Below are 112,306 nucleotides of genomic sequence, written 5' to 3' on the forward strand. Positions count from 1 at the left end.
CAGTAGTTGTGGATCCTGGGTTCTAGAGCACAGGCTCAGTCGTGAAGGCACGTGAGCTTAGCTGCTCCTGACGTGTGGCATCTTCCTGGATCAGGAATGGAACCCCTGTCTCTTGCATTGGCAGGTGGATTCTTTTCTGCTGAGCCAAGGAAGCTGGGTCCACATAGTGTTGTCGTTCTCCTTGCTTCATCTTCATTTCCCTTTATACTGTACATACGACTAACTATATTTTCTTTGGCTTTCTCTTCACAAGACAGAGCTTTTGGTTGTTGCCAACTTCCCAATTCGGAGAACAACGTGTGGTACTAAGAGGTTTCCAATAAAACTTTAAATAAAAAAATGTACATGGTATTGGGTAGTATTGTGTGCCCGTGTTAGAATGAATAGTCATTCTGTACATGTTCTACTTTTTAAAATGTAACGTCTTCAATGAAAAAAAAAATCAGTATATAGAACTAGCTCATTCTTTTTAACAGATGGATATCCTGTACTGTGGAGATAGCACCCTTTATTTGAACAGTTTCCTTTTAATTAAGTCACTTTTTTTTTTCCAGTGTCATCTCTAATGCAAACATCATGGCAATGAACATTTTAGCGAGTGCCTTTCTGTGCTTACGTGTACCTATTCCTCTAGAATTAGTGTCCAGAAGTGGATTGCTGGCGCGATGGGTATATGCATTAAAATATCCATTTGTTGTTGTTTAGTAGCTACATTGTGTCTCTTTTGCAACCCTATGGACTGTAGCCGCCAGGCTCCACTGTCCATGGGATTTCCCAAGCAAGAATACTGGAGTGGGTAGTCATTCCCTTCTTCAGCCGTCTTTCGGACCCAGGGATCCAACCTGGGTCTCCTGCACTGCAGGCAGATTCTTTACCGTCTTTCCCGTCTGAGCCACCAAGGGACTGAGACTCAAAAGTTTACGGACTTTCCCACATGATGGGTAAACGACAGAGTCGCGATGCGACTGATGCGTCGGACTCCAGGGAGGACACGCCAAAGCTGTTCTCTACACTGTTCTCTACATTGAGTCCTCGGGCTCATTTGGTTATCTCTGAGCCTTGAGATATCACCAGGCTGGTCTTCTTCTCCCTTTTAAGTCTCAGACCACTTCGGGGCAGCGAAACTCCGACTCTCTTCGACTGCCACTCCCTTGGCCAGTCAGCACCCTCCCTGGAGCCTTCACGGCTCCGAAATGGCGACCAGCGCGATCTCCAGGCCACGCCCACTAGGAGGCGTGGCCAGAGTTCAGGCCAGAGCGATGGATGCCCGAGCCAAGTTTGAAGTCGGCTCCTAGGCGGGCTCGCGCAGAAGCAGAGAGCTGGTGGCGGCGCAGGTCGGGAGGAGGAGCACCGAGTGCAGGGCTCGCCTCCCGGGGCCGCCCGAGTCTCTCAAGTGCGGGCGCTGGGGCCGCCATCTTAGATGGCGGGATTAAGACGGGAACGAGAGTGAGACGGGAAGGCTTTCCTGCCGCTCTTGAGCCCCGGAGAGGGCTAGGTGGCCGGGCTTTGGGGTGTGTGCCCTGAGGCCGCGGAGCGCGAGTGGGACAATGCGAGAGCTGCCCGGGGCCCCGTCCCCTGGGCTGGGGACGCGCCGAATGTGATCGCCTCCCGCTCCCTCACCCGCCGCGGGGAGGAGGAGCGGACCAGACGCCGCCGCCGGACGACTGGACGCGGAGGCGGCCGGGCTCCCTCAGGTAGGCTGCAGGGCCGGGCCCTGGCAGCGGGGCGGCGGGGCTGAGTGGGCCGGGTTCCCGGGCGGCCCGGCTAGGGCGTCGCTGACGGGGCGGCCCCGCGGCGGTCGGGCGGAGGGCCGGGCCAGGCCGCTGTCACCCCGGGTGGCGCTGGGCGGGCGGGGGCCCCGGGGCCCGGTGTCATGGCTGGCGAGCCGAGTCCTCACATTCCCCACTTAAGATTTCCTTGTGTTTTCGGGAAAACGTGCGGGCGCCACCCTAGTTCCCGGTGCAGAGCAGTTGTATTTCGGCCACGGGAAAATCCGCCCAGAGACGCCTTGAATCCGTGTTGTCACTGAGGTGGACCACCGTCGTTTCTTTCTGGCCGCGGAGTGGGGGACCCGGGCTTGCATCTTCTCTCAAGTGACACCCTTTTCGGGAAGGTGAGAGCAGTCGGGGACAAGAGGAGGAAATAGGTCGGTGTCCCACCACAAAGGAAGGCATCGGGGCCTCCCCTTGGGGCTCAGGACTCTGCGGGTTACTGATGATACGATTGGGATGCTTACACTGACGGTCGGCCCCAGGATGCTTGGGAATAAAGATCCAGGGCTCCTTTGTGTGAAGTGAGAGCCGCCTGGACGCTTCAGCTCTGCAGCTGCAGAGGCTCTGCAGAGCTAGTCGATGCCCCGAGAGAGGCGTTTGGACATGAGGAGAGGCGAGGCGGCTGTGTTCATTCATTGTTCTCTTTCAGGGGCCCAGGGTGTGCCCCTTTCTCTGGTGGGAGGAAGGTTGGGGTCTGCTGTGCCTCCTCTAGGTGTGACGGGGTTCTGAAAAGTCTTAAGGAGGGAAAGGATTCAGCCCACGTTCATTATTTCTGCCTGCTTCGTCCTCTCGGGTCTGAGTGGAGGTAGGCTGCCCCTCCGTTCGCTCCCAAGTGTGAAAACAATACGCTGTGATTTGGATGGGTTTACCCAGGGTCTTGGTAGTTTGGAACAGCTCGTTTTGCCTGGGGGAGTTGAGGGAGCTCGTAGACTGGAGGGGACTTTCGTGCTGAGCAAATGCTCTTCAGGTGGGGAGGGCGGAGCAGGCTAAGTTGAGGAAACAGCTGGTACGGAAGCCCCCGAGATGTGCAGGAGTTGGGATGAATTTGGGGAGCAGCAAGCCGTCTGGGGTGCAGGAAGAAAGTGGTGAGAGATGAGGGTCTGAAACAAAGGTTGCCTAGCTTGCGAAGGATCTTTCTTTGTTGAAGATAGTGAGCTAGTTTAATTGGAGTTATTTTAGACGAGTGTTGCTAATTTTCTTGCTGATAATCGATTTCCCCCCTTCTCTTGATGATTTTAAAGCTGTTAGTAGTTGCACAGATTTACTTTGTTAAGCTCCGTCAAGAACATTTTGATAAATGCTTTATGTCAAATATTTTGCTCTTGCACTGTGGTGAATGAACATAATTCATATTTCTCGGGATTCTTGCAAAAGGTTCTTCTGAAGTTGTGCTTGCTCACGAAAATGTTGTCTTTATAAATGTAAGACAGTCTACTAATACCGCATTTTAAATGGTTGTTGACAACATAAATTGTGCTCCCCAGTTGCTTAGAAATTGGCAGATTATATGAAACATCTGAAAAATTGTAGAATGCAACTGAGTATTTTTAGTTTAGTAAATGTTTTATATAGTAAACTGTTTGGATTGATTCTGTGGATTCCAATTCTGTTTTAAAGTCTTTAGCTCTATGAACATAATTCTCCCCAAAGAGCTGTATTGTTGTGGTTAATGTTTGTGCTAAAGTGACTATTATGATATTAACAGACTTCATCTAGAAGTTCCTGAATCTTTCTTGGGTTGTGATGATTATATACCATTCAAGAACATTAAGATTAAAATTCTTTTGGCTTGTTTTCACCCTTATCACTTTAAGGGCTGTGTTGTTTAAAATGCAACAGAAACATTGAACCCAGTTGAACACAGGATACTTGGAAAAATTAACCTATTACTCTTTCTGTGTAAAAGCTTATTATCTTTTAGGTATGCAGTGTTTGTGATTATAAGTTGTAGTGAAATTGCTTAGTTTTCTAAAACTGTTATTTAACAAGAATTAAAAGATGTGTATGCCTTCAAAGGAGAAGGCTTGAGTGAAATACAGGAGAACATATTTTATAGGTTTTGGTTTTGCAGGAGAAAACAGTGAGAAGCAGATTAAGCTGGTCACTTATGATGAAAAGTATCTAAAAGATGAAATGGAGAATGGTTAAGCATTAAGTATTATATTAAAACTGCTCTGAGACTGGTTGCTTTTAGTTTAAAACTTGCCATTTGTGAAATCCAAAGTAGAAGTTTGCTCTGAGGATTAAACAACAACTTCTTGGAAGTTAAATTTGACTTCTCCAGAAGCACTAGGTTACTTATTAAATGGAAAATGTAATTAATAACTTCAAATTACTATTTCAAGTAATCTGTTAGTAGTAGGTGCATGATTCTATCACATTTTAATTCCAGATAAAGCTTTGTTAATAACCTGTTGCCTAAAAATAGAAAAATGTTACATGGGGAGTGGTTTTGTTTGCATGTTAACATAATAGCCCATACATAATAATCCTGGTCTTGGGAGGAGCTTGTTAGATGAACAGCATGCCTTAATGTTGACTTGCAGAAGAGAATTTTAACTATTGCCTTTGAAAGGCAGTGGACTATGTGACAGTGGGGGGTTCATGAAACCATAAAGTCAAGCTTTGACTTAAAAAGATCTTTTGTTTTTGAAATCATATGTGTTGTCAAAGTCAGTTCTCCGAAAGAAATGACTGTAGTTGGAAAATTGTTCACCTTGACTAAAATAATTGGGAAATCAAGGAACACTTGGGTTCATTTAGGATGAGGTTGTTTAGGGTTTTCGTTGCTGTGTTTATCTTTGTGTATGGATGTCTAAGAATTCTTATTTGCTAAACTGCCCAGGTTGCAAATGTGATACTAATTATTTTTGTGTTATAATTCAGTTAGTATTTTTGGTATAGGGCTTAACTACCTTGCCTGTAATCCTTGGGATAGTAATAGCTGGTTTTTTTTTTTTTTCCCCTTGCCTTAAAAGTTGTAAATAAAAATTCCTTAATTACATATCATAGTTTTCATCTTTAATTTTATAGTGGTTGAGTCATTCTGTTCCTCCTTTTCTCCCAGGATACTTGTGAAGCTCACAGTGATTTTAGTAGTTAACTTCAGATCTGTTAGCTTTTCTTCTAAAATTAATCCTAGAATGTCAGTTTAACCAAGGAAAATGTCAAGTGGGTGGTGTTCCTTTGTTACTGGTTTTGGCCCAGGCTATCTCAAGTCTCTCTGGCAACTCACTCAAGAAGTGTGTTAATTGCTTCACATTCCAGTCAGTGTAGATAGTTTTTCTTGAGGAACACTTGACACATAGTTTTATTTTTAGATCAGATTCTAAGGGATTTTACTGGGTGGGGATTAACAATCCTAAAACTGATTTGGAATGAAAACCTTTGTGATTTAGAAATTGTTTACATTTTTGGTTAATGAATGGGAAGTCACAGGCAGTGAAATGCTTTAGGGGAACCAGACATGTCTAATTGCTTCTGAGGATCCTGGTGGACCCTATGGGTGACATCTTCTTTCTGCCTGTTGGGTTTTATGTACTGTCATCCAGTAGCAAGAGTAAATAATACATCTTTACTGTGTTAGTCAAGACTTATCTCCTGTTTATTTTCTTCCAACCTGCTGGGGAAGGGAAAAGTGGTCTGATTTCTTTGAAGCCACTTAATACTAGGCATCACATTTGGACAGAGTATTTACTTTCTTCATCCGTAAATGTTTCTGGGGGAAGTCTGGCTAGTAATGGTTACCCATGTTACTGTATCTTTAAAATTATGAGTTTTCATTCTTAATCTGGGTTCTATGGAAACATACTTCTTTCTTCTTTTCAAAAATTAAAAAAAAAAATGATAGTGTAATTCCTTTACGATGTTGTGTTACTTTCTGCTGTACAGCAGTGGGAGTCAGCTATATGTGTACCTGTATCCCCTCCTCCTCAAGCCTCTCCCAGCCCCTGTCCTGCCTCTGGGTCATCACAGAGCGCCCAGCTGAGCTCCCTGTCTTACACAGCAGCTTCCCTACAGCTGTCTGTTCCACGCATGGTAATGTGTATATGTCAGTGCTTGCACTCGGAATTCACCCCATCCCATGCTTTTCCATGTTAGATAGCTTTTAACATCTGTCCTTTACCTAGGTTTGGGGTAGATGAAATCCTGAGTTTGCCTTAGAAGAACATGGCTTTTGTTCTCTGTGGCAAATCTCATTAGGAAGCTCAGTTTCTGGGAGAGGCATTTCCCTGGATCCAGATAGATTATTTTGAAAGGAGTTCCCATTTGCATTTTAAAAAGTTTGCTTATAGTAGAAAAAACTGGAAAAACTTCACGATAAGTCAACTGTGGTACAGCCACTTATGGGGCATGATGCATTTCTTGAACTATGGCATATATGAAGCATTTATGACACAAGAAATGCTATATCTGAATGATTGTAGTTCTGTTAAAAAACACCACATTGAATACAATGGAATACTATTCAGTAGTGAAAAGGAATTTATCTGTGCAAAGTCCAGGAGATGGTGAAGAGCAGGGAAGCCTGGCATGCTACAGTCTGTGGGGGTCTCAGAGCTGGACATGACTTAGGGACAGAACAACAACAAAACTGGTACATTCTCCAGTATGTAGAAACCTTGCAAACATCATATGAAATAAAAGAAGTCAGTCAGAAAACCCCACATATTCTGTGATTCTTTTTGCGTGAAGTGCCCAGAACGGGCAAATCTGCAGAGACAGAAAGTAGATTTGTGGTTGCCAGTGGCTGGAGGGAGAGGGGAATGGCAGTGAACAGTGATGGGGGTTTCTTTTTGAAGTATTGAAAATGTTCTGAAATTTATTGTGGAGGTAAATGTACCACTCTGTGAGTCTCATAAAAGCCATTGAGTTGTATACTTTAAATGGGTGGCTTGTAAGTTATGGGTGGGATATAAGTTGTATCTCAAGCTTTTTAGAGTCAAAAACTCAAAACCTACACATAGGAAGAAAGCACATGTAGATGTTACCAGTAGTTGTTAAACAGAAATTATTACTTTATATTACTTTTCATTGTCCCCGAATATATTGTTTTATAATAGAAAAATAGATATAGATAAATATATAAAGATAAGTTCTATTCATGTTGTGGGCCCTTATGTCCCTCCAGACATTCAGTCACTCTCAGTTGTCATTGACGGCTACATTTTTGGGCTTCTTTCAACTGTTTTCTACTTCCCTCAGGTTACTTCAGGCTTTTAGTACTGAATTTGCCTTAACTATCGTTAGAACCTCTAAACTGAACTCCCTTTTCTTGTTTCTTCCCATTGCATTTTTCACATTACTGCCAGATTCCCTTTTTAAATGTATATTGTTCAGTCGTGAAGTCGAGTCCGACTCTTTGTGACCCCATAGACTGCAGCACGCCAGGCCTCCCTGTCCCTCACCAGAATCTTAAATATTAGGTTTTATTAATCTTTTGTATAGATTATACAGTCACATGCTCCAGAATTGAAAGGATACAGAAAGTTACGCTGTTTAGAGGAACTCTGCTTTCTCCTTTGTTTCCCGTACCAGCTTTCTCTTGTGGAGGGAGGTGTATTACGAGGTTCTCGGGTATCTGCCTGCTCTGTGATGATACAGGAATATTCACGTGTCTCTGTGCTGCCCTTCCTTCCTGTGGCAGATCGTCCAGGAGTCTCCTTTGCTTTTCAGGCTCAGCATACAGTTCTTGCTTTTATATCTTGGTAGTGTGGATTTCTCTTACTATCTTCAGTGGAATTCAGAAGCCATTTATTATTATTTTCTTAAGCACCTAAGTAAGTGCAGCAGGCTAGTGTGGTAGAGGGTGAATTAGGCAAGTTCCTGCCTCAGTGACCTTATCTACTGAGGAGAGATTCACACGATTTCCTCACTTTTATCTGTTCCTCTTTTAAGAGCCATTTTGAACACCATCTTCTAAATACCATTTCCTGACATTTTTCTCATCGTGTTTTCTTCCTTGAACCCTACCTTAAAACCCGTGCATTTATTTTTCTTACGGCCTTTATCATATGGTCATTTGTGAGTTTATCATCCCATTAGATTATAAACTCAAGTTATTGCTTTCTACTCAGTGTGCAAGTCCTTTGTTGACATTTGTGAAAAAATTTCAGAAATTGAGGGACCAGGTCTGTGCACTTTGGTGAAACTGTTAAATCTAAATCACTTCATTTAATGCTAGATTTTATAATAAGACCTTTTACTTAAACTTCCATGGTTTGTGTCTGTACTTTTTTGGTACAGCAGCACACTGTGGCCTTGATATGTACTTACTGTGACATGTGTTTTATTAAAGTCCTTGTCCACCTCTCATCTTTTCTCAGGATTGGATCTTAATCGCCTTTGAATACCCGGAGTTTTTAGCACAATGTTTGGTGCCCCTGATTTCAGTTCAATTTGTTGAGTATAAGGTGCTAAATGATGCTTATTGAACTGAATTTTTTATATAGATGTCTTACATCTCTGGCTAGATTTAAGCTCCTTAGAGCTGAGGCATGTCTAATTTATAAAGCTCTAGTTCTTAAAACTTTGTTTTGATTATATAGTAAACATTATTTGCATAAGTAGAGATTCACAGGTTAATCGCCTGTGGATTTAGTTCCTTCCTTCTGCCCATCACACATTAATGCTTACAATTAAAATGGTATACTACTTACTAAACTCATACTCAGAACTTTGTAGCTTAGGATTTCTGTGGAAGGAATTAAGCTTGCTTAGCTTCCCCTTCTATTTTGCATTATCAGTAGAGTGCTCTGGGTTCTCAGTGCCAGCTCCCTGAGGACGTTTGCCTGCTTTAGCAGCTCGCTGACTTATTGGTTCAAGCTGCTCTTGCCACACTGGCTGTTTTCTTCTGCATTCATAGGCTTTCTACATGGAGGGTATAAATGATACTCTTCTACCTTCCTTGGTCTTAGTCTGGACTGGAGTTAGAGAAATGTGAATGTGAGAATAACCATCATAAATACTCTATGCCTGGTATTTATCTAGCTGTCTGACAATTCAAAATGGGCCCCTTAGGCTTTTTTGGGGGGAGTGGTGGTGGTAAACTATACATAATATAAAATTTACTATTTTAACCACATTTGAGTGTATTATTCAGTGGCATTAAGTGCATTCAAGTGTTGTGCAAACATGACCGCTAATTTGTTTCTAGAAATTTTTCATCATACCAGATAGAACCCTGTAACAATTATATTCATACAATAACTCCCAGTTCCTCTCTACCTCCAGCCCCTGGTGAACTCTACTTTCTCTCTGTGAGTTTGCTAGTCCAAGTATCTCATATAAAGGGAATCATTGTTGCTCAGTTGTGTCCCACTCTTTGCAGCCCCATGGACTGCAGCGCGCCAGGCTTCCCTGTCCTTCACCATCTCCCAGAGCTTGCTCAAACTCATTTCCATTGAGTCGGTGATGCCGTCCAACCCTCTAATCCTCTGTCATCCGCTTTTCCTCCTGCCTTCAGTCTTTCCCAGCATCAAGGTCTTTTTCAGTGAGTCAGCTCTTTGCATCAGGTGGCCAGAATATTGGAGCTTCAGCTTCAGCATCATTCCTTCCAATGAATTTTCAGGGTTGATCTCCTTTAGAATTGATTGGTTTGATCTCCTTGCAGTCCAAAGGACTCTCAAGAGTCTTCTCCAACACCACAGTTCAGAAGCATCAATTCTTCTGTGCTCAGCCTTCTTTATGGTCCGACTCTCACATCCATATGTGACAACTGGAAAAACCATAGCTTTGACTTTTGGACCTTTGGGGAATCATACAATGTTTATAATTTTGTATCTGGCTTATTTCACTTACTGTGTTTTCAGGATTCATCCATATTATACTGTGTGTCAGAATTTTATTATTTTTCATGGTTGAATAATATTCCTCTCTCTCTGTGTGTGTGTGCGCATGCATGTGCTAATTAGAGCAACTGAGCAAACCAGAAGTTTAGGAAGTTGGCTGTATTTGCATCTATGGACTTTTCCTCCTTTATAAATGTATTTGTATATAATGTTCTTCAAAGAGATAAATTAATTACACAATTAATGACTGCTTTTTTGAAAAAAAGTTTTTTATTAAGTTGATACATGTAGTTGTTGCTGTTACCTTCCTTAATACCCTTCATCCCCTTTTAATCTAAAATATACTCAGTTAACTTGTAAATAATTATTTCAGTTAATCTTGAGTGGTAAGATACACTAAGTGAAAAAAGTAGGATACTAAAATATGTACATTAAAGTTCCATTTTTTATAAAGAAAAACATTTACATGTACCTATTAAAATGCTTTCCCTTCAATTTCAAATACAGTGAAATCATCCTTCATTGTCTACCTCTTCCTCTGCTCAGGCTAGAAGTGACCATTCCATACTCCATATTCTTTTTTTTTTAATTCTTTTTTATTTATTTGGCTGCACCAGGTCTTTGTTGTGGCATGTGGGATCTAGTACCCTGACCAGGGATTGAACCCGGGCCCCCTGCATTGGAAGCGTGAGTCTTAGCCACTGGACCACCAGGGAAGTCCTATACTCCATATTCTTACTGCTTTCTTAAGAAGTTACTCCTTCTTCCTCCATCCCCCCCCCCCGCCCCCCCCACACGCAAAGCTGTCAGTTCTTGTTGTTGTAGGCCTCTTTGTCATCCTGAAAGCTCTTAGTACACAGTCAGTCTTTGGTAAGTCATGATTTTTTGTTTTTTCTTCTTTAAAAAGGCAAGGACTATTTTTCTGAACTTTATATTCTTCAAAGCCACTGGCAGTTGAAATAGATGATTAGAAATTGTCAAATGATGTGCTCCTTACACTTTTCCACTCAGTTCTGTGCCAAGTTGCAGTATATAGAGAGGCATTCTGGTTTTTTGGATTCTATATATCCGTACTTTCATGTGGTAGGTAGTGATTCAATATCCATGAGAAAGGTTTAGGATAAGTAGTGTAATTACATCATTTCTCCATTAATATTTTATTCAGATATTTAAACATTAATTTTGTGCAAGGTACTGTACTGGCGTGTGTGCTAAGTCACTTCAGTCATGTCTGGCTATTTACAACCCTATGGACTGTAGCCCACCAGGCTCCTCTATCCATGGGGATTCTCCAGGAAAGAATACTGGAGTGGGTTGCCATGCCCTCCTCCAGGGGGTCTTTCCAGCCCAGGGATTGAACTTGCGTCTCCTTTGACTCCTGCATTGCAGGTGGATTCTTTACCACTGAGCCACCAGGGAAGCCCTACTGTACTGGATGATGGCGTATATAACAAGATGTAGGAAATACATACAGTTCTTTTCCTTAAGGCATTCAGACTTTGATGTGTAATTACATAGGTTACATTTTCATATTTCGTTTTTTTTTACTCCTGTGGCAAAGTAGCTGGGTATAACTTAGAGTTTTAATGAATTAATGGTCCAATTTACAGAGGAAACCTTTGAACATGGCCTTGGTTTAAGGAAAATATTCTTGAAAAGTTGATTTAAAGTATTTTCTGGGAAACAAATGGTGCTCAGTTTTGCAGGTATACCTTATTGTAATTCTTACAAGTTCTCAAAACAAGCAAGATGCTTACCTTTGGTGGTTAGCATTGAAGACCAGGGAATTTTTCTCTGTGAAAGCCATCGACTCCACAAGGAATCATTGGAGAAATGACTGAATCAGATGGTTACTTCTTGAAATAGCTTTGGCAAGGTTGTAAACCTGGAGGACTACTTATCTTGAGGATAGATCTAAATGTCTGCCCAAGTGAGAGCTGCCAGTGTGCAGAATAGTGGATTCACTTATATTTCATGTCTTTATTTTATTAAATTTTTTTCATGTCTTTATTTTTGAAGAAAGCTCATGCTATTTTTTAAATCACTTGTTGATTATGCAGGACTTGCCACTAAAATTTGTGCCTTTTATGTGGAACAGAAATTATTGGTATGGTTAAGTCAGTGTTTCCAGGCATTAGCTTAGCAGGATGAGATGTCTGGGTGGTTTTTATTTCCTCTCCTTCCCCTTCCACTGTGTAGCTGTTTTTTACTTCATTATTACCCGACCATCAGAATGATCATACTTAAACCATATTTTATTTGTGAGTTGCATATTTTTCTACTTGTGTTTAAGGATATACTTTGTGAATAGCTCCATTCATTAAAAAATGAACAGTTGCTGCTTAAATGAAGAAGCAATGACTGATTTGGAGATGAAAAGTAAAACGAGTTAAAGAGTTTAGACAAAGTGACTTAAAATGAACAAAATGAAAAACTTCAGAGTTAAAATTAAATGGGCTCCATATGTCTTTCACTGTGGAACTGATGTTTTAATGTAATTGTTTGAACTAGCTGATGAACTTTTTAAAAATTAATTATCCTTTAAAAAAGTGAGGTTCTTTTCTAAACTTGGGCAGCCCGGCTTGCTAACTATTAGAAGGGTAGAGTATCACATTTCTTCATGTGCGTTTATGCTGGCCAGTCATCTGATGAAGTTACCAGTTTGTGGTCAGAAATTGAGAAAGAGGGATGAGGAAACTCCAAATATTGACACACACACTACCTTGCAGTGCCTCTGAGTTGCCCTTTTGGACTGGTTGGGAAACTGTAGCTGAGCCATTTCCAAACCAGACTTATTATTGTTTCCTAGCTTGGATGAGATGACATTTTATTTTTAAGTGTTTGAGTGTGTCTGTTTCAGCAGAAACTTTTTATGTGTGAGGGTGGGTTTTTTCCAGTGTTGTGTGACCAATTGAATGAAAAAAAAGGGAAAAAAAGAAAATAGAAAAACACTTACTCCTTAAAGAAAGCTTGGAGTAATCTTGAAAAATTGATCACCCAGTCCCTCAGATGTAACAGGGCTAGACTGAGCAAAGAAATGAGCTTAAAGGAGAAATGAGTGAAACTGCAATGTAAGTATGTTAAAATGAGTAGGGAATTCCCTGACAGTCCAGTGGTTAGTGTTCTGCGCTCTCACTGCAGGGAACCTGGGTTCAAGCCCTGTGGTGTGGCCAAAAAAAAAAAAACCCCAAAAAAACAAAAGCAAATAAGAAATGAGTATTAAACTATGTTTTTGTCCTGCCAAAAAAGTATTTTAATAGTGCAGGCAGTTTCAGCCATCACTCACTCCTCATGGTACTGAGCATATGTTCTTGGGAGATCTTGATTGCAGTTGAAGAAAGTGAATCTATTCTTTGTCATTCTCAATTCTCCCAAGCCTTATAATTTGACCATCTCATAATTGAGTGTGATTTTTTTTGTCTGAAGATACAGTTTTTAAAAAGACATCCTAAAGATAACAGCTTACCTTTAACTACTGCATACCAGATTATTTTAAGAGTTTACCTTAATTCATTTAATCTTCCCATAATCCTGATGATGAAGGTACATTGTGATCCTTACTTTAAAGAGGAAGAAGCACGGAGAAAGATGGCGTAAATGCCCTAAATATAGGCCATCGACTTAAGGAGAGATTAAAGGGGTTTTCTAGGTTAGTTCTTGACTGTATCTTACACCCTCTTTGCACCTCAGAATGTAGCCTGAAGATGTGATGCAAACTTAAGGTTTTTGTTAGGTTTCTGGGAATGCTGTTTTATAATTTTCTTTATGACTTAAAGTAGATCCCTTTCCTTCTCACAGGCCTTGTATGATTAACCCCACCTTGTCCTTGTGTTACTTCTTCATCTAAATTATAAGTTTATTGAGGGCCGGGATCAAGGCTACTCTAATTTGCCTCTCCGGGTACTTATTTTTCATAGGGCCCTCAGAGATATCCCTCCCCCGCCCCTTTTTTTTTTCTGTACCATGCAGGATCTTAGTTCCACACCAGGGATCAAACCCCCATCCTCTGCAGTGGAAGCGAGGAGTCTTAACCACTGGACCACCAGGGGAACCCGAGATACCCCTGTTGAAGAGTTGTCTTTTCTAAACCCTTTTGACTTGAGTAGAAATAATTAGCTCCATTACCTTTTTTCTATAAGATGATAATCGTTGTGCTGTGACTTTGTATGTGAATTCTTCTAATATTACGTATTTAATTTAGGGAATTAGCTTAAAATAGCACTTTAAGAAGTATTCTTTCCAAAATGTATTTCTCTTCACCACTAATCAATATTTCATAAACTTCTAGAAACAGTCACTTGCATACGTTTAAAGCGATTGTGGGCTGACCCTGAAGCTTTTAAAGTTTAGAGTGGTTGGGGTTACCCACCTAATTTTGCCAGTTCTTCTGAGAATATTTAAGCTGCTTAGACTTTTATGTACTCTGAAAAGTGAGTTTAGTGCAGAGATTTCTAAAATGATGTATTGGTTTTTGTAATTTTAAAAGTTCAGTATACAATTAAGTAATGAAAACTGAGTTGACACAAGGCTTTGGAGTAGTGTTAGTGTTGTGATCAGAATGGCTGTTGGCGTTAACTAAAAGTTAATGGACTCAGTTTATTTCATTGCTGCCATTTCCCCTACTTTGTGCTCTCAACATATTTTCTAATTTTCTGATTTACCAGGAGGATATGGAGTTAGAATATTTTAATTAGTTACCTGGTTAAAATTGACATATACTTCACATATACCCTCTCTAGTTAATAGAGCTACTTTTAACTGTATTTTACTTTTTAGAACAGTGAAATAGGATATTTTACATTTCTTCTAAGGCTTGTTGTAAGTTGTACATAGCATTAGGTTCACTTCTCTTTGATGGTAAATCTTGTCTAATTTCTCCTATCATGGAGAAATATAAAAATAAGAAGCTTCTTGAGGAAATGATAAATCTAAGCAGAGAAGGAGGTATTTTCCAGAAAGTTATCTTGGTTGTTAATTGCAGGTAATTTAGGCATGTGTTGATGTGTAGATAATTTAGGAATGTGTTTACAGGTTCCAGGATACAGACTGATGGTAAAGCATCTGGAATTATTACTCCATGCGGGCTCTGCAGAAGATTTCTGGGAACATAGAGACCATTTGCAGAGATCAAATGAACAAGATAACATATTAGCTGTGTTATTCCCCCAACTGGGCTTCCCAGGTGGCTCAGTGATAAAGAATCTGCCTGCCAGTGCAGGAGACATAAGAGATGCGGGTTTGATCCCTGGGTCGGGAAGATTCCCTGGAGGAGGAAATGTCAACCTGCTCCAGTATTCTTGCCTAGAAAATTCCATGGGCAGAGGAGCCTGGTGGGCTACAGTCCAAAATGGGGTCAGAAAGAGTCAGACACAACTGAGCGACTGAGCTCACAGCACACATTAACCCGAGTAACGTGAGAGCTAAACAGTTGATCTGTATTTTGAAAGCTAGGACTTAATTTTGGAACACAGTAACCGTAGTAGTGAAGAGTGTTAGGCTTTGAACTCAGAAAAACCCAGGCTGGAGGTTTATGGCTGTCTAGAAGAATTCCTGACTGTTTCATCATGATAATAGGGAACATTTACTGTGTCAGGCCAACATTCTGTGCTTCACATACATTGTTTAATTTTCACATTTTGTAGAACATGCCGAGTAGAGGGGAGTCTAGATGTCGCGAGTAAGAGGCTGTTTAAAGCTGTGGGTGTCTTAGTGTATTCAGGTAATTTATTCCAGCAGTAGTCTTTTCAAGCCCTTGCTACCCATTTCTCCTCATTTCTTTCCTTTTGAACCAAGTAGAAACTCACAGCAGCTACAAAATATTACAACAGAATCTTAACTCTAGGGCAGTGCCCAGGTTATTTTGATGTATAGGAGTTCTTTTGTATTGACTAATATTCAGAATTAGTGAGTCATGGTTTATAGTTTAGCAGTCTTCTAATTACATGGAGATTTTATCTAACTTCTGTTTGTTACCAACTCTGGGGAGAAAAATTTTGGAGTGAAGATAAAAAAAAGAATGACTTCAAAACAGTTTATGAGACCAGTGCTCTAATCCCTGAGCTACAGAGCCATTAAACACAATTTAGACTTCATTATGTTTGTGTTCAATCGTTATTCATTTGCTGCAGATTACGAGAGTTAGCTTTCTAAATAAAAGATTATACATATGTATTTTGAAATACTTATTTGGCCCTGCCAGGTCTTAGTTGAGGCAGGCAGGTCTTTAGTTGTGGCGTTCGAACCCTTAGTTGTGGCATGTGAGCTCTAGTTCCCCGACCAGGAATTGAATCCAGGCCTCCCTGAATTGGGAGTGGGGGGTATTAGCCTCTGGACCACCCACGAAGTCCCAGGGTTATATTTGTGATACTCTTCTATCCTGTATTATTTAATGGATAAGAAGAAAGAAAGGCTATGTGAAAAAAACGTTGGGAAAACAACTGCTCTAAGATAATGAATTTGAACTAAACCATTGTTTAGAAAGGAAGTAAAAATCTCTTAAATATGAAGGAAATTTAAATTGCTTATGTTATATAAAACAAATATTTTCCTTTTTTCCATATACTGCATTACCTATAAACAGTATTTATTTCAAAGTAGTAATAGTACCATTGTTAAACAGCTATTTTTGTTTCTTAATGTGTTAAAATAGACCTGTAATTTAGAGTCTGAGAGCCTGAATTTTTTGTTTTGCTTCCCTTATTGTCACTAAACCTTTTGAACTTCATGTTTTCTTTGTCTACAGAAGAACTGGGAATAATACCTGGTTTTACCCTGTTTAATTTTAATAGCACTGTGAGATAGTGGAGAGGAATAAACTGTAATGTAAAATCTTAAGTTCTCTTGATTGAAGTAAACTTTCTGCAATCAATCTCAACCACAGAATGCACTGCTGCATTCTTAGAAACTTGATATTAGGTAGCTTAAGAATGTCTTTAAAATCTAGCTTAACACCAAAGTGCTGGTTGCCTTAGGTATTTGGGCTCCACCACTTTCATATTTTTAAGTGAAATAAAAGAGTAGTATTTGAATAAAAGCTCAAAAGTGAGGTTTTAAGACAGATTTTGTATACTGATTCGCTGAGGCAGTTTTGAAGGAAAATGCTGTCCCTCTGTGTCTGTGAGGTAGTTACGTGTGTGTGTTTCCCTAGTCGGGAAGCAATAGTGGCATTTATCTGGCTGCTTGGCTTGGCTGAGGTCGGGTGAGGGGGAGACAGTCAGCCTTAACCCCCAAGTTGGCGCAGCTGCTCCTTGGCTCTGTTAGGCTGAAGTCTTAGGACATTTTGGTTCTTGTACACTGAACTCCTGAGGTTTCCTGGACTAATCAGGCTTGTTACAATTTGTTTTACTTACCATGGTCCAAAGGTGTCTAACCCTGCAGGAGAGTAACTACAAGACAATCAATGAGGAATGTTTGAGTGAGTGCTCTGCTGAGGTCTGTATCTCCAGATGTCGGTAGGATAGTGTTTCCAGTCAAACATTTATCTGTCAGATTAGGCCCTGAGTTAGGTGATGGACCTTAAACATAGGACTCAAATCACTGAAAAGTGTACACTGCGTACTGGCGGTTACGTTTGCACAGTCTTACTCTTCTCACATGACGTGGCCTGGGGCTGTTTGTTAGTGTTTGTATGTGTGCTGCTCCCTAATAATCTTGCACCTGAAACAGATGCTTTCTGAACACTTTTTTTAATAGCACATAGTAAACTAAAAAACAAAAAAAAAAGACTGTCCCAGAGTAATTAATTTATTACTCTTTTATTAATCTGGTGCTATTTATTCAGTTTTAGAAATGCCTCTGAATGAAGCAGTTCTTTGAAGTTATTGCTAGAGCTGAGCCACAGGCTGAGAAGCCTGAAATGAATGTATGGAGTTTAAAATGCCTGTATCACAACCTGTATATTCTGGATTCTGAGTTTCAGAATAAAGTAGCCCAGTGTCCTTTGTAATATCACTTCTCAACGGCTTGTTAGGAATTGACTAGGAATTAACTTGATTTCTCTAAAATATTTTAAGCAAGTCAGCTTTCACAGACACAGTATGGCCCCTTGAATTTCCTACCCTTTTACTTTGTTTGCATATCCAAGTGTTCCTACACAAGTGGTTTGTGTAGTTTGGGGCGTGAGGATTGTGGGAAGAGTGCTCAAAACTCTACAGACTGTGGAAAAACAGCCTGCAGAGTTCTGTAAAGCCTTTTGCCTTAGCCGAGAGAACGTTTGTGACTTCTCTGCTAATGCCTGGGAGTTGAGTGGTAGGTACGGTGCTCTTATGGGCCATTTGATTTGTTGCCTGAGGACAGAAGTGCAGTATTATGGTGAGGATTTGTACCTTGCTTTACCAGTGTTTAGACTTAGATATTTCGTGAAAGTATACGATGAAAATCACTGGCACCCTGCTTCTGTTCCTTTTCTTCAGTTTTCTGCTGGACTGTCCTGGTGCATGTTGTTCATGGAAACTCCCGGGAATGGGTTCTTGATTGTAAAAAAAAAAAAAAGAATTTGCTATAAAAGTTGAGTTCTAAAAAAAAGAGTTGAGCTTTTCTTAACATTCCTATATTTGAATTATTTTAAAGAGTTTGAGAAATTTATCATTTTAATCATCTAATGTAGCTGTGGCCTGTAAAACATGCTGACATACAGCAGTTCCTTGTTTTTATTCACTGAGATACTGGTTTCATCATTCTCTAAAGTGGAGACTTATTTTTAGAGGTTACAACATACGGTATTAGGCCCATAGCAAATATAGAGAAGGTGATGACTAGTAACTGATGCTAGAATCATTTGCAAACCTGTTGTGAAAATGTATCAGTTTTCTCAGATTTTAGCTTTTGTATGTTCTGAAATTGCTGAAAACTGTAAGAAAACTTTGATTTTTCTCTTTAACTGTCCTGATTAGTTTCATGGTTCACAACTTATGTATATGAAGAATATTTTAGATTAACATCCAAAAATTTAAACAGGAACTGCCATTTTTTGGTTATGCTTAAGAAATCATTCTTGTTTTGGGACATGTACCCCAAATGTTTGTTAATTATTGTATTTCTGTTAGGCTGAACTACCCCTCCTGCTGTCTGATATCCTACTCTTTCTACTCATTCTTTTTGCATTCTGCATGATTTTAGGCATGTTTAAAAACACATTTCTACATTTCTTTAGTAGGGACACTGTGGCTTAAAACCACTTTTTATTTTCAGCAGTGTATATTTAGGACAAATGGATGTGTGTGTAGGTGGAACATGTTTACAGTTTAGTGTGACAGAGCAGGTGAACAAGAATGGTGCTTGGTTTTATTTTTAAAATAAAACAACTGTGAAGAAAAATGCCAAACAACACTAGTAAATCAAACTTTGGAAACAGCTCAAGCGTGGTAGAATTCCGTAGCGGCTTCTCCTGGCTGTCACCAGCTGGCTTTGTCCGTTGGGCATCTGTCTGATAGAGCTGTTAGAGTGATGAGCTGACTGCCAGCCAGTGATTATACTGTGCTGATCCTCCAGGTGCAGAATTCCACAATTGTCAGTGTTCTAGTTCTGGAGTGTAGCCCCTCAGCATCACGTGGTTCAGAAATGACTGGACTGGTGATTTCTAGTAGAACTCAGCACCCACTGGACCTAGATGCCAGCCTTTATTATTCATTCAGGAAATGTCTTAATGGCCAGTTGTATGCTAGACACTGTGAAAGGTGATAGGGTTTTTAGGGTAAACTGAACGTAGCTTCTTGGAACATACTATCTAGGGTAGACAATCACTGGGCAGGCAGATATCTAATATAATTTCAAAGTATTATAAAAATGGAATAAAGGATGGTGAAAACAACAGTAAAGCTCAGTAAAGAGAGAAAAATGTTAGAGACAGTATACACTAAAACAGGATGGTCAGGGAGGTAGGTCCCCTTTGAGGAGTGACATTTGAGTGGAAACATGATTGACAAGCTAGCAACAAGAAGGTCAGTATGACAGAAATGAGTGAACTAAAAGAGAGGATAGGAGATAAGGTGTAGAATAGAGATAGAGGCCAGGTCATCATGTAAGGCCTTGTAGGTCATAGTTTTAAGGAATTTGGGTTTTATTTTGAGTGTAAGAGGGAACCATTCACACTCAAGAGAAGGACTTTAGCAGAGCAATCATGTGACCAGATTTGTCTGTGTGACACGGTGACAGATCTAGGTAGAGAACAGATTCACAGGGTTTGCGAGTGGACATAGTGACACCTGCTGTAATCTAGGCAAGACATGATGGTGCCTTAGGTTGGGATGGTTGGGTTGGGCTAGAGTGGTGGAGTTTAGAGGGTCTGACAGTAGGTGTTGGATGATTAAATGTGGTGGGTGAGGAAAATACTAAAGGAATCAAGGATCGTATCTAGTTTACTCTGTTGTGTGGATAAGCAGTATTATTACCAATAATATAATACAGCTATTGTGTAGTAATAGCTATTTTGGATTAAGTGCCCACAGTGTACCAGACAGTGAATTTTGCATTCTTTATAGTTTTTCATTTACTTCTCATAACCACTCCACCTCTTAAAATATATTCTTATTTTACAGATGAGGAAATTAAGGTGTAGATGTTTTTTGCCCAGGTCCACACAGCCAAGAAGGTTATTCATGAGCAAGTCTCTGACTTCAAAGTGCAAGCTCAGTTTATTTGGTCATTCAGCAAGTACTCTTCTAGGAATTAGGTTGTCAGAGCTCAGTCTTTATTTTCATAGAGTTTAATAATTTGGGTGTTAAAATTTTTACCATAAGAGTCTGTATAGTTGTGTGGACCAAGTGTGTAGGAGGACCTTGCTTAGCTGAATGTTGGATTTTTGGTACTCTTAATCTTCTGGAATGTAGGTTTGACCTTGCAAATAAGCCTATACTGAAGCCTTTTTATTACTCAGTGGGTTAGGCCTTCTCTGGGCTTCCCTGGTGGCTCAGATGGTGAAGAATCTGCCTGCAATGCAGGAGACCCAGGTTCAGTCCCTTGGGGTGGAAAGATCCCTGGAGAAGGGAATGGCTACCCACTCCAACATTCTTGCCTGGAGAATTCCATGGACAGAGGAGCCTGGTGAGCTACAGTTCATGGGGTCACAGAGAGTCAGACACAACTGAGTGACTTTCCCTCTCTAGCCTAGTAGACTACGTTCTTTCTTTTCCTGTTCTCCTTAATATACAGGCTTGATTCTCTTTCTCAAATCAGGTTGTCAAGAGCAAATGCTGAGGAGTAGGGAAGTCAGCAGAAGTAAATACTGTCAAGTCAGAAGTGGTTCTGGCAGCCAGAGTGCAGGGGGCATCTGAGAAGTAGAGAGGAGACACAGGACTGTTGTCTGTTGCGTTGATTGTCGTTGTTGTTTTGAAGCTTTTCCATCAAACTGCCACTAATATTAGATTGAATGCCTACCCTTTAAACCTGAAAGTTTTTTGAAGTCACATTTTAAATATTTGGTTTTTGACTTTTACTTCATAATAGATATGTTATAAAAATATTTAAAACTGTGTGTGTGTTAGTCGCTCAGTCATGTCCAGCTCTTTGCCACCCCATGAACTGTAGCTTGCTAGGCTCCTCTGTCCATGGAATTCTCCAGGCAAGAAATGATGGAGTGGGTAGCCGTACCCTTCTCCAGGGGATATTCCCAACCCAGGGATCGAACCCTGATCTCCCACATGGCAGGCAGATTTTTTAATGTCTGAACCACCAGGGAAGCCCATATTTAAAACTGTGATTACCTTATTAACCTCCCCAACTCAAATCTGAGTAAAATTATTGTTTTTGGAAAATCTGCTGTATTTACATTCTATAGATAACCAGAGGTTACTCATTACAGTAACTTATAAATCATTAAGAGAAGGTTGCCATATAGTCTGTTTGGAAAGCTAGAGAAGGATATTCTATATCAGAAAATTGTAGTATTTGTTAGATTTTCATGGCAATAGAATCATTACAAGGTGTTAGAGCTAGAAGGGTCAGTATAGGTCATCTCTTCCAGCTCCTTTTTTTTTTTTTTTTTGGTAGAAGAGGCAGGTAACTTGAGGTTATGTGGATTAAATTAAATAGCATTTGAATACCTACATGCTTAGGACCTAGCTCGTAATAGATGCTTAAAAGATGCTGGTTTCTTTCTTTCTTTTTTTAATCTGTCAAGTCTGTTCCTTTTATATTTTTTCATATTTCACTTTCTGGAAATTTCATTTTCCTGGTCCTATTGATAGATGTGTTCCACAGAAGCGATTGAACAAGAAAACATGTGGTATTTTGTCCCCTGCCTGCTCAAGGATCTTCCTCTAAGATTTGCTGAAGAACAGAGCGACGTGGGCTTAAGAAGACCCATGTCGCTTGCCTGATTTGTCATGGGTGTGTGTGTTTACAAATAGTGACAATATTTGAGAAGAAGTTAAAGATGTAACCTGAGTTTTGATTCTACATTTAAGAGTATGCACAGTAGGTCAGTTTAAGGATGTATCTCTAAGCTCCTTCCTTTAACAAACCCTTGATCTTGGTGATTGTCACCTGAAAACTGGTGAAGTGGACACCTGTTGTTTGTTTCTGTTACCCCCTTTCATTGTAACTGTACCCATATTTTTCTCTGAGGAACTGTCAGCCCTTATTCCCTATTATGTAGCCATTCAGTTTTAATGAGACTGATCTCATCTTTAACTCTAGTGGAGAGCCTGATTTGCTTCAGTCAGTTTGTGAAGGCCAACCATTTGGACGTAATGATTTGTTCACAGTGACTCACTGGAGGCCAGTGAAATGTGAACTCATGTGTGGAGCTCTTTACTCTGAAGAGCTTCCCTGGGAAATGCTGTTTACCCGAAGGCATTACCAGAAAGTTCCAAAAAGCAGAACTTGAATTTGTTCCCTTGTCAAGGCAACTATATACATATCATTTACATTGCATTAGGTGTTGTAGGTAGTCTTGTTGTTGTTCAGTTGCTTGTAAGTAATCTAGAGATGATTTAAAGTTTGGAAGGATGTGTGTAGTTTTTATGCAAATATTACACCATTTAATATAAGGTACTTGAGTGTCCTTGGACTTTGTTATCTGCAGGGGATCCTGGAACAAATCCCTTGCAGACACCTGAGGGCAACTGTACCACATTTTATTTATTCATTCATCACTGGATGGGTATTTGTGCTGTTTCTACCTTTTGGCTGTTAGGCATAATGTTCCTGTGAACTTTCTGATGTCCTAAGGTTCTGATGGACTTCCCAAGTGACTGAGTGGTAAAGAATCCTCCTGCCAAGCAGGAGACTTGGGTTTGATCTCTGGGTTGGGAGGATACCCTGGAGTAGGAAATGGCAACCCACTCCAGTGTTTTTGCCTGGAGAATCCCATGGAAAGAGGAGCCTGGCGGGCTACAACTCACAGGGTCGCAGAGAGTCATACATAACTGAGTGACTTCATAACAGCAGCAACATCAAAGGTTCTAATAACCTGCAAATCTGCCCTGAAGTCCTGTAGCTTCAATCTGCGGTAGATAGAGAAGCCTGATGATTTTTGTTGCTCCGAGTGGAGTGGACTTTTGGAAGGTAAAAGAATAGATTATTAGTTTTAGTTTGGAAATATTGCAAGTAACCAGAATGTTTTATTTTTATGGCCACATGGTTTTTGGAATCCTAGTTCCTTGACCAGGGATTGAAAGTAGTGAAAGTATGAAGTCCTAACCACTGGACCACCAGGGAATTCCTGGAGGACTTTTTCTTTTTTTCAATTGGTTTGGCCCAAAAGTTCATTTGGGTTTTCCTGTAACATATTATGGAAAAACCCCAGTGAACTTTTTGGCCACCCCAATTTTGTGACATTTGGGGTTCACAGGGGTTCTGAGACTCCCAAGTTAGAGGTAGGTCTGATTTAGTCCTTTGCACCTGATTTTTAAGGTGAAGCCACGAGGTCCAGGGAGGTGCATGGGCTTTCCCAGAGCCTCCAGATTTACTATCAGTGACTATAATGGTGTTTTGATGTGCCTATCTTTAAAAAAAAATGGTAGGTTTAGACAACTATAAACATTCTTTGTAAAAGAATTTATTGTGGTAAAATATAACAAATTTACCACCATGTACCATATACATAATATAAATTTCTGCACAGTTCAGTGGCATTAAGTACCTTTATATTATGTTGCAACCATCACCACCATCCATCTCCAGAACTTTTCCATCATCTCATGTTGGAACTCTGTACCGTTAACCTCCCCGCCTTGACTCCCCACTCCTGTCCCTGCGAACTACAATCCTACTTTCTTTTTGAATTTGATTACTCTGGGTATGCCATATAAGTGTAATCATACAATATTTGTTCCTTTATGACTGGCTTAGTTCACTTAGCATAATGTCCTCAAGGTTCATCCATGCTGTAGCATGTATCAAAATCCTCTTGCTTTTTAGGACCGAATGATACCTCCTTGCATGTGTATAGCATATTTTGTTATCATTTCACTGGTCAGTGGACACTTGGCTTGTGTCCACCTTTTGGCTATTGGGAGTAAACTGTGAACATGGGTGTGCAAATATTTTGAGTTCCTGCTTTCAATTCTGTTGGGTCTGTATCCAGATGTGGACTTGCTGGATCGTATAGTAACTCTTACTTTTTGAGGAAGTACCATACTGTTTTCTGTAGAGGCCATATGCCATTTTACATCTCCCACCAGCAGTGCACAAGAGTTTCACTTTCTCTGTATCCTTGCCAGCACTTCCCTCCCTCCCTTTCTTTTTCCCTTTTTCTTTCTCGCTTTTTGATAATAGTCATGTAAAGTGCTGTCCTATTATGTTTTTGATTTTTCGTTTCCTTAAAGGTTAGTAATGTTGCACCTTTTCATGTTCTTGATTGTTTCTGTATCTTTTTTGGAAAAATGTCTATGCAGATTTTTGGCACGTCTTGAAATTGGGTTGTCTTTTTACTATTGAATTCTGAGAATTCTTCAGCCTGTATTCTATAGAATATTTATATTCTAGATGCAAATCCCTTATAGGATACATGATTTGCAGATTTACCCCCCTTTTTTCAATTAATTAATTTATTTTTTAATTGAAGGTTAAATGCTTTACAGAATTGCGTTGGTTTCTGCCAGACTTAGGTTATCTTTTTATTTTCTTGATTGTGTTCTTTGAAGCAAGAAGTTTTTAATTTTGATAAAGTCCCAATTTATCTGTTTTTCTTTTGTTGCTTGTGTCTTTAGTGTTCTATCTTAAAAACCACTGCCAAATTCAAGGTCATCCAGATTTACTCTTTTGTTTTCTTTTAAGTGTTTTACAGTTTTAGCTCTTACATTATTCAGGTCTTCACCCATTGGTTTAATTTTTACGTAATTCTCTGAAGTAGGGGTCCAGCTCCATTCTTTTGCATGTGGATACCTGAATTGTTTGGTGCCCTTCTTAGTTCTGCTCTGTTGCTCTATATGACTATTCTTATACCAGTACCACATTGACTGCTGTAGCTTTGGGCAGTAAGTTTTGAAATTGGTAAGTATGATTCCTCAAACTTTGTTCTTTTTCAAGATTATTTTGACTGTTCTGGGTCCCTTGAATTTTCATATGCATTTTAGAGTCAGCTTGGCAATATCTACTAAGAAGCTGGCAAAGAAGCCTGTTCTGTTAGAGATTGTGTTGAATCTGTAGGTCAATTTGCAGAATATTGTTCTCTTAATAGCAAACTTGCTTTGACTGCTTTGAACATACATGGACCAACATTCTTATAACTCTGTTTCTGTGTTCTTAGTTCAAAGGATCATTCTTTATAGTCTCTGAGTTTCAAATTAAGTTCCACTTGATTGTACCATTCAGTAGTAGTGGGGCCTCAAGGGGCGGGGTCATGAGTGGAAACAGATAAACATCGCTGCTTGGGGCTTATTCCTGTGGCTGAAGGAAGGAAGTTCTCAAAAGAGGAATGTGGGATTGGGAGACAACAGTGTTGTTTGCCACGCTTTTCATTGATGGAGGCAGTGTGTGTAGGCCAGGTTGGAAAGGCTGTGGAACACTTGGAAAGTTTAGAAGTCCTGAGGTACATCCATGGTTTTGAGGCAGGAGGAAGAACAGAAGCCAGCAAAGCAGGTGGAGGAGATAGAAGAAACCCCTGCAAGTGCAGAATAATGAGTCTCTTAGGAGGAAGAGCGGAGAAGGCAATGGCAACCCACTCCAGTGCTCTTGCCTGGAAAATCCCATGGGCAGAGGAGCCTGGTGGGCTGCAATCCATGGGGTCGAAGAGTCGGACACGACTGAGCGACTTCACTTTCACTTTTCACTTTCATGCATTGGAGAAGGAAATGGCAGCCCACTCCAGTGTTCTTACCTGGAGAATCCCAGGGACGGGGGAGCCTGGTGGGCTGCCATCTAAGGGGTTGCACAGAGTTGGACACAACTGAAGCGACTTAGCAGCAGCAGGAGGAAGAGAGGATTGTTAGGCTGAGAAACCCTCTAGATTTGATTACTAGGATTTTATTGATCAGACTTGCTTAAAAGCCTGACAGATAAGTAATGGCAGAGTACAGGGTCATTTAAAGAGTGTATTGCCTCTGCTAGACTAGTGTTTCACCAGTTTCAGTCATTGAAGTGCTATCTTCCTGACTTTTACCAGAACAGAGACCTGCCTATAGTAGTGCTTATTTAATATATTTTCTTAAAATAGCTCACTTGTTTTTTTTTTTTTTTTTGGCGGTGCCCTGAGGCTTGTGGACTCTTAAGTTCCCCGACCAGGGATTGAACTTGTGCCTCCTGTGGAGTCCTAACCACTGGACTGACCGCCCAGGTATTCCTGGAACTTTCACTTTAAAAATAGTAAAGTAGCTTGAGGCTGTAGAGTTATAGAGATAAGAGCTGGGTGCTAGCATCACCTGAAATTGCAGAAGCGAAGCATCAAGGATGGATGATGGTTAATTACTCTCTTGCGTTCAGTTCTTTTGCACAAAAATGGAGGGAACTATGTTATGTGCACTTTGAAAATACACAGTCAAAATGAATCCAAAAGAAGATGCCAGAATAGGGATCCTTATTAGTACTGTATAGTACTGTATTCCTTTGCTGCTATCTTAATATAATAAAAACAACAGAATTAATTTTTAGTTAGAGTTTATTAGTGGCTTTTTTAAAAAATGGAGATTAAGAAGTGTTAAAGAGGCATCATAATCTTTATCACAATCTTTGATTGATTCAGTGTTATTTTGTGTCATGTCCACAAATCCTCTAAAATCGTCTTTGTAAACCATGAATAATGTATGGCCCATGCTTTGGGAAACCCTGTACTGCTAGACCGACTGTTCTGTTCATGTTGATCAACCACCCAGAATATCTCAAGGTGCAGCCCAGCTCTCACTAGCTCCTGTATAAGGAAGAGTATACTGAAAGGGCATAGGATTATGCCGTACATTGTACTGATGTTTTCTTAGGTCAGTCTCCCAAGGCAGTAGAAAGAAAAGCAAAGATAAACCAAACTTGCAAGCTTTTGTACGGCAAAGAGAGAAGAAAAAGTCACTCAGTTGTGTCCAGCTCTTTGTGACCCCATGGACTGTACAGTCCATGGAATTCTCCAGCCCAGAATACTGGAGTGGGTAGCCTTTCCCTGCTCCAGGGGATCTTCCCAACCCAGGGATCGCACCCACGTCCTCCTGCATTGCATGTAGACTCTTTATCAGCTGAGCCACAGGAGAAGTCCTTTGTACAGCAAAGAAAACCACAAATAAAATGAAAATACAACCTACAGAATGAGAGGAAGTATTTGCAAATGATGAGACCAACAAGGGCTTAATTTCCAAACTGTACAAACATCTCATACAACTCAAGAATAAAAAACAACCCAATCAAAAAATGGGCATAAGAAACCTAAATAGACAGTTCTCCAAAGAAGACAGACAGATGGCATTCAGGTACATGAAAAGATGCTCAACATCGCTAATTTTTAGAAAAAGGCAAATCAGGACTACAATAAAATATCACTCCCCATCAGTCAGAAGGCTCATCATTAAAAAGTCTCCAAGTAACAAATGTTGGAGAAGGGTATGGAGAAAAGGGAACCTGCCTACAATGTTTGTGGGAATGTGAGTTGATGCAGCCAAAACAGTATGGAGGTTCCTCAAAAAACTAAAAATAGAATTGCCATGTGGCCCAGCAGTACTTCCCAGGTGGCTCAGTGGGTAAAGTGATCTGCCAGCTATTCAGGGGAAGATACTGGTTCAATCCCTGGGTGGGGAAGACCCCCTGGAGGAGGGCATGGCAACCCTGTCCAGTGTTCTTGCCTGCAGAATCCCATTCCAGAGGAGCCTGGCTACCTCCAGTCCATGGTGTTACAAAGGCTCAGGCATGACTGAAGTGAATGCACGCATGCATGCGCATGGCCCAAGCAGTCTCACTCCTGGGCAGATACATGCACCCCCTTTTTCATAGCAGCACTATTCCCAAAAGCCAAGACATGGAAACAGCCTAAATGTCCATTGACAGATGAGTGGATAATGAAGATGTTCACGCAGACGCACACTCACACTGGAATACTATGCAGCAGTAAGAAAGAATAATGCCGTTTGCAGCAACATGGATGGTGTTAGATATTATCATACTAAGTGAAGTAAGTCAGAAAAAGACTACTACTGTATGATGTCACCTATATGTGGAATCTAAAATATGGCACACATGAACTTATCTACAAAACAGAAACAGACTCACAGACATAGAGAACAGACCTGTGGTTGCCCAGTGGGGAGGGGGTTGGGGGAGGGATGGAGTGGAGGTTTGGGCTTAGCAGATGCTAACCGATTATATATAGAATGGGTAAACAAGGTCCTATTGCATAGCGTAGGGAACTATAGTATCTTGTGATAAACTGTAATGGAAATGAATATAAAAAGGAATATATGTGTGTATAACTGAATCACTTTCTTGTACAGCAGAAATTAACTCAACATTGTAAATCAGCTATAGTTCAGTTAAGAAAATGGAGAGTATAGGATCATGGAAAACTAAAAATGTGGGCTGTTTGCGTCCATCTCTTCTCTCCCTACATTTCCTCCCTTACCTCTTTCTCCCTCCTCTCTCTCTACCCTGTCTCTGAAGCAAAGAAAAGGCTAACGTGCGGGTGAGTGTTGTTGGTGGCAGTACAGGGTGCAGTTCAAAGTTCAAGGTCACACAGTTATGGCTGCTTGTCCCTGATGCACAGGTGTGATTCAGAGGTTTCCCTCCACTGGCCTGAGGATTTTGTTTTGCTTCTTTCTTGTGTTAGATGCCCTTTTCCCTATATCTCATCTCATCTCTTGGTTTATTCTTAATCATGTAACAAATCCCTTGAGACATGGATCGTGAAGGGTAAAAGATTTTTAGTAATAAATGCCAGAAAATACCTCTTTTCTACAATAGTTTTGGTGATTATTCTAAATTGGAAGTAATTTCCCTTTAGAATTTAGAAGTCTTTCCTTCATTATTTTTCTATCTTCCAGTGTTGATAAGTTTGAAGCCATTCCAATTCCTGATCCCTTGTATTTTTTTTCCTTTAGAAGTTTGTGGAATTTTCTGTTATCCCATTACTGTAAAATTTAATGTAATGAGCACTTGATGGGCTCTGTTCTGATGATTTCAGTTAATCTGATAGCTCAAGTCATGCAGGGGTGTATGTGTTTCCTATTGTGTTTTGGTCTTTATCATCCATGTTAAAGTGTCTGGTAATCTTTGGCAGTCTTATTTCTAAAAGGATTGAATTAAATAGCTGATTGGAATCTTTGAATGCTTGGGTTAGGCTTGTTGTCTTTGAGCTTCATTGTAAGGTAGGGGAGCTAATGTTGGGGTTTTTTTTTTTGAGCCTGGTTCCCCAGCTGTGGAAGAAGCTCCTTGCTCTCTGCTTTTAGGCATTCAGTTAGCATGGTTTTCAGAATAGCACCCATGCTGTCGACTGTACCTGAAACCTCCCTGTGTAGAGACCCTCTGTTTTACTTTTTCCAGGAATAAAGACCTGAGCCACCTTATTAGAAGAGCTTAAGAGACCTCTTTGGGAATTAGGCTGTTGAGTGCTCCTTTTCTTCCATGGAGTATAAAAAACACAAAATAATCGTACTCAATACCCAGCCTGCTGATGGAAAGCTGACCTAATGTGAAATTCTTAAGAAAGTTACACCCATTGGTGTTGCCTTTATCAGTCTGTATCTTTAACCTCTCTAAACTTTCAGAAGTCTTTGTCACTTCTAAGAAAATGAAATAGCACAACCCTCCCTTTCCGGGTTAAACCTACCCTAACCCCCTACCTCCCTGCTGCCCCCCCCCCCCCACCGCCACCTCCCCCCACCCCACACCCTGCGGTAAAAAAGATCAGAGAAAATAGCCACCAGTTGCTTCAGAAAATAAGCTTATCTTAAAGACAAAAATTCGTCCCAGACCAATTTTAAAATACTAAAATTGTGACAGTAGCAGCATTCATCCATAATTCTTACCTTTTGACCTAGTATCTCATACCTAGGTTATCAAGCAAAATACATACATACCTGATGGTATTCTTTTCAGGCTCTCTGTTGGGACAAGTAAGGCACAGCATTGTTTTTAGCATATGTTCTGGTTTCAGAGACTTTTAGCGCTGAAAAAAATATGTGACTTAAGAATAGGTTAAGGATGAATTACATGCAACACAGTGGGGTATGATTAGACAAACGACTATCAAATACTTGAAGTTGGAAGGAGAAGAATGTAACAGTGTTTGGATTGAGACTGCAGTTATGCGTAGGTACATGTATGGATAAGGATTGAGGCCACAGTTAGCCCCAGAGAGAGCATTGCTAAGTAGTGACAGTCTGTAGCTCAGCTCCCAGGACTGCCCACTTCCTGGGATTTAGGAGAACGCCTTCCTTCAGCCTGCTCTGTCTGTGTTCACGGCACACTGAGGCACAGGCTCATTTTCTGCCACTCTCCGTGCTGAGTGGCCTTGGTAAGGCAGAAACCACAGCAATATCAGCGTCAGGCACAGCCATTGAACCATTTTCATGGTTAATCCTTCAGCACAGACATCTTCTGAACTTCATAGTTGGATGTCTACTGCACATGTAGTTTATTTACAGTGTAGCAACTGGACTAGTCCTTTTAAGACTAGGTCGTGAGTCTTCTCTGCTCAAAACCTTTCAGTGGCTTCCCATTTCCCTTAGTAAGAGGCAGGGTCCTTCCAGTGGTGACCCAGGTTGACCGCATCGCCCTTCCCCCAGCTGTACTCCCACTTCACTGAGCTCATGATCTTTGCTGTTCCTTGGGCACGGGACACTCCTCCTTGAGGGTTTTCACTAGCTGCTCCTTCTGCCTTGACTGTCCCCCTAGCTGCTTGCAAGTCAAACTCCTGACTTCCGCACTCAGCTCTTCACCTCCTCAGTGAGACCGACTCTGACCTCATTATATACATTGCAACTTGTCTCCCTTCCCCCAGCACTTATCACCTGCTATCATGTTATATAACTTACTTTGTTTTGTGTGTGTCCTCTAGGAGATCCGCTTCTCTGGAGATCAAGGTTCTTTGTCTCTAATTTCACTGAGTTAACTCAGGCATCTAGAGTAAAACAGTGTCAGGTACATAATAGTTGCTCCGTAATATGACTGAGTGAAAAAATTGGTATGGGGGAAATTAAGTAATTTGGCAAAAGGCCACACAGCTAATAAAAGGTGGAAGTAGTTCTGAACAGATATCCATGTATCATGCTGCTAATATTAGGAGATGGTATCCAAAAATGTTTTGTTAGGATGAATAAGGTTATGGGTAACTTTCCTTTTTTATGCCCCTCCCCAAATTTAATTATATCATATTTTAAATAAAAATGTAATAAAAACAAATGATCAGAGGAGAAGGAAGGAGCCAGTAGCAGGAAGCTAGAGCAGGCAGCCACAGTGTTGAAATCGGGCACTTCATCTGAGCAACAGCCTGCCACACAAATGCATTGATCTTATCTGCCTGAAGAATAAAGAGTGATGGTGTGATAAAGCTCTGGCAGAACTTGTGAGGGCTTTTGACCTTAGATATTCTGTCAGTAATCTTGGCTCTCTATCTTACTGTGTAAACCTTGGACAGTTTTATTTAACTTTCTTGGTCTTACAATTTCCTTATATCCAAAATCAGGATAATAGTATCTGTCATAGAGTTCTTGGGAGGCTTAAATGAGAGATTGTATTTAAAGAACTGATACTTACATAATGAAATGTGAAAAATTCAATATTACTCTGCATGTTGTAGTCTGTACTCAGTAGTATTGTACATACTGAAGTGTCAAGAACTCAGTAGCAGTTAGCTAATGTTTTCATTCTTGCTGTATAGTTGGTACAGAATTTTAAGAAATTCATTTTTGGTGAATATATCTTGTTTCCTAGTCAGTTTCGGCCGGTGTCAAAATAGAGAACAAACCAATATTGTTACTGTTCAGATAACTAGTCTTTGTTAAGTATTTGAATTTTTCATGGATGCTTGCTTGTGGTTATAATTTTATATTACATACTAAAAATAGCCCTTTCCCTTAATAATTTACATAACTCTAAATGTTTACTATGTTGTGGATTCTGCAACAGCCATCACATTGATTTGAAGTCTTGGTTGAATAACTCCTTTGAGTCACGTGTTGTGCTAGTAGTAAGTTCTGGGGAAAAGAAAACAAAGAAGCATGTGTGTACTCTGTCCTCAAGGAGCTTATAGTCAAATAGGGATGCAGACATGGAAATAATTAGGGAAGGGCTATTAATAGCATACATGTGAATAATATCAATATAAAAAAACAGGAGAGAGTGGTAAATTCTTCATGAATAGGAAGCAAAGAAAGGGGGTTTTTATGGGAAGAGTTTTACCTGAAGGACATCACAAGGAACCCAAAGCTCAGTAGAGGCATGTAGAATTTTTCTACATAGGGGCTGCCTTCAAAGACTTCGGGAAGCCTACTTTGTATGTTTTGAGGTTCTCATGCTTTCTATTCAGACACTTGATCTCTGGAACTCTCCAGAAGAGAAGGTTAAAAAAAAAAATTACAAGACTCTGAGTGAGGATAATCTTTCTCATGTCCACTTTGGAGAAGGACTTAAATTGGGAGTGGAATCTGCATTAAGTTCAGTGAAATAGATTTAACTCCACAGTCTTATTTGGTATTTCCTTTAAAAGCAGAAAAGAATAGGAAACAGAAGACCTTACAGCAACAGCAATCCTTATAAGAAGTGATAAATGAGATGGTAGAGAAGAAGGGCAATTTTGAGAGAGAATGAAAGATTGCAGCTTCAACATGGAGTAAACTAATTTAGTAAATGAGACTTCATAGGGACTTCCCTGGTGGTCCAGTGGTTAAGACATCATACTCACAATGCAAGGGACCAGAGTTGGATTCCTAGTCAGAGAACTAAGATCCCACATGCTGCAACTGGGGAAAAAAAAGATTTGGCATGCTGAAAACTTAAGACTTGGCACAACCAAATAGACAAATATATATACATATATATTTAAATGAGACTTCATCATGTGAGACCCATGGGTGTATAAGTTCCATGCCTTAAAACTGTCATAGTATTTAAAAGTTAGTGAGCCATGTAGCCTAATCAGTGTTAGAGAATGGTCTCAAGTTACTGTCAGTGAATCCACTACAGTAGATATTGTCACAGTAAATTTGAATGATAAATGTTCATTGTTCAGTTGCTTAGTTGTGTCTGGCTCAAACTCATGTCCATCAACTCAATGATGCTGTCCAACCAACCATCTCATCCTCTGTCAACCCCTTTTCCTCCTGCCCTCAATCTTTCCCTGCATCAGGGTCTTTTTCCAGTGAGTCAGCTCTTTGCATCAGGTGGCCAAAGTATTGAAGCTTCAGCATCAGTCCTTCCAGTGAATATTCAGGGTTGATTTCCTTTAGGATGGACTGGTTTGATCTCCTTGCTGTCCAAGGAACTCTCAAGAGTCTTCTCCAGCACCGTAGTTCGAAAGCATCAATTCTATGGCACTTGGTCTTCTTTATGGTCCAACTCTCACATTCGTACATGACTACCGGAAAAACCATAGCTTTGACTCTGTGGGCCTTTGTTGGCAAAATAATGTCTCTGCTTTTTAATACGCTGTCTAGGTTGATCATAGCTTTTCTTCCAAGGAGCACACGTCTTTTAATTTCATGGCTGCAGTCACCGTCCTGAGTGATTTTGGAGCCCAGTAAAATAGTCTGTCATCATTCCCATTCTTTTCCCTTCTATTTGCCATGAAGTAATGGGACTGGATGCCATGATCTTGGTTTTTTTGAATGTTGAATTTTAAGCCAGCTTTTTCACTCTCCTCTTTCACCTTCATCAAGGGGCTCTTTAGTTCTTCTTTGCTGTCTTCCGTAAGGGTGGTACCATCTGCGTATCTGAGGTTATTGATATTTCTCCCAGCAGTGTTGATTCCAGCTTGTGCTTCAGCCAGCCTGGCGTTTCCCATGATGTACTCTGCATATAAGTTAAATAAGCAAGGTGACAATGTACAGCCTTGACGTTCTCCTTCCCAATTTGGAACCAGTCTGTTGCTTCATGTCTGGTTCTAACTGTTCCTTCTTGACCTGCATACAGATTACTAAGGAGGCAGGTCAGGTGGTCTGGTATTCCCATCTCTTGAAGAATTTTCCACAGTTTGTTGTGATCCACACAGTTGGAGGCTTTAGCAAAGTCAGTGGAGCAAAAGTAGATGTTTTCCTGGCATTTCCTTGCTTTTTCTATGATCCAGCAGATGTTGGCAATTTGATCTCTGGTTCCTCTGCCTTTTCTAAATATAGTTTGTACATCTGAAAGTTTTTGGTTCATGTACTGTTGGAGCCTAGCTTGGAGGATTTTGAGCATTACCTTGCTAGTATGTGAAATGAGTGCAGTTGTGCTATAGTTTGAATATTCTTTGGTATTGCCCTTTGGGATTGGGATGAAACTGACCTTTTCCAGTCCTGTGGCCACTGCTGAGTTTTCCAGATTTGCTGGCATATTGAATGCAGCACTTTCACAGCATCATCTTTTAGGATTTGAAATAGCTCAACTGGAATTCCACCATCTCCACTAGGTTTGTTTGTAGTGATGCTTCCTAAGGCCCACTTGACTTTGCACTCCAGGATGTCTGGCTCTAGCGATCACACCATCGTGATTATCCAGGTCATTAAAACGTTTTTTTGTATAGTTTTTCTGTGTATTCTTGCCACCTCTTCTTAATATTTTCTGCTTCTGTTAGGTCCATACCATTTCTGTCCTTTATTGTGCTCATCTTTGCATGAAATATTCCCTTGGTATCTCTAGTTTTCTTGATGAGATCTCTAGTCTTTCCCTTTCTATTGTTTTTCTCTGTTTCTTTGTTTTGTTCACTTTAGAAGGCTTTCTTATCTCTCCTTGCTATTCTCTGGAACTCTGTGTTCAGATGGGTATATCTTTCCTTTTCTCCTTTGCCTTTCACTTCTCGTCTTTTCTCAGCTATTTGTAAGGCCTCCTCAGACAACCATTTTGCCTTCTTGGATTTCTTTTTCTTGGGGATGGTCTTGATCACTGCCTCCTGTACAGTTTTACAAACCTCCATCCATAGTTCTTCAGCACCTCTGTCAGATCTAATCTCTTGAGTCTGTTTGTCACCTCCACTGTATGCTCATAAGGGATTTGACTTAGGTCATATCTGAATGACCTAGTGGATTTTCCCTACTTTCTTGAAGTCTGAATTTTGCAATGACGTGTTCATGATCTGAGCCATAGTCAAGCTCCTGGTCTTCTTTTTGCTGACTTTGCTCCATATTAGATCTCAAAGAATATAATCAATCTGCTTTTGGTATTGACCATCTGGTGATGTCAATGTGTAGAGTCATCTCTTGTGTTGTTGGAAGAAGGTGTTTGCTATAATCAGTGTATTCTCTTCGCAAAACTCTGTTAGCCTTTGCCCTGCTTCATTTTGTAGTCCAAGGCCAAACTTGCTGTTACTCCAGGTATCGCTTGACTTCCTACTTTTGCATTCCAGTCCCCTATAATGAAAAGGACCTCTTTATTTGGTGTTACTTCTAGAAGGTCTTCTAGGTCTTCATAGAACCAACCGGTCAGCTTCAGCTTCTTCAGCATTAGTGGTTGGGGCATAGACTTGGATTACTTTGATATTGAATGGTTTGACTTGGAAACGAACGGAAATCATTCTGTCATTTATGAGAATGATAAATAAGCTCACAAAATAACTAATGGAACCTGAGAAAAGAATGAAAGCTTAGTATACTGAATTTCTTTGAGTCTGCTTGGCAGTGAAATACATGAAAACTGGAAGAATCACGTGAATTAGCAGAAATGATTATTTTAGTATATAACATAAGGTGGAATTAGCAGACACATGGAGAAAGTTCATTGGTAAAACTAAGACAATCCAAGACTGCATGGATCCTTAAAAAAATTTATCATTCAAGTACAAGAAGATATATTCTATGTGGATAAATGCACTTGAGAACTCAGTGAATGCTCTGGTAGGGATTCTGAGCTTTATAATTACACCAGTAGTTTTCAGACTTAGTAGTGATCTCTACTAAGGAATACATTTTATGATGTGTGTGTACCTGAGTCAGAGATTTCTCAAAATAGCACTTAATTCTGCTATGTGGATACACTCTGCTTTACCTTACTTGAGAAAGCTGGTCATAACTCATGAAAATGATATTCTGAACACTTATGGGTCACACTCCACAGTGTGAAAAAGTGCTGAGTTACAGTCAGGAGAGAAAGAGACTTGAGTTTTGGAAGTCTTCCTTGAAGAAGCTGGCTATTAAGAAGGTATTTATTCTGTCCTTGTTTGAAGCATACTGGATACCATTTTAATTATTTAATCATCCCCCCTTACCGGTGAAGGATACTTTCTTAAGTGTCCGCCCCCCACTCCCCCATGGGTGTCTGAAACTACAGATGGTTTGGAACTCTTGTACTGTTTTATCCTATACATACATACGTATGATAAAGTTTAATTTTATAAGTTAGGCACAGTAAGAGAATATTCGAATTGCCAGCATCACAGCTCTTGCACTTTTGGCCATTGTTAAGTAAAATAACATGCACTGCCATACCGTGACAGCCCATCTGGTAACCCAGAAGACTCCTAAAGGACTACAGAGCAGGTAGAATATGTAGTGTGGGTGTGCTGGACAGAGGGGTGGTTCACATCCCGGCAGGAGGGAGTGAATTGGTGTGAGCTTTCATTACACTACTTAGAAATCAAAAAGCTCTGAAAGGCTTTAAGAGCTCAAAAAGCTCTTAAAGCTTAGGAATTATTCATTCTGAACTTTTCTATTTAATATTTTCAGACGAGTAACTGAAACTGCAGAACGCGAAGCTTTCTAAGATGAGGCACTACTGTACCAACCAGAAGGGCCCAGAGAAGGCAGCTGAAATGGATCTCAAGATAGAATTGCGCAGATGATACGGGGGTTTGGCCTTAGACGCTTCCTTAAGCCCCCTCGCTGCGTATTCAGGGCAGTGTGCTTTCTAGTGTGGCTCTTTTGTTTGCTCCCCAACTCCCTGGTGCCTCAGATGGTAAAGAATCTGCCTGAAGTGCAGGAGACCTGAGTTCAGTCCCTGGATCGGGAGAATCCCCTGGAGAAGGAAGTGGCTACCCAGTCCAGTATTCTTGCCTGGAGAATTCCATGGACAGAGGAGCCTGGGACAGAGGGCTGCAGTCCATGGAGTCAAAAGAGTTGGACATGATTTAGCGACTGAACCACTGCCTACGAAACTCAGTACTATTAGAATTTCTAAACCACTTTTTAACTTAGATATAGGATAGATGTCATTCTCTAACTTTCTAAAAGAATATTCATGCAGAGAATAAGTGAGGTTGAATGATTATGACAAGTGAACTATGATAGTAAAAGCAAACACTTTGAAATAGAAAGATTCAGCTTTAAAAAGAGTTTATGGAGAAGGAAATGGCAACCCACACTCCAGTATTCTTGCTTGGAAAAGTCCATGGACAGAGGAGCCTGGCGGGCTGCAGTCCATGGGGTTACGTGACTGAGCGTGTGTGCACGAGGGTGGAGGGAGATGGGTTGGTAGCAATAAAGTGGTAGAACTGAAAAAAAAAATAAAAAGAGTTTAGACTACAAAACCTTCAAATTCCAGTGTGACAGATGAAGCATGAAGTCAATGAAAGGCGAACTTTTTGGTGAACCTATGGAGGTTGTCAGCCTCAGATATTATGCTAGAAGTAATAGATTTAGGGAAATTTTGATCAACTAATGATTGACAGATATAGAGTAAGTGACTCAGGAAAGCTGTGATACCTATTAATTAATGAATTGTCCCCCCCCCCCTTTTTTTCCCATAAAATGTCCACCCCTGTGGTGTCTTTCAGAGACTGAATTTGGGGGTAAGCCCATTTTGGCAAATCTTTAATGGAAGAGTCACGGAGGAAGCAGAGTAGAGTAGGATCTAGGTTTTTTGATTTCTGTGGTGCTCTGTAATGGGATGACTGGAGGAGAAGGGGTATGAATGCAGAAGGAAACCCATTGAGCCTAGCCTGTTCTAGAATGTTCTAGAATAGGCTAGAATTCATGTTAAGTAAATTGTAGGCTTCCTAAATTTATAGCAGTTTGCTATCATAGTAAGTGAGATTGTGAATATGCTGGGTCCTTTCTGGTAAAAGATCGGTGTTTAGCTTGTCGAATACAAATTCTTAGGCTGTCTCACTATATGTATATATATAAACACAACTGTGTTTACAATCAGGGGTCTTTTGTCATAATAAAGCTACTACTTTGTGAAGAGAGTTATCTAAAAAGTTATTTTTTAATCATGGGACAGAAAAGAGCTTTTAAAATTAGGTTCCATATCAACTTTTTGTTTCCAAAGTTATCTTCAAATGGCTTACTGAACAATCCTCTTTTACACAATACACTTTTATGTAAGGATTGAAAAGGTTGGATAAATACCAAGAAATACTTTATGAACATTTTAAACTTCTTTTTTAAAATGTTTGATTTACTTTTGATATTACACAGCACAGGTAGTCTTGGAAGTATTTTTTAAAAGATGATGTCATTGGCCCCATCTTGAGAAGTGTGAAAGTGTTAGCCACTCAGTCGTGTCTGACTCTCTGCGACCCCATGGACTGTAGCCCACCAGGCTTCTCTGTCCATGGGATTTCCTAGGCAGGAATACTGAAGTGAGTTTACCATGCCCTCCTCCAGGGGATCTTCTCGACCCAGGTATTAAACCCGGGCCTCTTCCCTGGTGGCTCAGACGATAAAGAATCTGCCTGCAATGCAGGAGATTTGGATTCGATGCCTGGATGGGAAAGTTCCCCTGGAGAAAGGAATAGCAACTTACTCCAGTATTTCTTGCCTGAAGAATCCCATGGACAGAGGAGCTTGGTGGGCTACAGTCCATGGGGTTGTAACGGCTGAGCGACTAACACTTTCTCTGCATTGCAAGCAGATTCTTTGCCATTTGACCCACCAGGGAAGCCCTGGAACCATCTTATGGATGAATAATTTACAGTTTTAGCAATAATGTCCAGTAGTTTTTCTACTTAAATATGAAAATATGAAATACTCCATAATTAAAGTTTGAAAATTTTCTTATTAATTTTCAGGAGTTCTTCTTATGTTAGGACTGATAATCCTCTTATTATATTCTTGTGTTGTAGGGAAGTATATATGTCTTGTTTTAAATTATTGGTGGCTCAGATGGTAAAGCGTCTGCCTGCAGTGTGGGTGACCTGGGTTCGATCCCTGGATTGGGAAGATCCCCCGGTTAAGGAAATGGCAACCCACTCCAGTACTCTTGCCTGGAAAATTCCATGGACGGAGGAGCCTGGTAGGCTACTGTCCTTGGGGTCGCAAAGAGTCGGACTTGACTGAGCGACTTCACTTTCTGATATAATGAATTTTTCTATTCATAAGAGAATGTGTTTGTTTTGAAACTTTTCTTGGGAACTGTGAAAGACCTTTTACTATCAGAAGTAGATTTCTATTTTGGACTGTCTAATTTTATTATATCTTTAGGAGGATATGTGTGGGTGTGTATACATATATATTTTAACTTAGAGCATTTGGTCAACAGATACTGACCAAATGTTGGTCAATTTGAGAGGGAGAGATCACAGTATTAGAAAGTAGATTTATATATACATTATGCATACTTTTACATTTGGGAGTGGTATCAATGGAGTTTCTGAATGTCTCCATTTAATATTGAAGTATGTTGGCTGCTATATGGTTTTTTAGAAGCTTCTTTGTTCTTGTTTTCAGATGTGTATCCTTTCTCGTTAATTGATTACGGGATACTTTGGCTTACAGCTTCCTGTGATACAGAGGTCAGTACTGGGGCAGCTGGTAGGGCCCTTGGCTTTTCTGGGCTTGTCTGCTTATCTCAGCATGCCCTACAATTAGGATTCATCATTTTCTGTGAGTGGCATGAAAAAGGCACTGCTTTAGCATGCTTCTTAGCCTGTAAATGGTCTTGATATAGACATGGAAACTTCAAAGTTATGAATGATAAATAATCAAAAAGTTGAGAATTAGAGTGGATTTGCTTTTGTCAGTTTTTATTAAGTTATTGTAATGTGTTCCTACTAAGTACCAGCACTGTTATTTTCTAAGTGCCTACAGTAGGACACAGAATTTGTCATAAAATAACTATGATCTTGAATTTAGGCTGCAGTTAAGTCTTGTAAGTGGGTTCTTTAGCCAATAGATTATAATATAGAATGCAGTTTATTGCAGTTTGTCTTTTGCTGAACAATAGGTATATTTTTTAAAAGATGTACTACCAGATGGAGATTTAATTCACATTTACTAGTTCTTGACAGGTCTTTTCTTTTAAAATATATTTTTTGCAGCATTATTCTGGTTCCTAACTGAATTCATTTAATAAATATTTGAGTGCTTTTGTGATCCAGGTACTGTATTAAGGACTAAGAATACAGTAGTGAACATGATTGGCAGGAGGTACTGGCAAGATTGGCATGGAGCAAAAAGGGTGGGAGGTACTGACCCAAATCTGTAAACAGTGAGTGTAAGTGGTAAGTGGCATGAAGAAAGTAAGACTGGGTTATTTGATGGGGGTAGGGCGGTGGAGTCTTAAGGTTAGGGTGGAGAAAGTGTCTGTAAATGATATTTTAAATAAAGACCTTAATGATCTGAAAAGGACAGCTTGGTTGTCTCTGGAGGTTTTGGCTTTCCAGGTGAAGGAAACAGAAAGTTCAAAAGTACTGAGATGTGAAGCGTGGCTTGGCAGTTTAGCTTTTATTCTGAGTCTTAAACAGGGGAGGGAAATGATGAGATGCGTTTTTAAGATTAATCTGCTACTCTGTACCTGTCGATTATATGAGCCACACCTTTTCAGGCTACTGAGATGCTCAGATAAGTCTTCCTCTTTAGTTGGGGAAAAAAGGTCTAGGGAAAAGAAGCTGTAGATGTCCCTAAAAAGTGACCTCATGGTAATAGAATTAGGAATGTGTTGGAGCTTGGGTGGTGTAAGAAAGAAATGGGAGGCAATGTGTTATGGTCCTGCCCCTTGAAGGCTGTAGGATCTTGTCCTGCCCTTCCCCTTTACACAAATAAAATAGGCTTCTAGTGTAGTAGTAAAATATAAAAAGCAAAAAGTAGATGTATATAAAGTAAAAATTTCTGAACCATCCTGCTAAAATAGTTATTGGCACATTGTTTATTATTTGAGATTTTCTCACCTTTAAAAAAATGATTTTAGATTTTTCTCCTTTCTAGATTAGTATGAAAGAGGTTCAGACTACATTTTTCATTTTGTCTTGTGGGTAGCTTTTTCTATCTCTGCACATACAGAGCAACTTTATTTGTCACATGGGAATTAACATGATTTGTTTAATTCTCTGTTGTTAAGTATTTGGTCTTTTCCACAGTTTTTCAAGGAAATGAACAACACTGTAGTGAAGATGCTTATACATACTATCTTTTTTTTTGACTGTGCCATGTGACATGTGGGGTCTTAGTTCCCCAACCAGGGATCGAACCCATGCCCCCTGCATTGGCAGTGCAGAATCTTAACCACAGGAGCATCAGAGAAGGCCTTGCCTTATACTTCCGTAGGATAAATTCCGAGGGCAATATTGAATTACCAAGTTAGTCTTTAAGAACATTTCACATTTTTAATAGTTTTTTTTTTAAACCATATTCTCCTCTAAAAAGTTGTGCCAAGACTTTGTGAGAGTGATGCCAGATAGTGATCCTGTCTCTAAACTTCTCTAGCTTCCTCAGCTGTCAGCTCAGAATAGTTAGTATCTATCGTCCCCTCTGGATTCAGGCATGTGAGGTGAGAAAGAGCTTACCACATAGTGGATGTGCAGACAGAAGCTTCTGGTTCAGAGCAAGATGTTTGGATTAAATGATCTTTAACTCTGGGCCATTTTAGCTCTGACTAAATGATTTCAAGTGTCAGTGTTACGTATGACAAGGTAAGGACTCTGGAATCAGATAGAGCTGCCCGGATCTGAATCCCATTTCTGCCAGGTAGAGTGAAATGGATGTCATTTCCACCTAAGGATCACAGTGGATGATATGAATGGGGTGTATGCAGCGTATACTCATTCTCATGCTAGATAGTAGGCATCTAGTAAATGGTAACTACTGCTGATTATAAGATAAAACAACTTTCTGAAGGAGGAAGGCTTGAGAAGGATGGGTTCCCTGTCGACCTCACTGTTCTGTGAAGGTGGAAGCACCTCTCACTTCTGCCAAGATCGATTGCCTTCAGGGTGGTGTGGCTGTGGACCACCTGTCACTTCCGCATGCTTGCTGACTCCCAGTCGGCGCCAGGACATTGCACGTCCTCACTGCAGAGTATCTCTTACTCTCATTGTGTGACTGTCTGTGGACTTCAGCTGTGGTTTTCTTGTTGTCCTATTAAAACATTTGATTATTTTTTGTTAGGTTACTATCTCTGTTTGCATCTGTTTGTAAGCTTTGTTTCTGTACTAAAACTGAACTCCAACGAATGTTATGTTGGAAAGTTCATGTACTTTAAATATAAACAGATGAAGAATCTGGTTGTTTTACCTATCAACCTGGATATTCTTGGGCAAGTAGCATTGTTTTCCTCTGCCTCATTTGTTTAAAAATTAAAGCATGGTTGGAGGAAGGTATTTAAAATCTTTCTGGGTCCTTATTATAGATTAAATGAGATAATTTATATATAAAGTGTCTAACATCTTACAAAAACTAATTTCTTTTTTTTCTTCAAAGGCAGAAAATTATGGCTTACACTTTTTTTTGTATTTCTCATAGTACTAATGTGTTACTAATATTCAAAGCTAGTTATGCTTAATATACAATAACAAAAGAAAAAGTGGGATTGAAAATGCATTAGACTAGAAGTCAGGAGACCTAGGCTCATGTTCCACGTTGGCTTTTACCTGGTTGTATAACCGTTGATGAGTCTTTTGATCTCTAGTCCGCATCGTGTTCATTTTTGAGTTGTCTGAAATATTCTATGGAAATATACTATAATAGAAGTTTTCTGAATAATGTATTTAAGCAGAATACGTCACCTACAAAAAACCCCACATACTATTGTTTTCACAGTTACTCTGTATATTGTATTGTTGAGCTAATTAATTTTACTCAAGAATTATTATTATTTTTTTTACTAGGTTGAAGTGTTGTGTAAGCTGCATCAATGGAGCACATACAGGGGGCCTGGAAGACGATCAGCAATGGTTTTGGATTCAAAGACACGGTGTTTGATGGCACCAGCTGCATCTCCCCTACAATAGTTCAGCAATTTGGCTATCAGCGTCGGGCATCAGATGATGGCAAACTTACGGACCCTTCTAAGACAAGCAACACTATCCGTGTGTTTTTGCCAAACAAACAAAGAACAGTGGTACGTGAACATTCCTCTCAGAAAATGTAGTGTCCATCACCTATAAAAACATTACAGACCATGTTGCCCATCTTATAGATAGCAAAAATCTTCACTGTCTCTTAGAGTCTTTATCTTTAATTTTTATTTTAGTGTTTTGTAGTTGCACCTTTTTTTTTAAATTGAGGTATTGTTGATTTACACTGTTGTGTTAGTTTCATGTGTGCAGCAAAGTGATTCCAGCGTGTATATGTGCTCCCGATGACTTTCCACTCTAGTTTATTACAAGATATCCAGTAGCCCTCCATGTTACACAGTAAATCCATGTTGCTAATCTGTTTAATGTATCGTAGTTTGTTTCTGTTAATTCCACACTCGTAACTTATCCCACCTTTCCCCTCTCCTTTGATAATAAGCTTGGTTTCTATGTCTGTGGTCTGTTTTGATTTTGTATATAGATTCATCTATTTTTAGATTACACATTTAAATGATAATTAACATAATATTTGTTTTTCTCTTTCTGACTGACTCCACTTAGTATGATAATCTTAAATGATAGTAGTTCATTCTTCTTTATGACTTAGTAATTAACACATTGGTGGGCACTGGGGTCGTTTCCATGTCTTGGGTATTGTAAATAGTGCTGTGAACACTGGAGTGCATGTGCCTTTTTGAATTAGAGTTTTTGTCTTTTTTGGATCCGTGCTCAGGAGTAGGATTGCTGGATCATACAGTGACTCTGGTTTTTGTTTCGTAAGGAACCTCCATACTGTTTTTCATCATGTGTGCACAAATTGTCGTTCCCACCAACACTGCAGGAGGGTTCTCCTTAGAGTCTCTGATAATTGACTTTCTAGTTGCAGATTTTATTGCTTTATATTCTCTTCACACCCCCTTGCTTTTTTCCTTCTAGCTCTTGGCCTTCTTTCGACTTAGTCTTGCCTCGAAGGTCTTTTCTGACAATTCACCTAAACAAATAGTACATTTTAAAGAAAATATTTACTGAAATATAGTTGATTTACAATATTGTGTTTCAGGTACATAACACAGTGAATCATTTATACATACACCAGGATCCAGTTTTGACACTCTTTTCCCGTGTAGGCCATTGTCGAGGGTGGGGCAGAGCTCCCTGTGCTAACAGTAGGTCCTGACTAGTTATCGGCTTTGTATATAGCAGTGTGTACATGTCAGGCCCAGTCCCCCAATTTATCCCTCCTCCTCCCTACCCTCCGGTAACCATAGATTTGTTTTTTATATCTAACTTTCTGTTTTGTAGATAAGCTCATTTGTACCCTGTTTTTAGATTCCATGTGAAAGTGATATCATGATGTTTGTGTTTGTCTTTCTGTCTTCACTCAGTATGGCAATTTCTGGGTCCATCCATGTCGCTGCAGATGGTAGGGTTTCATTCTTTTCTATTGCTGAGTAATATTCCATTGTGTATATATGCACCACACCTGTATCCATTCCTCTGTTGGTGAACATGTAGGTTCCCTCCACGCCCTGGTTATTGTAAGCAGTGCTGCAGCGAATCTTAGGGTGTCTGTATCTTCAGAATTATTTTCTCCAGACGTGTCCAGGAGTGGGATTGCTGAGTCACAGGGTTTTAGTTTTATAACGAACTTCCATTCTCTTCTTCTCAGTGGCTGTATCCTTTTACGTTCCCCCCAGCAGTGTAGGAGGGTTCCCTTTTCTCCACACCCTCTGTGGCATTTATTATTTGTATTAGATTTTTTTAATAATGGCCATTCTGACTGGTGTCAGGTGAATATAGTACATTCTTAGTGGGGATATATTTCAAAGGGTTCTTTAAAAAATTTGCGTAGACATTTCTGCCTAATTACAAACTTTGTTCAGTGTATTAAAGCAAACTGTTCATTTAAATTTTTTTGATATTACAGTCAAGTATACAGAAGAAAATAAAATTACCTGGAAAAAATTATTTTAGTACATTTCCTAGGTTCGGGGGCAAAGCTGGAGGTAGCCTAGAAACCAAGCTTTTTTCCAAGGCCCTGGACTAGCCAGTTATTCCTGTGTAGCTTCTGACACAAAATCTCAACTTTTCTAAGAAATCACTGCTCAAAAAGCTTCCTCCCATTCTGGGAGGGGGCGCGGAACACCACCTGGTTGAAACTGAAAAGTGAAGCTGTGCTAATTGTGCTTGGTGGGTGACTGTCACACACCCATACGGTCCGAGAGAACCTTCGTTCAAAACGTCCAGGCGTCATCCTTTCCCACCCTCTGTTCTTTGTGTAAAATCGGCACCTGTGTTTATTCTGTGTACCTAGGTGAGGAAAAGTTCCCAGGTTGGAAAGTGCAGTCCAGAGTTTTCTTTCTAACAGTTCCACTCTCTCCTCTTTACTAAAACTTCCTTTAACTTTTGTGAAACCTAAAGAGCCTCCCAGTTACAGTGTTGTACATTAAGGTACATTTTTAAGCTGAAGGCAAAACTCAAAGGCATTTAAAGTTTGAATAAATTTATTTTTGTTCCTTTTCCTGGAAATGAAACTTTAATGACTGGCAAAATAAATAATAATAATAATCTCCTTATTTCAGCAGTAATCTTTTGTTTGCAAAGTGAGTTTTCTCATTAATTTTCTGACCTTAAGAAAGTGGGAAGGGTGAATGTGTCTGGGAGCTGAAGACCCTCTGGTGCTGCTTCTGGGCATTCCTGCCCCTGTCTTCTCCACCCCCGTCTACCCGTTTGCCTGCAGATGGGGGACCTTAGTTTGGCACAATAGTTAAGTGTATAGGCCTTTAAGACAACGAGGCCCAAATTTAAATCCCTTTATTGCCTTTTATAAGCTGTATCATGACAAGTTACATAATATTTTGAACCTCTGTTCCTGACCTTTATGAAATGAGGCTTATGCTAGCTACAGTGACTAGTTATGATAACTTCTGGAGGAGGAAATGACAACCCACTCCAGTATTCTTGCCTGGAGACTCCCAGGGACAGAGGAGCCTGGTGGGCTGCTGTCTGTGGGGCCGCACAGAGTTGGACACGACTGGAGCGACTTGGCGGCAGCATGCTAGCTCCTGAGTGTTTTCTGCATCAGTGCATCCTTGACAGCCTTCAGTGGAGCGCGGCTGGCAGCTGGGGCGCTGATTGGAAAAGCGGGACACCTGCAGTAGCTTTTGAGAGGGTTCCAGCAGGGAGAGTTAGTTTCTCTTGCTTCTTTGACCAGAGCTGGACTGTGTGCCTCTGATAGAAACATCCACACATTAAAAGAGCCAAGACCTGTGTCAAATACTGTGCAGTAGTACTTTGAAAACTGAGAAGTGGTATCTGTGATATTTAATCTTCATTAGAAGCCAGAGCTCCAAGAGCGAGACATTTCTTTACATATCCTCTAATCCAGCGGGGTTCCCGAACATGCTGGTACCAGGGTACCCAGCTCCAGGGGTACTTGGAGGAGGAAGGCGTCATGTGCGGGCCGGCTCGGTCAGGCAGCTGTTTGTAGTCATCCCCAGCTTGCTTCACTGCTGGAGCCCAGGATGACTGTCGTAATCACTTAGTAGTGGGCTCCAGAGCTTAGTCAGGCCATAACTGATCACAGCATGTATCCATGGGATACAGAGAGAAGAGTGACAGGGTGTATATCTGATAAGTAACTTTTAGAATAATTAGTAGTTGCTTGGTTTTTGAGTTTTTCTTGTCATTTGTTTTGTAAACATGTGTCTCTGACTTACTGCTGATGCTTTTTATTAGATGAGTGATTGGATCAGAGCTCAGGCTCTTTAATTACCATTGGAATCACCTCAGAAGCAGTGTAAGCTGCAGATTCCTGAGCTTCATTCAGGATGAACTGAATCAGATGAGTGTGTTAGAGGGGGCAGGCTGGGAAAATACATTTTCCCAGGCTCCTCGGGTGACTCTGATACCAGCCACGTTTGGGAACCCCGCTGGATTAGAGGATGTTTAAAGAACTGTCTCGCTCTTGGAGCTCTGGCTTCTAATGAAGATTAAATATCACAGATATCACTTTTCAGTTTTCAAAGTACTACTGCACAGTATTTGACACAGGTCCTGGCTCTCTTACTGCGTGAGTGTTTATTACTTTTCATTGTCCTCATTCTTGATGTCCGCACAGTTCAGATCAGTCTCTCCCTTTACTGAGTTGTTTTGTTTCTGAAAAGCTGGAAGTTGGTGGGATATTTCTAAGGGTATCACTACTTCAAGAAACCTTAACAATAAACTGTTGTGAAACATTGAAGATGAACAGTTGAAAATATTCTAAACTTCTAAAATAAAAAATCGCTTACCTCTCTCTGGAAAGGGGCTGGATTGGCTTCTGTCAGCAGTCACATTTGCAGCAGAAGGACTCCATTGTGGGCAGTTTGCAAGCACTGCAAATCTCATTCTGCTCACCCTGCTGCCCATTCTGAGTCTAGTTGCCTTACTTTTGATAAAGTTTATTGGCTTTAAAAGCACTGTGTGGGGCTCTTACTGGAATGCTTAAAATCTTAGTTGAAATGTTTATATAGCTGCTGGTATTAGCATGCTGGTTGCTCACACTTTCTCTTAGGCTCTGAAGTGCCTGCTGAGCTCCTGAGGACTGGGTACGTGGGGGTATGAAGGTGTCTATACAGCTGAGACTACCTGGCTGGGTGTGCACACTTATTTAAACCAGCAGTGCTGTTTGCCCTGCCAGCAGGGCAGAGACTTTATTTCTTCTACTTCCTGCTTGCCCCCCTCTACTGTGCAGTGTATGTGAGATGGCTTTTTGGTTAGGAAGATGAACCATTTTGTTGAAAATAAGTTGAAATACAAATTTTTGATCCAAAGAACTCATGTTGCAGATTGGATTAGTTGATTTTTATTTCTGGTGGATATTTATGTTTGCATGAATATTTCATTGAGTCAGACACCTTCAGTCAGTTCAGCCGCTCAGTCGTGCGACCCCCTGAACCGCAGCACGCCAGGCCTCCCTGTCCATCACCAACTCCCGGACTTTACCCAAACTCATTCCCATTGAGTCGGTGATGCCATCCAGCCATCTCATCCTCTGTCGTCCCCTTCTCCTCCTGCCCTCAATCTTTCCCTGCATCAGGGTCTTTTCAAATTAGTCAGCTCTTTGCATCAGGTGGCGAAAGTATTGGAGTTTCAGCTTCAACATCAGTCCTTCTTATGAACACCCAGGACTGATCTCCTTTAGGATGGACTGGTTGGATCTCCTTGCAGTCCAAGGGACTCTCAGGAGGCTTCTCCAATACCACAGTTCAAAAGCATCAGTTCTTCGGCACTCAGCTTTCTTTATAGTCCAACTCTCCCATCCATACGTGACCACTGGAAAAACCATAGCCTTGACTAGATGGACCTTTGTTGACAAAGTAATGTCTCTGCTTTTTAATATGCTGTCTAGGTTGGCCATAACTTACCTTCCAAAGAGTAAGCGTCTTTTAATTTCATGGCTGCAGTCACCATCAGCAGTGATTTTGGAGCCCAGAAAAATAAAGTCAGCCACTGTTTCCACTGTTTAGCCATCTATTTCCCATGAGGTGATGGGACCAGATGCCATGATCTTAGCTTTCTGAATGTTGAGCTTTAAGCCAACTTTTTCACTCTCTTCTTTCAGTTTCATCAAGAGGCTCTTTAGTCTTCTTCACTTTCTGCCATAAGGGTGGTATCATCTGCATCTCTGAGGTTATTGGTATTTCTCCTGGCAGTCTTGATTCCAGCTTGTGCTTCCTCCAGCCCAGCGTTTCTCATAATGTACTCTGCATATAAGTTAAATAAGCAGGGTGACAATATACAGCCTTGACGTATCCTTTTCCTATTTGGAACCAGTCTGTTGTTCCATGTCCAGTTCTAACTGTTGCTTCCTGACCTGCATACAGATAGAAAGGGAAAGTTGATCATATTCTCTCTCCCAACTACTGTCTCTTGGGGCTTCCCTGGTGGGTCAGTGTTAAAGAATCTGTTTGCCAATGCAGGAGATGGGGTTTGATTTCTGGGACGGGAAGATCCTCTGGAGAAGGAAATGGTTACCCACTCCAGTATTCTTGCCTTGGAAATCCCATGTAGCCTGGTGGGCTACAGTCCATAGAGTCAAAAAGAGTCAGAGCCAACTTAGTGACTAAACAAGAAGAAACCACTTTCTCTTAGGGGTAAGAGCTACTTTTTCACATGCATATGACATGTATAAACATATATAGGTTCCCCGCCCTTTAAATCATCTTCTTGTCATTGTTCAGTTGCTAAGTCATCTGTGACTCTCTGCAGCTCCATGGACTGCAGTACACCAGGCTCCCCTGTGCTTCATTATATCCCGGAGCTTGTTCAAATGTCCATTGAGTTGGAGATGTTATCTAAGCATTTCATCCTCTGTCTCTCCCTTCTCCTTTTGCTTTCAATCTTTCCCAGCATCAGGGTCTTTTCCAGTGAGTTGACTCTATGCAGCAGATGGCCAGAGTACTGGAGCTTCAGTCTTTCCACTGATTACTGGGAGCTGATTTCCTTTAGAATTGATTGGTTCGATCTCCTTGCAGCCAAGGTACCCTCAAGAGTCTTCTCTAGCACCACAATTCAAAAGCGTCAATTCTTCAGCACCCAGCCTTCTTTATGGTCCAACTCTCATACCTACATGACTCCAGGAAAAACCATAGCTTTGACTATTCGGACCTTTATTGGTAAAGTGATGTTTCAGCTTTTTAATGCACTGTCTAGATTTGTCATAGCTTTCCTTCCAAAGGAGCAAGCATCTTTTAATTTCATGGCTGCAGTCACTGTCTGCAGTGATTTTGGAGCCCAAGAAAATAAAATCTGCCATTGTTTCCACTTTTCCCCCTTGTATTAGCAATGAAGTGATGAGACTGGATGCCATGATCTTTGTTTTTTGAATGTTGAGTGTCAAGCCAGCTTTTTCACTCTCTTTCAGCCTCATCAAGAGACTCTAGTTCCTCTTCACTTTCTGCCATTAGTGTGGTATCATCTACGTATCTGAGGTTATTGATATTTCTCCCAGCACTCTTGATTCCAGCTTGTGATTCATGCAGCCCAGCATTTCACATGATGTACTCTGCATGTAAGTTAAGCAGGGTGACAATATACAGGCTTGATGTACTTCTTTCCCAATTTGGAACCAGTCTATTGTTCCATGTCCTGTTCTAACTGTTACTTCTTGACCTGCATATAGTTTTCGCAGGAGACAAGTAAAGTGGTCTGGTATTCCCGTCTCTTAAAGAATTTTCCGTAGTTCGTTGTGAATCACCCAAAGTCTTTCGCATAGCCAGTGAAGCAGAAGTAGGTGTTTTTCTGGAATTCCTGTGCTTTCTCTGTAATCCAGAGAATATTGTCAGTTTGATCTCTGGTTCCTCTGCCTTCTCTGAACTCAGCTTGTACATCTGAAAGTTCTTGGTTCATGTATTGTTGAAGCCTAACTTGAAGGATTTTGAGCATAACTTTGCTAGCATGTGAAATGAGTGTAGTTGTATGATAGTTTGAACATTCTTTAACATTGCCCTTCTTTAGTATTGGAATGAAAACTGACCTTTTCCAGATGAAGACTGACCTTTTCCAGTCCTGTAGCCACTGCTGAGTTTTCCAAATTTGCTGGCATATTGAGTGCAGCACTTTAACAGCATCGTGTTTTGGATTTTATTTATTTTTTGGCCACACCATGTGGCGTGTGGGATCTTAGTTCCTAGTTCCTTGACCAGGGATCCAACCTGTGGTCCTTTTGGTGGAAGTGGAGAGTCCTGAGATGGAGAGTCCTGACCACTGGACCACCAGGGATGTCCCCCTTTTAAGATTTTAATAGCTATGCTGAATTCCATCACCTCCAACTAGCCTTGTTGGTAGTAATGCTGTCTAAGTCTCCCTTCACCTTACATTCCAGGATATCTGGCTTTAGGCGAGTGACCAGACCATCACGATTATCTGGGTCGTTAAGACCTTTTTTTTTTTTAATAGTTCTGTGTATTCTTGTCACTTCTTGATCTCATCTGCTTCTGTCAGGTCCTTACCTGTTCTGTCCTTTATCTTGCCAATCCTTTTGTGAAATGTTTCCTTGATATCTCCAGTTTTCTTGAAGAGATTTCTAGTCTTTTCCATTCTGCTGTTTTCCTCTGTTTCTTTGCACTGTTCACTTAAGGCCTTTTTATCTCTCTCTGCTGTTCTCTGAAACTCTGCATCCAGTTGGGTATATCTTCCCCTTTCTCTTCTGCATCTCTTCTTTTCTCAGCTATTTGTAAAGCTTCCTCAGACAGCCACTTCGCCTTCTTGCATTTCTTTTTCTTTGGGATGGTTTTGGTCACTGCCTCATGTACAGCGTTACGAACTTCTGTCCATAGTTCTTCAGGCACTCTTGTCAGATCTAATCTTTTGCATCTAATATTACTCTTTGTTTTATTCTGAAAAATGTTTTCCCCCAATTAAGATGACCCCCTTCTGACAGGTCGTTAGAAGTAATGTAGTAACAGCGCAGTGGGACACACGCTGATGTTCAATGCTTTATTCCAGCACTCACCTATTGCTAGGCATTCTGGTTGTCTTCTCTGTGTATGTATTTGCCATTATAGATGACTCTTGAACAACTTGAGGGTTGTGGGTGCCCTCCCTGTGTGCAACTGAGAATTCAGATATAATTTATAGTCAGCCCCTGGGTCTGTTGCCCTGTATTTCCTGTTCCGTAGCCTTTGGATCAAACAACCGCGACTCATGTAGTACTGTATTATTTATTACTGAAAAAAAGTCCACGTGTAAATGGACCTGTGCAGTTTGGAGCCATGTTGTTCAAGGGTCAGCTGTCCGAGCAATGCTGTCATACATTTTCTGCATACACCTTTACAGACCGATGCCTTTATTTTGTGCTCACTTTCTAAGGAGTGTGCTTGCACAGCCTGTGTTTGTTCTAATGGTGGTCCTTTGTTTGTAGGTCAACGTGCGGAATGGAATGAGCTTGCATGACTGCCTTATGAAAGCTCTCAAGGTGAGGGGTCTGCAACCAGAGTGCTGTGCAGTGTTCAGACTTCTCCACGAACACAAGGGGTAAGAACTTGAAAGTCAGCCAGGTCTTCCTTCATACTAGTAAGGATCTCCTAGCTTCAGATAGTAACTGTTTCCATCAAACAAAAAAAAGTACTTGCTACCTATTCAATAGTGAATATTTGAATATCTTGTTTGTAAAGAGACAGCTTAGAAAAGTAAGATACCAAGAACTTGAAAATTTTGCTTAAATATCACATTGGAAAATAAAATACATATTAGGTGCTGGATACCGTTTCCACAGAAGGAAGCAGTAATGTCAGATGGTATGTTTCTTGAGAGCAAGGCTTTTGTGTTTGCTCTAAGGCAGTTTACAGAATGGGTACTTAGAAAGTGTTTGCCTTATTATTTATAGTTAAAGAATGATGTCTGTAAGAGATAAACTTTGACAATTCACTCATTTTTATTCAGTTTTACTGAATCCCAGCAGTTTGACAGACACAGGGCTAAAAGATGCAGGAGAATTTGCTTCAGGGACGATCCATAGGACATCCTATTTCTAATGATGATGGAAAGATAGAGACATCACTTCACAGTCTAAGAGTAATAATAATAAATACCCTGAAGCATCAGAGCTGTCTGTGACCATCCGTTACTGGTTACTGTCCCCCCAGAATTCTGGGATGATACCTTAACTTTCCCTTCTTTTTTTGCTTGCGTGTTTTATTTTTCAAGGGACTCCCTAGTTTGAGAGAGGAGCCTAGGGAATGAATCTGCTCAGAAGGGTGAGCATAAAGTCATCTGTTGATGATGCTCCTTTCAGCTTCGGAGGCTTTTTGCTGAAGTGCAAATCTTTGAAGCAGATGCCAGCTCTGTCTGGGTACAATTGCGGGTTGGTCCCCAAGCTCGTGCATAGAGCTCCTTAGAGGCTGGGGGGCTGAGACGGGGTGGGGGTGGGGGACCTGATCCCCGCTCGTCCAGGCGCGTTTGTTTGGAGCCATCCTCAGTTCTCCCTTGGGTGGAGGGCACCTGAGGGCTGATCAGAAAACAGGACTCACCCTCACCTTCTCCACTAGGGTGAAACGGGACTTAGAGTCATGTTGGGTTTCCTGTACCCTGTTCAGGGAATTAAGGAATGGATTGTTTCCTGTTAGGTAATTAGAGAAATGGCTCTGAAGGCTTCTTGTAGGTAAAGGGCAGAAGTTTGAATGGTGTTGTGTATGCAGTGTTCTCTCCCTGTCCGAGGGTCTTCTTCCTTCAGAAGATGGGCCGGGTGGACTGCATAGGACACAGGAAAGGAGTTGGGCATTCATTTTTACTTATATGTACCTGCTTTTATGTCTCGTGTAGGCACAGAAGAATAGTTTCAGAGTAAATATTAAGACACTTAAGTCTTTCCTCAGTTTATAGACTATAAACAGTTCTACAGAGTTGAGACCATTATTAATAGAAAAAGTGCATTTCATTTGTGATTCCTTTCCACTTATTTATTTTCAAGAATGAAGTAGGCTAGTGAAGATTAAATTTTGCTACTCTTGCAATATTTTTAACCCGTTTTATAGGATTTTTATAGGATTCTAATGTTTAAAGATACCCAGTTTATTGCAAATTTCCTTTATTATGAGATTGTTTTATTGCATTGTTTAAAGAAAACTTTATTCTAAGAGTACCCATTTGTAGTCTGACTGACCTAGATTCCAGTAGGCCCTTAAACTCTGTGTAGCCTTGAGCAAGTCACCTTCTTAGAGCCGCAGTCCTCCCATTCTGAAGATGGAGGTAGGAACCTGCTCTGGATTTGTTGTGTGAATGAAGGGCCAGTGTTGGGCGGGGCTTTAGGCTTTATGTTTATGAGGCATGAGCTGAGTGGCATTTATTATTTATGGGTATTCAGTTCTTTTACCTCGTTTAAATATTTCCCTTTCATGTAATGCTTTTTAAAATCCTCTTTAGTAAAAAAGCACGGTTAGATTGGAATACTGATGCTGCCTCATTGATCGGAGAGGAACTTCAAGTGGATTTCCTGGATCATGTTCCCCTCACAACACACAACTTTGTAAGTGGCGGATCTCTTCTCTCTTTGTGGTCTGTTGGGTGCTTTGGCTGGCACAGTAGGAATTTCTCAGAGATAATAAGCATGTATGTTGTTGGATTGTTTAAAGCTATCCCGTTGATTACAGTAAAGCAGTTTAGGTTTCACTAGATCACAGATGTACTTCAGTTTCTGTGTATGAATTTTGTTACAAATGTTGGAAGTAGGATTCTCCATTGTAATGAAACCTCATGGGGGCCAAGGAGGAAATTATTTTGTCTTTTTTTCAGCATAATTTACACACCTGTGTTCTTGTTCCAGGCTCGGAAAACCTTCCTGAAGCTTGCCTTCTGTGACATCTGTCAGAAGTTCTTGCTAAATGGATTTAGATGTCAGACTTGTGGCTACAAGTTTCACGAGCATTGTAGCACCAAAGTACCCACTATGTGTGTGGACTGGAGTAATATCAGACAGCTCTTGTAAGGCATTGTTCTTTTTTCAAAGAATATAAGGGGACAGGGAGGTATAAACCTCCTTGGAGGATGCAAATTGTATATTTGACTGACAGGTCTGGGTTTTAGACTTTCTAAGTGAATTATCATGATCTGGAAATGATCTACTTTAGAAATATGACAGTTCTGAAATTAGTAAGTTTTAGTGTGGCTTGTATACAACTTTCTAAAACGAGCTGAGGGGACTGTTGAATAGAGATTGATACACTGTGACTCCGTAAGACCAGGAGCAGGTGATGTGAGCAGCCCCAGGGTTCTTACTCGGTTGCTAGGAGACACTGCTCTGCATTGTGTTAAATAACGCCGAGGAGACCTTCTGAAGAGAAGGGCTGGTGAGTATGGCTGCTGCTGTTTTCTTCACCTCAAACTAGGGAACACATTAGTCTTCAAATGATTTTACAGTAAACCATAAACACGTATATCCCTCTGACAACAAGCCAGTTACTCAAATATATTCCATATAGACAATTTTTTTTTTTTAGTAAGGTTTAAAGAAGTATTCCAGAGCACCTCTTAAAACCTGTGAACAGGGATAGGAAACGTCGGAGTTGCACTTTACCTCTTTTTGAGGGCACTAGAAAAATTAAGGGCGTGTTTTCATTAAGCCACCACGGGAGCATCTGTTTCGCTTTCGTGGTAGTCACACGTAGCTTTTGCAGAGAGAACTTGTCTCTTCTGCAGAGAGAACTTTGTAAGTAGCACAGACTTTGGAGTCCAGCAGACACTGGTCAGACTCTCACTGTTATCATTAACTAACTGTCATTACTTCTGAACCTCGGCTCACTCGTCTGTAAAAGAGGCATTCCCCTGGCTGCAGCATTCTTGTGAGCCTTCTCTGTGATAACGCGTGACCTTTCCAGGCACTGAGTGCTCATCTCATGGTGGGAAGATGCCCAGTTGATGTGAGTTCACTTTTTCTCTGTGTATGACTTTTGGTGCTGAAGGTGATCTGTCCTTCATGCTTCAGTCTTACCATTTGTGCATTTCCGAGACAGAATGTTTCTAGAAAAGCTATATGATTTAGGTTGCAAAGTGCCTACTATGTATAGATTTTTTTTTTTTTTTATTTTTTTTTTATTTTTTATTTATTTTTTTTTTTTTAAATTTTTTTATTAGTTGGAGGCTAATTACTTCACAACATTTCAGTGGGTTTTGTCATACATTGATATGAATCAGCCATAGATTTACACTTATTCCCCATCCCGATCCCCCCTCCCACCTCCCTCTTCACCCGACTCCTCTGGGTCTTCCCAGTGTACCAGGCCCGAGCACTTGTCTCATGCATCCCACCTGGGCTGGTGATCTGTTTCACCATAGATAGTATACATGCTGTTCTTTTGAAACATCCCACCCTCACATTCTCCCACAGAGTTCAAAAGTCTGTTCTGTATTTCTGTGTCTCTTTTTCTGTTTTGCATATAGGGTTATCATTACCATCTTTCTAAATTCCATATATATGTGTTAGTATGCTGTAATGTTCTTTATCTTTCTGGCTTACTTCACTCTGTATAATGGGCTCCAGTTTCATCCATCTCATTAGGACTGATTCAAATGAATTCTTTTTGACAGCTGAGTAATATTCCATGGTGTATATGTACCACAGCTTCCTTATCCTGTATAGATTTTTTAAAAAACATTATTTTGAGGTAGCTGGACATTAGGCCAGTATTTCCTAGAAATGCACACTAGAGACTCTGTGTTCCCTGGCAGGTCAAGGTTGTTCACTTTCTGTGGTCATTTAAGCCCAGTCACTTAGTTTGGTAGTCCATCAGTGGGCTCCCCAGGCGGCCCAGTGGTGAAGAATCCATTTGCAGGAGACCCGGGTTTGATCTGTAGAGAAGGGAATGGCTGCCCACTCCAGTGTTGCCTGGAGAATTCCAGGGATAGAGGAGCCTGGCGGGCCACAGTCCGTAGGGTCACAAAGAGTTGGACGTGACTTGAGCTACTTACACAACTTACTCTGGGTAGCCTAAAATGGTCCAGGAAAATGTGACTAGGAGAAGCTGAGTTTGGAAGGCCAAGCAGGCTGACTGTAAAATCACTACCACAAGTCTGTAAACCTGCCTTTCTCTGATTTCATTTAGATTGTTCCCAAATTCCACTGTTGGTGATGGTGGGGTCCCAGCGCTGCCTTCTTTGACGATGCGTCGGATGCGAGAGTCTGTTTCCCGGATACCTCCTGGGTACTTTGCACCTACTGCTTTTCTTATGGGAAGTTGTGCTGGGGCAGATGGGATTGAAAGTGTGACGCAGAGGACTGGAGTTCCCTTGGGTTCCCTTCTCTTTCCATGTAAACTCCGTGCGGCCTCTGTGGAACTCCACATTGGTGTTAGAGCAAAGTGTAGAACTTTCTCTTTGTAGTCCTTTAGTTCTTAAATTCTGAAAAGTGACTGAATACAATTAATCCTGGTATCCTGGCATGTTCCTTATATCGCATTTGTGTGTTTTGTTTTTGTATTTTTTATTGGAATGTAATTGCTTTACAGTGTTGTGTTACTTTCTCCTCTGCAGTGACGTAAATCAGCTGTATAAATACACGTATCCCCCCCTTGGACCTCTGTGCTCGCTCTCCCATCCCTCCCTCTAGGTCACCATTCCGCTGAGCTGAGCGCTCTGTGCTGTCTGGGAGCGGCCCACTAGCGCTCTGTCTCACACATGCTAGTGTGTACACGTCAGTCCTCATCTCCCAGTTCATCGCACCCGCCCCTGCCCCCAGTGTCCACAGGTCTCTTCTCTGCGTCTGTGTCTCTAGTGCTGCCCTGCAAGTAGGTTCTTCGGAGCCGTGGTTCTAGATTTCACATGTATGCGTCAGTATTTGACATTTGTTTTTCTCTTTCTGACTTACTCTGTATGACAGACTCTAGATCCATCCACATCTCTACATATGACCCTGTTTTTTTCCTTTTATGGCTAATATTCTCTTGTATATATGTACCACATCTTCTTTATCCATTCATTACATTTTAAAGACCTGGAGATTTGCCTTTGTCAGTATACAGTGAGCCTCAGGGAAAGGGTCCCAAAATGATACACGGTGATTCAATAAAAATAAAACCCTTGACTTTGAAATGCTTATTATGGCCTTGCATTGCTAAAACCATGATGTTTAATAAACTATCTTGAAAAAATCTAATTAGATTTTTAGTATAAATAATCCATTTTAATGTGCCTGTAAGTTTGCACATAATCTGTCTTTATTCTGTTTTGCAACTTTAAAATCAGAGTTTTGTTGAGTTCACATGCCTCATTCAGTTTTACACATGAATTTGGAACCTAAAATAATTCTACATCTTTGCCCAAAATATCTGACTTCACTTTATATGTAGTCATATAATATTTAATGGCCTTTGTAAAACTAACATAGAAATTATTCAAGGCAGCATATCTTAGAATAAGGAATTTGTATTGAAATGATACTTGGATGTATTAGTGTATGACCTTTACTTTTCTTGGTAATTTAAAAGCATGGCTGACTGAAAAATTGTACTTGCCTCTGAATATTTAGATAGAAGAAAAAACCAGGCCTCTGAGGCCATTCATGTTGAATTGCCTGGAAAGGCAGTTTTTCAAGGCCGTAGAACAATTTCTCTTAGAAAAAGTCTTTCATCCCTTGAATTCATGCATGGTGCTAACCTGTCTGAATAAAACTCAGAGTAATCTTTTGAACAAATAATGACAGTGTTATGCTGAATGCATGTTCCCAGTTTGGCTGGTAGGAGAGTGTCATTGGGTAAAAGAAGCCAGTGATAAATGTCAGAGGTATTCAGATCTAAAAGCCGAAGTCACTGTGATTGATTTTGTGAGCTGTTTGCGGGGAGGGGATGCCCATGAGGAACGTGCTGCCTGTGGGCAGGCGCACTGGGTGGGCCTAGGAGTGTCAGGGACCTTCCTGCAGCTTTTCTCATTTAGTCTCGAAATGAACCTGGGAGAGTTCCAGCTAGCTTAATTGTAGAGGGTAGTGTTGAGGTGGTCTAAAGTTTTGGAGTATTCTGTAGACGTGATTTATTGAAGTATCATTTCTTTGTACGTGAATTCTGAGCGCATATATTATTTCCTTCTTAAAAATTTGCATGCAGAGGCACCTCAATAGAAGAAAAAATTTAAATGGTGCATATTTAGATTGACAAAAGAAACGAATACTTTTGTCGAAGGTCATGGTGTAAGTAGGGTTTGCCCCAGGATGTTAATGAAGCAAGTAGTCGAAAGACTTTCCATTCCAGAGGCCTGAGTGTCAACCATGGACTTTCTTTCTGCTTGTTGCCTAGTTCCCAGCACAGATACTCCACACCCCACGCTTTCACATTCAACACCTCCAGCCCCTCCTCTGAAGGTTCGCTCTCCCAGAGGCAGAGGTCGACGTCCACACCTAACGTCCACATGGTCAGCACCACTCTGCCTGTGGACAACAGGATGATTGAGGTAAAAGGGCCCCTTGGGGGTGGTGGAGAGCATCAGTCAGTTGTTCGGGTGGGTTGACAGTTGTGTCAGAGAGTTTTGGTTTTCTAACCTGGTAAAGAATGTTGCAGCAGTTTCTCAGGCCCCTGGACTTCCTGAATTTCTTATTCACTGTATCCTCAGACTAGCTTAATGATCCTGTTGGTATATCATTCAAATGGAGAACTGAAATTTCCTGAAGAGATGTTAACATTTGAGCTCATTCTTTCCAGGTTAGATAGGAAGAGAATTTCAGTGAACTAGCGGATAAGTTACAATAAAGAGTAGTGTTTTTTTGGAGGGGGAGCGGGGAAAAGAAAATAATAGTGATAGAGGACTATGAACTCTCTGAAAGACTTTGTGATTTTATTTAGAAATAAAAGGGTGGAGTCCTAAGATTTTAACAAGCAGGTATTTAGGAATATATGAAAGTGCCCAAAGCTAGTGTTTTCAAACTGCTTTTTCTTTGCTTTGCTTTATGGTATGTTCTATTTGTTTGGTTTGCTTTCTGGTTCATCTTTATTAACAACTGAATACACTTAAAATACTTCCTTTGTTTCTCATTGCTTTGGACTAGAATAACAGCCTGAATGCTTCTCCCAGGGCGTGGTCCAGACGATTTTGTGTGAGGGGAAGAGTAGGTATTCTTCTTCATGCCTTTGCTTTCTTGTAAACTATCAGGATTTCTTAGACTGTCAGACAGTAGACTATCAAAAATGAAACAATCCCTGCATTTTATATTTCTCATCAGACTTACTTTCATGTTTTCTCTTTTGGCAGCAGCATATTTAGGAGTTTAAAAAAGATACTGTATGTGGTATTGTTGATAGGTGAAATCAGTTTCTCAGGTGGGATTTTGAGTCTAAGGGTATTAAAATTGTTCTTTAAAAATAATTTTCTTTCTTTAAATAATTTTCAACCAGAGACTAATGCTAGTTTATTTACTTCTTACTGAACACCATCACTATTCTGTTTACAACAAAATGTGTCAGTTTGGTTGGTATACCCTGAAATTCCTTTGATAAGAGGTTTTTTTTTTTTGAATCAGAGACAACTGTGCTCTGCATTCTGAATTGGTCCTTGAAAAACCTCAGGGCCACCTGTGACCTCAGACACAACTCACAGTACTCAGACCTCAAGTCATTTCTGACATACTTGTCCTTTGAATGTGGGGTCTAAATTGGTCGTTTAGGGGCACTTAGGTTATCACACGATTATTGTGAGGTTGTGTGTATGCAGACTATGAATCTTACTATTTTATTGTGATGAGCCTTAATAATGATACAGTAATATACCAGTTTTCTTCTGATATATAATCTGTTCTTGTATAAACACTCTTAGAGTTAGGGGGAACATTAAAAGTGAAAATTTTTGAATTGTAGAATAACTGGCACATCTCTTGTGCTTGATCCTGTCTGCACTTCAGAAGCAGAGCACATTTTTGACTCCTGTGTTTTAAAAATTTGATTCAGCATTTTAAAAGTACACTTTCTTGCTTTGTATAAATCATCTTAGTTCTCTTTAATATTTAGATCTCAAGATGACATGTCAATCCAGCTGTAGAAATTAGCACAGAAAAAACAGGGAAGAAAATTACTATGGCATTAAGAAAAAATCCTAATGCACTGGGCATGTAATTCTGGTCAATAAAAATACGTTGTGCCATGCTTTGATTGAAAACAATAGATTAGTTGAATAAGAAAACTACAGCTGCTAAATATTCTACTGAAATTCAGGTTATTTTTTTTTTTATTTTTTTTATTCAGGTTATTTTTGGACAAAGGATTGTCCACCTGGCAGTCATTTTGTCATTGTTAAGAGCATGCAGATTCCTAGATTTCCCACCTTTTCTCCCAGACATTCTTAGATCAGTTCTACTGGTGGAGGGGCTTGGGAATCTGTGTTCTTACACACCTCTCCACGTAATTCTGAAGGCTGACCAGTTTGGGGAACCCTAGAACCAGGCTTTATTGGTAAACTCTGAAGATGGGGCTGCCAAAGTGTGGGGGGGCTTGGCCTGTGATTTCTCTCATCTCTTGTAAAGATACTGCAAGGTGCAAGCATTCTGGTAATAATTCTGTGAAAAAAGCACCTTGTGGTTACACAAGGAGAACAGAGTAGGACTTCAGGAAAAATCTCCTTTTCGAGGATATGGGGTGAAGTGGTTTTATGTTGTTGTTACCTATGTACTCCAAGTGAGCCTTTTAGAAAAGGGATTTAGGCCTCATGGGAGGGCGCTGTGATTTAAACTGTTCCAACTAAATAGTTTCTAATAAATTCTAAGGGTAACCTTTGACCTCTCACCTGAGTAGAATGTAACTCATTTCCGAGCTTACCCACAAGATCTGAGGAACATTTTGTGATGAATGAGCTCCTGGCTGAGGTCCTTGGGTGGTTATTTTTCGTTCTGTTTCTGCCACCTGCTGGTTGTGTGACCCTTGCCATGTCCCTTTGCCTGTTCACATATGTTTTCTTACATGTAAAATGTAGGTTTCAGACTAGGGGATTTACGGTTCTTCCAGCTTTCCATGATTTTAGGCTTGGATCAAGTATGTAGTCATGGTGCTTCCTCTTCGCAGATCTAACTCCTAGAGGAGTAAGAGTGAACTGGGCACTGAATCCCTTGCTAAAAAATATTATTTTTTTGAGCTTCAGTGGAACAAGATCCCCAACCATTGGAAACCTCTCAGCTTGATAGTAACTTGGTTAGCCTTCCTTTAAAGAGTACCAGTCTGCTGTGTGCATTGCTTTCTTCAGAGAAAAAAGAATGTCATGTCTGTCATGTATGAGAAACTAGCAGCAGTCCTCCTAATATATGATGATAATACTGGCTACAGACATTTGATGAGTTGAATCAAAGAAAAGTTAGTGTATGTAATTAGACCTTTTGTGATTTAGAGATTTTATAATCTCTTTTGCTCTTGTAAATCCTTATCCTCCCTCTCCCTCCCCCAGAGAACATCTTTTCTAGGGCAGAAATTGACCAGCTTTCCTTTTCTGTTTCAGGATGCAATTCGAAGTCACAGTGAATCAGGTACTTGCTTAAGTCATTTAGCAGATAGTAATGGGCTGTTTCTTTTTATGCTGTTGTGTCTTCTGTTGACTTATCCATGAGTGGATCCTGTTTGTCTTGTCTGTTAAGGCTCCCCTTCAGCCTTGTCCAGCAGCCCCAACAATCTGAGCCCGACAGGCTGGTCACAGCCCAAAACCCCTGCGCCGGCACAGAGAGAGCGGGCGCCGAGCTCCAGCACCCAGGAGAAGAACAAAATTGTGAGTGCCCACAGCACCTCCTGCATGTACGGGTTCAGCAAGAAAAGCCTGGTCAGAAATGAGGATGCCGTTCATTTTAGGGGTGGGGAACGCTCATTAAATGAATACGTTATACATGTCAATGCTGTTTTTGGCATGCTTGCACTGGAAAACTTGCTGGTTTGTTGCAAGGCAGGAACCAAAATAGTATTTTCTCAAATGACAAAAAGTAGACTTATAGTTAATATGTATTTTTAAAAGATCTGGGAATGGATGGAGTTGGGTTGATCCTTTCTTTGACACCCTTGTTAAGCAGACTTTTAACTGTTCATGAAATATATTAATGATCTGTGCTTGCTTTAGAGGCCTCGTGGACAGAGAGATTCGAGTTATTACTGGGAGATAGAAGCCAGTGAAGTGATGCTGTCCACTCGGATTGGGTCAGGCTCCTTTGGGACTGTTTATAAGGGCAAGTGGCATGGTGAGTTTGGTACCCCCCGCACCCCCGCCAACTACCAGGGTGAAGCCCTCTTTCAGTCCAGAGAGGGCCAGGCGGGCTCCCAGCAGCACTGTCCACGGCTCCCTGTTCCGTCTCGGTGACATTGCATACTGTGCTTTGTAGGACTCAACAATCTATAATTGGTACAAAAAAGTTTTCAGGATAACTTGAAATTGGTGAACGAGAGTTGAGCACTCCCTCTCCCTCCCCCAGAGAACATCTTTGTTAAATGTCACAGTCTCTTCTTTCTTATAAATTGACTAGATAGTGTGAACCTGGGAGGGACATGCTTTGAAGCTCCTTAAATGTGTTTAAGAGTTTGTTATTAGGAGGGTCAGGCACTCCAGCAAGTTAAAGCTGGCAAGGCACTTAGAGATTTTACATGCAGAAAACCAAGGTCTCAAGAAGGGGAACTGACACACCCATGGTCAGACAGTCAGCACAGTAAAACCTGGAGCCTCCTAAGGTAGATTGTCTTTGCTCTGCCCTGGGATTGGTTGTGGGAACCTCTTGTCAGACAGGAATGCACAGACTGTATTCTTGAATCTGTTTGGAGTTGATGTTCTTATTTGAATGGAAACACTTTGTCATTGGAAGAAACTTTCTATTTTAAGGTCTGTAGCCACAGCTTCTTTATTTTGGCAACACACTTAACATTTCTCTGTCAGGCTTTTAATGCCTTTGCCTTTAGAATGTCAGCAGATAGAGTATTTTCTTGAAAATGCTACATGTTCCCCAAAAGACATCTCTCTAAATTCAGATTTTAATAAAACAAAAAAGCAAGCAAGCAGACCAACAAAAGCCCCACAAGACCACACACAGAATCTAGAGTGCCTGCATTTCTACTTTGGTTGCCACCGTGTTTATCTTTACACATAAATGGACAAAGGCTGAGAGAAGTCATGAGCATAAAATGCGTTGGAGCATTAAGATTCAACTTGTTAACAACTGAGAAACACTTGCAGCGTTGCAAGTAGCTTATGTTCATTAACATGTGGGGTTTCCACTTAGAGCTAATCATCTGACAAGTCTCTGGTTCTTTTTAAGAACTAGGAAAGGACTGAATATTTGTAAATTACATGAAGGGGGATTCCTTTCCTTTTGAATATTGCATCTAATATACTACTGGCCTGCCTCCCAGGTCACCGAGAAATTATACTATTGCTGAATATTTTGTAAATAGATGTCATAAATGTCTTGGTGATCCCTTAGAAAAGAAAAACACAGTTTTGTGAGATAGAGTGCTTATATCTGAGACAGCAAGCCTGTAAGTAACTGCAGGAACTGGAGCAGCAAATACTCCTTTTAATGTGCCCACTAAGAGCGTTTTATCATTTTTATACATTTTAGAGCCTTTGCCAAAAGCCAGCACATGCAGTTTAAGTGTTGCCCAAATTTAAACCTCCTCCGATTGAGCACTTTTATTGGGGCTTCATAGTTTTTTAGAGCATTAGATTTGCCACAGTACTGCCATTGAGGTGGTAGATTTTCTCTCAGTTGTGAGCCTGTAGATTACTGTAAGGAGGTATATTGCTCTAGTGTTACTTCCATGAAGACAGCCATTAGAATGTGGATAACATCTAATGCTTTTAAGATTCTAGTTTTTCTGAGTTAAGAGTCTCAAAAGTCAGAGGAGTGAGGAGCCGTGGACTTTCAGCTCAGCCTCTCAGAAAGCCAGCTGTGGTCTGCAAATGAAGACGAAGAAGGAGAGGGTCAAGGAAACCATGATTTCTAGAGTGAATGTTTTATGCTATGCTTGCTTCCCCCCCCGCCCCGCCCATGCTTTTCTGATTCCTATATATAATGCTTTATTCAATTCCTTAAAAATTACAGCTGTTTTGGTGATTTTTAAGTGCTTTTTATTTTACCCAGCTGCAGAACAAAAATAAAAACTAAAAACAGAAAAGGTCTTAAAGCAGCCAAGATGGAGGCCTCAGACCCGTGAACAGAGCCCACCGACTTCACGTACAGAAGAGACCCCTTGGGCCCGAGAGCCGAGTCTCCTTTGGAGCGTGAATTTGGGGTCTCCCAATTGCAAAAATGCATTAAAAGCGATGAAGATAGCAGCTGAAGCTGTCAGAGTGCTAGCAGCAGGGTCATTCTCTCAGAATGAGAAGAGGCAGCAGATCCCCAGACTGAGGACACTCGGGGGTCATGTGTGAGGTCTGCAGCTGGCGGAGCCATGCATGGGGACCCCCGGCCCCGCCTCAGGCTGAGCCTCGTCTTGACTGAGTCAGTGTGAAGAGGAGGAATGGGGTTCAGTTTGTTTCTGTTCTAGAAAGCAGGGCTGTGTGTAATAAGTTTTAGACAATCCTAGATGATTAAAACAGGAGGGTTAATTGAAATATAAAAAGGGAAAACAAACCCACTTCAGATTCATCAGTGATGGCAGCTGTTCTTCAGTGGTGGATGAATCATACCAGCTTAGTGTCTTATTAAACCCATGATAACCAGGAGCAGTGTATCTTAGAGCTTGTACCACGTTTGCCTCTGACATTACTGTGGAGGGAAAGCGCGAAGTTCTGGTTTGATGACTAGCACCCGTGTCATGCAGCCCCTCAGCAGTGGCCCCGAGCCACTGGGGGGGCCGTGGTCCTGACGCGCTCGGCCCCGCGGGCCGTCTCAGTGCCCGGCGTTCCCTGTCAGAGGCTGTGCCCACTTCCAGCTCCAGAGCCTCAGACAGGCAGCTTTTCAGTTCATGACTTGGCTTGCTGACCGGTGCCGCTTAGAAGCCACTCGTTTCTTCAGCCAGTGTTTCCTGAGCATTCTAATATCGAGCATTTCTCTAACGGCTGGGGCTGAAGCCCTGAGCAAAATGGAAACAAATTCTTTCTCTTACGGAGTTAATATTCTGGTGGGGATAATGGCCAGGGAAAGCCCAGTAGGTGTGTGCTGCGTGCTCAGGAGGAACATGGAGGAAGGCAGGTAAGGGGTGGCAGGCCTGGCTCCCGGTTGTCAGTCGACTGGCTGGTGGGGAGTCCGTGAGGGAGTGCCAGGAGGGAAGCAGCAGAGGTGGAGTGGGCCGCCCCCCTGGCCTGTCCTGGGGACCCCAGGAGCCCTGAGGGGCCGCTGGGGAGGCGCGAGGGAGAGGCTGGGGCGGTCAGGTCAGGCTCTGGGTTCTGAGGGCCTGGAGAGACCCTGGTCTCACTGGGCGCGGCGGGCGTCCCGGACCCTGCCCGGCCTTCAGGAGGCTGCCCAGCCTTGGCCTGAAGACCAGTGACGGGAGCTTCTGAGTGACCTGAAAACTTGGCCTCGCTCTGGGGCGCACAGATGAGGGCGGCTGTGACCCAGACTGTAGTCCCAGTGCACAGCCCGCTGGCAGGGCCGTTGACCTGAGCTGGCGGGCCTCTGGGCCCCGTCTCCCCATCAGCGACGTGCACGACCCGGGCCTGTGGGTGACGTCCCCCGCGCGGTCACACGGACCTGGGGGCTGGGGTTTGGACTGAGAACGATGGGAGGATTTCACGTGGCCGTGACGGGGGAACACAGACAGATGACTGTTTCACAGGAGTCCGTCTTGTTCCCAGCTCCAGGAAGTAGAGCCTAGAGTGGGAGGGTGCTCAGCTGAGTGCAGGTCAGGGGGCGTCGCGGGGGGCTGGCTGTGGCTGCTGCTGACCTCTCTGAGGTTGCTGAGCTGATCAGTCCACCACGGGACTGCGTGTGCCCGGAGGAGAGCCATGAGAGGGGCAGGGCTTGCACGACTAGGCCCAGCACGGGGAAGCAGTTCCACTGAGGGCAGCCCACCAGCCCGCCCCGCCCGGGCCTTCCGCCCGCATCCTCCCCAGCCTGTCCTCATGCGACCCCGGCCCAGCCCGCCCTGCCTCTCCGCGATTGCCGCTGAGCCAGTCCCCCTTCACGAGGTTCCGCCTCTGTCCCTTCTCCTGCCCTCCTGTCACCTCCGCCTGCTCCGAGCCTGGGCCCGTGCTCAGACTCCCCCCAGCCCCCCTCCCGTCCTGCAGGTGTCGCAGCTCACGCTGGCCTTGCCCTGGCATCTCTCTCCTCCCCCTCACCTCACTGTGTTCCTGGGGTTCCTCGTCCAGAACTGCCTCTTGCCTTGGCTGACGCCCCATCTCCCTCCGAAGACCTCCATCCTCTGCCGACATACTTACTCCCCTCTTGTGTCACCGCCCTCACCCGCATTCTGTCTTGGCTCTGATGCTCCAGGGTGGGCAGGTACCCAGAAGACTCTTGTCCCACTGTCCGGCATCAGGAGCTCGGGCCCGGGCTGCGCGGTTTACCAGCTCCATCTGCCCAGGAATTGAAGGCAGCTCTGAACGTGGAGTGTCTCTCTGCCGTCCTCAGGCAGCCTGGGCCCTCTGCAAATTCGTGTGGCCAGAAATTGGTTAAGAATCAGCATGGAAGCTGCTGTTAGGTGATTTCATTTTCAGATGATGCAGAGATCGCAGGGCAGCGACCTGACATGAGAACCATCTCTCTACCATTTGGCGCCCACAAAAGTGAAAAGAGTACCCCAGCGGAGGTGCCGGGGTGCTGCTGAGGGCACGGGCTCAGGATGTAGGGGGACTCGGTCACCTCCAAGGTGCCGCTGAGCTGGACTCCCTTTGTCTGATCACTTGTCCTGAAAGTTGAGGTCCTCCTAGGGCTTCAGGCAGTTTATCATCATCACTGTTATAAGGACAACATAACTTCTGAAAGTGGCTTCTAAATCAGTCGTACCTATAAAGTAGGATTGCTCTGTGGATATTTCTAAAGGTATGTGAAGAGTGACTGACAGTATTTTCGTTAGAAGTACAGCTGTGGGACCGGGGTTCTAACCCTGGCTCTGGCGTTTTTGGGCAGTACTGCCTTGGCCAACTGACCAAACCTCTGTGCGTTGCTTGTAAGGTGAGGCCAGCAGTGTTAACCTCATAGAGCGGCTGTGAGGATTGAAGGAGGTGATAACCTGTGAAAGCAGACATGTCAGGGTGTAGTGAGCATCAGCAGTCATCTGATAGGGTTGGTTTCTAATGGGATTGAAGGCAGAGGAGCTTCATTACAATACAGATCTTTGAGTTTGTGCAAGGGAGCATCTGGGCTGTCGCTGGCCTGCTCCTGGGCCCCCCCTCTGGCCCCGGAGGAGACTCAGCATCTGCCAGGCGGTTCACATCTCGCCGCTGTCGTCCTCACGGGCCCAGGCTGTGACCGTCACCTCACCACCGGGGATGCCTGGCTTGACAGGAACAGCTGAAACTAAGCTGGTTCAAGGTCTCTGGGGCGGAATTTGAAGGATAGTGGTATAAAACCTTTTTTTTTTTTTTTTTTTCAGCCACTTGAATAATTCAGAAATTGGCATAGTATTTGTTCTATCTGTGTAGGTCTGTGATTTTTTTTTTTTTTGTCTGTGATTTTTGAATAAGGGATTCACTGCCTCTTCCTCAGACAGGTGTACATGAAAAATGAAGTTAAGATCAGCTGCACTGACTATAAACTCATTTGCAGGAGACGTTGCAGTAAAGATTCTGAAGGTCGTGGACCCCACCCCAGAGCAGTTCCAGGCCTTCAGGAACGAGGTGGCTGTCCTCCGGTGAGTGGAGAGTGGACCTCGCAGCCCTGCCGAGGAAGCGGGCTGCGGGCGAGACCTGCCTCTGGGGGCGTGCTCAAAGCTTTGGGGCTGCCTTTCAAGTGGAAAGGAGTGGAGCCTTCTTCCAGCTCCTGTGCTTGTTAGGCCTTGAGAAGAGCCGCTCTGATGGCACCGCCCTTCAGCGTCAGCCTCTGGGCTCACCACCTCAACAGCTCAGGTTCTGTTGTTGGGTTTTAGTTTGACATAGGTTCTGTTTTCACATTTATTTCCAAGTACTCTTTATAACCAAATGGCCTTAATTTGGACTTCAAAACCATCAGCTTATAAATCTTTTGGAGTCACTATTTAGACTTGTAGGAATAGGCTGAGAGGATGGGCTCCGTGGATGAGGGGTCCTTGTGACCCCTGTGGGGAGCTCGGTGAGTCTGTGCTGCTGGAGGGGGACGTCCTCTCTGCCACCCAGGCCGGCATCGAGGGCCGCTCTGCCAGCCCAGAGCAGCAGCTGTGTGGGAGCAGTCTGCCGTGGGTGCTTTGCGAGCCCAGGGGTTGTACGACGGCGTCAGTTGCCCACAGGAGGCACTCGGGGGCAGGATGGGTCTCCCTGTCTGCAGAGGCAGAAGCTCCGAGCCTTTTGTTCCTCCCCTCTCCAGCAAAACCCGGCACGTGAACATCCTGCTCTTTATGGGCTACATGACGAAGGAGAACCTGGCCATCGTGACGCAGTGGTGTGAGGGCAGCAGCCTCTACAAGCACCTGCACGTCCAGGAGACCAAGTTCCAGATGTTCCAGCTGATCGACATCGCCCGGCAGACGGCTCAGGGAATGGAGTGAGTGCTTGGCTTGACGAGGAGGAGGTCTGGGGCCCGTGCACCAGCTTGTCCCTGAATCAAAACCAAGATTAGGGAAAGCCAAGTCTGTTAAGTGGTTTCCCTGATACTTTTGCGCAGCTGGAAGTGAACCTGAGGGGTGGACTGAAGGAACGAGAAAGTCGGGTTTCTTGCCTGAGCTGAGTCTACCTGCTTGGGGCTCAGATTCAGGTTCCAGCTGCTGCCCTCAGAGTTCTGCCAGACACCCCAGAACACAGAGTGGGCCGGCAGCTTCTGGGGGGCACCATGCCTCTGAGGTGTAGCCGTCCAGTGTGGTTTACCCACCTGGGGGTTTATCAGATGTCACTTTTCCAATAATTTGTTTTCCTTTGAAGTTCCCCGAACTAAAGTTGTGCTTGCAAGGGGTTTATAAAATCTCATGTCGTGCTTGTAAAATTCATATACCATACAAATTCCATATGTTTTCAGAAATGACTACTCGTTTTTTAGAGATGAAATTCACCCTTATAGTTCAGGTGTTTTTTTTATTTAGTATATTCAGAGTTGTGCAGCCATTTACCACTGTCTAATTGTAGAACATTTTCAAGATTAATGAGATGGACATGTTGGTCTTGCCTCTTCGCCGTGGCGTTTCTGAGGCGTGTGTGTATGTTGCAGCGTCTCAGTGCTGCAGTCCTTTCTGTGGAAGGACAGCCCGTTGTACAGATACGGTTTTACTTGTGTATCAGCTGATGGACATCTGGGTTGTCAGAATTCCCATTTGAATAAAACTGATGCTAAAAGACGACCCTCCGTTTGTGCTGTAGCCTCACTTTCAGGTCTAAGTCCTAATGGGGAGCACGCTGAACCACTGCAGGACCAGCTCCCGAATGTACTAGGGGGGCCAAAAGGTTCAGTTAGGCTTTTCTGTAAGATGCAACCAAATAAATAACTGAACTAACATTTTGGCCAACCCTATAACTCCTCATCTAGGAGTCAGGCCTTCCAAGTGGTTTGCTTCTTTGATGTAATTTAAAGGAAGCTGCTTTTTACCAGTGTCTCTCAAACTGGTTTTAATAGATTTATTTTCCCTTCACAGCTATTTGCATGCAAAGAACATCATCCACAGAGACATGAAATCCAACAGTATCCTTTGGTGGTGGTTTCATCAGACTGCTCAGTTCTAAATTTAGAAGACTTTTAAAGTTTACCTCAGCAAAAGTGACTTTGGAAAGAGTTCCACCAAAGTTGAGATACTTGTTTTGGTTATGCTTGAAACAGGCCTAATTTGGAAGGCTGTTTATTACTAAATTTAACTTGGGGGAATGGGCCTTTTGTCGCTCATGTTTATTTCTGGTTTGTGGATTATATCAGGTCAGAAAGTAGATGCAAGCCGAAAGTACAAGATTTTTAAAATTAGTACTTGAAATTGTCTTTCTTGAATGTACAGAAATGGTTTCCTCATAGACTACCGTTGGAATCAACCCTTTTCCAGGCTTTAATGTGCTTTTGCAGAAGGGAAGTGGATAAAAGCAGTCTTCACGCTGTAGGCGTGAGGTAGACAAGGGTGCACCTACCTCCCCCCCCCCAGCCTCTCAGAGGAGTGGGCTTTATAGCCCAGCTTTGCCTCCTGGCCAGTGCGAGGCACAGCAGTGGTGACGGGTTGGAATTTGGGATGTTACCTACTTGGGGCATGTGTCTGAGGCAGGAAATACCTGTTAGTGGTGGGTTTGGAGGCCGACACATCACACCATGAAAGCAGACAGCAGATTCTAAGCAGGTATGAATTACTGGGCATTGGCAGATGGCACACGTCGGCCTTAAACCGCCTGACTACTTTACCCGGGACGGAGGCAAGTTTGGCTGTGATTTTGAAGTCACCATGGTACCTGTTCTCGCGGGAAATGTCTGGAGGCAGATAGCACTCAGGACTGTGGGGTTTCCCTTGGTCATGGGAGGGCGGGGCGCAGGTCGAGACGGTCAGCAGGCCGCGGGCCATGCTCACAGTCTTGGGGCCTGAGGCCCTGCAGGCTGTGGGGAGGGCAGGGCTGGCCAGGCCCCTCGCTCTGGTCTGCTGGCCCCCCCCCCCCCCCCACAAAGCGTTGCAGGTCCAGTGCAGGGAAGGCCGAGAAGGAGGTGCCAGGGAGAACTTGGGGCAGCTTTTCAGGAGGAGCAGGACCATCCTTCTAAACTAGTGTCCTTAACGAGCATTGAGATATATTTCTCCACGAAGGCCTGACGGTGAAAATCGGCGATTTTGGATTGGCCACGGTGAAGTCGCGCTGGAGTGGTTCTCAGCAGGTCGAGCAGCCCACCGGCTCCATCCTGTGGATGGTGAGGCGGCTTGGCGCCCCGGGCGGGTTGGGAGCCGGGTGCAAACGGGCAGCTCCTGGGCTGCCTGGAGGGAGCTGGCGGCACAGCGCGGCGTGGAGCTGGGTTCCCGTCGGGCCCTGCGCTCATGGATGCTGAGCGTGGGAGCCTTTGGGGATGAGCCGCCGTGGGGCTTTCTGAGGACAGTACAGGCACACCCAGCCCCGGGGCAGCCCGGCTCCAGACAGTGACGGGCGCATTTGGTCCCGTAGGCCCCAGAGGTGATCCGGATGCAGGACAACAACCCGTTCAGCTTCCAGTCCGACGTCTACTCCTACGGCATCGTCCTGTATGAGCTCATGACGGGGGAGCTCCCCTACTCCCACATCAACAACCGTGACCAGGTGGGTCCCTGGCGCCCATCCGCTGGCTCTGAGAGGGCAGGCCGCCTCCCAGCGCAGGGTTGGAGGCGCTCTGCTCACCGCCCTCCCTCCCCCGCTCGCTCCCCAGATCATCTTCATGGTGGGCCGCGGCTACGCCTCCCCAGACCTCAGCAAGCTCTACAAGAACTGCCCCAAAGCCATGAAGAGGCTGGTAGCCGACTGTGTGAAGAAAGTGAAGGAAGAGAGGCCTCTCTTTCCCCAGGTAAGGCTGGCTCCGGGCGCTCGAGCGGGTTAGAGTGGGTCTGGTGATGCGGAGCGGCCGGACGCGTGCCCTGCACACGCCGTGCGTGGCGTGGGAAGGGTTCGAGGCCCAAGGGGAAGCGGCTGCAGGGACACCTGGCGCGCCCCCTGAGACCGCCCTGGTGCCTCTTTCAGATCCTGTCTTCCATCGAGCTGCTCCAGCACTCTCTGCCCAAGATCAACCGGAGTGCCTCGGAGCCCTCCTTGCACCGGGCAGCCCACACCGAGGACATCAACGCCTGCACGCTGACCACGTCCCCTCGGCTGCCCGTCTTCTAGTGGCCCCGCGCCTGGGCTGCTGGCGGGGAGGGTGGTCAGCAGGCACCACCATCTGTTCCCTTTCTGTGGGGACGGAGCTGCTCTTCCGAGAAGCTGCTGCTAAGGACCTTCTACACCACTCAACAGGGCCTTAACTTCACGTTGCCTTTTCTGCCCTTTCTGTCCGGGGAGGAGGAAGCCATTCGCCAGCTGGTTTGCCCTGCTCCCCCAGCGGCCCCCGAGCTCATGAGCCAACCTCCTCCAGACGCACCCGTGGCTGCTGATGGTCACACACTGGGCCCAGCTGTCAGCTGCAGGAGTGTCTTTGGGGCAACAAACGTGCTCAGAGGGGAAATGAAGGTGGCAGACAAACCAGCCGTGACGTGGGACGTGTGGATTCTCTAAGTCAGCTTCTAGGAGGGACGCTATCACAGAAGGACTTCTCTGCAGATACCTGGTGTGGCGGCAAACAGGTAGTTTTGCACATAATGCACCGAACGGCCCAGGGCTGTTGGGACCGTGGCGGCCTGGACGAGCCCGCTTTGGTACTAGGGACTTGACGGGGACACGTCCTTTTCCTGACGGGCTCCAGCGCTGGGCTTGGTGACCGGAGGCGCTGGGCCTCCCCGCCCCGGGGAGCAGTCCTCAGCCTGCCGAGTTGTCTTCCAGGAGCGGCCCCCGTGGGGCGGGGCCTGGCCAGCCTTGTCTCTGCATCACATCGTGTGCAAGGAAGCCAGGAACACAGGTTTTCTTGATAATTTGGGTTTAATTTTGTTTTTATGCGCCTGACAAAACACAGTTATTCAATTATGTTATTTTAATAAAATAAATTAAATGTAGGTTTAATGGCTGTTTCCCTCCTCTGAAAGTAAATCGTGAGCTCACAGATCGAATTCTGTTTGTTCAGCCTTCCGGAGCAGAACTCCAGAAGTGGGAAATGGGCCAGAGTGAATGGAATCCAGCTTCTGTTCACCCTCCACTAGAGAGATAACTGTAGGAATTATGCAAAAAAGCACTCTAAACTCAGGTAAAGAGTAGACCTTCTTCTACCCATACTTTAATACATTTTATAAAATATCTGGTATCTACAGATGTCTATAAAAATAGATAATTCAGGCTTGGGGTGAGTTGGGATTGATAGTATTTTAAGCTCTTAAAATCACAAGTGATGAGAGACTTGTAGTCGGTTTTTTCTCAGGACCACTGCTGGGTCAGAACTAGAAACTGTTCTTAGGTGCTGTTAAATTTGTATGAAACTTCAAATCAAAGCCAGTTTACAGAGGAGAGAGTGCACAGGGACCCTTGGGTCACAAGTCAGCAGGTAACAGCCAGGGGCGTGTCCCTGGGGCATCCGGGTAAGGCTGTCATCTGCCTGGTGACCCTCAAACAAACCCTGCACGGGGGGCCGTATCTGCTCTGCCCCCTGCTGCTTCAGGAGCCCCCCTCAGAGGAACGTCAGCCACAATGCTCTTGCCCTGCCTGGGGGCACTGGAGAGGCCTAAGGCAAGCTGCGTGCCAGGGAAGGAAGGTGTGCGGCACCCACGCTGTTCTGCACCTAGCCAGGTGCTGGGGTGCTCGCTACGCCAGAGCCCTCTGACCCCCAAAGGGGTCTCCCCTCAGCGTGCCTGCTGCTGCGGGGGCGCCGCACGCTGGCTGTCCATGGAGCCCGAGCCACAGACAGGGCCAGGCCGGGTCCTCTGAGGAGTGGAGGGGCGACTACAATAGCAACTAGAGACGCAGAACCCCGTCTACTGTTAGGTTATTTTATATCCTTCACTCTTCCCACGGCTGGAATAACGAGGGGCTGAGACCCAGAGGAGTGCAGCCCCACTGGCTCCGGCCCCCGCCGCCCCGGGCCACCCTGGGTGCCGCTTGCCGCCCCCAGCGGCAGGAGGCTTGGCCGCTCTTCAGGTCTCGGACGGCTCCACCCCGGACAGGTGCATGAAGAGGTCCCCGAGCTCCGTCATGTCCACGTCGTCAGTGCTGGGGGCGTGCTGGCTCTCTCGGCTTTCGATGAAATCCCAGAGCCGCACGGAGTTAAAGAACTGCAAAGACAGCCAGCAGACATGCCTGGTCACTGCTAAGAGCAACACGCAAGCAGGGTGGCTGAGACTGCTGGCTCCCCTGGGGCCCGTGCCCACAAAGCCCTCACCCGCACGGTGCCTTCGGAGCTGAGCTGTTTCCGTGGTTTCTCAGGCTCTGCCAGCCGCCCGTCAGGGTAAGCGTGACGGTAAAGGCATTTGCCTCCAAATGGACAGGTCCCTTTGCCTTGCTCAAAGTATTTACAAGCTTTTTTCCTGAAAAGCAGAAGAGGATAATGTCAAAACCTGGGTGTAGATGAACCACTCCTCGCCATCTCTGCCGGAGCAGGGGCAGCCTCCCATCAGAGGTGGTGACAGGGAGGCTGAGAGATGCTGGAAGCCGATCTCCACGCTGGACGGTGGTGCACCACGGTGCGGAGTCTCACGCACACGGGGAGCCCTGGTGGCCTCCGGGGCAGCAGGCCTGACCACACCTCCGGCCCAGCTGATTCGTCTCCGCCCGGAGTCCCAGCACTGGCTCCACCCGGGGGCAAGCTTCCCGTCCTCCCGGCCAGCAGTGATGTCAAGGTGACCACAGGAGCCTAGACCTCGGCCGCTGCCTTACGGGTCTCATTCCAATTTCCCTTGGTCCCACCCTCCAGAGCAGGGCTTCTTCACTCTGTGCCCCAGACCCCTGCTCAGAACAGGTTTGTCTACAAAACGTAGTCTGAAAGTTAAACTTGCCCCCATCTTCAGTTTCTAGCTACAGATCTCTCTTAAAAATCCCTGCTCCTGAAACTCAAAACCAGACAATTCACATTCCGTGCTAAAATGAAATCTGGCTTATATGTGGTCCAAAGTTATCCCAAGATGAAGAGGTGCCCAAGAAGCCGCAAGGTGTCTGGAGAAGATGGAAAGACGCAGGCCGACCCCAGCAGACAGATGCAGAGGGTGAGGCCAGCCGGAGCCCAGCTCCCCACAGGTCTGACCCACATGGGGGACGGGCCGTGGAGGCCGGCAGAGGGCTGTGGCCCCTGTTCCCGAGCTTCTGAGGGTTCTTACTGGGGTCTCTGGGACACTGGCTTTTTACTTGTCAGGTTCTAGACACTGTCCTCGAGTCCCCACCCCAGGATGATTTTTCCCCAGCCCTATCTGGCCACCAAGGACCGCTGTCTACGTAGAGCACCCCCCCCGGGCCACCCCCTTCTCGCTTCACGCACTGCCGAAGCATTTGGGGCACCCCTCGGGGGCGGCCCCTGGTGTGCTGGGTGAGGAGGGCGGAACCTGGGGGGCCGGTAGGGACAGGGCCGTGACCGCTGTGCCCTGCCGTCCTTTTCCTAAAGTCCCCGGTCAGGCTGAGGCCCTTCGGCCTGTGTCTGGGTTGCTGTAAACCCCACATTTCCCACATCTCTTTTAACCGGAGGGACTGCTCCCCAGACCAGATGCGCACCCCTACCATTCCACCTGCCCCCGCGACCCCACACACACGGCTCGAGGTGCCTGCCCCATTCTGCTCTTCTGACACTGTCACCAGGAAACCTGTGTCATACCTGTCCTTAACTTCCCATCAGGTTTCTTAGCCAGCTCTCCCACACTGGCGTTTAGCTTGAAGGGGCTGGGCCCACAGCTCAGTAAATTTGTGCAATGCACAGAAACACTGCAACAGAAAGCGAGGCCCTGAAGCCCAACAGCTACACCAGGGTTTTCTCAGCCAGCTGCAGCAGAGCTTTCTACAGGCGGGACCCCTCTGCCCGGCTGCTCCTGCTCTCTGGGGGACACACGGGACACCACAAGAAGTAAAAAAAACGGTAAAACAAGATCTCAAGCCTTTAGTAACTTAAAGGAACTAGTTTTGCTCTTAGTACCATTTCTGCAGATAAACTAGAAATACAGATATGATGAAAAGACCTGAAGGCGCTAAAGAATGAACAAAAGCAGCGTTTTTCAAGGGATTATAGACACCTAGAAGAATGGAATGGTAAGAGGTTGAGTTACCTTTTTAAGAAATAATAGTGCTCAGCCTAGAGCAGGTCCTAGTCAAATACCTCGGAAAGGGGGCTAAAACTCCAGTGGAAAAGCCATGTCTTTGTGGCTTGAAGAAGGTAAAGACAATGTTGGTGGAAATCCACTATTGGAGGTAAGGAAAGATTTGTCATTGGCTCTTTGTCATTCCCCACCATACTGGGTGCTAACAATATAAAATGACACACGTAAGAATCAGTAAAAAGTGACCGTTCTTAACAAGAAAAGACACAAGAGGCTAACTTCAAGATAACAAGCATTTGAAAGCAGCAGCTGCTTAAAGACGTTCAAGAAGATGAACAGAGAGAGGGAAAGACGGGGTTGGGGGGGTGGGGGGAGAAAAAGAACCTGAGTGGGCAGTATAAAAAAGTTTATCACCTACAAAAAAAATATGTTATCAGTTCCTAACAGTAATACTTACATGTGAGAATAAAAGCCTCTAGCATTTTCGGTCTGTGTCACAATATTTAGCCCTTAATTGGAAGACGGTCTGAGATTATTTTCTGTTTTATAAATTTCCCTGAGTCGAGTTATATGGCCTCTGAGGATAAGATCTAACAGATAACGGTGTAAGTTCCTGTTGACTTAGTAAGACCGTGCTGACCTCCTGCGGTAATTCTCCTGAGGTCAGACACTGGAAGCTGTTCCGTGTGTGCTGAGTAATATTCTAAAACTAATGCTAATGCAGACAAAATGTACATGATCGATGTGCTAAAAGCCAGGTAAAAAGTTCTGGACTACCTGTTAAGAGTTACTTGCACCATGGCCTTCCACTGGTTTGAATATGATTAGCTGAGTGTCATTTGAATATGAAGTTTGTAAATTATCCAAATGCCTGGCTTCTATTACAAGTCTGCCTGCCTCTTGATACTGCCAGTGTTCCTCCGAACTTCAGGAGGCTCATTTGCTAGCAGAAGAGCACCTTACTTGGTTAAGTGAGTAATATCCCACATAGAGCACTGTCCGCTATGTCATAAGTACCCAGCAGGTAGTTCTGTCTTCTCACCTTTAAAATGGAAGTTAACCACTTTGGGATGATACAGGTTTACATTATCCATACTACCAAAAGTTTTCCATTTCCATAAATCGCTTCACATGTTCTACACATGTGAACACAATGGCCCCCTTATTTCTGTTGGAGAAAGTTAAATACTCATTCTTTTGCTTTGCATTAGCAATTAAGTATTTTTCATGTAAGATAAAATATTACTTTACTGTTTTGTCTTACACTTTATGTTAAAAACCTATTAGGTAGACTGGGCAACTCTGCTTAATTAGTTGATTGAAATAGCGCTAGTAAGATCCTAAAGTATGTGTTGGTTGGTTGGTTTAGTTGCTAAGTTGCATCTGACTCTTCCGACCCACAGCCCGCCAGGCTCTTCTGTCCAGGGATTCTCCGGGCAAGAATACTGGAGTGGGTAACCATGCCCCTCTCCAGGGGATCTTCCTGACCCATGGATTGAACCTGGGTCTCCTGCATTGCAGACAGATTCTGTACCAACTGAGCTACAAGGGAAGACCAATATTTAACATATTGAGAAAGAAAAATGGAAAAGACAGAGAAAAGTTTTGAGAAGAAAGCATGGTATAAAATACAATGACACTTCAGAGAAGCAAGTCTCATAGACTGCTGATGTCAAGATAGTTCCGTGATTAGCATAAAATTGGTAGCTTAAACGTAACCAACTGATGTACTTCAATAAAGATGTCTCAAGAGACACCTCAAGTACATTAACTTTCCCACACAGGACTCCCATCAGGTCCTGGAGAAAAATATCCTAGGGGCCTACAGCAAAACAGAACAAAGTCGTGAGTCACCTTTTACTAATTCTTCAACACCCTCGGTCATTCAGGATGGGATCACGGTCTATATGGACCCAGGAGGGCCATGCCTACAACTCAAGCAAGCCGAGTGAACCCAAAGCTCAGAGCGCCCTGTGGGCTGTAAGGAGTACTGGAAAGTCCTCTGGTCTGCAAGGGTCCTGGTGGTGGGTTCCCTTCCTCTTCCCAGAGTGGCCCCTCCCTGCCATGGCAGATCACCGTGCACCCGTATACACAGCTCCCCAGAAAGACCTCGTGTGCACACCCCAGTTCTGTGAAGGGCGAGCGGGAAGCAGGCACGAAACACCAGCCCCTGCGCGCTCCTCCAGCCCAGCTCCCACCCGCCGCCTGGAACACGCCTGGCTCTGGGCTCCGGAGGAGATGCAGGCCTGCTGCCGCCTTGGGGACGTCTATCACCACGCCGTGCTATCCCGGCTCATGGGCCCTTCTGAGTCACACGGCCAGAGGGGCCGAGAGTGACACCTGCCACAGAGCTATGTCTGGGACAGGTCATCAGGGTTAGGAAGGTGGGGTCCTGTACAGAAGGGACTGCTCAGCCAAAAAGCAAGAAGGAAACGAGGCCTTTTCCAGCAACCTGGATAGCCCTGGACTTGGCATACAGGGTGAAAGACCTTAGACGTAGGCATTCTGGAAAATATATACGCTGTTAGTTACAGGTGGGCTCTAAAACACAAGACAACTGAGCCCACGGCAGAAACAACTGACCGCCAGGCCCACAACACAGCCTGAGCGCCGCCGACGAAAACAAGCTGCCAGCACGGCGGACGGGAGGGCCTGATGACGTGAACACACGCATGCAGAGCAGATGGTCCAGAAAGACAGTGTCCAGCACGGACAAGTCTAGACCCCACTCTGTAATAAACTAAGGCACTAAGTGAAACAAAAATATATGTGTATGTGCATACACACACACACACGCATATTTATGTGCACACATAAGTCAATCAAGTGGCTGGACACCCAGGAGAAACAACACAGAAAAGGAACCCTATTCCAAAGGAAACCACAAACTGAAGGTAAAAGCAAGGCCAGCGACACTCCCCGAGGGCTCTGGCACCCGGCTGTGTCCCACCCCTGAAGCCCGAGCAGTCTTGGGTCCCGACGCTGGACACGCAGGGAGCTGCAGGAGCTGGTCAGGATGAGCCCGCCCACGGCAGCGCTGGGCCCCGCACGGCGGGGACCACATTCTGCAGAGCCGGGAGGGCCCAAGGTCGGCGCACCCTCCGGTCAGCAAGGGCTCCGAAAAGGCACCGCGTCTGCCAGCGTCCTGGGGCCAGACTTCTTCCCGCTCTCCATGAGAAGCCCCTCCCTGCCGGGACAGCACCCTCAGCCCAGCGGTTTTCCAGCGGTTGAGATCTGCCTGCTGGGGCGTGAGGCCAACGGGGAGGCGGGAAGGAGACGCAAGTCCCTGGCTGTGTCCTCTGGCACACCCCACTCTCACCTAGCGCCCGGACCTTCTCTAGCCTCTCGCCGCCCTAGCAACCAGAACAGAAAATGCAGGAATGCTGCCGTCTTATGTCTGTACCAACAACTTAAAATACGGTGCGTTCGGGCCCCTTTACACAGGTTTGGGGAATGTAAATACCGCCTATCTTTGAGCTCTGTTCCTGCGTTTTGTCTTAAGTCTTTGTGACCGCATGCATTATTGCCCGCCTGTCTTCCCTGTGCATTGAATTTTGTACGCAAGATCTGAGTGGGTTTCCATTTCCTTCTCCAGTATACACTCCCGATCCCTGGACTGCGCTGGTGTTTGCCGCACTGGAAGCGGCTTTTTTACCGCTCAGCACTTTACACGCGTGTTCAGCTGCCGCAGCCGTGTCAGAATCTTCTCGACCGTAGGACTCCTGCCCGCCAGACTCCTCTGTCTGTGGGATTCTCCAGGCAAGAACACTGGACTGGCTTGCCATGCCCTCCTCCGGGGGATCCCCACCCGGGGATCGAACGTGCGTCTCCTGTATCTCCTGTATCGGCAGGTGTTATTTTTACTAACAGTGCCACCTGGGAACCCCCGGGCCACCAGGCGGACCATAAGAGACACGATCCGGGAGACAAGGAAGCCCCGCCGCGCGAGGCGGCTGGACTGTCCTGGAGGCGTCGCGCTAAGTGAGGTCAGACAGGGAAGACTCACACACATGCCGGGCTCTCAGGGCCAAAGTCACACAAACAGAAACGGAGGAGAAACTGGCTGCCAGGAACTGAGTGCTGAACAACAGGAGAGGTGGTGAAAGGCGACAAGCCCTCACCCACAGGACGAGTGAGCGTTTAACGTACAACAGTGAGTGTGCGGAGCACACTGCAGCGCACAATGGAAGCTGCTGCTCAGACAGCGGACTCTGCACATGGACGTCACCAAAGCCAGACTCATTACACTCCTTGCAACCAGAGATGGAGACGCTAAATGCAGTCAGCAAAAACAGGACCAGGAGCTGACTGTGGCTCAGACCATGAACCTATTGCCAAATTCAGACCTAACTTGAAGAAAGTAGAGGAAACCACTAGAACATTCAGGTATGTCCTAAATCAAATCCCTTACGATTTATACAGTGTAAATGATAAACAGATTCAAGGGATTAGATCTGATAGACAGAGTGCCTGAAGAACTATGGATGGAGGTTTGGGACACTGTACAGGACGCCGTGATCAAGACCATCCCCCAAAATAAGAAATGCCAAAAGGCAAAATGGTTGTCTGAGGAGGCCTTACAAATAACTGTGAAAAGAAGAGAAGCTAAAGGCAAAGGAGAAAAGGAAAGATATTCCCATCTGAATGCAGAGTTCCAAAGAATAGCCAGGAGAGATAAGAAAGCCTTTCTCAGTGATCAGTGCAAAGAAATGGTCAGAAGAAAACAATAGAATTGGGAAAGACTAGAGATCTCTTCAAGAAAATTAGAGATACCAAGGGAACATTTCATGCAAAGATGGGCTCAATAAAGGACAGAAATGGTATGGACCTAACAGAAGCAGAAGATATTAAGAGGTGGCAGGAATACACAGAAGAACTGTACAAAAAAGATCTTCACGATCCGGATAATTACGATGGTGTGATCACTCAACTAGAGCCAAACATCCTGAAATGTGAAGTCAAATGGGCCTTAGGAAGCATCACTACGAACAAAGCTAGTGGAGGTGATGGAATTCCAGTTGAGCTATTTCAAATCCTAAAAGATGCCGCTGTGAACGTGCTGTACTCCATATGCCAGCAAATTTGGAAAACTCAGCAGTGGCCACAGGACTGGAAGAGGTCAGTTTTCATTCCAGTCCCAAAGAAAGGCAATGCCAAAGAATGCTCAAACTACCACACAACTGCACTCATCTCACACACTAGTTAAAGTTAATGCTCAAAATTCTCCAAGCCAGGCTTCAGCAATACGTGAACTGTGAGCTACCAGATGTTCAAGCTGGTTTTAGAAAAGGCAGAGGAACCAGAGATCAAATTGCCAACATCTCTTGGATCGTAGAAAAAAACAAATGAATTCCAGAAAACCATCTACTTCTGCTTCACTGACTACCTTAAAGCTTTTTTACTGTGGAGATCACTACAAACTGTGGAAAATTCTGAAAGAGATGGGAATACCAGACCACCTGACCTGCCTCTTGAGAAACCTGTATGCAGGTTAAAAACATAACTGGACGTGGAACAACAGACTGGTTCCAAATTGGGAAGAAGAACGTCAAGGCTGTATACTGTCACCCTGCTTATTTAACTTACATGCAGAGTACACTGTGAAAAATGCCAGGCTGGATGAATCATAAGCTTGTCAGCAGAAATATCAATAATTTGATATTATGCAGATGATACCACCCTATTAGCAGAAAGTGAAGAGGAACTAAAGAGTCTCTTGATGAGGGTAAAAAGAGGACAGTGGAAAAACTGGCTTAAAACTCAACATCAAAAAACTAAGATCATGGCTTCCAGTCCCATTACCTCAGGGCAAACACATGGGGAAAAAATGGAAATGGTGACAGACTTTATTTTCCTGTCTCCAAAAATCACTCCAGATTGTGACTGTAATCAAGAAATTAAAAGACACTTCTTGCTCCTTGAAAGAAAAACTATAACAAACCTAGACAGTCTATTAAAAAGCAGAGACATCACTTTGCCAACAAAGGTCTGTATACTCAAAGCTGTGATTTTTCCAGTCGTCATGGGATGTGGGAGTTGGACCATAAAGAAGGCTGAGCACCAAAGAGCTGATGCTTTCGAACTGTGCTGGAGAAGACTCTTGAGGGTCCCTTGGACAGCAAAGAGATCCTACTAGTCAATCCTAAAGGAAATCATTATTTCCCTATTCATTGGAAGGACTGATGCTGAAGCTGAACCTCCAATGATTTGGCCACCTGATGTGAAGAACTGATGCACTGGAAATGACCCTGATGCTGGGAAAGACTGAAGGCAGGAGAAGGGGACAACAGAGGATGAGATGGTTCGATGTTATCAGCGACTCAATGGACGTGAACTTGAGCAAGCTTCAGGCAGGGATGATCAGGGAAGCCTGCCCGGCATGCTGTAGTACATGGTGTTGCAAAGAGCTGGAGACAACTTAGTGACTGAACAACCAACTGCAGCTGCCGAGTACACCTCAGTCAGGCTGAGTTTTAAAAATTGTATCTCCACCTGTGTAGCCTTATGTATGTAAACATAATGCATATGTATTTCATCTGCAGCACAAAGATGCTAATCAAGAGGCAACTGCATTTCATGTATGGCAGCAGGAGTATTAACTGCCTGAAAAATTAGGAATACATTGTAAACCCAAGGAAAAAAAAACCAGTGAAGAAAAAAGACAACCTAAAAGATGTCAGTTAAAATGGAATTCTAAAAAAAAATGTCAGAGTAGCTCTCAGTTGTGAACAGTAGCGGTGTCCTTCAACAGAGAGGAGATCAGTGCTCAAAGAGGCAGGCCTGCGCTGGCGGCGCTGGTGTGCGTGCAGTTCAGCTATCACGGGTCACGTCTGAATGTGTTAATTCCCTGCAACCCTCACGTCCAGCTGGACGAGATCAGCAGACAGGTGATGGAGTCATGAGGCGGGCCCTCAGGAAGGGGAGCAGCGCTCCTGCAGGGGGACCCCGCGAGCTCCTTCACCCTCCTAGCACATGAAGACACGGTCGGGGTGTGGGCCCTCACCAGAACCTGATCGTGCGGCTCGCTGATCTCAGACTTCCCGGCCTCCAGAACTGCAACAGTAAACATGCCTGTTGTTTTTAAGTCTCTCGGTCTGTGCTATTTTGTTACAGCATCTGAAACAGGCTGAGAAGCCATGTCCAGTGAGATGCATCGTGGGCACATCCTCATCCCCGGTTCCCGGGACCGGGACCTCCTCTGGAGAAACCATGTCTGCTAACGCAGCAAGGGATCTTGAGAGGGGCTCGTCCTGGGTTAATGGGGGGGGCGTCTCACAGGAGAGCCTCACAGGAGCCAGAAGGGAGAGAAGCAGGGGAGGAGGTGGAGGGGTGCAACCACCCGAAGTCGTGAGAGGGGTCTGTGACCAAGTCTCCTTCGGAGCCCCCGGGCAGCCAAGCCTGCCACACCTGGCTTTGGGCTTCCAGCCTGCAAACGGTGGAGCGCCGTCTGCTGTCTCCAGCCACACAGTCTGGGTAATGGTCCAGTGCTCCAGCAGCCATGGAAACAAGCCCCCACGGTTCTGGAAACCGTCACTGGTGCCCCCGCAACACGGTTCAGATTCCATCCTCACGACACAGACCGCATGAAGCACAGCCAGCTCTTCAGTTCAGTCCAGACCACCAGACAACACACGAGCGTGGTCAGGACCGACCGTCTGGACTCTCCTCTCCAGTCTGCCAGCGACAGCCCACTGGTGCATCCATCGGTCAGTCGGCGGTGCTGTGTTGCCTCGCCTCCCAGTGCTGAATCCTCAACAGATTTCACAAAAACTGGTAGAAACCGGCCAACACGGACAGACGCGCAGCCAGAAACTGGAGAGTGGTGACGCTGGAAGTGAGAGTGAAACCTGACTTCTCAGCTCTCCACCATCTGCAGTGCGCCAGCAAACTCATCCTGATTCTCCCCAACAGATGGGGAATCCAGATCTGTTCCAGAAGCCTCCACGCCTCCCGGCCCGGCCCCCCTGCTGTATCTCGCCTGGCTTGTTGTAACAGGCTCACTGGTCTCCCCATTTCCCCTGTCTCCTCTTTCAATATATTCGCAGTGGTTCAGTCACAGTGATCCCTTCAAAACATACATCAGGTCACGTCACTCCTCTGGTCACAATCCTACAATGGCTGCCCACCTCAACCAGAATAAAAGTGGGGTCTGCCCAGTGCCCCCAGCCCCACACGACGTGGCCCACCCTCCCTTCTCACCCAACTCCGCCCTGCTGCTCCCAGCACGGCAGACACGCTCAGGCTGCAGTCTTTCTCTGCAGTGGCCGGCCCCTCCCTCGGATGTCCTTCTCAACCACATGGACATGGTCACTGCCTCACCTCCTCGAGGTCTCTGCTTGCTTTGCTGAGGTTCTGCAGGCTCCAACAGGGACGCCGCAGGCCCCTCATTTCCTGTCCCCATTCCCAGGATTACTTCTCTCCTTAGTCCCACCGTCTAATAAATCCTTTGTTTACCTCATTTGTTTACTTCATTCAGTGCCCTGTGAACAGTGCGTGGGCTGGGCTGTCTGTCATTTGTTTACAGCCGTATCCCCAGCAACTAGAACAAGTCTGTCATACAGACCCTCATCGCCATCCTAACTGTCTCGTGCTGAATGAATCATCAGGCATGACAGGTCTACCTCAGCATTACAAGCAGGATTTCAGGGGCACACCGCTCAGCTAAGAGCAAAACGCAAGCCCACTTCACCCTGGCTGCGCTCATCTCCGCGCCCCCAGAGCCCGGCCCACCGCCTGAGAGAGAGCAGACACCAAGTGGCCTGAGGCCCCCACGGGGCGGCCGCGCACGCCGCGGTCACAGCACTTACCCCATCCCCTGTTTGAAAGCTTCAATCAGCTCGTTCTTTTTGTTCTGATCTTCTACCCAGTACACACTTGGAATTACAAACTCTGATATCACGCGGCACTCCGGACAAGACCTGCAATGAGAAGTGGGTTAGGGAGGGAGAGACTCAGTCACAAACCCTGTGCCCACTCCACCACCAAACCTCGTGTGCAAGTGTGTGACCAGCCCGGTGCCGCTCACCTCTGAATTCTAAAAAGTACAGACACACTCCTCTAAGCCTAATTTACAGTTAAAACATGTTCAACAGTAAAAGGACAGCCTAATTTTAAAATGGGGAAAGGATTTGAGTAGGCATTTCTCCACAATGGCCAACAAGCACAGAAAACGATGTTTAGTACCATTGGTTATCAGGGAAGTGCATATTAAAACCATACTAAGGTATCACTTCACACCTGCTAGGATGGCTAACATCAGAAATCAAAAGACAATTTCAAAATAAGTGTGGGCAAGAATGTGGAGAAACTGGAATCCTCCTACGTTGCTGAAAGTGAAAGTCGCTCAGTCATGTCCGACTCTCTGTGACCCCATGGACTATACAGTCCCTGGAATTCTCCAGGCCAGAATACTGGAGTGGGCAGCCTTTCCGTTCTCCAGAGCATCGTCCCAACCCAGGGATCGAACCCAGGTCTCCCGCACTGCAGGCAGATTCTTTACCAGCTGAGCCACAAGGGAAGCCCAAGAATACTGGGGTGGGTAGCCTATCCCTTCTCCAGTGGATCTTCCCAACCCAGGGATTGAACCGGGGTCTCCTGCATTGCAGGCGATTCTTTACCAACTGAGCTATCAGGAAAGACCCTGGGGATGTAGAATGGTTCACCCACTTTTTTAACAGACTAAGAGCTTTGGGGCATTTTACTTGGCTGTGTTGGTCTTAGCTGCGGCACACGGACTCTGGTGGCGCATGGGGTGGGGAGCCGTGGGGTGTTCCGAGGCATATGGGATCTCAGCTCCCTGAGGAGGGACTGAACCCGCATCCCTTGCACTGCAAGGGGGGTTGTTCACCACGGGATCACCAGGGACGTCCCTGGCTCAGCCACTTTGGATAGCAGTCTGGCAGGTCCTCAAAACGTTAAACACAGAGTTTCCATATGCTCAGCAACTGCACTCCTAAGTGTATACCCAGAAGTACTGAAAATAAGCAGGCAAACAAATACACAAATATTCACAAGCACACCAGCTAAACAACCCAAAAGATGAAAACAACCCAGATGTTCATCAACTGATGAACACATAAACAAAATGTGGTCTAGGCATATAATGGAACGTTACTCAGTCACTACAGGGAACAGTATGTTGATTCATGCTACAATATAGGTGACCTCTGAAAACATGCTGAGTTAAGAAGCCAGGGAGAAAGGCCTGCTTATTGTATGATTCCACTTCATGTGTCCAGAACAAGCAATCTCAAAGAGACACTGATTTACTGACTGAAATCAGCCCTGAACGTTCACTGGAAGGACTGATGCTGAAGCTGAAGCTCCAGTTCTCTGGCCCCCTGATGCGATGAATGGACTCACTGGAAAAGACCCTGATGCTGGGAAAGAGCAAAGGCAGGAGAAGGGGACGACGAGGATGAGACGGCTGGATGGCACCACCGACTCAAAGGACATGAGTCCGACTAACTTCTGGGAAATGGTGAAGGACAGGGAAGCCTGGCGCGCTGCCGTCCATGGAGTTGCCAAGAGGCGGACACAACTGAGCGACTGAACAACAAAGTAGCTGCCAGGGGCTGGAAGGAGGAATAGGCAGTGACTCAAAGCAGAGTTTTTGTTTTTAAGATGATGAAAATGTTCTAAAATTAGACTCTACTGACAGCTGAACTGCTCTGAAAATAATAAAAACCCTCTGAACTGTACGTTTTATCTCAGCAAAGCTGCTACCTCCCCACACAGATGTGTGCCTTCAGGCAAGTCACCTGACCTCGCCACGCCGAGCTTCCCTACACAAAACGAGGGCGATGGTCACGGGGTCACTGAGAGAATGATGACTTAACGTGTGACGTTCTCACGCTACACAACATGTGGTGACTCCTCACTGACAGTGAGCTCTTCTCCCTCCCCGCCAAGGAAGTTAAGACTCCCATGTTGTTAGATGTGAGTTCTCTCTCAGTAAGGCTTGGGGACAAAGCCCTCTGCTGGCTCACTGAGGAACTTCCAGTATCAGACGCCATGTGAGATGTGTTACATGCACCACTTCATTTAGGCTTCCAATGACCCCTATTTAACAGATGGAAAAAAAATCAGCAACTGTCCTAAGAGGGGACCACCAACGACTATGAGCCCCAGAGTCCAGTGGGCCTTCTCGCACAGGGGTGCCTGCTGAGGGTCCCCCCGACACCTCAGATGCCTGCAGGAACTGACACCCACATTTAAAAGGAGAAGGCATCTGGGTTCAGGGGTTCTGCAACCTGCTCAAGGCCCTGCAGCCTGGAGGACAAGGGAAGGCTTCAGAGCGGATGGAAGAAGGTCCCGGGTCACACCTCCTCCCAGCGTCTACAGCTCACCCCGCTGCACTTACTTGATGATGGGGTTCTCAAACTGCTTGGCGCACCGCCACTGCCGGATGCAGGACAGGCAGTACGTGTGGTTGCAGCTGGAAAGGATCCCAAACCTCCGCTCCGAGGCCGACGCCTTCTCCAGGATCACCTCCATGCAGATGCTGCAGACTTTGTCCTGGCTCGCCTGGAAGGCGAAGGCCTTCTCCATCTCATGTTCGAATGTTGACATGCAAACCTGAGGTACGGGGGAGGAGGGAAGCCTGAGGTCCGGGAGCAGGGAGAGGCGCGAGCCAGGAGCAGCTGGTGCCCACGCGGCCCAGCTCGGACGGGGGACTGAGGCTGCCGAGGCAGGGCCTGCGTCCGGGACACGATGCACTCTCAGGTCGCCACTGGCTCGGCCCCTGCCCGCCACACTGCTCCAGGGTCACCTCCAATCTAAACCCGAGATCAGAGGCCCGAGAAGGTTACAGGGCCGACGTGGGGTCACAGAGGTTGCCAGGAAGGGGGCCCTGGTCTCCTGGCCCCTCGGGCACTGCCTTTCCCCACACCAACACCAGACGTGGTGAACATTTCTCAACCTAAAATGTCGGGCTGACAGGCCAGGGTCAGGGGCCAGCAGCATCACTTCCTCCCAGGAGAAGCAGTTACTGGACGCAGCCCTCCACTCAGGAAGCAGGTGAACACGTCCCGGTGCGGCACCACGTACCAGGCACCAGAGTCAACGTGAAGGGTGTGCAGCCTAGGCCCTGGCACAGTGGACGCACACAGGAGTGAACCCACGTGACACTGGGCACCGCATCCTTGGGGAGGAGGGCAGCCCTAATCGGTGTTCACCGCCACACCCCCTGGAGACGGCGGGGGTGCAGACCACCCCACAGCCTGTGCTGAGCAGAGGCCTCCATAAGACACTGGAGCCTCCGGCCCCGCACGGTCCCTTCCAGCACCGGGCTCCTCAAATTCTCCGGGGCTCGGTCTGGCTGCCCAGGCCCAGGAGGCAGGTATTACTGGCAGAAAGACGTGGACAGAGCTGCCAAGGATTTCGTCACTTGGTGCGCTTCCCGCTCCTTCAGACGCGTTCATGTAAAGCCGGGCACTGTACCTTCTCGTGAGCTTTCCTCTGCTCTGGGTCGAAGGGGTGCAGGACGCGTAATCTACAGATCTCGCACACGTCCCCGTGCAGGTAGACACACGCGTCCCCAAAGCGGCACTCCCCGGCGGCTGCGTAGGGGCACAGCTGCTGCCCACCGCTGTAGGAGCTGCTGGCCTCCAGGTCGTCCAGGCCGCTCCTGATGGCGTCCAGGTAGGAGTGTGGCTTCAGCTCGGGGCCGCTCTGCGCGTCACTGCAGCCCCCGGGACTACTCCCCCCGCCTGGGCAGGTCTTGTCTTCAGCCATGCCAGAGAGATCTGAAGAGAAAATACAGCACACAGACCCGTGAACACGGGCCCAGCCTTTCTGGGAAGCCATCAGTCAAAACCTGACAAATTAACCCTGACTTTGGGAATGTATGGAAAAAAAACAAAGGCCAGAGGAGAAAAATGTTCAGAGTGATATTACTTAGAATTGTAATAAAAACCAAAAAGCCATAATTGGCAACGTAGGGAAATAGCAAAGCAGACAGTGATATATTTATATAAAAGAATGTGAAAGTTGCTTTTTAAAAACGGCAAGTATTGAAATGTCAACAAATGGACCAGGTTACACTTAAAAAAAAAAAAAAGAAAGAAAAAGTCAAATGGAATCCGGAATGATGTCAACGGAATGACAGAGACTGCCTTTTCACCAGTCACTTTATGGCGAGGAGACTAAAGATCCGGGGCAGACTGCTGGCTGCTTAGCCACCATCCACCTGTCACACAGGAGCTGCCGCCGCCCCAGCACACACTCCTAACCTCCTCAGAGCGGGTATCTATGGGATGGACCTGTTGTTTGCTTGGTAGGGTATCTGCCTATCTTATGCTGAACAATTTCCAGAAGTAGAAACTCCTTCACCTGGTGAGAACCAGCCAATAAAAACAACTACAATTTGTAGTCTCCGACCCAGGCAAACCCTGTTCCAGGGCACAGACCACTCCCCAAACCCCAAAGGGCTGTTTTATTTCTGAAAGTGCAACTGGCTCAGCGTGAGAACTAAGACCATGAACTGTCACAGACGAGAAACAGTAAAACATGCGCTTCATCGAAAAGCGGAGCTTTGCGATGAGCAGCCTGTGGCCTCTCAGAGCTGGGCCAGCACCCCACGCGGTGACAGCACGCGGTGCCAACAGCGTCCCTTTCGGGCTCTGCCCACAGACCCGGGTTCTGCCCCACCTCGGGCACGAGGCCGGGCGTGTGGCCCGAGCGCCCTGAAGCCAGAGGAGGCCGCTCTCAGGCTGGCTCTGGGTGAGCGGTGAGGAGCCCCCTGGCAGGGAAGACCTAGAACACAAGGGTGCTGCTCAGAGGGGGGACGGAGGGCCATGCTCACTCACTTCGGTCTCTCAGCACCAACGTCCTCTTTTCACGTTTCCCGGGCTCATGTAGGTTAGTTCTCAGGATTGATGCGGTGAGTTCAGAAGGAGGGCGAGGGCTGTGGAAACCTGGGGAGGGCACCCCGTGGGGCACGCTGCCCACGGCCCCACCAGCCGCAGCAGAGGGCCTCGTGTGATCATACCTGCACAGAACACACAGCAGAGGCATCAGGACACCCCACACGCACAGCCTCCCGCCCGCCCCAGACCCGCAGCGTCTCCCCTTCTGCTCCATCTGAGGACGTGGACAGGGAGACAAACTTCTCCTGTATTTTAATCGATAAAACTCTTATCAATTAGTAAGAACTGCCTGGCCATTCAGAGTGGGTGGTCCACTGCCGTCTATTACTCCCACTAAGTGCCCGCGTGGAACTTGAGTGGGACGGACGTGCTGCCCAGACCACACGGAGCCTGACCTGCCAGGAGATGCTGGCTGTTTCCTGGACGCCTGGGGGCGCCCACTGGAGGGAGGAGAGCAGGGTGGGCCAAGTGCCCGCGTCCAGGGAGCAGAGGGAGGGACAGGGGGCGCGCCACGGTCCCAGAAGCAGAGCAGCCGCTCACTGTGACCGCACAGGGCAGGCTTTGGAATGTGCTCCTGTCCAAAAGGTACAGAACTTGCCTACAGATGTCGGTTACAAACGAAGATTCTATGCACACATAAATGTCTCTGCATGGGCACTCACAACAAAAAGCTGGAAGCTACTCAAGTCTCTAAAAGTAGCTAATATAGGAACAGTTAAATGACGGTACATCAACATTATGGACAATTATTACAGTTGGTGCATAACAGCAGCGGCACTGGGAAGAGCTTATGACATGTTATTAAACAAAAAAAGGCAAGATGTAAAATCTTGGGTATACTGTGAATGCAAATTTGTAATTACAGACTCATAAGAATGGGCCTGAAAGTGACTTGTGGAAAATTAAAATTGTTTTTAGGGCACTAAGTTTGAGGTTTCCAAATTATTTTTGCATACTCCTTTTGAAGTTCTCCCCTCATCAAGACCCAAGCTGCAGATGAAGGGTTTAGAGCCCCGCACGCAGCCGGCTCAGGTGGCAGCCGGCTCAGGTGACAGCCGGCGCAGACGCGCTCTTGCCTGCAACGCGTCCCGTAGGCGCAGCAGCCCTTCTGGTAGTATCTGCAGACGGTGGATGGCTTGCTGTTGGCCAGGTCGTGCGAGAACAGGCACTGGCTTCCTTCCCGACACACGCCGTGCATGAAGTACCTGGGGAGAGAGCAGAGGCGCGGGCTCTCAGGAGCGTGTGCTTCACTCTCTGAAGCCGCCGCGTTCCTGGGCCAAGTGCACGCACACCCTCCTCATACTGCGTGCCAAGTGGGCGCTGGGGACCCATGCGTCCTTGACTAGAAGACACCGTGATCTTAGACACATCACAGCTACTTCCGTGGCAGCGTTTCCAGAAGAAAAACGATCCCATGTATTTCCATCTGACAATACATCCTCTTGATTTAAGATATATTACACACGCAAAATGTGAGCCTCCTAACTGAAGAACCGCTCTGTTCTCAGAGTTAAAGGGTCTGCTTGTACGTAAGTCAGAGATCTGGGCTCAAGCCCCAGCGGTATCAGCTGTCAGCACGTCACAAAACCAGCTTTGGTGGGCCCCGCTACCTTCACCTGTGAGACAAAACTTTACTACCTACCCTACTAACCCGTGGTGAGGACCAAACAAGACCGCGTAGCACCAAGACATTTACAAATAAGAACGTTCCACTGAGTCGTCCAATCCTGGCTCTGAAGGAACCACAGGGAGGCATTCTAGCTCTGCCCAGCCAGAGCAGAGAGACCTCACTGAATACTCAAGAGCGAACTGGAGCGGGACATGCTTTGGCATTAAGGGTAAACACGTTCTCAAATAAAGAGATTTTAGATCTTCCTCAATAATGTTTAGAAAAAGAGAGAAAAGCTTCAAAATGAGCTAGACGATAGCAAATAACTTACTGGCAGTTAAAACAAACTTTAGCATTCTGTGAGGGAGGACAATAAAATCTAAATGCTCAAAAACACTGGATATACCAAAAAGCAGGAAAATGTGACCCACAATCAGGAGAAAAATCAGTCACAGTAACAGGAATGGCAGGTGATAGACTCAGGAGACAAGGACTTTAATTATAGCTATTACAGGTTATGTTCAATATGCTGAAGGTTTTAAGAAAAACACAAAAATAACACGAGGAGAAATGGACAATATAACAAAGAACCAAATGGAACTTCTACAATATATGAACCAAATGAAAGCTATAATATATGAAATGACAATCACACTGTGACAGCAAAATAGCACTACCTAAGAAAATCACAGAAAACTTGAAGACACAGCAACAGAAACTGACGCACAAGAAAAGAGACTTCTGCTTCCAGCCAGGAGGCACATGCAACTTGTCCTTCCACTGTGAAAAACTAGGAAACAGAACAAAACATGTCAAACAACTGCTTTCGTACCTGGACAAAAGGCAACACCAGACTGGCCCTTGAAGAGAAGGCAAACAAAGGCGCCAAGCCCGGTTTTCTGCCGTGAGGCATATCTGGGCCTTGGAGCAGGGAGGGCAACCCCAAGCAGAACCCCGCTGTCTTGCTGAGATGAAGAGACAGCAACTGCAGTTCAAGGACGCAGAGGGAGGCTCTTTTAAAAGCCTATAAGTAGAATTGCACGGGCACAGTGACTGACTTTTGATAAAGGTGTCAAGGTAATTCAACAAATGATGTTGAACCCATACATACATGAAAAAAACAAAAACACTATGTCTGCTGATGTTACTCAATATGAGTGAAGTATACAACAAAATTGCCACATATCCTAGCCAAAAACACTTAAACCTGAATCCAACAAAACTGCGGATCTACACATCAAAAAAGAATAAAACACCTAGGATTAAATCTACCTAAGGAGACAAAAGAACTGTACTCCAAAAACTGTAAGAATACATAAACAGATGGAAAGATATACCATGTTTGTGGACTGGAAGAATCAATATTGTCAAAATGACTATACTACCCAAGGCAATCTACAGATTCAATGCAATCCCTATCAAATTTCAATGGCATTTTTGCAGAAATAGAACAAAAATCTCAAAATCTGTGTGTAGACACAAAAGACCCCAAATAGCCAAAGCAATTTTGAGAAAGAAAAACAGAGCTGGAGGAATCAGGTGCCCGGACTTCAGACTACACTACAAAGCTACAGTCATCAAAACAGTATGGTACTGGGACAAAACCAGAAATGCACGTCAATGGAACAGGACAGAACACTCAGAAATAAGCCCAAGCACCTACGGTCAACTGATCTATGACAGAGGAGCTAAGACTACACAATGTCAGAAACACAGTCTCTTCAACAAATGGTGCTGGGAAAACTGGACAACCACATGCAAACAGATCATTCTTTAACTCCACATACAGTAATAAGCTCAAATAGGATTCAAGACCTAAATGAGAGACCAGATACTATCAAACTCCTAGAGGAAAACATAGGCAGAATACTCTCTGCAATAAATTACAGCAACATCTTTTTCTGATCCATCTCCCAGAATAATTGAAATAAAAACAAAAATAAATGGGACCAACTCAAACTCAAAAGCTTTGCCACGGCAAAGGAAACTATAAACAAAACGAAAAGACAACTCACAGATTGGGAGAAATATCTGCAAATGATGTGACAGATAAGGGATTAGTCATGATCAAAATATATACAAACAGCTCATGATGTTTAAGAGTATCAAAACAATCAACTCACTCAAAAAATGGGAAGACCTAAACAGACATTTCTCCAAAGACATACAGATGGCCAATAGGCACATGAAAAGATGTTCAATATCGCTAATCATTCAAGAAATGCAAGTCAAAACTACAATGAGAGATCACCTCACATCCGCCAGAATGGCTATCATAAAAAAAAAAATCCACAGACAATAAATGCTGGAGAGGGTATGAAGAGAAGGGAACCCTCCTACCCTGTTGCGAGGAATGTAAACTGGTGCAGCCATTATAGAGAACAGTACAGAGGTTCCTTAAAAAACTAAACATAGAGCTACCATATGACCCCGCAATCCCATTCCTGGGCATATACAGACAGATAAAAACATGATCCAAAAGGATATGTGCACCCCATGTTCACTGCAGCACTGTTTACAACAGCCGAGACATGGAAACAACCTAAATATCCACTGGCAGAGGAGTGGATAAGGAAGACGTGGTACATATAATACAAGGGAATATTACTCAGCCATTAAAAAACAATGAAATAATACAATTTACAGCAACCATGGATGAACCGAGAGTATCATACTGAGTAAGTCAGACAGAGAAGGAGAAATACCATGTGACATCCCTTAGATGTGGAATCCAAAAAGAAATTATACAAATGAACTTACAAAACAGAAACTCACAGACTTAGAAAATGAACTTATGGTTGCTGAGGGGGAAGAAATACCGAGTTTGGGATGGCCATGTACACACTGCTGTATCTTAAATGGATAACCAACAAGGACGTCTGTATAGTGCATGGAACTCTTCGTTGCTATGTGACCGCCTGGATAGGAGGGGGGCTTGGGGGAGAATGGATATATATATATATATGCATGACTGAGTCCCTTCCCTGTTCACCTGAAACCGTTACAACATTGTTAACCGGCTATACCAGAATACAAAATAAAAAGTTCAAGAAAACCCAAAACTGCACATCTTTGAGTTTATAGGAAATTCAGGAGGATTGGGAACAAACTAAAAGACTTCATGATGAATCAACCAGATAAATACAAAAGAGGAGGCAGTATGTGGGTCAGGTCTCTTTTTCAAGCGTCATGGGAAAAAGAGTAAGGGGAGAGGGTCTCGGTTTGGAAAACAGTTTGGCAGTTTCTTAAAACTTAAACATAAATTTACCACAGGACTCAGCAATTCCATTCCCAGGTGTCGACTCTGTCTATCCAAGAAAAATGAAAGCATGTTCAAACAAATACTTGGACAGGAATGTTCATAGCAACGTTATTCATAATAGTCAAAGAGTGAGAACTCTGACAATTCCATCAACTGGTGAACAGATAAACAAATTGCAAAATGTCCATACAGTGGGGTATTAATCTGGCAATAAAAAGGAATAAATAATGATGCATGCTACAAGGATGAAGTGTGAACACATCATAGTAAGTGAAATAAGACAGACACAAAAGACCACATGCTGCATGAATTCATTTACATGTAGTGTTAAAAACGGGGCACATCTACAGGGACAGAACACTCCTCATACAGACCACTGCACGGCTGATATAGGCTGCACACAGACACAGTCCCTGTAAATGGCATGAAAATTAACTTCAATAAAGCTGTCAAAAGAAAAAAATTTAAAAGGAGTAGATTGCACTAGATTAGTAGAATATAAGGTATGCAATAACCAACGCAATACTCGGTCCTGGATTATATTCTGGTTTGGACAAAGCAGCTCCAAAAAACATCTGTGCCCCTGGAGAAGGAAATGGCAACCTGCTTCACTATTCTTGCCCAGGAAATCCCATGGACAGAAGAGCCCGGTGGGCTATAGTCCATGTGGTCGCAAAAAGCTCAGACAGGACTTAGTGACTAAACAAGGTGGAATAAAACAGTGAATACACTGTTTAATAAAGTTCTTGGTGAAAATGGAAAAAAAAATCTTTGGGACAAATGAGAAAATCTGAGTACAGACGCGTCCAGACTAGATATCAGATAATTTATTGACATGGAAAACTGAGGAGTATTAACTGAAAAAAGCATATTACAAAACAGAACATATAGCAAAATGGTGCAGTCGTCACTATGTAAAACAGTACAGCGATTCCTCAGGAAATTAAAAATAGAACTGCCATATGATTCAGCAATTCCACTCTTGGGTATATACACAAACGAACCGGAAACAAGAACTCAAGTATCTGTACACCCCACGTGATTCACAATAGACAAAAGGTGAAAACAATCCAAGTGTTCAGTCATGGACGAATGGATATAAACAACATGTGGTTTGCACACACAAGGAAGGAAAGCCTGACAGTTGCTACAACACGGAAGACCTTTGAGGATGGTATGCTAAGTGATGAAACCAGACCCAAGAAGACAAGCACTATCGAATTCCACTTGCACGAGGCGCTCAGAACAGTCAAATTCACAGCGAGGAAGCAGAATGGCTGTGCCAGGGGCTGGGGAGCAGATGGAGGAGTTAAGAGCTTAAAGGGGCAGTTTCGGTTTGGGGATTGGAAGTTCTGGAGGTGCATGGTGGAGACGGGTGCACAGGAGTGTGAATGTACTAACTACTGAACTGCACACTGACACACGGCTAAGGCAGTAAATTTCTGTTACGTTCATTTCACCACAAATTTTAAAACAGCACATACAGTATGCTCTCACACACAGTTTGACATATGTGTCAAAAATGCAGAAAGGTATTTCTACCATGAATGTAATATATACTGCTTCTGTAAGAGTAAATGATGGTTGTTTTAGTTTTTAAAAAATTATAAAAAGTATCAAATACTGGGGAGAGTGTGTTTAAAAAAAACAAACATAAATGCTCAATATAATACCTATCTCACCTAACCCCCAAAGTTCAGCTCTTATTCAGTTCAGTTGCTTGGTTGTGTCTGATTCTTTGTGACCCCATGGACTGCAGCACTCCAGGCCTCCCTGTCCATCACCAACTTCTGGAGCTTGCTCAAACTCATGTCCATCAAGTCAGTGATGCCATCCAACCATCTCATCCTCTGTCGTCCCCTTCTCCTGCCTTCAATCTTCCCCAGCACTGGGGTCTTTTCCAATGAGTCAGTTCTTCGCATCAGGTAGCCAAGTTTTGGAGTTTCAGCTTCCGCATCAGTTCTTCCAATGAATATTCAGGGCTGATTTCCTTTAGGATGGACTGGTTGGATCTCCTTGCAGTCCAAGGGACTCTCACGAGTCTTCTCCAACACCACAGTTCAAAAGCATCAATTCTTCGGCACTCAGCTTTCTTTATAGTCCAACGCTCACATCCATACATGATTACTGGAAAAGCCATAGCTTTTACTAGACGGACCTTTGTTGGCAAAGGTCTCTGCTTTCTAATATGGTTGGTTACAGCTTTTCTTCTAAGCAGCAAGCATCTTTTAATCTCATGGCTGCAGTCACTCACCTCTTTAATGAGTCAGCTCTTATTAAAGTTTAGTAAAAAATGCTGATGATTAAGCAGACAGTTACAAGACAGACCTGTGCCTTACCACAATGCACGCACAGGGCTGAGGAGACACGGGACCGCGGTGGGGAGGGGGCAGCCCAGGGGGCCGTGCCAAGCAGTGTGCAGAACGCAGGGTGCCCATGGGCGGGAGGAGGACGTGTCTCTTCTGACAAGAGACAGAAAGGCAGAGAAGGGAGGCCTCCTGAGGGCGCAGCAGGCCTGCTGAGACAGACGGGAGGGTCACGGCCAGACTGGCAGCTTTACTGACCAGTGTGCCCCCAGTAAGGGACACGGGGCTGAAAGACACCACCCCTTCCCAGGCCTCTTCCAGATTGGAGAGGCTGGAGAAGTCAGTGAGGATCTCATCAGGAAGGTGCTCTGTAAAGGGGCTTCACCTGTGAACCTATGTTTTAACTTACTTAAAAAACATAGTGTGGAGAATCTCAAAATCCACAAAGGCAGACGGAGCCGTAGGATGACCCCCCCAAGGTGTTCCACACCAGCTCCCATCTTGTCAGCTCTGGAGCGCTCTGGTTTTACCCATTTCTCCTGGGTAAGCCTGTGACGACGTATCTTTTTGAAAGACAGATACCTCTTGACTTGGTGGCAAAGAGGGCCTTCCCTCTCTCTCAACAAGTTTTCAGAAATACAAGTAAGGAAAAATACAACAGATTCAACCAGCAGTACTGTCAATAAGACTCTGTCTAGCACTTTTGCTTCTATATCTCACTTAATCCTGACACTACGCTGAGGAGTATCAGCTCTATACCAATGACGCAGACAGGGAAGCTGAGGCTTGGAGAAGATCTAATTGCTGGGCAGGGGACCCCAACTGTGGTCTTCCCAGGAAGCCCGGACCTTTTCCTACACAAACTGATTTTCCTGTCACTCTGCCTCTGTCCAAACCATGGCCCCTGTCTACAACACTGCACCCCATCTTTCACTGCACCGAGCTGTGATAACCCACCTTCCTTCATGACCAGTATGAGTCCTGGCTGGACCAAGAAACCGTCCCACCCCTCCAACCCACCAAGTGCTTTCCCGACAGCTTCACTGTGCGGTGCTTCCCACCGGGGCCCTGACCTGAGAGAACTGCTGCTCTTGAAAACATGCCTGGGGCCATCTAGTGCACACCACACACAAAAATAAACTCAAGATGGATTAAAGACCTACAAGTAAGACTGAAAACCGTAAAACTCCTAGAGGAAAACATAGGCTGAACACTCTTTGACATAAACCACAGCAATATTTTTTGGGATCTGCCTCCTAAAGCAAAGGAAACAAAAACAAAAATAAACAAATGGGACCTAGTTAAACATTAAGTTTTTGCATAGTAAAAGAAAACACCAACAAAATGGAAAGACAACCTACTGAATGGCAGAAAATATTTGTAAATGATTTGACTGATAAGGGGTAAATATCCAAAATATATACACAGCTCATACAACTCAACATCAAACAAACAACATGATTTTAAAAAGATGGGCAGAAAACCTGAATAGACATTTTTTCCAAAGAGGACATGCAGACAGCCAAGAGGCATGTGAAAAGATGCTCAACTTCACTACTCATCAGGGAAATCAAAACCACAGGATCACTTCACACCACTCAGAACAGGTATCATAAAAAAGGACACAAATAACAAATGTTGGCGAGGACATGAAGAAAAGGGAATGCTCCTACACCGTTGGTAGGAATGTAAATTGGTGCAGACACTGTGGAAAACAGTGTGGAGATTTCCCAACTAACTAGAAATGGAACCAGCAATTCCACTCCTGGGTATATTAAAAAAAAAATTTTTTTTAATCCAAAACACTAATTTGAAAAGGTACATGCACCTCCATATTCATAGCAGCACTATTTAAATGGCAGCACATGGAAGGAATGAAGATATCCATCGACAGACAAAGGGATAAAGGTGTAGTACACACGCACAACAGAATATTACTCAGCCACACAGAGGAACAAAACCATACCATCTGCAGAGAAGTGGATGGGCCCAGAGACAGTTATACAGAGAGCAGTCAGTCAAAGAGGGAAAAATAAGTATCATATATTAATACATATATGTGGAATCTAGGAAAAAATGGTACAGCTGAACCTATTTACAAAGCAGAAACAGAGACACAGATGTAGAGAACAATCCACGAACACCAAGAGGGGAGGGGTTACGTCAGGAGACTGGGACTGACATATATGCACCATTACATGTAAAACACGTGACCAACGAGAACCTCAAACTGTTTGCAAGGTGGCGGAGTAGAAGGACGTGTGCTCATCTTCTCCTGCACCAGCTCCAAAATTGCAACTTGCTGCTGAACAACCATCGACAGGAGAATGTTGGATCCCAACAAAAAACGATACCCCATATCCAACGACAAAGGCGAAGCCCCAGCAAGATGGTAGAAGGGCAAAATTGCGTTTAGAATCAAACCCCATACCCACCGCAGATGCGAGGAGGACTCAAACACAACCGTGTGCGCACCAGGACCCAGAGGCCGGAAAGAGGCCAGGCCACACCTGCCTTTGAGTGTTTGAGTGTCTCCTATGGAGGAACGGGCCAGCAGTGGCCTGCCGCGGGCACGGGGGCTCTGATTGCAGCAGACCTGGGTCACGCAGCGTGTGGTATAGGCCTCTTGGAGGAGAGCCCCATCAGCCCCACCACAGAGCCACTGAGCAGACTCTCACCCCCAGGGAATCTGACTTTGGAGGCCAGTGGGACTTGATTACAGACTTGATTCCACAGGACCAAGGAAATGGACTCTTGGAGGGCACAGTGAAAACCGTGTGTGCAAACCATGAGAAAGGAGCAGTGTCCCCACAAGAGACCGAGCCAGACTCGCCTGTGAGTGTCCAGGAGTGGAGGCGTGGGTGACAGTTTGACCTCAGGTCAAACAACAGGGAGGGAACACAGAAAATTGGATTAAAGATTTACTGGGCATGGCCCCTTGTTAAAAAGCAGAAACATTACCTTGCTGACAAAGTCAAAGCTAGTCTAGTCAAAGCTATGGTTTTTCAGTAGTCATGTATGGATGTGAGAGTTGGACAATAAAGAAAGCTGAGCTCCGAAGAATTGGTGCTTTTGAGCTGTGGTGTTGGAGAAGACTGTTGAGAGTCCCTTGGACTGCGAGGAGATCCAACCAGTCCATCCTAAAGGAAATTAGTCCTGAATTGGAAGGACTGATGCTGAAGCTGAAACTCCAATACGTTGGCCACCTGATGCGAAGAACTGACTCATTGGTAAAGACCCTGATGCTGGGAAAGAGTGAAGGCAGGAGGAGAAGGGGACGACAGAGGATGAGATGGTTGGATGGCATCACCGACTCGATGCACTGAGTTTGAGCAAGTCCCGGTAGCTGGTGATGGACAGGGAGGCCTGGCGTGCTGCAGTCCGTGGGGTCACGAAGAGTTGGACATGACTGAGCGACTGAACTGAGCTGAGCACGGCCCCACGCATCAGAACAAGACCCAGTTTCCCCCTCAGTCAGTCTCTCCCATCAGGGAGCTTCCATAAGCCTCTTCTCCTTATTCATTAGAGGACAAAGAGAATGAAAACCACAGTCACAGAAAACTAACCAAACTGATCACACAGACCAAGCCTTGCCTAACTCAATGAAACTATGAGCCATGCCGTGTAGGGCCACCCAAGACAGACGGGTCATGGTGGAGAGTTCTGACAAAATGCAGTCCACTGGAGAAGGGAATGGCAAACCACTTCAGTATTCTTGCCTTGAGAACTCCATGAACAGCATAAAAAGGCAAAAAGATCCAACACCGAAAGATAAAATCCCCAGGTCAGGAGGTGCCAAATATGCTACTGGAGAATAGTGGAGAAATAACTCCAGAAATAATGAAGAGATGAAGCCAAAGTGAAAACAACACCCAGTTGTGGATGTGACTGGTGATGGAAGTAAAGTCCGATGCTATAAAGAATAATATTGCATTGGAACCTGGAACTTAGGTCCATGAATCAAGGCAAACTGGAAGTGGTCAAACAGGAGATGGCAAGAGTGAGTATCGACATTTTAGGAATCAGTGAACTAAAATGGACTGGAACACATAAATTTAACTCAGATGACCATTATATCTACTACTGTGGGCAAGAATCCCTTAGAAAAAATGGAGTAGCCCTCATAAGTCAACAAAAAACTCTGAAATGCAGTACTTGGGTTCAACCTCAAAAATGACAGAATGATCTCTCTTCATTTCCAAGGTGAACTACTCAGTATCACGGTAATCCAAGTCTATGCCCCAACCAGTAACGCTAAAGAAGCTGAAGTTGAAAGGTTCTATGAAGACCTACAAGACCTTCTAGAACTAACACCAAAAAAGATGTCCCTTTCATCACAGGGGACTGGAATGCAAAAGTAGGAAGTCAAGAGATACCTGGAGTAACAGGCAAATTTGGCCTTGGGGTACAAAACGAAGCAGGTCAAAGGTTAACAGTTTTGCCAAGAGAACGCACTGGTTGTAGCAAATACCCTCTTCCAACAACACAAGAGAAGACTCTACACCTGGACATTACCAGATGGTCAATACCGAAATCAGACTGACTATAGTCTTTGCAGGCAACGATGGAGAAGCTCTATACAGTCAGCAGAAACAAGACTGGGAGCTGACTGTGGCTCAGATCATGAACTCCTTATTGCCAAATTCAGACTTAAATTGAAGAAAGCAGGGAAAACCATTAGACCATTAAGGTATGACCCAAATCAAATCCCTTACAATTATACAGTGGAAGTGAGAAATAGATTTAAGGGACTAGATCTGATACACAAAGTGCCTGATGAACTATGGACAGAGGTTTGTGACACTGAACAGGAGACAGGGATCAAGACCATCGCCAAGAAAAAGAAATGCAAAAAAGCAAAATGGCTGTCTGAGGAGGCCTTACAAATAGCTATAAAAAGAAAAGAAGTGAAAAGCAAAGGAGAAAAGGCAAGCTATACCCATTTGAATGCAGAGTTCCAAAGAATAGCCAGGAGAGATAAGAAAGCACTCCTCAGTGATCAGTGCATAGAAATAGAGGAAAACAATAGAATGGGAAAGACTAGAGATCTCTTCAAGAAAATTAGAGATACCAAGGGAACATTTCCTGCAAAGATGGGCACAATAAAGGACAGAAACAGTATGGACCTAACAAAAGCAGAAGATATGAAGAAGAGGTAGCAAGAATACACGGAAGCACTATACAAAAATAGATTAATGACCCAGATAACCCCGATGGTGTGATCACTCACCTAAAGCCAGACATCCTGGGGTCCAAAGTCAAGTGGCCTTAGAAAGCATCACTATGAACAAAGCTAGTGAATAACTGTGAACAAAGCTAGTGAAGGTGACGGAATTCCAGCTGAGCTATTTCAAATCCTAAAAGATGATACTATGAAAGTGCCGCACTCAATATGCCAGCAAATTTGGACAACTCAGCAGTGGCCACAGGACTGGTAAAAGTCAGTTTTCATTCCAATCCTCAAGAAGTGCAATGCCAAAGAATGTTCCAACTACTGCACAACTGCACTCATCTCACATGCTAGCAAAGTAACACTCAAAATTCTCCAAACCAGGCTTCCACAGTATATGAAACAAGATCTTCCAGATGTTCAAGCTGGATTTATAAAAGGCAGCGGAACTAGAGATCAAGTCGTCAACATCCACTGGATCACAGAAAAAGCAAAAGAATTCCAGAAAAACATTTACTTCTTTATTGACTATGCCAAAGCCTTTGACTGCGTGGATCACAACAAACTGTGGAAAATTCTTAAAGAGATGGCAATACCAGACCACCTTACCTGTCTCCTGAGAAATCTGTATGCAGGTCAAGAAGCAACAGCTGAAACCAGACATGGAACAAAGGAACGGTTCCAAGTTGGGAAAGGAGTACGTCAAGGCTGTATATTGTCACCCTGCTTATTTAACTTATATGCAGAGTACTTCATGTGAAATGCCGGGCTGGATGAAGCACAAGCTGGAATCAAGATTTAAAGGAGAAGTATCAATATCCTCCGATACGCAGATGACACCACCCTTATGGCAGAAAGTGAAGAACTAAAGAGCCCCTTGATGAAAGTGAAAGAGGAGAGTGAAAAAGTTGGCCTTAAAACTCAACATTCAAAAAACTAATATCATGGCATCCGATCCCATCACTTCATGGCAAATAGATGGGGAACAATGGAAACGGTGACAGACTATTTTCCTGGGCTCCAAAATCACTGCAGATGGTGACTGCAGCCATGAAATTAAAAGACACTTGCTACTTGGAAAAAAAGCTATGACAAACCTAGACAGCATATTAAAAAGCAGAGACATTGCTTTGCCAACAAAGGTCCATCTAGTCAAAGCTATGGTTTTCCCAGTAGTCATGTATGGATGTGAGAGTTGGGCTATAAAGAAAGCTGAGTGCTGAAGAGTTGATGCTTTTGAGCTGTGGTATTGGAGAAGACTCTTGAGAGTGCCTTGGGCTACAAGGAGATCTAACCAGTCCATCCTAAAGGAAATCAATCCTGAATATTTATTGGAAGGACTGATGCTGAAGCTGAAACTCCAATACTTTGGCCACCTGATGCGAAGAACTGACTCACTGGAAAAGACCCTGATGCTGGGAACGACTGAAGGCTGGAGGAGAAGGGGACAACAGAGGACGAGATGGTTGGATGCCACCACTGACTCAATGGACATGAGTTTGAGCAAGTTCCGGGAGTTGGTGATGGACAGGGAAGCCTGGCGTGCTGCAATCCATGGGGTCGCAAAGAGTCAGACATGACCGAGCAACTGAACTGAGGTGAATGAGAACCTACTGTACAGCACTGGGGCGGGGAGGGGGTGGGGTGGGAAGAAAGTACAATCTGTTTGTAGGACATACATTAACTTAACCTTAAAAAGGTGTCCCAATTTACAGTGCAGACAAATACTGTTTGATTCCTATGTATACGAGGTATGGGGAATACCTAGTCAAATTCAGAGAGTCAGAAAGTAATGATAAATTGTTAGATGCCAGGGGTCGGGGGGAGTGGCATGGGGAGTTAGTGTTTAATGATGACAGAGTTTCAGTTTAAGAAAGTAAAAAATACTCAAGAAATAGATGATGGTGAGACATATGGTGGCTCAGTGGTCAAGAATCCACCTGCAATTCAGGAGCCGTGGATACTTGGTTCGACTCCTGGGTTGGGAAGATCCCCTGGAGGAGGAAATGGCAACCCACTCCAGCATTCTTGCCTGGGAAATCTCATGGACAGAGGAGCCTGGTGGGTAGAGACCATGGGGCCACAAAGTGTCAGTCGAAACTGAGCACGCATGCACGCACACAAGTTGCACAACATCAAGGTACGGAGCGCCACTGAAATGTACAGTCAACTACGGCTAAACAGTATGTTTTATATTATGTGAGTTTCACCAACAGCAACAACAGAGGCGAGGAAGGGTACCAGAGAACAGGGGTTCACGCTGCACCTCAGCCCCACAGAGGACCGGCGAGGCTGCTCAGCTGGACGCCACAGTTCTGCAGCCCCTCCCCCCGGCCCTGCTCTGCACACGTACGTCCACGTCTCTCCACCTGCCCATCTCCCCACCGGCAGACCGCTGACCAGGCCCGCCGGGCAGTTTCTCTTCTCCCAGGAAGTGTGAGAAGGGCACTCTGCTCTGCATGTCAGTGCCCACTGAGCCGGGAGCACGTGCTCAGCCGCTCACATAAGAAGTGACACCTGGAAAGCCCCTGGGTAGCATGTGTCACCTCTAAACACACCAACAGAATGAAGTTTCTGAGCCGACAAAGATGACTGGACCTGCGATGCAAGCGACTACACTGAGGCGGTGGCCTGCAGGGCTTGTCCAGGTGGTCAGTTAGGCTCTTCTCAGGCAACACCCCCGGGGCTGCCAACAGACCAGAGACGTGTGCAGTAACCTGCTATAAGGCTGCTGTAGTTCTATGAAAAAAGAAAAGAGGCTCAGAACCTGGCAAACTAAGGGTACTCTTGTTAAAACAAAAAGAAAAAGAAAGGGCCTAAATAAACCTTGGTATTCACCATACTGGCTTTCCAAGTGTGCAGAAGCACTGTGAATACGGCAGGCCTGAGCCCGCTTAGAAGGCAGGCCCCTGCCTGCAGCCCCCGGGACCCGGCTGGGAGACGGCCCCCCACACTGAGAGACGGTCTCTGAGTGCCGAGAGGCTCGCTCCGCCTCTCCTGTGTAGGATCTCGTTGGCGCTGCGCGCCTGCTTTCCTGGGAGTCTGGTTTGGGGACATGCCGGGCGGAGGGAGACGGGCCTGGGCAGGGAGTCTCTGCTGGCCTTCCCTGGGCACAGGGCGCTGCGTTTCTGCTGCGGGAGGAGAAGGGTGCTGTGACCCTTCACGGGAGGAGGTGAGGGCAGCAAGCCTGCTCTCGGGTTCCCCAGATGCCACTGGAGTCTGTCTCCCTTAGGGTCCAGCCATAACCCCTCACCACTCACTGTGATCAACCTCAGTCTTGAACACAACGACACGTTGAGTTCCACAGGTCATTCTAGCCAATCACCAGTGTAGTGGTAATTCTGGGATCCCCAACATCAAAGTGTATCACACTTCTCAACAGTTTGGTAACTCTTCTGGAGAAACCCTACTCAACATCGTGATGTAATTCTGGGACTTCCCTGGTGGCCCAGTGGTTAGGAATCCGCCCTGTAGTACAGGGGATGAAGATCCGACCCCTGGTCAGGGAACTGAGATCCCACATGCCACAGAGCAACTAAAGCCGGGCACCGCGACTACTGAGCCCACATGCTCTGCAAGTGAAGATCCTGCCTGCCACAACCAAGACCCAACTCAGCCAAACAAATAAATACAAAGGAAACACACACTGCAATAGATTCCAACCATCCACAAGTAGGGTAATTTTTGAAGGTGTTAAAAAAAAAAAAAAATCAGTGACGAGCTAAATCCGTTATCAGAATTAGTAGACTCCTGAAGAGTGGAAGAGAACAGGTTCCAGTTGGCTACAAAAACAGTTCCACACAAGTGAGATCTAACAAATGCTTCATTAAAGGTTTCTTTTGGAGAAACTAGACAAAGTTTCCTCAAAGAACCAGGGCAAGACTGCTAGATACCATCTACTAACCAGGCAAGAAGAGGAAAGATGCTCAGTGGTGGGCCTGCAGATGTCTTTTATATTGAGTAATTCTACCACCACCTCCCACAAGTCCTCTTTAGAAAATGCACCTTCCAAACTGCACTAATTATATTCCCCATCAAAAATTCAAAATATTTAACCACCACCCAAGTTCTGAGTTTTCTCACTTAGAAGCTGGTGACTCCATGCAAGGCATTTCACCTCTGTGACTAAACTGAAATTTAGTTTCAAATATAACTTCTAAGCCTCCACCATTGCCTCAAGCAAAGCAAGTGTGAAACAAGAAGTGGAGCCGGTCCAGTCCTATTTCTGTAGTGTATGTCACCATTTCCACTGCCCGGTGACAAACCCAAAACTTCTCTGGGGGCGTCCCGCCAGTCCTTCCAGGGCATTTGTCAGCTGCTCACAATGATTCCTCACCATTTGGGTTATACTAAGCTTAACCCCGACCTCTTTCGTGCGGTATGTATCCCGTAATGAGTTTCCAACTGCTCACTCTTCTGGATGGCCAAACCATCCCTCTCTTCCTAGAGAGAAGATTGAGACACGAGCTGGAGAGGACTGTGGGCTGTTGGGATATCGGGGGGGGGGGGGGGGGGGGCCTGCACAGCTGAGACTCAGAGTAGGGAGGTTCTTTCCAGGGGACACTCCAAAGTCATCTGTTATCTGGGGTGACCCTAAAGACTGTTCCAGATGGTGTGGCTTTTATCTGTTGCAGAGGGTATCAGGTTCACTACTAGCTACAGAACCGCCAGCAGCTGTGGCTGAAGGCTGAGCCAAACACAATCAACCTGGTTTCGTGCAGGTCTTTCCATGGTGCCTGCCTCTAGCAGAACATTTTTGCAAATCACTTCCAAGCACACGGGCAATTTGCATTCTCAGTGTCACCTTCCTTCACCTTTTCCCATGTATTTTCACAGGCTTAAATTCTACGGCTGTACTGCCTGTGACAACAGATCCATCAAAGGAGAAGGCAGATTTGGACTCCCCTGGTGGTCCGGTGGCTGAGACTCTGAGGTCCCAATGCAGGGGGCCCAGGATGGATTCCTGGTCAGGGAACTAGACCCTGCATGCCACAGCGAAGAGTTCAAATGCCACAACTAAAGCACCTGTGTGCTGCAACTAAGACCCACTGCAGCCAAATAAATGAAAAACAAAAACTTTATAAAAAGGGGAAGGAAAGCAGCTAATGGGAGGCATGGTGACAGGCTTGCAATAACTGATTAGTGGTAGGGATGAAATAAAGAACAATGTAGTGGTTAAAGGAAGACTGTGAAGTTAGCTTCCTATATGACCTTGAGTAAATAATTTAAATCTCCAAGCCTTTCCCATCCGTAATATGATTATAATTCACAGTACTTCATAGGCTGCATGTCAGTGCTTAGCCTAAAACATCCTCAATGGTCTTAGGATTATTTGTTATTATCTTATCTCTTAACCAGCCCTACTGGTTGGGCATTGTTGTTCAGTCACCGGTTGTGCCTGACTCTGCCACCCCATGGACTGCGGCACGCCAGGCCTCCCTGTCCCTTGCCATCTCTTGGAGTCTGCCCAAGTTCATGTCCATTGCATCAATGATACCGTCTGGCCACCTCATCCTCTGACGCCCTCTTCCCCTTCTGCCCTCGAACTTTCCTAGCACCAGGGGCTTTTCCAAGCTGGGTGGGCATGGCCATCCCCATTTTACAGATGAGGAGACTGCAGCCCAGGTGAAGCCAGAATCAGCATCCAGAGATGCCCAAGTCTGGAGCTCAAGTGCTTCCTACACTCACGGGCCACAAGGTGCCCTGTATTTTGTTGGTGCCTTTCAATGAGTCACAAGCTCCGGGCCTGACTCTCTGGAAACTGTAATTATGGGTCTTAACAAAGGGACTGCTATCACATGAGGAGAAGGACAAACAAATTGGTTACCAAGCAATAATAAAGGCCATTGAAAACAGATTGGAAAACCTAGGGAGATGGTTTGGAAAAAAGAATCAGCAAAAAATTGAGATTCTGGACAGAGTGGAATGTTGAGGAGTCAGGGGAGCTGACCGACAGCAGAGAGGTGTGAGTGGCCATTCTTGCATTCCAGGCAATAAACATGGAATGTCTTTGTCCTTAGGTCTGGGAATCCTATCATTTAGCTTGTATTATAATAGAAGCAAAACAAACACTTTGTCCTGCTGACATGCAGCATAAGCATGTATACATCATATCTCACAGCCAGGAAAACCAATACCAGTTTGCACCTTGACATAAACCAAAAACAGCAGATCACCCAGTTTTAGATCTGGTCTCCCAAACAAATCAAACCTTTAACATTTCATGTACGTTGCCAATGTCTGGAGATAGATCTCAGTGTATAAGGTACTGATGTGAGAAAAGCTTTTCCGACACTAGTGCACTAATGTTAACCTGGTACTCTTGGTTAACACTGCCATTTTTCCTATGTAAACATGTCCTGTTTCTCCTTTGGCAAGGCAGACCTTGTGACGCCAGACTCTTTCACATCCCTTTGCAAGGGACCTTCATTTATTTATTTATTTAATGGGGACCATTTTAAAGTCTTTACTGAATTTGTTACAATATTGCTTCTGTTGCTTATGTTCTGTTTTTTTGGCCCTGAGGAATGTGAGATGTTAGCTCCCTAACCAGGGATCGAACTACACTAACCAGAGTTCCCCCACACTGGAAGGCAAAGTCTTAAGCACTGGACCACTAGGCACAGTCCCACTGTATAGTTTTGGATGAGTTTTCCTTTTTTTGTATAAGCAAATTAAAAGCTTTGAAAATTCCTGAAGTAAAGAAACTTTAATTTAGCATTTCCCAAACTTATTTGGGGGCCAGAGCACCTACAAGAGCACAAACTCTGATGCCACATATGTGCCACCTGAAGCTGAATAACCCTGGAAGTCACTTCACTGCTGAGGCCTGGCTGGTGATCGACGGAATGACGTGTGTTGCTGGATGACAAGCAACATGACTGGTAAGTAATCTCGAAGAGCACCCAGCGCACTGCCAACAAACACCACTTCCTACAGAACTGTTTCCTTCTCAACCGTCCAACCCACTCTAGTTTCTCCTCACCACCTTCTTACAGGACACTCCTATCTGGGAAAACCAGAACCAAAGCTTTGAGGTCAAGCCATCTCCTAGGATAGAAAGAACAACCCCAAGGTGATCTTGATTTACATTTCTGTTCCTCCAGGTGGATGTGAATTCGGGGCAAGCTTCAAGTCGGAGCACAGCTTCTCCTCATCTGTCAAATGAGACACCACGCAAATGGGAGATTCCATTACAAAGCAGCGCAGACACAAAAACCCTTACGCAGACGCGGCTTAGACCCCCCCTTAACCGGAATTTGGTATACAGACCACAATGATTAAAGATATTGTCCAACAGGGGTAAGTTTACAGAAATACACATAAACATGCGCACAGGTCCTCACAAAGACCTTCTATTACAAATAACCTAGAGAAATTCTTTTCTATCCACACAAACGGCCAATTTCCGACAACGGCACCTAGGCCTTGGGTAAACTGGTTGAACGGTTAATAAAGATTAATGCTAACAGGAAACTTTTTACATCACAGTTTCTCAACTATTCATAGTAAGGAAGAGAAGTAGCAACATAAATGATACTTAAACTCTTCATTACATATAATGGAACCATACGACTGAGGGGCTGGGTACCGCCGCCCATCAACGTTTCCCACATAGATTTAACTCAGACCAACTATTAACAGTTGTACTTTCCAGGTGCAGTAAAAGCAGGACCCCCAAACCTTCAAGCCACATACCCGCCGAGGAATGCGGGTGTTACACACCAAACCACTTCTATTCAACGGGCGCAGTGGGGCCATCCGGCTTTGAATTTTCTACAGCCACCCATCCATTCCTGTTGCATTTCTCCAAAGAAATGGGTCTCTCCCTAAGGGGAGACTCTCACTTACCCTCCGTCGGCCTGAGTTTCCTGCACTACAAAACAGAAATAAAATCTGCCTAGTAGCGTTACTGTGAAGGCTGCCGAGAACATAAGCCTTGGGGATACGCGGGGAAAGAAAGAAACTTACAGCAAACGCTATTTCCCACACAGCCGCTAGTAACACGCTGACTCTGCACGTGAGTTCTCCAGACGCTTAGGAACCGAAGGCCGCTTCCCCGGGCCCTCACCGACTATGAGAGCCTACACCTGGGCGGTATCGCCATTTGTAAACGACCTCCTCGGCCCCTCGACAGCACAGCGGCGGCCTCGCCCCAGGTCCCACGGCCCCGCCAGCGCGCCCTCCTTCCAGCCGCGCGGCGGCCGGCGCGCCGGCAACGGGCGGCGCAACGCCCGCGGGGCTCCGCCACGAACCGCCGGGTCCCGGGCACCGGCCCCGCTGCGGGAGGCCGGAGCCCGAACCTCGGGAGAGCCGCTTCCCACGGCCCCGTTCCGGTTCGTTTCCCTGGCGCGGCGGCGAGGCGCGCGCGAGGAAGGACCCGCGGAGCCGCGCGCTGACCTGCAAGTGACCTGCTTGGTGCTCATGGCGGTAGGGTCGGAGGGCCGTCGTCCGGCCGCAGTCTCTCGCTCGCCCAGCCGCCGCCGCCGTCGCCTCCTCGGCCTCGGCCCTGCCCATCCCGCGGGGCCGCGTCACGCCGGCGCACGCCGGCGTCTCTGTGCCGCACGCTGGTGGCGCCGGCAGGAAACCTCGCCGCCGTCACAATTGGTTCCGCCCCGGGGTGAGGCGGGGCCAACCGCCAATCGGTGCACTCCTAGTCCCGCCTCCCCAGGCTTCCCGGGCGGGCGTGGCTAGCCTCCCAGGCCCGCGGGTTTTACGCCGGGGGGTCCGTGGTTAGTCTCTACGTGTCTCTCCCTTTCTTCTTCAGCTTTCCTTAGCGACTTCTCTTGGCTCAGGATCACCTCAGCCTTCCCGCGGCCAAGCTCCCCTTTCTCCTCTGCGCAGTTCAGTTCAGTCGCTCAGCCACGTCCGACTCTTTGCGACCTCATGGACTGCAGCACGCCAGGCCCCCCTGTCCGTCACCAACTCTCGGAGTTTACTCCAACTCATGTCCATCCAGTCGGTGATGCCATCCAACCATCGCATCCTTTGTCGTCCCCTTCTCCCGCCTTCAATCTTTCCCAGCATCACGGTCTTTTCCAATGAGTCAGCTCTTCGCATCAGGTGGCCAGAGTATTGGAACTTCACCTTCAGCATCAGTCCTTCCAATGAATATTTAAGGTTTATTTCCTTTAGGATGGACTGATTTGATCTCTTTGCTGTCAATGGGACACTCAAGAGTCTTTTTACTGCTGTAAAAACATTGTCTTCTGATGAATGAACATAGAATATACTTCCAATTATGTAGAACTTTTGAAATTTCTTTCAGAAACTTAGGAAGAATATTGGAAAATTTGTAGTTTTCAGTGTAGAAGTCAACAACTTTTATTATGTTTATTCTCACGTACCTTGGTGAGTTTTTTGGACGCATTTTAAATTATATTTTTTAAAATGTCCTAATTGTTTATTGCTTGCTCCATGCTACATTCATGTATTAGTTCCAGTGGCTTCTTCGTTGTTTTGGATTTTCTACACATACACACTCATGCCATCAACAAATCATGATAGTTTTACTTTGTTTTCAGTCTTCACATCCTTTATTTCTACTTCCTGCCTTATTG

General features: G+C 44.6%; 3 protein-coding genes across 5 annotated transcripts; 2 read left to right on the forward strand and 1 right to left on the reverse strand.

The window, feature by feature from the left end:
• Positions 1-1,323: 1,323 nt before the first annotated feature.
• Positions 1,324-73,374, forward strand: RAF1 (Raf-1 proto-oncogene, serine/threonine kinase). 3 transcript variants are annotated; one of them, XM_043887016.1, is made up of 19 exons: positions 1,324-1,694; positions 39,706-39,770; positions 43,080-43,312; positions 52,174-52,286; positions 54,174-54,276; positions 54,574-54,731; positions 56,849-56,947; positions 59,030-59,183; positions 59,776-59,835; positions 62,205-62,232; positions 62,341-62,468; positions 62,811-62,928; positions 68,386-68,470; positions 69,118-69,294; positions 70,373-70,419; positions 71,489-71,607; positions 71,856-71,987; positions 72,094-72,228; positions 72,402-73,374. In XM_043887016.1, exons 3-19 carry the CDS (start codon positions 43,106-43,108, stop codon positions 72,543-72,545), a joined length of 2,007 nt encoding a protein of 668 aa, XP_043742951.1. In that variant the 5' UTR covers positions 1,324-1,694; positions 39,706-39,770; positions 43,080-43,105; the 3' UTR covers positions 72,546-73,374. The 3 variants fall into 3 exon arrangements, with proteins under 3 accessions (XP_043742951.1, XP_043742950.1, XP_043742952.1); XM_043887015.1 differs by lacking the exon at positions 39,706-39,770 and having other exon boundaries at positions 1,325-1,694; XM_043887017.1 differs by lacking the exons at positions 39,706-39,770; positions 59,776-59,835 and having other exon boundaries at positions 1,327-1,694.
• A 173-nt stretch (positions 73,375-73,547) lies between these two features.
• MKRN2 (makorin ring finger protein 2) lies at positions 73,548-111,300 on the reverse strand. Its single transcript, XM_043887018.1, has 8 exons — positions 111,147-111,300; positions 91,476-91,604; positions 90,340-90,521; positions 88,973-89,277; positions 87,894-88,108; positions 85,339-85,449; positions 74,677-74,821; positions 73,548-74,569 (listed from the first exon to the last, which is right to left on the reverse strand). Exons 1-8 carry the CDS (start codon positions 111,170-111,172, stop codon positions 74,432-74,434), a joined length of 1,251 nt encoding a protein of 416 aa, XP_043742953.1. The 5' UTR covers positions 111,173-111,300; the 3' UTR covers positions 73,548-74,431.
• Positions 79,504-80,701, forward strand: LOC122683307. Its single transcript, XM_043887019.1, has 2 exons — positions 79,504-79,951; positions 80,127-80,701. The coding sequence occupies exons 1-2, from the start codon at positions 79,548-79,550 to the stop codon at positions 80,632-80,634; spliced, it is 912 nt and encodes a 303-aa protein (XP_043742954.1). The 5' UTR covers positions 79,504-79,547; the 3' UTR covers positions 80,635-80,701.
• Positions 111,301-112,306: the final 1,006 nt, after the last annotated feature.

This window comes from Cervus elaphus, chromosome 24 (genome assembly GCF_910594005.1).
Source record: "Cervus elaphus chromosome 24, mCerEla1.1, whole genome shotgun sequence".
Taxonomy (NCBI): domain Eukaryota; kingdom Metazoa; phylum Chordata; class Mammalia; order Artiodactyla; family Cervidae; genus Cervus; species Cervus elaphus.

Coding starts and splice junctions, on each gene's coding strand:
- RAF1 (XM_043887016.1), top strand. CDS start 43,106: ATGGAGCACATACAGGGGGCCTGGAAGACGATCAGCAATGGTTTTGGA. Junction 56,948..59,029: donor GTTTCCCGGATACCTCCTGG/GTACTTTGCACC, acceptor CTTGTTGCCTAG/TTCCCAGCACAGATACTCCA. Junction 68,471..69,117: donor AACGAGGTGGCTGTCCTCCG/GTGAGTGGAGAG, acceptor TCCCCTCTCCAG/CAAAACCCGGCACGTGAACA.
- LOC122683307 (XM_043887019.1), top strand. CDS start 79,548: ATGAGCCCGCCCACGGCAGCGCTGGGCCCCGCACGGCGGGGACCACAT. Junction 79,952..80,126: donor TACCAACAACTTAAAATACG/GTGCGTTCGGGC, acceptor TTCCTTCTCCAG/TATACACTCCCGATCCCTGG.
- MKRN2 (XM_043887018.1), bottom strand. CDS start 111,172: ATGAGCACCAAGCAGGTCACTTGCAG. Junction 91,605..111,146: donor ACCAAGCAGGTCACTTGCAG/GTCAGCGCGCGG, acceptor CTCTCTCCCCAG/GTACTTCATGCACGGCGTGT. Junction 89,278..90,339: donor GTTGGTGCTGAGAGACCGAA/GTGAGTGAGCAT, acceptor TTTTCTCTTCAG/ATCTCTCTGGCATGGCTGAA.